Source organism: Atractosteus spatula, chromosome 2, assembly GCF_055471065.1.
Source record: "Atractosteus spatula isolate fAtrSpa1 chromosome 2, fAtrSpa1.hap1, whole genome shotgun sequence".
NCBI classification, from domain to species: Eukaryota; Metazoa; Chordata; class Actinopteri; order Semionotiformes; family Lepisosteidae; genus Atractosteus; species Atractosteus spatula.
In genome coordinates this window covers 20,056,350-20,178,245 of record NC_142707.1, presented here as the reverse complement: position 1 = coordinate 20,178,245, position 121,896 = coordinate 20,056,350, and the positions used below count along the sequence as shown (strand labels likewise).

Here is a 121,896-nt window from a genome sequence, read left to right as displayed (position 1 = left end):
CAAAATAGGCCTCAGGGGAAAGAAAATATGGTAAGACCATCTAGACTAAGAGGACAGAATTGAACCGCAATAGTATTTACCTACTTCAGGTAGGCTGAGAAACCAGATTCTGTCTAGTTAATCTGAAGACTGGAGGAGAACCCTCTTCCAGTCTTGTTTGTGTAAATTCTGGTTACTGATTTTGTGGATTACACAGGCTAGAGAGCCTGTCCTTCATTTGGAATAGGTACAGTAAATAGGTTCCCATTCAAAGAGCATTTTTTGGAGAGAGAATATGTCCTGGGCAAAATTCTTTTGTTTTCGGCCTTTTAAGTTGTTTTGTGTCTGTATTTTAGTGTGCCTGTGATACTCACAAATTTGTAAATATCTGTATAGTAATAGTGTAAAATGTTGTGTATGTGTATGCAACTTATTATAATATTTGTCTGTATTATTAAACTTGATGTCTAGTCATGATTTCAAAGCTGTGCCAGAGTACAAAGAAATCATGTGGTGTTTTGCTTAGTTTTCTCTGACTTTGGGGGGTAAACCTATCATTAATCTTTATAATTTTGCTTGCATAGCAAGCTGGTGTTAGGACCCAATTTTGATCTTGATCTATTAACCACTTTTCATTTTACCCCCCCTCCCCCATTTAAAAAAAAACGTATAAAAAATCAAGTCCCCTTAATAGACATTCTATTCATGAAGGTACTGTTGTCATTGGTGCATACTGCTGTTAAACTAACTCATTGAGAAAAATGAGCATGAACCTTTAGAGGGCGTGATAGCTCAAGGAATACTTATTCACCATATTTATATACTGAGTCCTGTATGAAACCACTTAGATTCACCGACGTGACTTACTGGATTTCACTTTTTAGTTTTAAATCACAATAAATATAGCTCTTTATAAAGCTATGTTTTTGTTCATGCTTTTGAAAATAGTAACTTTCCCATTAAAAACAAAAAGAAATCTTCCTGCTGTATACATAAATTAAAAATAAAGTTCAAGTCCTGCCTTCTCAAAGCTTAAATTCTTGAAAGTTCTATCTAGCTTGAATTATGATATTAGAATCATTTCACTGAAATAACAAACCTGCAGGCTCATTTACAATGAATGGCATTTACTGGAGCAGTCTGAGTGAAGTACGCTGCTCTAGGGTATAATGGAAACAGCGCACTCAGGATTTCTGCCCATGTGCCTCCTGTAGAGTTCAGACCCCTAGCCATTACTCCACACTGTCACCATGGTTGATAAAGAAGACTATCCAAAACACATTGACAGTGTAAGGTGGCGAATTAACATGAGCCCCTTGGTCAGGAGATATAAAAGATGGATAAGTCAAAGAGTAATGCTAATGTAACAAGTATTTTATCTCCTTGAATGGATAACCATGGGCAGCCCGATGGCATGGTGGCTATCATTGCTGCCTTGCGGTGTGGGGATCTTGGCTTCAGTTCCGTGCTATCAACATGGAGTTTATATGGTCTTCCCATGTTTGCATCCAGGTGCTCTGTTTTCCTCCCTCAGATCAAAGATGTACTGGCAGGTTAATAGATGTCTGGGAAGATGGTTTCTCATGTGAGTGTGTTTGTGTCCCGTCCAGTGTGTACCCTGCCTTGCACCAGTTGCTTACAAGCATAGGTTCGACCCGCGTGACCCAGTATTGGATAAGCCAGTTAGGAAATGTATGGATGAATGGATGGAATGAATAACCGTATAACATTGCAGAGTTTTGATTATATTAGAACAGGAGAAAGAATACAGTGACAGTATATAGAGACTGAAGATATAAAGATATAAATATTGAGTACAAACTATCCATCTCAGAAATCATGTAAGACTGGACCTTATTACTAATTGGAAGGGAGGTATATGAGGCAAGTCAAGCTGATACCAGATGTGGTGGTATGAAGAAGTAGGTGTCATTCTTTCCTGCAGGGGCAGACTGTGATACAGCAATTGTCATGACATTTAAACTGCCAGCATAACCTGGGGGTCACAGCATTAACACTCCTGTTAATGGAGACAGAAGAGATCTCAGGTATAGGCTGAAAACATGCGGAAAGTTAGGAGGACTAACCAACACTCCACAACACTGACACATGCTTTCTTAAGAACAAGAAAAGTTTTATTCCATGCTGAAAAGAGAAGAAGAGAAACACCTGAACACCTGAAGAAGGCTCCACAGCCAAAACGTTGTGTTTCTTTTCTTCTCTTTTCGGCATGGAATAAGCCTTTTCATGTTACACATGCTGACGCAGCTCCCTGCTTGAACTACCTGATTTCTTATGACCTACTTGAAATTGTTTCTTCACTGAGCTTTAACTTTATATTCTGCTCCCCTTGCTTTTACCTCTGATACAGCTGTCGCATATGACGTAGTGCATCCCTTGAAGTCCGTGGTTATGGAGGAAGTCAAATTGGACTGCATAATATAAGTAGGTTGTCGGGTTGTACACGTGGTCTAAAACAGGTAAAAGTTCAAATGTCAATTATGACTTGTTGATGATACTTAAGGCAGTGAAGCAGAATATACCAGACATTTCCCTAAAACGTACCTGAATTTAATCTTACAAATATATTTTCAATAAATTCAGCTTCCAAAATATTCAATTTTTGCATCCTGCCGGCGCTAGGACCCAGATCCTCTTTTTTACCACTTATTTTCCCTGGCACAATCTTTACAGTCTTACATTTATATAAAGCCGGGTAACGCAGGCTGAGGAGTCCACTGTTTGAATGTGATGACCACAACGTCACTTCAATGGGAGGCAAACACGTGGTGAAGTGAGTCCCTTATATATCAGCGTCCCTCTGTCCTCGCTACATGGTGATGTTATCTGCTGGCAAGCTTACTTTTCTAGGGGGCCGAGAATTTAACAGGATGGATGGAGGAATATAATAACGGTTTGCAGTTGCAGTCGTGGAAAGGAGTAGAGATTTATTCACTATTTGTTCTTATTAATAATTTGCCTTCGGTCAATTTGGATAACCAGCAAAACAAAAAGTCCGGTAAAAGAGGCAATGCAGGGTCCATGTAAATTTCAAGGGGGGAAATTTAACTGCTAAGCTTGAAAGGCGGACTTGTGCTGTGAGCGACAGAGACCAGAGCTGGAAAGGATTCCAGAAGCGTTTCTGATGCGGTGGAGGTGTGTGCGATCCGCAGGGCTCACGTCGGTTCTGCTAAACAGAGGCTAACTTAGGCTTGGTTTATGTTTTGAAGCGTTTGGATGATTGGGTGGCAAAATTTTGGCTTTTAAGACAATCTTTAAAAATATTTATTTTTGATATATATTTGAGAGCTAGCAGAGTCATCTGTAATCGGAAAACGCACTACATTAGCTTATTCTTATACTTTTATTGCTAGGTATGTGAATGATGAAATACAACTAAATTTAAGTTAGAATTGAGGGGGAATTTAACCAGTGCATGGACTCCCCACATAAACACTACAAAAGTTGAGGTTGATCATAATTTGTTGCAGAATTTTTTAATATTATCTCCAGTACAACATATGCACGCCTCGATCGCTGTTTTAAAGGAAAACGATACTTCATTAAAAAGATGAACTGCTACATTCTGAGTATTTTCTTAACGTTGGATTTAGCCACTTCGGCTCTTAGTTTGTCTACTTGCAGTACTCTCGACATGGATAAATTCATGAAAAAAAGGATTAATGCCATCAAGGGACAGATACTGAGCAAGCTGAAGCTCTCTAGCCCACCTTCACACTTCCCTGAACCTGAAGAAGTTTCCAGGGAAATAATCGCTATATATAATAGCACAAGAGACCTTCTGCAGCAGAAAGCTAACGAGAGGGCTGCGACTTGTGAAAGGGAAAGGAGTGAAGAGGAGTATTATGCGAAAGAAGTTTACAAGATAGACATGCTACCTCTTTACTCATCTGAAAGTAAGTTGTTCTTCTTCTCTAATACAGCTGTTGCTTCGAATGAGATAGTTGCGTGTAGAACACCTTAACATAAAGTCACTGATACATGGCTACTGCATGCTAAATAGTTTAAAATCTGATAGAAATATGCAACTGTCCTTAAAGACGATACATTAAGAAGATATTGTTTCTAATTTTCATTTCCAGAACAAAACACGAAAACATTATGTTCAAGTAAAATGATACTGTATTTTTTCCCCCAAAATGTACCTGTCTTCTTGAGATTTAAATGAAGACCTGCAGCGTTAAATTCGAGGAATAAACGACATGTGGCAGGGAAATTAAAATTATTTTACAATTACTATTTTTCGTTTTGTACAGCAATGGACATTACTGAAGGTGCACTTTTAAAATTATTTTTAGGCCAGTCTTGAAATTTTATAGTATATTTAACAATATCGATTTATATAATAAGTCATTTTAGCGCACGGTACTACAGGGAGAATCTGTATTCAGTCTACAGATATCAGGATAACTTTGTAACTTTACACTTGTTTCTCATTGCAAATGTTATTTTTAGGGCAACAAGTTGCCACAAGCTTGCGTGCTGTTGTCCGAATGCTTGAAGCAGATGCCAGCGTGTAACTTGTTTATTTTTGATGAGTGCGTTTATGTTGGTTAAGTGTGTTGTAAAGCTCAACACTACACGAATTGCTTTGCGAATGGATTGCTGTCTTTGATAAGCAAATTTCTTTACAGCTTGAGGTAAAACAAGAATACTCATATTCCTAAAATGACCGGATTCTATTCGCAGCTGTTTTCTTTACTTGATTTAATATTATATTCTACCTTAGAATGGTAAAAAAACTCTAAATGTTAATCTATCATATATAAAGTAAATTTTAGAAAAACATTTTGTACCATTTTGTAGGAAATGGGTTTTACACAGGCAGTCCACTAGATGGGGTAAATCTAAATACTATTTTTAACAAGCGGACCTTTTCTTTAGTGTGGCAACTCATGCTGTTTGGCATTAGGAAATGAAAGAGATACGCAATGACAATTTTAATATCCGGATGCAGAAGTCAACTTAGAGAACCTTCGTTTCACATCAGCACAGCAAAAGAAAAAAAGATAAAAAAAGAAAAAAGAACAAAGCGAAATGAAAACCTTAATATTTGTAGAGCTTCCAGTCACTTTTTTTATTAAAAGACTATACTTTAAAAGTAGGGTATTACATAAACAACTTTTTGACCTGCAAAGACCAAGGAGATAAACGTCTTATTGAGTCCAAAAGAGATTTGAAATAATAAGCTAAAATTGTTTTTGTCTATCCATTCATCGGGTTTTCTTTCACTATGAGAGTTATAAAGATTTTTACATTATTTTTTTAACTTTCTTTTTTTTTCAAATTAAGCATACGCAACTGCGTAAAAATAAATAAGAAGTTATTTTATATACCCCAAGGTCTATTTTTTATTAAATATTATCCTTGGCTGAGCCTAGTGTATAAATACCGATAATATGAGTAGAACTGGCTGCATGCCAAACTCAGTCAGGAAGGCATTTATGGGGTATAAATAATACTATGTCAACATGCACAGAAAGAACCAGATTATTTTTAAATACATTATTATTATTAATCTTGACTTCTTTTGCCACTACTGCTGGTAAAGCTCACAGCAGAATGTTTTTTTTAAATCTACCTCAAATATAATCACATAAAAACGTGTATATTAGCCCAATGATATTTGATAAATAATAAACAGTCTGAATACGATGCAGTTTCAAAATGGTCATGTTTGGCAGGTACCAGTAATGTACATTTGAGGGTGTCTACAGTACTTGGTAGGGTGCCAAGAAGTCCAAACATCCCCACCCTGAGGCATAACATCACTGGAACCGATACAAAAATGTATGCAAGAAGGAGCCCTGGCAAGAGAGAGCAGTGAGCTGCATAGCATTAATATGTGATCCGTGTGGCAAATTCCCATCAAGAAAAACAACTGGACCACAGTAATGTCAAGTGGGATCCTTCACCTTCAAAAACAAATCTAATAAAAACAAAAATGAACCCACACACGGAAAGAAACTACAGCAAAGCTTGCAAACATATCTGCCAATGGGCATTGCATTCAAAGGATCTCAACTGCTGCATTCACAATTCATACTGTACCTGTAAAAATGTATACGTTTGTTACAATGCAAGATAGCATGAAAAATGTTATTCAAAGTCAATATTTCAAATTGTGTGTTTCATGTAGGTTATGTTACAATACAGCAAACAAAAACGTTATTCTTCAATCATATTTTATTTGATTTATGAGTACTGTATGTATTAGTCCTGGAGTCCTAGGAATCCTACATAATTTTTATTTCCTCTGAAGTATCAGATGGAACGGAAGCCCCTTTTTACAACCCGTTGAATAGCAATTATACTTAATTAAATGTTTGGTTTTCATCAGCTTAAAATGGTATGGAAATTTTAACAGGGAGAATCACATTCAATTGTGCCATTCTATAGAATTGCGGTTAGTGTATTGTAGATTCTGTTCACTAGGATTGGCAGTGGTCTGGGTTTGTGGGTTCTGGAGGGGGTTCGGTCCCTTCTCTGGTTCTGCAGCTGCTGTACTGTGGTTCAGCACCTCTCCAGCTCTGTGCAGACTACAACTCTGTTGTTATTAACTACTCCAAGATGATTATGTGCTTATGTGTAAAATTAAAAGAACTTTAGAAAGAGATTTAAGGTTTTAAGGTTGAATCAACCTATTTATAAGAAAATATCATAATGAACTATTCAGACAAAATAAAAAATCTAAGGTATGGAAGTGAAGCATTCTCCTGTTACACATTATGGGTAACAATCAAATATTAAATACACGAGGAGGGAAAATAGGGTGGGTAGACGAATGCGGACAGCAAAAATAAACGAATGTCCACTTCAGATTAGTATGAAATTATTTATTCCTTACTCAGGCATAGTTTATAGCTCATAAGGGTGAATTGTTCAGCTCTTGTGCAGCCTAATCTTGTTCCCAGATCTTTAACTAGATCCCTTGCTTTGGAGTACAGTCTTTCACTTTCAAGTGCTTTTGCTGCCAAACAGAAGAATCCAAGACTGTTAGTTAGGCAATTAATCTCTTAGTGTTTTCCAATAAAAGCCTAAAGGCTTCCGCTTTGTTGCATACAGCTTTAAGTCATTGTGAAAATCAAAAATCAGATCTTTGCATGTCACAATCCTAAGGACTGCTGTCAGAGAGCTCATAGATACTTAGAGATTTGTGTTTGCCTGCTCTCTTGGATGCAAGGCGATCATTTTTATCCATTGCATATTGACTGGACAAGCCTTTCATCTCAGCTTCTTTTTGATCCTTGATGACAAAATAGCTTTTAAACCGTGGTTCGAGAAAGTTGATACATGGCAATCAAGGTTAATGCTTATCTGTCATGTTCATTGCATTGGATTTAGTTTTTAAGCTGTCTAATTTCTGAGAAATCCAACCTCTGCAGGGAGAAGGAGAGATGTGGTTGCAGTTTTTTTCTTCAGTGGGTTTTAGTGGCTTCCTGGAATGCATTGACCATCTTGCCTACTTCTTTTCAGTGGCATCTTTTCTTCAGCAGTAATGTCTAGTGCTGGTTTCTTCCATTTAACAGATGCAATCTTGAATACTATGTGCTTGTCAGACCACTTTCTCAAGCACTGGCAAGCTTGAGTTCCAACGTTTCTCACAGTTTTTTTTCTGTGGCTCATATTTAGTTTCTGTCAGCTGCGCTTATGTTAGCATAAGCATGCCAGGCTCTTGGTGGCTTCATAAAGAAGGTAACAATAGATCAACATCTTTCAATCATCAAAGACTTTCTTTTACTGGAGTATGCATTTTTGTCATAGGAAAAATAATTTGCTGTAGGCAGAGGTGTAAACTGTGCCAGACGAGCGCTCTGTTTCAACTTCCAGAGACTAGGCACGTACAGCACTGGCTTCACTGCCAGTAACAGCACACACCAGTTGCTTTAAGTTAAAGGAGTCCAGCACATTTTGCACAAAGAGGCAATGTTCTTCTGCTGATGAGTATGCAACTCATCAGCAGGAGTGCAGCCAATAGATTTTACATAATTCCACTTTTGGTCAATCAAATAGCATGTCATTGCAAGAAGCCACTTCTGATTTTTTGTGCAGATCCACAGATCAAATTTAATAGCTGTGTGTGATGCAGATTGTAGTTTTTTGAGCTGCTCAAAATGACTGAGCATGGGTTGTGTTGGTATCCTGGACCCAGCAGGGTCAGGATCTTTGTGAAAAGATGTACAACTAAAATTACATTGTTATTTAAAAACATTTTTATAAGTAATAAATGAAGGTTATTTAGTCAAGGAACTTTATAAGGAAATACATAAAACTACAAATGAGTAAGTACTGTAAATCAAAAGCATATGAATTTGTAAAATGTCCTTCTTTGTTTTGATAAACGATTTTTTTCCAGTTACCTTTACTTTCGTAGTTTTTCATTCCCTGTCTTTAAAAACTTAAAATTCTTTTGGACACTTTTGTAGTCTACACTATCCATTCATATTAAAGATACTGTGGAAATGGAATAAAGTAACACAGTTGTAAATTTACTATTTTAAAAAAAACATTATAATTATAGTGAGCTCTTGACATCTGAAAATGTAATACTATTAGCCATTGGGTCTGGCTGACAGGTTATTGGATAAATGAAGAGCAGAGCAGATTGAAACTGAGCTGAGTGTTGTAAACCACAACTTCTGAACTAAGTACACCACAGACTGGGATCGTGACAACGCTCTCTAGGTGAGAGAGCCTCTCTGTGCCCCCTGTCCCAAGTAACCACTACCCAGCATCTGCATCTCAATGTGGTCTTGTTTTTATATTGCAATGAACACTCCTGGTTTCTGTGTCGACTGTGTGGGGAAAGACAGGCTGGAGATGACTTTGTCAGGGAGCCTGTAGTTTTATTGTCCGTTTACTAACTGTGGAGAGTGTTAATCACAGAGGCAGAGAGTGAAAGAGGAATTTGTTATTCATTTAAACTGATTATTAGAAGTTTGTGATTACTGTTGTTTCTTTTATTTGTTCAGTGTTATTTAAATTAATTTATAGACCATACATTAGTACTTTAATTATTATATAAATGAGGGTTAATTGTATATTTTAACATTACATACTGTATTATATACTGCAGTACATTATGTGACAGTTTAGGGGTGGATTTTGTTACCTGCACATTTGGCTATTCGAGATAGTTGTCTGCAATGAGCCCTGGCAGATGTGGAAACCCTACTATATTTCTTTCGAACTAGGCTCTATTGTTCCTTCAGGCACTCCAATCTCAGAATTCATTAGGCATGATTCATGTGAAATAAAGTTAGAAAACACAGAAATCTGGTGGTTTGGAAAATAAGGAAGCCTGTATTTCACCAGACTATGCACATGTTCTAGACAGAATAATGTATATGTTTTAAAGTAATCAAAAATGCAATTTATGGTACGCTTGCTGAGTAAATGTGATTCTACAGAACAAAATGTATCCATTCCAGTATGGCTTTGACAACATCTTATTTTACCGATGACAGTCCTGAACTCGCTGAATGTATACCAGAACAGCTGAGGTTTGAACTGTATATACTGTAGCTGAAGATTTTTCTTTTTTCCTCTCTCCTGAAGTATATATTTTTAAAATGTTGTCTTGCCCAGCTCCTTTACCGATTAGAAGACTTCTCACCCAGATCCTCAGAATATAGGTGCCGGTGCTGTTGTTAAGCTAACCGACCGCATGTGGGGGAAGAAACTGAGGCCGTTCCACTTAAGAACTGGAAACAGTATTTCTTAAGTAAACAAAAATCAAAGTGCTTTATTGCCATTACCAATGAATTACAGTGTTGCCAAAGCAATAGCAATTATCAAAACATTTATAAACCTTTAAAACAGTAAAATATTATTGCTTGTGAGGCTCACTCTCTGTTTCTCCTGTTACTCAGGCTGTGATAGGAGATACTGTGTACTGTAAGCTCTGTTGAGTTTCTTTTCTTCCCCCAGCAGGACCAATAGATGGTGTAATTCTGGGATTCTAATTCTAATCCGGGGGTATTTTGTACATGCTGTAGACGAAAAGTGCATCTCAGGAAGCCTGTGCTATCTAGGTATCCAGATCTGCCTTTGTCACCCAGGTTCTATTGTAAGGCTGTGCCAGCTGAACCTGTACTTAGTCATGGCATGCTTCTCCTTGTTGCTCAAAAAATCCCAAACCCAATAATCAAAAATAATATTCTTTTTTCTTATGTTTCAAATAATCTTTTGTCCACCCAGTTCAAATGTTTTTCCTTGGGTGTTCAAAACTCTTTATAGAGGTTGTTTAGAGAGGTTACTATACTCTTACTCATGAGAAATCTTGAAGTCTCCCCCCTTTGTATCAGGTTTCTTTGAGACAAAACACCACAGTGTTACAAAGTTGTATAGCGAGTCTAGTAGTGATGCGCGGGTTGACTCACACCCGCAGGTGGGTGCGGGTTTACCCGTGGGTCAGGCGGGCCTGGGTTAAAAAAAAAGATTTTAGATCGGGTCGGGTGGGTGCGGGTTCGTTTCTCACAACCGCAGGGGGCTACGGGTAAAAAAAAAGCTGACCCGCACATCACTAGTGTCTAGGCCACTGCCATTATGCAAGCTAAATTTACATGCTGCCCCACACGAATGAAATCATTACAAGGTGGGAAGTGATAGATTACTAGAGTCAGTGAGAGAGCGATCTCCAAGAATGCAAAGACAAGACATGATAATGTGGAAGTTTATTCTTGATTTTTCTATTTTTCATCAATAGTAAGCTCTGAGGAGTGAAGGAATGCTTCTAGTTATCGTGGTGTGGATTTGCCTTGGGTAGCCATAGAAAACACCATAATGACCATGGAGTGGTCCCTTCAAGTCACCAATTAAATGACACATAGACTTGTTTGCTTGTGCATACTTCATTCTGTATTTGCAAGGATGTGGGAAGCGCACACACTGTGTGTATATAAGGATGTATTTGTTGTGAAAGTTAGAAAGTGTGTGTTTAGCAGAATAGGGTCAAATAGACCTGTAGCCATTAGAGTTAAAAGCTGTTGGTAGCCATAAGAATTGTTGCATATGAAAGACTATTCATGTAACGAACAGTTCTTTCCGGACCCTATGCGGACGACACAATCTGGGGTTGAGTGAGAAACACAGGGGAAAAGAGGTATGCAGGAATCGGGAATTAATACGGGGGGGCGTGTCCAAAGTGCGCAGGTGTCCAGGGGGGTGAGTCCGGGCAAACAATCCAGAGGTAATCCAAACGGGGAATCCAAAAACGGGCAAAGTCCAAAGCCGGGCGGTCCATCCGAGAACAGACAGGTTAAAAACAGGAACCGGGTCGGAACCGGCAGGGGGAACAGGAACAGGAACAGAAACTTAAAAACATAACGGAGCCAGGTGATTACAGGTCCCAGGCTCGCACGATATGGGAATCAATGCAGAGCCCCGAACTGAGTGGGTGTCTGGGTTTTAAGGGGGACGGGAAGGAGGCTGGAACAAGGGGCAGGTGCACAAAATTAGGTCCGAAGTGAAAGAGCCGGAGCGCCCTTAAGGAGGAGGGACTACAATTGTGACAATTCATCCCAACTACCATATTTGACTGATAGTAGCTAATTGATCTGAGGATCAGATCCAACCATTTTGTACAAGGAACTGTGTACACCTGGCAAATAAGGTATTGCATGGATGTGCTACTGTTATACATACAGTAGCATTGAATAAAATTGTACAGGAACTTTGGTGCAGGAGCTGAAGGAAAAATCATCAATCTTAAACATTTAAATTGATGATAATTTTATGTTTGTTACAGTCTTTGTCTAACAAGTGGAAAGCCTGCATTAGATTGTCGTTTGTGACAGTTGTTCTTTTATTTCTTTAGCACAAATACCAGCAGGAAGTCAAATACAACATAGCCAACAGATTTTGTAAAAGTATTCATGTTACTGTATCCAGGTTACTAACAACAAAGTCCCATAAAATGATAATAGGTGACTTACCAGACAATTAGAAATGAAGCCAAATCCTGTCTTTATACAGTAAATTAAGGTTATGTGTGATAGACAAAGTCTCTCAGTATTTATCAGTACATTACATAGACGGCAGTATTTGATTCATCAGAGTCTCCTTATATGAAAAAAATTGTAAACTGAATGAACATTGAATATATTGTGTCCTGGTAAACACTACACATTTAGATGGTGGTGAATGAACCGATTTACTGTATGCATTTATAGTCATGAAGCAAATTATTGAATACCTACGCCTACTCAGTTTAGTTTCTGGACTCACAAACTGCTCTTTTCATTTTACCAATGATGGAAGCTTTCAGATATGCATAACATACAATAAAGTGAAACATAAGGTTTCTTTATGCCTCTGATTTTGTCCAGGAAAATATAAAAAAAAGAAATGTCAGTAACCATTTGTTTATTTAACGATGCTGCATGCTAGTGTGTTGAACACTGTGATACTGGTCATTACCATGCATTCTTTAAAAGCATGGATTTTTTAGAACACTACATGACTTTTATTAGTTTTATTTTCTTTAATTCATTTGGATTCTATACAAAATCATTCATTCCTTGGTGGCCAGAAATGCTACTTGACCTGGCTTCTGCTTCGTTCTTGACAAATATTTCATGTTTATATATTAAATATATATTATCTACAGTATTTATCTATATACAAGTATAATATACTGTGCAGTATATGCATATGAGATATCCATATAAAATATTATAAAATAAATATTTTCCAAAGTCTGCAGATGTTTCTTTTATCTTCCCATAGTTACCTCCCATAGTTAGTTTAGAAAACTAAACCTGTATTTTGTGTCACTGTAGCATAATTACACCAAACAGTAATTTTAAGTTAATTTTATTTTCACACACATAACAATCATGTTAAGATTGGTGTTGTCTGTGTAACGGAAGCTTTCTTTCAGGACTCTATGCAGACGACACGATCCAGGGTAGAGTGAGGAAAACACAGGGTAAAGCATGCGGGAGTCGGGAATGAAAACAGGGGGTGTGTCCATGGTGTGCTGGTGTTCGGGGAAGGTGTGGCCAAGGCGAACAATCCAGAAATAAGTCCAAGGGGGAATCCAAGAGAAGGTGAAAATCCAAAAAATATTCAGAAGAAGAAATTTAAATAAACTTTGTTGTAAGTTTGAACTGTTGTTCAAGGTTTATCAGTATAAATATTTATCAGTCAAGCAGTACTGGGCTGATGAACTACAGGGCTAGTTTTTCTAATGCCAAGGCTAAATCACATTGGAAACCAGTGTCTAAACAAACACATCAGCCTTTTTCTATGAGCAAGTCTTTCCCAAACTTTATGTATACATATCAATTTTTCAGTGCCCAGAAATAGCAATGTATTTAGATCATGGTAAGAACTTAGTGGTTTGTGTCAAGTAATAAATTAGATATTGATGCAAAAGACAAATATTTGACGTCCAATCAACCCAGATTACTTATCAACAGATTATTCTCACTGGCACCGTTTACTGGGCTATGGGGTGTAAAATGGATATTAATTTACTTTAAGCATCTGTGTTTTAGCAGCAGTTTATACTTCTATGTTTTATTGTAAACTGCCAAAATTACTTGGAATTATTTAATTCCAAATGTTAAATCATTAAATGAATATGGAAGTGGATCAAACCTTTTTCTGAATTTCTTTTCATGGATCATTATGAGTGGTGGCATGGTGGTGCAGAGGTTAGGATTGCGGTCTCATACTGCTGGACCCTGGATTCAATTCCTGGGCTGTTTCTCCTTGTGTTCATATGGCTTTCTTCTCTCTGGTTTCTCTCCACAGTCCAAAAACATACTGCTAGGTTAATTTGCTTGTTGGACAATTGGTCCTGGTGTGAGTGTGTGTGTACTGTGATACACTCACACCAGGGCCAGTTAGCCTACTAGTATGATTTTGGAGGCAACAGTGCTAACCACTGTGCCACCATGCCACCCACTGGATGGATCATTATGAGTATTCTTCAACAATAAAGTGTCTAGTATACTGAACGTAGACATAGACCCATTATATATTGAGCAATTCAGCTGTTATAATGAATATATTATCAATATATTATATAATATGTAATAGAAATGTAATATCAAAGCAAGGAACCCTACCCTTTACCACTTTTCTATGAAAAGTCCCTCATCAAAATACATACAACATACAATATACACTCAAATTCCATGTGTTTTTTATAGATTTTTATTTTTCAAAATTTGATAGACTTTTTTCAAAGTTCATGTCACCATTAAAACAGGGAATAAGCAAGACTCACGTGTATCTTACAGGTCACAAATACTGTACAACTGTCACATACCAGACTGGATATCTTATCGGTCAGTTTTGACCAAAAACAACACACCAGTGATGAAAATATCTTTGTTCCATGTAATGCGGAAAATATTACAAGGTGAAACTAGACTGAAAAGCACAGTAAATGCTTTCTTGTGTAGACAGTGTGAATGATAATAATGCTTCAGCATTCAAATTGTTATATTAAAGCTCCAAATATTGCTTTCAGCTATTTAATTCCAAAAGTTGCTGTTTACAAATGTATAGTTGAGAACCTCTTGTTGCTTGCAAACTGAGTTATAAAAAGATTAATAGTAAAGCAATGGTACAAAAGAGATTCAGCACAGTAACACTTTATTTGTAGCTGAAACAATAGATAACACATGTATTTCACACACAAAACAGACATATGATAGAAAAAAATATAACCATTCAGTTTAAAAATAATACCTAGGGTTTTGTTCTGTCAATATTTCAGCAGCAAAAGATTAATAAGAAGATATACAGTGTCTCACAAATATACAAAGAGACACAATTAGGTTACAAAAGAAGCAGGGAATAGCAGATGTTCTCTATGAGTCTGCACAAATGTTCATACGTAGTAAAAACATGCTACATGTTAAGAGACAGTCACCGTCAGCTCTAAGAATCTTCAGCATAATCAAGGATGATGTTTAAATTTTCTAGAGGAAATTTAAGACAAACATGTTCAGGGCTAGATGATTTTTATCCATATGTTTTATCCATATTTTATCTACTTATAAGGATGATTCAGTTGACTCTTAACTAGTAAAACGTTATGTCTACTAATTTCAAAATTGCAGGTAATATTTAGAGGAAATTTAAGACAAACATGTTCAGGGCTAGATGATTTTTATCCATATGTTTTATCCATATTTTATCTACTTATAAGGATGATTCAGTTGACTCTTAACTAGTAAAACGTTATGTCTACTAATTTCAAAATTGCAGGTAATATTTATTCTTAAAAAAGGGAAAATGAGCCTGGCAATTAATCAGCATTATCTTGAAGATCTGAATATTGAAAGGGTAGTAAAGAAGAAATGTATGAGAAAGGCCAAATAATAAATCAAACAAATAAAAATAAATAAAAAAGAAAACAAAATGATGGGAAAGCTAAAATTATAGCACATTATAGTAGTACATTAGTTAGAACCAGATTTTAATATGTTCTGTTTTGTTCTCCACCTGAAAAACTGTATGAATGTGAAAAAGTACAAATGAGGTATTGGCAAATACTCCAGAACAAATATGAGCACAAAAGACTAATTCCTAGTCTGAAGGGAATGTTATACAAAGACAAATTAAGGTAATTTAATCTTTTTAGCTTTCAACGGGCCTGATCTCCTTAGGAACAAAGACAGTTATGTGGGGACTTGTTTCGGGTATTCAGAAATCTGAATGGTTGTGACTTAGGCACATCAAGGGACTTTTTCAAGATTAATAATACAAGGACCCGAGAGCAAAATGGATATTAAGTTTAGGAACACTCAGGACAGAAAACAGAGACAGAGGACCAACTTCCTAGTTACATGGTTCAAGCTGAATCTATGGAATGGCATTAAGAAATGACCAGATGTATTTCTTGGGTCTCTACTGGCAACCTAACAAGTATGGGATGAGTGGCATCCTCTCAATCCTTATGCTCCCAGAAGAGTAAATCCCTTATCAGTTTAAAACCGCAATTACAAATGGTTGAAAACTTATTTATAGAATAAGTACGTGAGAGATTCTTTCAATGGCTGCCCCTTAAAATGTATATACAGTATGCATGTAACATATTTTGCACTCATGCTTATTGTTGGTTTCACTGGATTAAAAGTTTTAAAATTCAACTTAAAGGCTTTGACAATATATGTGCATATAAAAGAAGGTGCCAAATGGCACAGAACACACTTTGGTACGTCATAGAGTCCCTTAGGAAATGTGTCTGAGTAGTCTGAGTTTTGTTAAGTAAAACAGAATCAGTTGACAACTGCAGCATTCGCTTGCTCTATATTTGGTGTTTTCCACCAATCTCCATACTGTGATCAAATAAGAAATAATAGAAACAAAACTGAAATTTCAGATTAAACATAATCTTATAACCTGTAGGGAGAGACTATAAGGAATTATAGTTACCAAGATACAGAGGAATTAGCATAAAACTATACCATGATTATGAGAAGTCTCAGGTTAGCTGTAATTTTAAAATTAAAATTAGTTAGCACGGTCTTTTGAAGTGATGGCACTGATATTTTTAAAATACTTAACCTTCAGTACGTAGAATCTTAGACCAGTTCATATTATATCTAAAATAAGTAAGAGTAAGAGAGGGAGTAATTGAGCAAGAGAGGGAGTGATTGAGTATTGAAAAACCAGAGTATAAGAGGGAGTGATTGAGCAATGTTCACACAAACAATACAGTATCATCAGTATCAAGTGAAAGATTTATTTATAATGTTCCATGTTTAATGGAACATTATTATAATGTTTAAGGACCCAATGTTCTGTGGGTCAGATGTGGCAGAAAGGCTGTGCTTGTGGGTGGGGTCCTAACAAAAAGTCAACGGCAGTGGGAAGAGTCAGTACCATAGACAAGACAAGTACCCTTAGAGACAGAGATCTTTGGAGAACACTGTACAGTAGTTCCAAACTATTACTGTGGAGATAGCATATTATCTTTTATTTTTATTTAACTCAGTTCATTTTCCAATGTAGTTCAGGTGGGTAGCTATCTCAGCATGCGTAGGCTGCAAAGGAACAAGTAATAGGTTTATTCCATGCTGAAAAGAGAAGAAAGGAAACACAAAGTTTCGACAGCCAAAACATTGTGTTTCCTTAATTCTCTTTTCAGCATGGAATAAACCTATTACTTGTTGGTGTGCCTGTGTGTTCTTAAGCCATGTGCAGATTTAAACATTTAAAGAAAAAAATTAAAACTTGGGAGGGATGCCCTGAAGCTTAGGGGACAGGTGCGTTTTCTAAGTCAGTCAGAGAAACTGGGGCACTCAAAGCATCTGATTCACTCTCAGAGAGACACTGTAGCTGAAGGCCTTTGAGAAACTGTTTATATTAGTCCCTGTCATGTGGCACATCGTAGCTATGCAATTACTAAGAAAATGAGTGAAACTCAGAATTAATGTTGTTTCAGAAGCTACTGTATATCACCTCTCAAGGTCTAAATAGAGAAAATACAAAATATTTATTGTTCTGGAGTCTCATACTGTAGCTAGATGATGACTGAGTTGGCAGTTATGAAAATACCAATCCTGCCTATCTCTGTAGCTCTGTCTTCTTTGAGATTTTCTATGCTCCTTCTGAGCAAATTATAGAGTTCTTTCCTTGTTACAATGCATGTTTCAGTATGAAAGCTTTTTAGTATACTGAGATATATTGACTTACAGTAGAATCAAATTCTTTAATTTTATGCAGTGAGATTTGTTAAGATTAGTTGCAAACAGTGTATGGGTACTGGTGATGAAGCCCTTTATTGTGTCAAAAAAATCTGCAGACCACTAAGTTAAAACCTAGAAATTCATCAACTTAGATTTAATTAGATTTGGATGCAAGCTACTGAAGTGGCACTGTGTGACTCTGTTCTGGATAGTGGAAAATATTAGGGTAGGGTACTTTGTGTTGTGATCCAATAAAACACATGTCAGAATGTACACATTATGGAACTGAGAGAAGAGGAATTTTGATGTGAGGATGAAATCGATCCAAGAAAGCAATTTATAGCTGTCAGAATTAAACATAATTCCTTGGTAGATGGGTTAAATGTTCACCATGTTGACTAGCACATGGTCTAATTTACAGACAGATAACTTAACATTGAAGTAAAGCAATCTAAGTCTCAAAGAGTTGTGACAAAACCCTTACACGCTAAAGTGGTTTTAAAAAGTGCAATCCAAAAAGTGGTAATTTTTAAATGAAAAAAAATGTTTGTGTCTTGAGAATTATCAAGATTACAAAGTTATATTTTGGTTATATTTCGGGGGTTTAGCTTTTGGATGCATAACTATAAGAATCAATAGTAAGGTAGCACCAAGTATTTCTGTGGAATTGTCTGGAGAATGGAAGTGTTGCTCAGAAAAAATTGCTCTGACTCAAAATGATCACAAGAGGGAGAACTGCTCCATTTATATGGACCCAACGCTACAACGCATCAAAACCCCTACACTCACACAGCCACATGTTACAAACCCACTCCTCCGTGTACTCACTGTAGGGTTACAAACTCCAGTGAGCGTGGGGGTAGTTTACGACGAAGATGAACTAATGAGCTGGAAACATGAACAGTTCTTGTAAGGCCCGTAAAGGCTGCCCCCTTGAGGTGGGGGTTGCGTAATTAACCTCTTGAGCTTCTGTCATGCAGTAACACCCCAAGGCCACTAGATGCCACATTACAAATGCAATTATTCTGTATGTTAATTGCTTACATTGATATCTCTCATTTAATCTCAAATGCTCTCAAAGTACTTCACATATAGTAGGAGACCCACTTAATCCACTACTAAAGTATTAAGTAAACTTAAAAGCAGGGCTGTTGCATAGCAGATCAAGTGAGAACTTAATGGGAAGGCCAGATTGTGAAAGTGTAAAATGTTTAGTAATGGCAATTTAGTCAGTGTACTGGCTCATATAAACATTAAAGAGTCAAAAAGGAGAAAAAAAATATAATCTCACTTATTAAATATTGTTTTTTCAAAAGCTAAAGTGTGCCTTTTTAATAAGAATTTAATCCATGTTTTTTTACAGAGTTTGTCATTTACTTAGGTCAGTTATTTTAGTTATGAGAAATCAGAGAAGTTGCATTGATGGGAGATGCAGTGGTTAGCATTGTTGCCTTGGTTCAGTTACCTGAGTGCTATCAGCTGTGTTTTCTCCCTGTATTTGCATTGTTTCCTTCCAGGGTCCAAAGACATACATGTAGGTTAATTATTGGTTTCTGGAAGAACTGGCCCTGGTATGAGTGCATGTCTGTGCTGGATAAACACAGCATATGGATTTTCCAACTTTTGTAGAAGAGGCTACAGAGCTGTGTGTGTTATTTTGAGGATTTGGGATTATATACTGTAGTTTCCAACTTATTTAACATGTTGTTTAGGTATGAAGCAGTTGTGTCATGAAAACTAAAGCATACTGCTGGATCTACCACAGTGCTCTCCATTTACATTTTATTATTTGCCAGTATTGCAATATTTTCTTTTTTGTGCTTTTAGTTTGAACAAATGTAATTAAAATAAAGCAGTTTTATAATGTTCTTTCTCAAGGTGAATCACAAGGAAACAGTTTACTTTAACATTGTATAGTGGTGATGAGCATTTCTGCCTCACTGTACTGTGGCCTTTGGTTCAGTTCCTGGGGTGCTTTCTGTGTGGAATTTGTATGTTCTTGTTGTGTTTGCGTGGGTTTTCCCCTGGCGCTCCTGTTTCCTACCAACAGTCTAAAGACATGCTAGTAGGCTAGTTGGCTTTGGACATTTGACCCTGGTGTGAGTGTATCCATGTTTGTCTGTGTGTGCCTGACGTCCTGTCCATAGCGTATCCTGCCATGTGCTTGTGCTAGGCTCCGGCTCCCCTGCAACCCTCTATTTTCGATGAAACAGGTAGAAGATAGATGGATGGATGTAAAATAACATGACCAATTTCTGTGAAATTAAAGGAAATATATTTTTTAATATTATTGCAAATTAATAAGGGATGTTATAGCTTTAAAACTAATGTGATTACCAGTAACAATCTGATTTTATTGTATATTGTGAGCATGTGGCTCAGGTCTTCCATAGCAAAGCAATCCAGGCTTTATTATGTCTACAGAAGTAAAGTACCTGTTGTGGCTTGCAAATGTGTTTCTGATACAAAGCCCAGAAAGTAAATATATGCTGTCCAAAAAACTGTCAATGGCATATTGCATCTTCTACTAGGTAATATCTTTGTTCTTTAATTATATACTTCTTTTTACATCAGCACTGAATGGACATTATGCACTTATACTGTAACTGAATAGACAGTCTATAAAAGTGCATTTTAAGACGTTAATGTAGTCAACAACACATAATTCTAATCAATACTAGTCTCTTACAAATGCATATGCATTCCTAAAGACTTAAATGACAAGTAAATATTCCATTATTTCCCAGAACTAATCTTTGTCAAACACATACTCATTGGAATGAAGTTCAGCTCTTGAGGGATATAATGTGAACTTTGGAAGTATACTCACCACAATTAGTTGCTTGGTCAGGCACAGTTCTGACAGGATTTTTGCTTGTCGAAAGAGGGGAGGAAAGCTGGATCCAGTTTAAGCCCCCCTTTCTCTGCTGGCTTTGTATCAAAATCTGGTTCAAACAGGAAAAGTTCAACTTAACCTCGCACTGAAGACAGCTTTACAGGTGGAACATGCACAAAGCCTCAGTAAATGGCAGCACAACAGCTGGTGAAGACATAGAATAATAGGAATAATCATTAATATTGAGTGATGCCAATAAACTTTTAGCAGTATTATTTCATTGATCAGGTGAAATTGTAATTGCAAGCTTGTCACAAAGTGTCTCTTGTTCGAAATAACCACTTGGGCAGATTTCCTTTTATATATGTCTCTTATCCCGGCATTTACTTTCAGCCGAATTAGTTCCACTTGCGGTTTGGACAGGGGTAGTTGCAAATTAGATTAGTTAGCTGTGAAGTTGTCAGGATTTCAGAGGACATTACAAACCGCTGCGCACAGACTTTTGAGTCATGTCAGCATAAGTGTTGATCAGGTATAGCGGCGCCTTGCCACATAACAGGTTCCCCATTTAGTGGATACTTTAGCCCAGTCAAGTAGATTTATGACAGGTGACCTCCAACCGGGGCTTGAGTGCAGATGTGTCTGCCTCTTGGGGTTACAGTGTAAGAGGCATTGATGTGGGCAGTTCATCACTGGAGGTGTCATAATGCACACAATTTATGGTGCCCTGGTTTGTGTCAGAGAGCCAGAATATCCTACTTATCAGAATCCCATCTCCACTGCATTCCTAAGAGGCTGATTCAAAGGAGTTAAGCAGTGCCAGGGTTCCTTTCTGTTTAAAGCAAGAGAAAAATTAATATTATATCACTTATTTCTAACAATAATAACTTTGCTGCTCTGCTATGCTCAAGATGAAGGTTGGTCTATGAGCAGGTTAGTGTTATGTGTACCTGTGGTGTGTGTAGCAGTTGAGACAAGTGTATTTGCATATTTTAAACATTACCAATTTCAGTCCATCCATTTTCTAATTGCTTCATCCAACCATCAGAGTCATGGGGGACCTGGAGCCTATCATGACAAGCAAAGGGTACAAGGTGGGAAACAACCTGAATGGGACACCAGTCCATTGCAGGACATATACAGACACAAACACTGACTCCAGAACCATGTTCTCAGATGCCAGTTAACCTACCAGTATGTCTTTGGACCCAAGGAGGAAACATACATGAACACAGGGAAACTTACTAAGAATGATGTACTATTAAACTTCAATATTTGTTACTACTACATTTGCAGTTTTGCCTATTTGTGAAAAACTATTAGTAACCCCTTTATCTCATTCACAGACCAAAAGCTCTTATTTGCAGGCTGTGCAGTAGGAGAGTAAATGTAAGACACATAACTTCACATAATCTCACAGATCTGCTTTCTTAGCCTGCATTGGTCTCTGTAATAAAGGCCTACCCTGGTTTACAAAGAGTTAAGGTTTATGTAGAAGTGCATCATGGGTTATGTTTTACTTCTTCAGTTTCCATCAGGAAAGCATTACATATACGTTGTGTGTAGATCTTTATAAGAGTAATGCCTGTATGTGAAAATTGGACTGTGAAATAAATGAACCGTTAAATTATCACAGTCGTCATAAGTCTCACATTAAAGGATAAAACAAATTAGAAGAAGAAGAATTAGACAAATTGCAGGAACAGGACAGTCAGTTGGTTGAGAAAATGTAACTTCCTTTCTTGTCTGTTATTACTATGTTATAATAAACTTCATTACAATACGGCAGTGCTGCTTGTATAATAATAACAAGATGTAAAAAATAAAAATATGCTCTACTAAAAATGAAAAAAAAAAGACCTCTAATACACTGTTGGGTAAGCTGCAGTGTAACATTATAACATTAAATTTTTTGCATATGCAATACTTAGAATTATAGGGGAAAATAAAGCATTGTTTTAAGTTGACGGTATTATGGTTTATTAAAAATACTTGATACCAATAAATGCTATCATCCATCCATTTTCTAACCACTTTATCCATTACAGGGTCATGGGGGAGACAGAGCCTGGCCCGGCAAGGAATGGTTGCAAGACAGGATAAACCCTGAATGGGACACCAGTCCATCACAATAAATACCACCCCTATTTCTGAAATAGTTTACGGTTATAACAAAATATTACTACTATAATGCTTGTTTTGCAAGCCACAGAACCACAGACTTCAAGATACCTAACCCTCATAAATACCAAGGCTATACTGTATGCGTTTCATTCTAATCAAATAATACTGTACAAATTCAGTTCTTTCTCTGTTTCCCTGTTGCAGTAAAGCATTCTTTAAAGATGGGATGTTTTTCTTTGTTGCACTTTTTGGATCTGATTTGATTACAGACATATCTGTTTTTGTAATATGGTGACCAACATTTTAACGTTCTTGATTTATATTCTGCACTTCAGCTGTATATCCTAACATCCTGCTTGCCATTTTATTGCTCTCAATCCATTACGCTCACAGTGCATTAGCTATTTCCTTTTTGTTTTTAAGAAATTTCCTGTCCCAATCTCTTAAGACAATTTATTTCATTTTTAATGTTCTTTCTTTCTAAAAAACAGTCATTTTTTGTCTCATTGCAATGAGTTTTTCTATTTATCTTCTGGCCTTTGGTATATACTGTGTATATATAACAGTACATACTGTATATATATATAGTATATATAACCTTTGCTTTCATTTTTTTGTTCACTTTAAATGAATATCATCCTTTGTTCTCTTTGTCTAAAGTGTTCTTTTAATTGATATATTAAGGTCACTGTTTTCTAAACTTATGATTGAATAATAATTCATTGCATTTATATAGTGCTTTTCTTTACAATACACTTCCTATATAGAAGGCAATGCACTTTTACACCCACATGGGTGATGACCAGCTGCCCCATTACGCAGCAGATCAAGTCAAAAACCAAGAAATTGCTTCAGTAATTGAATTAAGTGGGAACTTTAGAACTTTAGACTTTCATACAAACCCAGATTAGGAGACACCATGGCAGTGGCTTTTACTTGCTTCTGTAATGTGTCTGTTCTGTGTTTCAAATTGGACATCTTTAGTAGTGCCACCATTTATTTTGGAATAATATCTACTTTTTGGAATTCATCTAATTCCTTTCTAATCTGCTAGAAATGCAAGCTTTATGTGTAGCCATTTGCCTTTTAATTTTAACATTAGAAAAAGATATGGAAGTTGCCTTAATTGTAATAAAAAATGAATAAGGACTGGCTTCTGCTCATAACACACAGGACATGTTTAAAACAATCAAACATCTTAATCTCTATCAGGGATAAGCAATGTTTTACCTGAACTTTTTTTTACTGTTTCAAATCCTTCTAAAATAAGATAACGTTCTGTATATTACATTAGAAACACTCAAAGAACAATGTAGCTTAGATTTGAGGCATGCCTACTTAAAAATGGTTTATAAAGACACAAATCAGCTGAGACAAAATCACTTCAGTGATTACTAAGAACTGTTATCCAGTAATGCTATAGCAATTGCAATTAAAAAAAACTTTAGGTACCAAGACATCATGTGAAGAGCTTCTAGCATCTGCCTGGTAGTGTATTACCAAGGGCAATATTTTCAACAAGTAACTGTAGTTATTGGCTTCCTGTTGAAATGGAATTAATTTCAAAGCCCAGGATGTGCACAAGGAATGTGTTGTTAAGGTAATTAATCCAAAATTCAGAGCAAGACACATAGTGCCAAAAAACACAATGGCATTTTTTTGCTTTTCATCATATTCTGTATGAAGGCATTACATTTGCAAATAAAAAAAATGTTTCTTATTTGGATTATTATGTTCTTGTAATGTCCACTTTAAGTTTTAAAGATTTGCCTGAAGGTGAATACTCAGGGTTCCAAAAAGCAGAAGGCTATAATTTTTAGGGGCTAAACAATTTATAGGCTGGTAGCCTGTTGTAATTGTTCAGATTATTAGTTGTGTTATTCTGCTTAAAGATGATAAAATCCATACCATTGGAAACTAATGAAAGTTCAAGAATGTTGCATTTAGGTGAAAATGAGGCTGGTATGTCACATGTGTGTTAGAGTTTGTACTAACTTTATGAGTTTGAGTTTAACTTTTTTTATCTGAAAGCAATTAAAGTGCTGAACTGAACCATCTTTGACTAATTTACCTAATATTCAAGATATAGATTTGTTTACAACAGGTAGACAGGTCATTTAAACATTTAAACAATTTGTTCTCTGAATCCACTTGGAACAGTATTTGGTATATATAAACTGAGACAGATTCCCTCTCAAAGTCTGCTGTTACATTAAAAAAGCACAGAACCTACCAACCAATTAAACCCCTTCCACTTGCTGTTGTTCTTAACGCCAAACCTGCTAGGCATTACTGGAATTTCAATGCAATTACAATAATGTAATTAATTTTAATTTAATTTAATGAAACTTTATTCTCATAACATGTAACACAGGTATTGCCAAATAATTTGTTTAAAGCAGAACAATAATAAAGATACTGCTTTGGTTTGATAGAAATAATGTACAGTATCCCTTCCAATGGATTATTGTGTTACATGTAGTCCCCCCCAGTTACATTATGTATTAGCTGTAAGTCTGAATCTGCAGAGTGTATCCACCCATTGTCCCTCAGGTTGTGACAGGCAGACAAGTACTGACAGCTCCAAAGCTTGCTCATCCTCTCCTAGCAGGTAGTTTATTATTCAAACCATCATAGAGGTTTATGAATAATATTTTCCTACTCAGGATTTTGAGTAAGTCGGTTTCTGCTATTTTTTTTTGTTTTATTTTTAGACAAGGTTAGAAGCAATTAAATCTCTATCTTGATCAGTCCCAGGTTACAGTGACTACACAGTCTGTCACTTCTGGATGTGCTCGGCAATTTCTATGGTTTGTCACTGTCTTTTGTTTTGGATTTTTAACCCTGGCAAACCCTGGCTGAATTGAAATCTTTTCCATGGCTGTGCCCGATAATATTCAAGCTTGTTGTGTATTATACCGTTCCAATATAATTTATTCTTATTTTCTAAGCATAGTTTGAGTTTGTATTCTTGTGTTATTGTTGCTGGAAGGTTTGGAAGTGCTTTAGCATTATATGGTGGTAATGTGGTTCAACTGTGTGAGCTCCAGTAGTAACTGTGTGAGAGGACAAACTGTAGGAGACAGGAGTCCCGCAGACTTCTGAGGAGGTAGAAGAGTAGGTGGACACAGAAACTCAGTGCTTGTTTTTTTATAGAGTGAGGTAAGTGGAGTGCTTTGAAGACACTGGGTGCAATTCCATGAGTCTGCAGGAGATCTTTGCAGAATTTTAGATCTAGGATTTCTGTTGAGCTTTTCCAACTTTATTGGTGGATTTATTTAGCTAAAACACTTCTTTATTACATAAATTGTCCTATTTACCTTAGCCTTCAATGCCTCTGTTCCAGGCTGATGCTCTCTGATGCACTCACACTCAGGTAGAGGCTGTTACAGCTGGTGCTATGCTCCAAAGTGGTAATGGCAAGTGTAAAACCTATAAAACAGTGTATACCTACATGTATTTTCCACTAGGATGGCTGCCTGACCACCATTTTGTTCTGTTGTTGACATGTGTCCCATACCACAGACCGCTGCTGTGCAAAACCTCTAATAATGCCACATTTCAAATATGGCAATATAATGTTTTTATGTAAACCAAGACAGTTGCCTGACCACCGTTTTTTTCTTACAATTACAGCTTTCCCTGTCATGGGAATTTCTGTTTCAGTTGAATCAAAACTTGGCAGGTTTTAATAATACTCAAACCTGCTTCCAACTTGCACTTCACAGCTTACAGTGATACTTTTACACCCACGCTATATCATAATGTGCTTGTACTTGGCCTGTAAAGCAAACAGGCCCTATAAAAAATGCATTTGGCTGATTAACTCAGTATTTACTCAGTAGGCATCTTTATAGTGTGAACTGAATTACTCTATAGTGAAATGGTGATTTCAATACACATTCTGTGCTGTAAGCTGCAACTGTACAAAACATATTACAGCCACTTTTCTTTACTACAGAATTGGATGACAATGAAAAATCTTTGGAAGCCTGGGATATGCTCTGGCTCCCCTGTGACCATGAACTGGATATAACAATTAGAAAATGGATATATGGTTGTTGGAGATGTTGGTTGACATTAACAGTGACAGTGATGGTAATGTGTGTGCCTGATTAGACTGCGAGAAGACTGTATTGTAGAGAAAATATGTACAGTATATTACTGAAGTGCTGTAGTCCTGTATTTATTTTATTATGTTCTGTTATAGTTATAGTTATCCACTTGTTCCCAGTGCTTCTCAAGATAGGCTCGGGGCCACTGTGATCCTGAATTGGATAAGCAGTTATTGAAAGTGATGTGAGATTATAGTTAATACAAAAAATATTATCAAAAAAGGGAAATGAGTAGAGACAGTGGACTACATTACCATATATTATCACTTGTTCACTTGTTGGGGCTTTCTGTCTCATGTAAAATTTAGTCTCTAAGTAACGTGACACTGTGTCAGTGGTGGGAAACTGCTTGGAATTTCAAACCATAGAGTGACAAGATTGTCCAAAAAATCATGATGTAAATCAGATGGTGAGGAAAAGGAGACTGGCCTATGTCCAGAGTGTGAAATTCAAATTCCAAATTGTAATATTACGGCTTGAAATACATCAAAGGAATCCAAGGAATCAAGTTTAACTAAGAAAGAACTGTTCCGATGCTGTTTCTGTGCATATGTGCATATTAAAATAAGCAAGTGCAAGAAGCTTGATGCAGACCTAAATGGAGGTCAGGGACCTCTAACCTTGGGTATTCATAAGAAGCTGATAATTAAAGGGGAACTGCAATGCTATTTTCATATTTCGAGGTTAGAAAGAATTGCAAGAAAGAGTGCATTTCAAACCACAATAAAAGTAGAATGTACACTGTAACTTGTAACACCTCTGATTTATATCACCACAAAATAGACTAAATTTCCAGATATGCGCAACGTCATGTTCTGCGATTCAGAATGAGGCAACAAAACTTCCAGTGATGTGTGCAGCCCTGTGACATTGTAAACAAACAGGCTTGTGAATATCTCTCTTTTAATCCAATAGAAGCTTTATAGCTTTAGATTTTGGGGCGGTTTTGCTGACAGATACAACTTACTTGTTAAGTCTGCATGCAGATTGCGTTGGAACATTTCTGCGGAGAAATATCTGCTGCACAACCTGTACTTATTCATCGTACATCACATTACATTAGTCATTATGGAGACTAGTGAGCAGGAAGGGCCACATCACGTCGCAATTCGTGGAACTCGATGGTGAGTTTGCAACAACATGGAGACTTACAATACTTTCACAAAGTTCACAATGTAGTGCTTAATTAGAAATTTGTAAGTTTTTACTATAACATAAATTATTTTTTTTGTTACTGAGATTTAAAGTCTGGTCTGAGAAATTGGGACTGCAGTTCCCCTTTAAAGCAGCTGTAATCTGGATAGGATTAAAACAATATGCTGAAAAGTAGTTATTTCACAGATGCTAAACGATTCCCTTAAAATTAGAGGAAGAAAGAGCAAGAAAAAAAAACAGTTACTGTAAATGTCCACCACATTTAGTGAGGCATCCAACTGGTTATGACTTTAATGGACTCGAAGTAGAATATTTATGTAGCCATCAACACACCCAAGTTTCCCTCATAATAACCAGCAAATACTGTACTTGCTTGTGGCAGAGGTTATGTTAAACAGGTTGCAGTGTTGAGAATAAGTCTTTACTGCATTGACAGTTGGTGCCAGGAGGTTTTTTTTATGGAATTAAATCCTATCTAGCAGTACATACAGTAAATAGTACTCTCCTTGCAACTGTATAATATGCTGAAGGGCTTGAACAGCAGGATACCAAGATTTTTTGCAAAGAGTGGTTAAGTATGTTAACAGGAGTGGAAAAAATGGTCACCAGCTTGATGTGAATAGGAAAAACACGTTTTACTTTGAGAATAATAATAATATGATAATCAAATGAACAAAGCAATAAAATCACAAGAGCTGACAAATGAGATGAGTTCTTGCTGCTTTTGCCCACCTTCTTTGTTTCTAGCTGAAGAGATCAGTTCTTTTAAGTCAGTCTCCGCGCTATGGACTCTTTCCAGAGCATCAATCTGTTTTTTGTTGTGTGGTAACCAGAATCGAACGTATTTTGTGGTTGCAGTAGAGCATTATATTATTTGAAAATTACCAAATATCTGTAATATTATCTGTATTTTTAAATAAAATCCTTATGTTGGCTTTTTAAAATGGATTTTCAACAGTGTCTGGATTAGGTCACTTATGACTACAGTTTGTCACAAACAGACATTTTAAATTCTGTACCACCCGTGTGATACAGTATGTATCATTTATTTTCTTTTGGCTTGTATGGTGTCATATATCCTGACATAAAACATTGTCTAATTGAAAGATGGGAACATACACTATATTTATCGTTTAAAGTAGCACTTTACATTTTTATTTATAATATGACAATAAGGTATACCATGATTTTAATTATATATTTATGATCTCACTGGTTGCAAGCAGTAGGCTTCGGGGAAGTACAGTATATGCAGTTGAAATAAGAACTAGTTTGCGAAAAGAAAACAGTTCAAATAAGTGGTGAATTTCAACTTGTGTATGAGATAACCGTTGACAGATTAAAAATCAGATTATAATCTCTAAAAATTCTGAAACCATTTATGGTCATGTATATGGCAGCCTCTATCAGAAACCCATGTGTTTTATCAAACAATTACTCTTGATTTTGGTTATTTTGACATCTTTATACAGTACATCGGTAGATTTGAAATGGGCTTCCTGAAGATCAAATGGTGTGGATATTTATTCAAAATATTTAGTTTTTTATTAGAGAATCCAAGTTTCTAGATAAAATTTTGTAAACCACAATTATGAAGGTTTGCTCATAGCAGTATTGAACAAGTCACTCATTCTCTAAAAACTGGATATATACAGCATGTAACACTAAACAGTAGAGAAAGAAGTGTGCTTATCCAGAAATTGATGTAAACAGATGATACTGTAAATGGCCAGGCAAAATACAATTTTTTAATTTTTATTAAAAATAAAAATATTAAAATATTTTTAATATTGTACAATGACAGTTAATAGCAACATCCAAAATAAACACTAAATGGAAAATCAATCTTAGAAATATACACAGAAACAGCTCGTAACACTGTTCAAATACTCATAACAATACTGATTAAAAAAATAATTAAATCAGGATGGTAAACATGGTGTTCAGAAGCCCAATATCATGTATTTAGAGATGCAGTTTTTAACAATGGTGTTACATTTTGTGATATATAAAAGGCACACCCAAAACATATACAGTAAAAGTTAACATGACTGAATTAATCTACCTTTCTGTCAGAATAAAGGTCAAGAGAGCTCTGCAAATCAATATTAAGTGAAATGAAAAAAATGAGACAAATATACACCTTACAATTTAAACGAAGCACTGTTCCACTGGATTAGATCCACTGATATATGTTATCATTCAAGAATATACTGGAAAAAACAGGATTATTCAAAACAGAAAGATAAAAAATCATCTGTACTAACTGATAATAAAGTAACAAGCTTAGACCATAAATTAGTCCATAGATAGATTAGTCCAAGCTTAGTCCATATATTTTGTTTTTTGGAGCTCTGAGATGAGTGTTCCCAGTATAACTTTTTGACTAGTATATTGGCTGACTTGTACAGTAAGTCTTAAGATGTACCACATAGGACAATAACTAGGCAAACCAACCTGCTGGATGGACCTTGTACCAGTCTGATGTATTTTCTGTGCTATACATTGGAGACAAAGTAATCCAATAAAAACAGAAGAGAGCTTCTTTAAGGTCAAAGTGGTGCAACTTATTTACTGGCCATCTGAAGGATGAACTGCCATGTTGCATTGCAAAAAAGAGTAAAGAGTAAACTTCTATGGGACTGGTTGTAACCAACAAGGCGAGCCATTTTGGCAGAGAGTTTTGTAAAAGGTTATTTGAATCTGCTCCTTCACTCTTTTCTAGTATGTTCATAATACACAGGTTGTGGTAAAGGCCTTCCAATTCAGCTTGACAGAAAATTAAGATATCTCCCTTTCTGATTGGCATTCTTAGGAGTAGCCACACACTTCTTGTGCAGAAGAAAGTGTGGTGAAAATCCTCTCTTCCACCCGCTGAACACAATACTTTAATATATGAAAATTGCCAATGACTTTTATAAGACATTTCCTGATTCATTCCACAATTCTTTCAATGAGTGAAACTGTTTTCCAGCCAATCAGGAGATTATGAGCCTAAGAGATCATTACAGGGATGAACCTTATCCAGTGTTGCAGTCTCCGAGGTAAGGTTTCTTTGGTTCTTATGGACAGGGAGTGAGGACCTCTCTCCATATAGCAGCTGATTAATCACGCTTATCAGGGGTCTGTTTATGGTGACCATAAATGTAAAGACTTTCCTAACATTTGTAGTGACTATTAAAATAAAACAGTGGGAGCTCCTTACCTGGCGTCTTGGTCACAAATCTTTGGAAGTTCAGAAAACTAGAATTATGAAAAGAACATATTTATTAGCATGTAGTTTGTAAGCATATCTCTTTGGAATGTTTATTATAGAACATGTGACTGGAAAACCCAGTTACCTTGAACCACAATGACAAAATATGAGTGGAGACAATACTTACTAGGGGTTGTATGTGGACAGTCCACTGCGCACAGTATTATTTCAAGCAAAAACCCCGCTGTTAGGGATTATGGTGATGACCTAATTAGATAATTTGCTAGGATTTATGCAGCTTAATCATAAATACTATGTAATTCATTCTGAAGAGTTTACTTTTACTTTTCAACTTTTCAGTATGTGACATTATAAAGAATGGTGTTTGCTACTTATATCAGTATTCCAATGAAGCAGCTAATATGCTAATATGACGTAAAGAAAATAAGTGACATTTAACCCTAAAATAGAATAAAAAAGTTTCACCATGCATTATCTCATTGAGTGGTAGTTAGTGAATGTAGCTGTGGGATAAGGCACAAAGGGGAAGTATAACAGTCAAACTGGAAAAATATCAAAGCATGCCAGCAATTATTTTTAATCCCTGTTATTAGGGTGAAGGTTGCAGCCAGAGAGACTTCCGCTGCAGTTGTGCACTGTGAAGAATCAGCTTGTACGATTCTTCAAGAATGTTTTCTTTTTCCTAACATCAGGAAGCACAGTTAATTTGTAACACAATTTGTCCTTTGGAGTTTCCTGTTGTTAGACTGTTAAGTAGCCCCATGGAGCCATGGATTCAATTTGAAAAATTATTGCTCCTCAGAAGAACATAGCAGTGAGAAATCAGCTTAGCCACTAATTGGTATAATGGTCATACATTCGAAAAAATAATTTTGTTATTTTAAATATATATATTTTTTAAATTTTCCAGTAAAAAGTATTCATACAATCTTATCAAGAAGTTCTAAAAACAATTAAATTGAAAATTATATTAAAACTTATTTGGCAAAAATACATTCATGATTTATTATCAGTGGAAAGCCATGCATGTATGCAAGTTAATTCTCTAACTATTACCAATGGGTCTACTCCTCTTCTCAAACTGTTTAAATCAATGAGTCAGTCAAAGTGACGTTGTTCCAAATGTCCAGCAAATATGCAATAATTGGTCTCATCTGAAGGAAGGCAGTCTTGCTTTTAAGGACAAAAAAATTAAAGATCACAGAATATAATTGGTTTATTTAATACATCAGGTACAGTAGGCACGATTAAACTCACACAACAGAATCCAACCATGAAAAGCCAAATAATAATAATAATTGCAATTTAGTGCAGCCTGACCACTGTTAGCTTTGAGGTTTAGTAATCTTATCCTTACTTATCCCCTATCATATGTATTTTACTGAGACAGATAGGTTCAATTTCCCAGATTTCCCTTCTTGATTCATCTTCTTAAACCCTAGGTTGACTTTAGTCTGGGATATTTCCAGTGCTTCTTGATTAATTTAGGTAAAATGGCAGCCAGAGTTGTATGCCGTGCTCAAGGTGTGGTCCAACTTTTGCAATATGTGGTGTCATCATAACTTCTCTTGACTTTGTGCCCAATTGCCTCTGCAAAGTGAGATGGAGGAGTGCAGTGGCTAGGGGAGAAGCTGTTTATTTTTCTAATTTATTGAATGGAAAATGCACATGGGGAGGGACGATTAATGAGAAAAGTACTGTCAGCAGAAGTAGCCAGCAGACTGCATAAATAAAAGGTTTACCTTTGTTTCAATGGGAGATCATGTTGTCTTTAGACAAGCCCCTAGGTCCTTTTCCCACTGTGTGCTTTCTTACTGTGTAACTCCTGTGGTTTAATTATGTTCTAGATTTTTCATACCTAACTGCAAGCTCTGCAAACATTCACTTAACATCTATCTACCCAATTAGAAATTTTACTGTATTGTCCGAATTATTATTTTATTGTTAATCATTTTCCCAAGCTTTGTATCATCACCAGGTTTAATTTGTTACTGACAATTTGATTAATACGACCCTTTGCATATGAAGAGCAATGGCAGCAACAGCACAGATGTCTGTGGGAATCTACTTCTGACTGACGCTTCCTATCTGTTACTCTTCAGATTCTGTGCTGGAGCTAGATTTGAATCCATCTACATGGCTCACCATCAATTCCTACATCTTTTAATGAATAACCAACGTATGGGGAAACGCGTTAGAGCCTTTATGAAAACGACATGCAGGGTGTCAGGTGCTGTCTTTTTGTAGATTCTTCAGAAAAAGCTAGAATAGGTCTTCTTTACAGAACTGTATTTCCTTTCACCAATAACAGAATTGCTATAAAAATAAGATTCTAGTTTTTTCTCTAATGATATACTCTAGAATATTAGACAATATGTATCTTAAGATGGCTCGCCTACAATTATCTGTGTTCACTAGCATTTTGTGTATATTAGGATTCTGATGGCAGTCTTTCAGTTTGCTTGATTATTTATATTTTTGAAATGACTGTTAAAAATCTAACTGCTGCTAGTGCTTTGCAAATTACTTCACTGAGCTCTTTCAAACCATTGGGTGATGTGTGAGCCTAGTGATGCATTAGTTTGTCTTCTACTTAGTTTTCTGTGCCATATATGATTTGTAGCAAATAGCATATTTATTTAATCTTCATTAGTAAAGATATACAGTAAGTGAAATAGTTATTTAGGATATCTGTGATTTAATTTAATTGTACACTACACCTGCAAATTCTCATTTAATTATCATGAAATACAAACTGTGCAGGGCCACATGAATGTTAGTCTGACAAACTTTTCCATCAGTTAGTGTGCTGTAGTTATTAGGTTGTTATTTGAGTGCACTGATGTATGCACAGGGTATTGTGTGATCTGAGCAATATTATAGTTTTGATTATCTTTCATAGTGCCATTGCTGACAAAAAAAGTCTAAAAACTGAATTTGTGATTTGGCAGGTGTGTTTTGAGTGGAGCCTTTTTCTTTATGTAGTGAAATGTAGGATTACCTTTCACACTCACCCTCCAAGGGTTTTGAATCTCTAGTGATTTTTAAGTACAGTAGTATTTGCATTTCTATCAGGTAAACCTGAGTATAGCACAGTAAACGCATTTTAAACTCATCAGCTCTAATCCTTTAAATGGAAACAAGTGGAGCACACATGGGCATCGTAACAGAGTATCACCTGCTGTAAATGTACTTTTTTCTAATACAAGAAGTTGCCCAACAGACATCTATAAAAAGATGTATTCCTTGATTTACAGTAGAATTGTCAGTAAAACATAATTTCAGCAATGTTTCATAACTGTAACTGTGATTTTTTAAGTTACAATTCCAGAGTGATTATATCATGTGTTCATTAAAAAAATAAACCTTGTCACTTTGCATTTGTAACAGACCTTACAAAAGTATTAACAAATTTGGCTTGTGTAACTGAATGACTAAAAATCTCTTGGCAGCAAATAATAATAATTTTCCCTTTTCTATAACCCTATCATATATTTAATCATGTTCTAGTTTATCACGATAAACTGTATTGCTCTCCTATTATTATAATTCTGATGACTGCCAGTCCCATCTCTGCAGATACGCAGCATTCTGAATGAAACTCCTTGTATAAAATGAATATAGCCAGTGTTAGTTTCAGCACAACGGTGTCATTCATGGTGTTAAAGTTTTTATTGGTGTGTTTTTTAAATCCAGACCTGTGAGAGGAAGTTGAAGTGTGACTTTTATGTTGATCTAGCTTGTTTTGCTGATAAGAAGAAAGCACTGTTATTGTTGGCCAGTTTTATGTTTCTCAGAAAAGAGAAAAAGGGATAGCTCCAGCTGCCTATTATTTGTCATTCATTCCATGCACAGCTTCCAGGTTTCCTTGTGCAGTCTGAAACTGGAACATCAATTTTGCTCAATTTTCCATGACAGATGGACTGTCTCTGTAGAATTTGTGGCTCCTCTTAAGAAGGAAGGGTAAGAAACATAAGGGGACTTTTCAGCCTGTCTGACTTGTTTGATGCTTAGTAGCTAGTTGAGTGCAGAGTCTCATTGTGCCACTTCTTGAATGACTCCAGAATGTGGTCTTGGTTAGATAGAGTGTTCCAGACCCCTTTGGGGTGCTTTCTATTCTCTCTATCCTTTGTGTCTAAGTCACTGGGTGCCCTTGTGACCCTGTGTCCCTGTTTCTTTCCATGGCGAAAGTGTCCATTTTGAAATGAACTATATACAGTCTTTTAAAGGAGAATTTTGATTATGTGTTATACAATAGACTTAACTTTCTCAAACAAAAGTACCTCTCCCCTATTTTCACCTTGTTCATGCTTTCTTTAATAATAATAATAATTGCTTACACTTATATAGCGCTTTTCTGGACACTCCACTCAAAGCGCTTTACACGTAATGGGGACTCCCCTCCACCACCACCAGTGTGCAGCATCCACCTGCGACATTTGGTATAGAAGTATTTCAATAATCAAATAAGATTATGAACAGGATTATCTCAGGATTCATAACAGTATTTATTTCATTTCTGAAAATAATCTCAAATGTATAATTTTAGTAGCACTTTTAAAGAATAAGAAAGTTAATGAGCAGATATTTAGCTGGTTGTTATGTGATTTCTAAAACAATGGTAGCATTACATAGTATTTATAAAGGATTTAATTGAAGCATTTAATAGACCATATGACAATAAAATCCATTGGCAACTTTGCCGTTACTTTGCTGTGGAAATTGCCAAGGCATCATGGTAAGTGACATGGATTTAAGAACCTATGCCAATTTGCACCTTCAAATACATCAACCTTACCCAACAACGACATAACAAAGTGGATGAACAATTTTACAGAGCATGCAGGTTGGACTATACCATGTGTGGTTACAAATGTGACTGCAGTTTCTCTTTCCATGGTTCATTACTTAAAAATCTTCAAACCAAGCATTTATTTCCACCACAATATCAAGCTGTCGGTTGTTGTAGTGAGGTCTGTAGTGTGCGTCCACGAAGCTGCTTGAAAAGTTGTTTTTTTTCCAGTACTTCTGTTGGAAATGTCTATAGCTTACATTTCTTTATGTTTTCTATACTCAATAATTTACCTTTTCTTTCTTGTTTCTGTGAATATAACCAACACTTCACTTGGTATGGTAATACATTATAATTTCTTGTAGATATCTAGGTAAACATAGAATCACAAATTATATATTCTCACTGCCTTGAATTTTGTAATCCCCAGCTGTTAATCAACGTGATATACAATTACAACTGTGGTCCATGATAGAAACGTAGACTACAGATGAGTACAGTGTACTTTTCAGGCAATTGTTTGTCATTATCCAGTTTTTACATTGCATGCCGGCAGTGCAAACAATAGGGTTAAGCACAGAATTGTGGTCAGACATAACTTTCACCATTATCAGTGCAAGTTTCAAGGGATGCCGTGTCCTGGGAAGCCAACTTACAACCTCTCCTACCCTGTTCATCCTCTTTCTGGAGTCACAGTCACAGTTAACTAATGACAGAGCCCAGATCTGAACCACTGTCGACTATGAGAAGAAGCAGCCTGTGCTGGAAGGAAAAAAACCTTTCCCTGGTAGTATGGAAAGAGGAAAAGTGATCCAAAGGCAATTATGTTAAAAATACACTCGTATAAGATAGCACCCTACCCATCATGGTGCCTTACAACAGTCATATATAAATATATATTTTTCCATATTTAAACAACCAGGATTGATGCAGATCACAACATCAAATAAAACGTAGCAACTATTTTATACTGTACAGTAAGTTTAAATTTATTATTTAATTGTTCTACTTTTCCCCAATGGCATTGATGCCAGTAGGGTGATGACTCTTGGCTGATTAGGCCAGAATTCTGATTATGCAGAAAGTGTTAAATGTTTAGAATAATAGATTCTGTCCCATTTTCTATTTTTAATTCCTGCAAAACCCATACTGTACATTCAGAAATTGTGTGGGCTCTTAAGGCAACAGAAGGACTGAACACTTTCCAAAGCTTTCATGAGAATTGTAATTGTCCAGTCAACTGTTCCTAAGTGTGATTATTTCAAAAAACAGCTTTTTTAAACTGAAACCTTCCCAGCATATTAGTTAGGAATTATTTTGTCAAAGTTTTATTTACTCATAATAAAATATGATTGCTATAAAGTGTGTTGGCATGGCATTCCACAATTCTTGTTGGCAGTAGTCTAAAACATTATCCATTGTATTGGAATATCACCAGATCAGACTTAAAACACATTTAGTTGATGTAAAATTGGTAAAATATACAGATTTATGAGACTATGTTACACATCTTCTTGTTTTATTGTATTCTGGATTTATACTGCTTTTTGATCTTCCGTAATCCAGAAACAGGGACATTATGTAAATTGTTTTGTAATGTCCTACTATTCCTTAACCATTTACTGTAAGTTGTGTTTCTATAAAGTTTTTTTAATTAAATTAATTTATTTAAAGGCAACTTTACCTTATTTTCTGGACATGACCTGAAAATCACAACAACAGTAAACTGCAACACTAATCAGTGTTTTAATAATATGAAAATGATAATACCTTTTTCAGTTCAAAGTTCAGTTCAGTTGCAAAGTCCCATATGATTATGATGAAAAAATGTATACTTTATTTCTGTATAGAAGTGTTATAAATACTGTACATTATGAAGTGAATTTAATTTACGATTTGTGTTTTTCTTATATCGGGAAGTATATACACAAATATATAATTTGTTTTATAGTACATATCATATAAACTTGCCAAATAATTCTCAGAATGCCTTGTCCAACTAAAGATCAAAAATGTCAAACTAAAGATTTTTACAGCAGGTCAGTGTGACCATTTTTTGTTTAGATGCAAACTAAGCTGCTAGAGTGCCTTAATGAACTGGTTTAATCGTGGGCTTATCAATTATCACTCATTGTGTTAATGTGAGAACTGTGAATGTATGCCTTTGACTTACTATTTGTGGGGCTTTTTTGCACAAATTCCATACATATTTCCAAAGTATGACAACAATGGTAACATACTGTAAAATCAGTTATTGTATATTTAGCAAAATGGTTATCTGAATAAAATCTACAAAAAAAAACCAACTTAAAAAAACTGTCATCTTTATCAAGCTTCTGATTTTAATCACAGAAGAGATGAATATTTGGGAATTTTAAAGGATTTGTATGACTTGTTTGGGTATGTTGTCTCTACAGCAGGGGTGGGCTGTGCTGGTTCACCAGTGCCAGGTTCCTATAGGTTTTGGTAGGACCTTTCAATAAGCACCTACTGTAGTTAATACCTGAAAAAAGCAGGGGATTTGAATTTTTATCTACTTAATTGGTTCAATTAAGTCTCTAAGGTCCTCAGATGTGGTGTGTTCCAGAACTAAACATGGATGGCATCTCAGAGCTAAGGTTGCCTATCACTGCTGTACACCCTTCACAATACAGTTTCAAGCAATCAGTTTCCCATTCATATTATATGAACATACTGTAGTTGCAAAATGGAAATTACATGCTGTATATATTTTTATAATCCTTATGCCTTATCATTTCCTTTTTAAAAAAAGCCAGACTGTAGAACCATGCTGAATGATGTTAGGATTGGAATTTATCAGCATTCGAATAGAAATACAGCACCTGTGGCTATCAGATTTCAGGTGTGTTTCAGAATAAACGCTTTAACATTTTCCTTATCACATCTTCAAATCCTTTCCAGATGTCATCTCTTCGACGCTATATAATCCTTACTTCAGACGACTCACATTTGATGTTTCACCAATGGAGAAGAATGCCTCAAATTTGGTGAAGGCGGAACTTAGGATTTTTCGATTACCAAATCCGAAGGCAAGAGTTTCTGAGCAGCGAATAGAACTTTATCAGGTAATTTGTCTTTTTTATACAGTAAAGGTAAAGGTATCACTGCCTGTGGAAAAAAATAAAATATGTTTTACTGTATTTCTCATAAAATATAAAAACTATTGTAACTATAAACAAAGTATATGTACAAACATAGAATATGTAGAATTACACAAAGCTTTGCTGATTTTCCAAACATAGTATTGTTTTTGCAATAATAATTTCTTAGTGAAGTTCCTGTTTTTTAAACAAAGACCTATGAACAGTTACTGTATCTCCCTACTTGGTGATGCTACTTAACATTGCTACAGCAAAGCAGAAGAGTAATGATGCTTTTTTCCACATATGTGAGCAGTTTCACTACTCTACAATTCCAGACTGTATGTACAGAAGCGAAGCACTTCTTGTGAAAAGAGTATGGCTACAGCTTTTATGAAAATGTATTGACTCACATACTGTACACTCCATTATTGATTCACTTTTGCAAAATTAGTAGCTCTCACTGAACAGTACAGTTTAAGTATGAACTTAAAGGAGAACTACCGTAAGAGGAGACTGTTGTCATTCAGGAGAATGTTGTGTCTGAAGGGCTCTAGTAAACCTTTAATTAACTCTAGTGAAATTGATACATTGTTTGTTCCATTTACAGACACACACTAATTTTGTACAAGTTTCTTTTTCTGTCCTATGTGTAATGTAGAGTATGCCTGTGTAAGTGGTTTTTAAACAAGATACAACTAAGGTTATGTTTTTAGGTAAAAGATCATATGGCAATGTGGCTCATCTAGCCTGTTAGGCAGTTAGTAGCTAATAGATTTGAGGATCGCATGGTGACATTTCTTTTAAGAAGTGAGGGTGATGGCTCACCAACATGGCAGGGCAGCTTGTTCCTTACTTCCACAGTCCTTTATGTAAAGAACTGCCTCCTATGGTCTGTTTTAATTGCCCTTCAGGTTAGATTCCTCTAAGCTGTGTCCTTCTTTGTTTTTTACTGTTGATTCTGAAGAAGTCCACTGGATGCATGCATAAAGTCGATCCATTCATCCATTTTCGAATCGCTCCAGTACAGGGTAACAGGGAATCCGGACTCAATACCGTCCAGCAACCGGCACAAGGCAGGGCACATCCGGGACGGAATGCCAGTCCATTGCAGGGCACACAAAGACACAGGCAAATCACACACTCTCACTAGGGTCAGTTTTCCCAGAAGACAATTTATTATATAAAAATGTAATACATACATTACTGTTAGGACTTATAACAATTTTAAACTAAAGGTTTAAAATACTATATTGCATTATAGTTGCAAAATGTTTTAGTATAATTTGTCAAGTGAGAAAATAAAATAATGTTTTAAACAGTTGTTCCTACAGAGCTAATTTTAGGTACAGAAAGCTCATCAGATGTGACACTTAGTGATTTTTCACAAGCCTGGTAGGTGGAGGATTTTCAGTTGGTTCCTTTATGAGTTGCCTATACGAAATTGTGGAATACTGTATCACGTCTATCCAAAAACAACAACACAAAGAAATACCCAGCAATAAGTTATTTATGAAGAGCATCACCATTAGCCATTTAATCACCACCTTCAGAACCTGACATTTTCACTACAGTTAATATTGACACTGCAATGCTTAGATTTTCACATTCAACAGTGCCTTGCTTTTGCAAAGTAGCAAAATAATATAAATTACAAAACACCTCATAACACCTTGGATGTTCCTGAAACACCTCTGGACTTTCTCCTTGAGGAAATTGAGAGTTCCCATCACAATACATTTATTGTGGTTGCATAATAAATTGTAAATGATTTTGCTGAAAAATATTTTAAATATATCATGTTTGTTTATGCTGCATCAGCGTTTCTCAAACTAGAGTTTCCAAACTTACAAGGAGGTTGCAAAGCTATTTTAGAGTGGTGTAGAATGTGAAAAATGCTGACAGAACCTCATTTACAAAATTGTAGCCATAAACATCTAAAGTCATTTGAAAAGAAAAGGTGTAGGTCAGCTTTAGCCACCAGAAGGCCCAAACAATTAATCTAAATTCAATAATAGAGGTTCATCATGCATATTGGACCCTTTTGACTGCATAGTCAAAACTACTATTATTTCTTTTATAGTCAATCAATTCATATTTTGAAATTTGTATTATTTATGAATGATAAGTACAATATACCTTTTATTTTTGGGTAATTTCATGCATACATTTGATTACTCTGTAACAAAAACATACTTTATGTTTAACATCGTAATTTCAGGTTAAATGTTTTTATGTAAAATTTCACTTTACATAAAATTTGTGGCAGTATCTGCATTATGCACCCCATTGAGCTCGCCAAACTCTTTGTGTAATTATTCACAAAACCGTAACAGGCATACCTTATTGGATTTAAATCCAATCCACTCTAAGTCTTTTTCATTTTTTTTCTCCTGGTGAGCTCATTGCTTGCATTAATCGTGTGATTTGTTATGTGTTTTGGGTCATTATCGTACTCCATGGTAAAGTGCTGCCCAGTTAGTATAGAAGCATTTTCTTCTACATATGCAAATAAAATGTTGCTGTAAATTCCACAATTAATTCTCCAATGGTGCAGCCACCATTAGTGACACCCTCAAGAAAGATGAGTGAACTGAATCTAGAGGCAGCCGTGTGCAGGGCATGACATTGCCTCTACTATGCTTCAAAGATGAGATGTTCTTTGGAGCATCTGCAGTTCCTTACTTTCTGTCACTTTGGTAATGGCTGATCATTCTATAAAGTTCTCATCTGCCTATAAGACTTGCAAAACTCTCCTAGCTCATCTTTGTAATGATGGGAGGTTTATTTTAGCCAGCAGCCATATCACCCTGCAACTCACAACTGGCAACCCACTGAAGCTAAGCAGGTGTGAGCCTGGTCAGTACCTGGATGGGAGAGCTCCTGGGAAAAACTACGGTTGCTGCTGCAAGAGGTGTTATGTGGGTCCTACAGTAATGCCCCAGTATAGTGACGGGGACACTGTACTGTAAAAAGGCGCTGTCCTTCGGATGAGACATAAAACCGAGGTCCTGACTCTCTGTGGTCATTAAAAATCCCTGGGTGTTTCTCGAAAAGAGTAGGGGTGTAACACCAGCATTCTGGCCAAATTTCCCATTGGCCCTTACCAATCATGGCATCCTAATAATCCCCATCTATGAACGATAGCTGATGTGTGGTGAGCGTTCTGGTGCGCTGTGGCTGCCGTCGCATCATCCAGGTAGATGCTGCACATTGGTGGTGGTGGAGGGGAGTCCCTATTACTTGTAAAGGGCTTTGAATGGAGTGTCTAGAAAAGCGCTATATACTGTAAGTGTAAGCAATTATTATTATTATTATTATTATAATTATTTTGGGCTGTGCTTCCTTTTTAATTCTGCTGTCTCAGTCATGACTAAACAGTAGATTTTGATAGATAAAAAGTCTCCTAGCTCATCTTTGTAATGATGGAAGGTTTATTTTAGCCAGCAGCCATATCACCCTGCAACTCACAACTGGCAACCCACAACTGGCCTTTACACCTGTGCTTTGGAGGTTGTTGGACACATTACTATAACATTTTTTAACAGCTGAATAATTTTTCTGCCAATTGCAGATGTTTTTTTTTTTGGCCAAGCCGGTCTTGGCTGATTGATAATCTTACTTCATAGTTTTTTTTTCTGAATGAACCAGATTGCTATTTTTCACTTGCCCAATTTCAGTGCTATGTTTCTGATTGTTTTGTATCTTGCACCTTCAAAACTGCCTACTTTTTGTTTAAAGAAAGTTCTTCGGTTTTCATTTTAATTTTCAAGAACTGACCCCAGACAATAAAGTTAAGGCAAGACAAGTTGATAGGATGTTTACAATTCTTTTATGACTGCCTAATTACCGAACAACAGACAAAACCTGGATAATGAGAGTCACCTGCAAGCCAATGTCACAATAAGTTTGCTCTTTCAACATACAGAGATGAAAAAATTCCACTTTAGACTTCATTCTCCTAATATTTTGGAGAGCACTGTATGTAGAAAATATGAAATTAAATTAAATAAGACACTGTGTTGGGTTGCGTGATCATCTCTTGATATTTACAGTAAGATCAACTTAGCTAAGTGATTTTTGAAATCCTAGAGCAGTACATCCACAGTAATCTATTCCTGATCAGTGACCTCAATCAGTACCTGATCAGTAAAACAATTCTTGCTTATACTGTATATACTGTATACTGTATATAATGCATATAAAAAAGCAATAGACATCAGTTATTGTCTGCAGTAACTAGATGTTGAGTATGAGATTATTTTTCATGTGACATCAGTTTTTGAGTAACATTTTCTTGTTACTAGATGATCATACTGGCCAGCTTTGAGTCTGAACATGCTTGATTTATATAGAATGATTCCCATTTCAGACAGAGAAAGTTGTAGATATTACGCACTGTTACTCTATCAAGTTTCCTGCTTGCTCTGCTGCTCAGTTAGGAAGGGTGGACTGATTCAGGAAGTATCTGGATGGGGTGATGCAAATTCTACTTGATGGTTTGATTTATGATTTGAGTTCACCCTAATTAAAGAAGAACATAACCTTCTCCTGATCTGTGAATCTCTACTACTTCATCCCTGATTTGTTTTAAAAGTTCCTTGGGCTTCATGGTCAATCATTCATGACATGTGAGTTGCGGCTTCAAATGTAATATCTGTCTTAGAGAACTAACAGTGACAGATGCATTTATTTTGTAGTCAAGTGAAATCACTTTAATTACACACTGAAATCATAATAATAATTTTGGGACCTTTCATTCTACTCTTTTGCACCTGAAATAAATTAAGAATTATTAACAAGGGGGGTTAAATATTTATGCAACAAATCATTTTCTGAGTTTCTTTGATTTAATTACATTTTTAAATAAATTTGAGCTTTTCAGTTTGTTTGTAATACATTGCAAAAATTACAAATATAAAGTGCTATTTGAAAGTGTTTGGATTGCAAGCTCAAATGGCATTAAAATGTGGTAATCTCACCAGTGGATAAATAATTTTTCAAGACACAGTGCATCAATTACAAGAAAGTGTAACAGAAATGAAAACAGTTTTCAGCATGCTTTATTTTCAGAATAAGTGTGCAGCAACTGAAGACCAGACATGGAACAAAAACAGATGTAATATGCTTTCATAGTTTCATCCAAATGAGCTAACCTTTGGAAGCACAGATTCCATGATTAAGATTTAGCAAGAGTGTACATGAAACTGAAAACGCTTGCTTGGCTGACAGAGTTTACGGCAAATGTAACAGAATTTACAGATGATTAAAGAGTGCGTTTTTGTAGCTCAGATTTCTGCAGTTTTGTTTCAATCTGCACAGTTTTAACAGGACAGAATACAATCAGAAATTTTATATATGAAGGCGTTAATGTAGTGTAACACTGTAATATACTATCTGTGTTATTATAGATGTACGTGTGTATGTGTAGAGATTACATAGAAACTGTTTTCAGTGCCTTTCATGTTCAATGGTAAACTGCCATGATGAAAATTAAGTCAAGGGCAGTAGGAATGTCCTACTGTGAGCTACATCTGTTTAGTTTCAAACCTTATTCAAAATCCTCAATGGTTTTGACAGTATGGACTTACTCAGAAAATAGAAGGCTTGTTGTGGTCTTCAGTAAGCTACCCACTTCTGTTATTGGATTCAATATCCTGGTTGTTTCAAGAAATAGATGGACAAGATCTTGAGATCCACTGATTAAATTTGTTTGCATTGTGATCCGAAGGACCTCTTGGTACAATGTCCACAAGGTCAAGTTGACAGAAATGATTTCTATATCAAAGAATAAAATATAAAATGAAAGTCTTTATTAGATGGGATAAACACTGGCCTTGTGTTGACTAGCCTGAGGTCAGTTGTAAATCGGTGCACAGGAGCCGTGCTGAAAACACAGTATATCAAGACCTGGGTTAAGGACAGCATTTAAATCAGCAAAAAAACTGTTCAGAAATGTCCGATAATAGACCATTATGGGTATATGTGGAAGTATTGAAATCTGTGAACTATTGTTGGGAGATGAACAAAGTAAAGGTGTTTTGTTATCCTCTAAATTGGTTTTCAAGGGTGCAACCCTCCAATCTCCATCCCTCCATACAGTAAATACAAAACCGGCAGCAGGGAGTTATAACGCTACAAACCACAAGCACTCAGCCCATTTTTGTTTGCAGAAAAAGAAACAGCAACATGATATTAACTAATTAATTTATGAACTTCTTGTGTGAATATTATGGCTACAACCACTTAATTTCTGTACAATGTCTTTTCGGCATTTGGTACCAGACTTAATAATGTTAACCTGTACAGGTAGTAAGTGGACTTTGTAGATATTTTTAGGACTCTTTTTGCCCTCCATTTTTGGCTTCCTGTTTAAGTTATACTGCAAATCAATGTATTGCAATAATTTATCCCAATGCTACCATTCTATGACATTTTGTTTCTAAATTTGTTTTATATGACCTGGAAGAGAGACCTGACCGTAGTCTTAAGATTTAGTATCTGTTCACCTTTCGCTTACACATTCTGTTAAATGCTCAGACTGAACAGTCAATATACAAGACATATGACTTTGTTTTATTCTGAATGTTTAATTAAGTTGGGAATCATGTACAGTATATAGTGGTCTGAGGTAAATGTGTTGCCATAATTAACTTTACTGAGGAGACTTAAATTAATAAGAAGTTTAGCGGTGTAGACTGAGAGTGAAGACAAATATCATTATCATTGTTTGCCATTCTAGTGTTAACTAATATTATTTTTTCTTGCCCTTCAGACATGAATATGTCCAGGAAATGAATAAACTAACTTCTGTGCAATGATACAGTTTATTACTTTGAATTTTACTGTTCATAAGTAATATATACTGAAAGGTCACATGTGAGAGGAGACCTATTAATCCATCTTGCGTATTTGGTTGTTACAAGCTTAAAGAATTTTACATTCATCTTCAATAACTAAGGAGTTGTCTATGGAGTTATTTTCTAACTTTCAATGAGATTCAAAAGATTGAATCTGAGGATTTAACCTTTCAATTCTCTTCTGACCTGAAAGGCTTCTAAGCTTTAATTCCACTTGTGTTCCTAGGTTATTGTATTGTTGTTGGTCTTAGTTCCTCTGATTTGATTTGTTGAGTGCCTGTCAAGATTGAGAATACCAGAATAAAGCCCCTTCATTTTTTTTCTTTCTGCTCTAAACTAAAAAAAGATAAAGTTCCCTTAATCTGTTTAAGTATGAGATTCCATTTGGACCAGACATTGTAACACATCATGTTGCAGAAACATCACATTTCTGCAGGGGAGAATTAACACAGGCTATAGAGAAGGGAATCAATCAAGGCCTTCCATGGCAAAAAAGTTGTCATGTACAGGTTTTTTCTTGGCTGAACCATTCTTGCCTGGTTGGCAAGTATACCTGTAATTTCTCTCTTCTTCATTGTCTTGCAAAACTGTTGATATGCCCAATTTCTGTACTATGGTTCTGATTGAGTTATTCTCTTCTTTCAGTATTCCCTGCTTTTCTTTAACATAAGGTTCTTTGGTTTTCATTTTGACTATTGATTATAGACCCTACACACTTATATCAAAGTGAGACAGGGTAATAGAATGTTCATTGGTCTTTTACCCAACAACAGGTGGTGATTGGTGATTACCCAACAACAAACACCTATTTCTTCAACACTCTTGATTTTTTAGTAACTAAAGAGGGAAGAACTGAATTTTCTTTTATAAATAAACAATACTTAGAAAATTTCAGTTCAAACTTCACGTTCTTAATAGTTTTGGAGGGTACTGTCCTGTACAAACCTGAAACATATTGCCTTCCTTTCTGTCAGAAAAGGAAAATCTTGATTTGTAAAAATACCATAAATAGACAGATGGTGGGGTAATTTTAGACCATGTTATCATATCACATATGACAGTATACATGTACTGCACATGTAAACTCTGTGAAAGTGGAAACTGGGGGTAAATAGTGTTGTCTGAATAATCCATGATGAAGGCAGAGATGTTGAGTATTTTAATAGATATGTTAATATAGATTAGATTAATAAAGGTTAATTTCAGGATAAACAAAAATGCAAAACTGTTGTCATGCAAAATTGTAACCTAAGCATCTGGATTTTATATTGGTATTATATATATATATCAGTTTGGTAAGTATAGAAAGTGTGACAGAGGGAAAAGGTTAGCTTAGAGACATGGTTTTGAATATCAGACACAGCTTACCCACTGGACCAGTGTCTAGACACAGGTTATGGAATTCCTGGAACTGAAAGTAAGATAAGCCATCAGCAGCAGCATTTTGTGTACCAGGAATGAAACAGTACTTGTATGCAAGATAAAATTACAAGTTAGAAATAGCCAAGTGATTTGTCACATTAATTAAATAATGGAGGTTTTTTTTGTGGGACTTTTGCTGAACAGTACCATCCTACAGTATACAAGGGTTTATTTTCAAATTTCAATACATAAACAGTTGTAGATTGACAGCTGAGGTATTGTATAACCATGTAAACCATACTGTTGATAATAGATCATCTTCCAGAGGGGTGGCAGTAGCAGTGGCGGTGTAATGTTGCATACAAGTGAGGCAGAAATATTATAATGATTGCTACTGTACAGTATATAAGAATGAGATGCTGTTCCAATGAATGCACATATGAATTAATAATTAATAATGACATCATTATAGTGTTTGATAGGTTACTGTGAAGCATCTTGATATTTTAATTATCTTCCGAAATTCTGTATATCATCTAGGCAATCAGAAATGTTCAGAACATTTGAAACAATGTACACTGCGTACTCAGTTCTGTGTTTAGAGAAATCTGTGCTTAATTTTTGCATTGTGATTTCAGCAGTGTAAATTAAAAAATACCTGTAACCTTTCTCATGTATTGCTTAATACCATGTGTTTGGTATTTAAAATGCACATTCTTGATACTTGCATTAAGTTTTTGTTTGGCAGTTATTTGCCTAGATCTGATTGTACTGTATGTCTAAATCTTGTAAAATGTACTGTATACTGTTATAAAAGTATCTGCAGCTCCATCTAATCTGTATCATTGTTATATGAAGCAATGCAGGCTGGGCCTGTGTGTAATTTTGTAAAGATAAAAAGCATGGTAATCATACTGATTTGTTTTAGACACATATAAGACAATGTTCAGTTTTGTGCTAGCATGAGTTTCTTACATTTTCAAAGCTTACATCATCTTCTCCAAGCTTCTTATTGCTCTTGGCTGTTGTGATGGGATACCGCCCATTTTGCAGCTACTTTCCTGGGGTTGGGATTCAAAATTTGTTGATTGGACTTATATCACCAGTTGCTTAATTTCTTTTGGCCTCTACAGTGAAGGAAACTTCAATATGCACGCTATACACCAGCACTCATAACTAGGTTTTTGTTTTTAAATAAATACTGTACACACTATACAAACTTAAGCTTATCCTTTTCGCTAATCAGAGGCAAAAGGCAAAGGGCTTGTGTATATTTTACCTTGCAGCAGATGTACCAATCCCATTTCTAGTTGCAGCACTGTGGAGTAGTGGTTAGGGTTCTGGACCATAGAGTTGTGAAAGAGTTGTGCATTTGTATCCCAGGTAGGATACTGCTGTTTTACAGTTGGACAAGTTACTTCAAGGAATACAGCTCCAGAGAAATACCCAATAGCATAAATGAGTATTCTCCAGGTTATCATTGTAATTAAGAGGTTTTTCTCCTTTGACTTTTATGGTTGATAAAATCACTAAAGTATTATATAAAACTTTCAGTAGATGAAATAATATGAAAAAGTGAAGTTTTTTCTAAAGATAGCTCATCGAAGTTATTTTTTAACTACACACAGTTTGAAAAAATACATTTATTTATGAGTATTAAATTGTATCAGACATTTGTGCGATTTAAGTGACCTAAAAACTCCCATCTGATTGTAAAGGACAGTTGCTCCTGGTGACATAATGCCAGAGAAATGTGGAGAGAAATCTTTAAATTTATATAAATTGTAATGCCTCCCAGGGTGCGGGAATGCTGTGGGGGTGGAGCTTCTCTGTGCCGACACTGTGTTTCTATCTGACCACAGCTGAGGACGGTCTCTGTTCTGATAAGACAATCAGTATTTGAGTAACGACCACTTATAAAATAACACTAAACAGAAGGCTTGTGACTGTGTGTGTGAGATTTAGAAAAGAGAAGCAACAAACAAAGCAGGTTGCAGTTCAAAACCCCTATGTGGGGATAGATGAGAGCGACAGTTCCAGAGGGAATTGGAAACGTATTAAATGTGTGTGCAATTGTGTGAATACCCCCCCACAAGGGATGCAGTGTGAGCAGCGGATTAATGACTCATATGATTATGTAAGAATCAAAGAGTTAGACTGTTCTAAAGTGGAGAGTGAAAAAGACAGCCTATGTGAGGGAGAAAGCTCTGCCCCCAGAAGGTGCAGTGAGTAATAATGAAAGTTCAGAAGGGAGCTTTGGTCATTAAAGCAAACAGCCTGTTCTGAGAAAGAACAGGGCTGTCTGAGTAGACAGATGTCTGCAAAAGTGGTTTTAAATGTGTGGGAATTTTGGTGTGTGATAAATGTGAGTAAGTATGTGAGCCACAGAGTAGGGGCGGTAGAGGGGCCCTCACTTTGGAAATTCGAGGCATGGAGTGATGAATAAGGCTTATTTTGAGGCTGAGCTCTGAAGATAGTCATGTAGTGGCGACAGAAGTGAGGGTGCCACTGATGTGTGTGAATTGAGATTGAGACAGAAGCCATGTGGAGTGAGTTGTGAGCAAAGGCAGTTGTGTCTGGGCGAGAGAGAGAGGTGCACTGGCAGCTGCAAGTGTACAGCCTGGGATGTGAGGATGAGGCGTTGGGAGCTTATGAGTTTTATTGTGAATGTTCTGAGTCTAGAGGTTGAGGTACTTGAGAGTCAGAGCAAATTGAGTATGTTGTGAGTCACAGCCTCATACAATAGCTCAAGTATAAGCATCCATCACCAGTCATTGATGTTAGGTCTGAGGACTGACTGGCAGAGAGTGAGAAAGCTGACAGTCACTGTGTGAGAGACATCCAGGGAGAAGAAGGCCCTGGGAGTAAGAGTCCACGGGAGAGTGTGTGAACTCAGGTATGTAAAGGAGATTCGAGTGAAAGTGAGGAGCATGAGAGGTTCTGGGAGAGAGCAAGGAGCACAAGAGTCTCCAGATGAGAGAAAGAGGAGGAGGCTACATGAGAGTCCAAGAGAGATCTGGACTAGATGTGAGATGTCAGGGAACAGAGAGTCTCCTAGACAAATTAAGAGACATAGAGGTGCAGGGAAGACTCACAGTGAGTAGCTGCCTCGAATAGTTGCAAGTGGTTGCAGTGACCACCTGCAAGTAAGGCAAAGAAGACCATAGAGCAGGTCTGGCCAAATAACCGAGTCAAGGATGTTCTACTACCCTACTACCCAACACTTCCTACTACCCAGAAGAGACAAACTGGTGAAAGTGAATAGATCTGAGAGTTCATGAGCCAAGAGCTCAGTGAACGTAGAGAGTAGACTAGCTCAGATGGAATTAGCATAAGAAACAAGTGAGTTTACGCCTCGTGTCCTAGTTATCCTGATGAGGGGGCTGACTAATAGCACTACCCTTGGAGAAGGGTATATGTGACAGAGGAAACTACTGTAAAATTATAGCAAAAGGTTTCTCTAACAGACTGTGAGGGGGTCTCAGCCGATAAGAACTCACCTGTTCAGTGCCCAAAATGGTGTCCACATCCCCGGGGCATCACAAAATGCAACTAAAAATAATGATAATGTTGGAATGGCCCACCCATTTATATTTCAATGTACCAATACAGATCTGCCTTTCATATCTTACAGGTCCTTGGTCACAAAGAACTAACATCACCAACCCAACGATACATTGACAGTAAAGTAGTGAAAACAAAAATGGAGGGAGAGTGGTTATCATTTGACGTTACAGAGGCTGTAAGTGAGTGGCTCCTTCACAGAGGTAAGACTTTAAAAATGGAAATTCTACTAATCCTGTTTAAAAATCTCAATGTTTTGTTAAATGCAGACATTATTAAAACAGCCCAGAATTTGAATATTGCTTATCCTATTTGCAAAGTTCTGCTTTCGTAAATTTATTTTTATTCTTAATTTTTATCAGCAACATATAAAAACACTAAAACCATTTAAGACTACCCAATCAGACAATTTAATAGTGTAATCAAACATTCAAGTAATTATTGGTTGAGACAATTGATAATTTATTTGGGGAAATTTTATTTATGGTTTCTGCCAGCACATAGCAAGAAATGACACTATTTCTAATTACAAATAGAATGTACAGTAGTTGAAGCCAATCACTTTTCTTTCTTTAAGAAATGGCTAGATGAGATCCTCATATCACTCAGCTAATCACTGATAAATGAACTAAATAGGCTGGAAGGCCTCCTCTTGTTTTTAACTTTTCTGATGTGCTGGATGGCACAGTGGTGCAGTGGTTAGCATTGCTGGTTTGCAATATGGGGGTCCTGGATTCAGTTCCTGGGGTTTTCTAGCTACATGGTTTGTAGTTTTCCTCTGGGTGCTCCAAGTTCCAAAATCTACATACTGGTATGTTAATTGGCTTTGGTAAAAATTGGCCCCGGTGTGAGTGTGTACGTGTGTTTGTATCTGTGTGTGCCCTGTGATGGACTGTAATCCAGGGTGTGTCCTGCTTTGCGCCCAGTGCTTGTCTCCAGCCCTCCTTTAAAGTACTTCCAAAGTACTTTAGTTTCTAAAAAACTAAAGTACTTTGGAAGTGAAGTAAAATAATTTATAGAATTTTGCACATGTGTCTTCCTAAAAGTGTTAAATATACAATTTTAGTTTAAATTACACTGAAAATCATCAGGTTTTGGGATAGTTGTACAACAAATAATGAAAGTGCAGTTTGTGTGACGTCTGTTGATCCATGATTTCAACAAGTTGTTATATACTGTACGTTTTATAAGATTGCCATGAGACAAAGATCATGCTGACATCTCTGCATGGTGCAATATGACACGGGTCATGACAGCAAGTACCAACTTTCAGCACCTCAGCCCCATTTATGTACCACTTATGTACAGTGAAAGACTATTACAGAGTAGCCTCAACACCTTGCAGAGCGCAGTTTCTGTTTAACTGTAGTTTCTGTTGCACTGTTATATTACAAGTGTAGTATTGCTTATAGCATTGAATGGTTACATAACACAGCTGTTGGAAGTTTCTCTCTTCAGAAAGGACAAGTTTTCTTATTAGTAAAGGACACTTGAGAAACGATTGCTGCTATATTAGAAACTATTTAATAATATTTCAGTAATGACTTACACTTACAGTATGTAGCACTTTTCTGAACACTCCACTCAAAGCGCTTTACAGGTGGTGGGGACTTCCCTCCACCACCACCTAATTGTAGCACCACCTGGCAGCAAAAGTGCGTCAGTACCCTCACCGCACAGCTTTCAGTGGAGAGGAGAACAGAATGATGAAGCCAATTCATAGATGGGCATTATTAGGTGGCCATGACTGGTAAAGGCCAGGGGGGAAATTTGGCTAGCACACTGGGGTAACACCCCTACTATTTTCAAAAAATGTCCTAGGATTTTTAATGACCATAGAGAGTCAGGACCTTGGTTTTACATCTCCTCTGAAAGATGGTACATTTTTTACAGTGTATTGTCCCCATCACTCTAATGGGGCATCAAGACTCACACAGACAACAGGGTGAGCACTTCCTACTGTTACCACTAACACCTCTTCCAGAAACTTGGAAATTATTAAATTGTTAAATTATTATTTAACAGTTAATAATGTAATTATTTAATAGTCATTATCCAGCAATATTGACAATGATTGTACAATCATGACTTGAAAAGGAGACGTTTTACTCAAAGTCATGGACTAAGCCCTCTCTTTTTTGTCATTTAAATGTATTGTAGTGCAATGCAATGCAATGAGCCACACAGTGATGGGACTATGCTGTTATGGCTTTGCAACTAATTATGTTTAGGTACAGTCTTTGTCTTGTAATAATGTCATGAAACCATTGTGTGGAGATGGCCAACACAAAACGTTACAAATGCAATGCATTCTGACACTGGATTTAAATATGGAGTGAAAATGTATAAGACAAAATATAACTATATCATTGTATAAAACATTTAAAATTCTAATGTTTTTTTTTACCAGAAAGAAACAATGGATTCAAAATAAGTTTGCACTGCCCGTGTTGTACATTTGTACCTTCAAACAATTACATCATACCAAATAAGAGTGAGGAGCTAGAAACCAAATTTGCAGGTAATTGCCTAAAATGTCCTTGTTCTCAAAGTAAACTGTTGCTGTTTTTGTTTGGCACTTTTCTTTAATTCTTGTACTGGACTAATGGTTTTATTTTAAATAACTGGTGGTTTTCTTACATTTAGACATCCATAAGACATATTAAGTGTACTTTATTTTAATAATATTTTATATTTTAAATGTGCTGTTAAATTGTCCAGCTTTCATAGATTCACCATGGAAGATTTAATAAAACATATGATTAAATAACAATTAAACAGGGATTTTTGTATGTTGCACAACATTGTTGAAGCATTGCAAAAACTACAATGTGTAAGGTGATGTGCTTTTATGACATTAAAAAACATGTAGGCTTTTACCAACATTTGTACTTCTGTGAATTGACTACTGTAAGAGTTTAGACCTGGTTACATCTGGGTTCACAAGGAATAACAACACCCAAGAATTAGGTGTTTGTGGATGTTTACTGAGTATTTAGGTCAGTGAGATTAGTTTAACCTTCTTGGCTGAGGGTGAAGCCTAGACTAGAAGTTAGGATGCCCAAACAGAATGAGAAGTTAACCAAGGGTTAGGTAGGAAGGTGGAGATGGCGCGAAGGAGGGATACTGTACATGAGATGAAATGTGATTTACTCTTGGTTATTTACTGAATAACACCTAAATAGCGTGCTTACATAATATGAATTGTCTAAGTGAATCGAATTATGTTTTGCACCTAGAATAAGATGTCATGCAACAGATGTTTTGAATCAATATACAAATAGATTACAGAAGTAGAGTAACTGCTATATGAGTTTTTGTTTACAAAACAGCAGTCCCTACCTGTTTTATCATTTACTGAGCACAGCTGGATAAGCGGGATCTTATAATGCCAAAAATCTGTTTTTGTGGCGTTCTACTCGAATAATTAACCAGAAGTGTTATTGTTTTCATACTTAGGTACTATTCGTAACTAAAGTAAGGTGAAATGTGGGTTCTGAAACCAATAGGAGATTATAACACAGGAAGTAATGGAAACTGAATTTCTTTTATACCATTTTTTCACCTTATAAGTAGTTTCCAGGGAATGAATTAAGCTTATATAATGAGGGATTACTTCATTAATAATGATATTAGTCACCCTTTTTAGCACACAGTACTTGTACTGAGCTGGGCTGGGAAAATCTAAAAAACTGACTCAGATGTCGCAGGACAGATTATAAATCCTTCTGAATTGTTTTCTAATCATTTAGGTTTAAGAATTATTTTTCTTTTAGGTATCAACCTGGGGAATAGTAAAAGAAAGTAAAGTTTGGATATTTTTTACAAGACATCTGATGTGTTCTTTTATATTGTGTCGAATGATACAATTGTAACAACTACTGTAATAGCAATTATTAGAACAATATCATGACATATTATTATAAAATAATATAGGACAGGTAATTTAATCTTTTACTGTAACAGTTCTTCGCTTGAAAGAGACCATACACAATCATGGCTTCTAAACTGCACTCAAACCCCATTTGTTTAGAATGCACACAGCTCTGCATATGCGGTAACAGGTAATGGGCAATGTGTAGCTGAGTGTTCTAGGAATGTCACATCCCATGCCTTTTGCTCATGAACATTTTTTCAACAATATTTGATTTCCTTCACATGTGAATCATTCTAGATTTGACAAGATTTACAAACACTTTTCTACTACAATGGTAGATGAAAAAAATGGTTAAATGATGATATTAATGATCTTCAAATTGCATAAAAAGAATCACAGCATGATAGTTTCCATCATGCACCAGAAAATCACCAGATGTTTAATTCTCCCCAATTAGTCTAGTCTTCTCATTTTCTTTTTTAATTTGAAGCAGTAGAGTAGAATAACAAGCATAATTATCCAAACCATGGAAATACAGTTGCTAAGCTAAATGGAAAGAATGTGTTAAAATGCTATTTAGCACTTTAATATCTTCCAAGGTATTGATGACATCTACACCCGTAATTCGAAAGACAGTGAAAGAAGTCCTCACCTTTTGCTGATGCTGCTTCCATCATACAGACTTGAGTCTCAACAAACCAGCCGTAGGAAAAAAAGGGCCTTAGATGCTGCATATTGCTCAAGGTATGGATGTGGATACAATCTGTAAAAGGCTTTTCTGTTGTACCTACAGTATATTGTTTTTTCCCGTAAATCTTTCTGGTGATAAACAGTGCCTTGCAAATGTACTCACCCTCTTCCAATGATGCCCTGTTTTGTTGAATTAGTAATAAAGTGTAGACGGTCCCTGTTACAAGTATCTCAGCTGTACTCCTACTCATACTTGATTCTTTCTGACCAGAACATTATCATTAACTTGTCTTCTCACACGTTAAAATTCCTCATAAAATGAGCTTTCAAAATCATAAAGAATGAAAATTCCTAAATAAAATGCTTGCAAATTTCCCTTGTAATATAACACAATCTATTTTATTGTCAATATTAATGTCACATAACAAAATCAATATTAATCCAAATCAGTGTAGTCCTTTGTGCCTCCCCCCTCTACCTTGTGTGTCTCTGAAAAAAGGAGAAAACAGGGCCTGGGCCTTCCTTCTCTGCTTTTTCTAGAGTTCCTGGTGTCCGAGTCCTCACCTGGGACCAAAGCTGCGATCTCCCACTTTTTCGTCCTTCCTTGTTCCTTAGATTTCATCACTGGAGCTTTTTGAAGCGCCCTTAACACAGGCTCATGACTTGTTCTTAGGGGGGTAGAAGTGTCCCTTTTGGTGCTTTGGGTCTGGGCAGAGCTAACCACCTGGGGTTCATGAACTGGCTGTATACAGAAGGCCGTGTATAATGATGCATTGTGTATTCCCACCCTGTTCCAGAGCCTCTTAGTCCAAGGCTCAGTAAGACCTGTCTCACAATCCTACATGTCACCTCTGAACTATGTGTCATTAACATTAACGAGTGTCTGCGCAAGAATCTCTGATTGATGGGAAGCTTAAGAAGAAGGAAATACAAATGCACCACGCTTTACGAGGAATGCTAGCCATTCTATGCAACCTTAAGACCTGTATAGCCCCAGACACCTTTTGACCCACACCAATGTTTTGTGTACTCTCCTTATGTATTCAATATTAACAAATAATAAAGTTAACGTTGGTGAAATAAAATATTATTGTTGAAAGTAGAAGGAATTGTGATTTTTTCTCAGCTATATTTTTTTAATATATATATATAACAGGAATGTACAGGACAACTGCTGCTTGCGCCCATTATACATTGACTTTAAGAGGGATCTTGGCTGGAAATGGATTCATGAACCAAAGGGATATAATGCAAATTTTTGCGCAGGGGCTTGTCCATATTTATGGAGTGCCGATACTCAAAATAGCAAGGTAAGTGGTTTGCATGTGTGAACTTTTCCTAAATACATAAGCAAACTACAGCATTATTGAGAATATGAAGTCATATAGTTAATTTAATAAATATAGTATATTAATAAGTGTTTTTTATCTCGATACACTGGAGGAAAAAAAATGTTTTCTTTTGAAACATGGATGTAGCCTATAATTCGGTATTCAAATAATATTTTGAAATCATCTGTAAAATAATGTTTTATTCATCTGTTAAATTATAAATAGACTGGGACTTTTAAATGGCTCATCTGAAAAAGGCACCTGTGCAGATTACATGTGAACCCAAACATCACTGGTCCAAGTATGGGTCATGTCATTTGCAATTAGTTACATGCAGTACCAGATTAGCTTAATGCTGCTGATTAGATAGTGTTTTGGCCACTGGACCACACCACAGTGACCCCTGCGTTTGATACACATTGATAATTTAGCCAAGATAATTTTGGTTTACTGCTGAAGCAAATCATCACTCCTGTCACAAAATGGAGTGAAAGTGGAGAGAAGGAGGATTTTGAACATTGCATTCACACTGTAAATAATAAAGGGAGTACATTATTAGACAATAATATTAAACATCATTTAAATACAGAGTGCTTAATTTAGTATTAGGTACAATTAAGGGGTACAGGCCTCAATATTGCAATGTTTCACTTTTGATGTTTATTGTTTCAAATATTATACATATTTTTTTTACAGGTAATTGGTCTGTACAGCACAATAAACCCAGAAGCTTCAGCATCTCCTTGTTGTGTATCTCAAGATTTAGAGCCTCTTACCATCTTGTATTACATTGGCAAAACCCCCAAAATTGAACAGCTTTCAAACATGATTGTCAAATCTTGCAAATGCAGATAAAAAGTTTCGTAGTTGGGAAGTTTGATTATATCAGTGTTAAAAGACACCTTCAAAACAGAACCATAGTATGGATGGACGAATCTTAAAGGCCAATGGAAGAAATGCTTTTCAAAGGCATTAACTGCCTTGCTTCACCTACTCTGTTCGTGAGATAAAGGAGATAATTGTAAACACTGGAAGAATCTTTAAGTGTCAATATGTGAAATAAATATAATAATTCCATTTCCCTGATTTTACTGTCCTAGTCTGGTGCCAGTAATTTCTCTCTGTATTGTTTTCTATCTTTAGAGGTACCCTTTTAAAATAACAAAACCCACTTCCAATTTTGTTAGTACTTAAAAGGAAGTGTACATTTTAAGGCCTTTAAATCTCAGAAGTAGTTGCACTGCTTAAAAGACTATCTTTCATACCGAATAGTGTTGATATTTTCTTCAATAGCACTTCGTTTTGCTAAAAAAAAAACATGTAGTAGCTACAAAATAAAGAATGCTTTTTTGAAAGAGCAGAAAATGGCCCAATGTGGAGTGGAGCTGATTTCATCTTGTAACCAGTACAGCATTGTCACCATTATTTTTTCTGATGGCAATTGGAAGGAAGAAAGGGGACTATTTCGAAGTGATTCATCAGCATTAAATTATGTAAAAAAGTCACTGGTAACATTGTTGATTTAACATGTTAAATGAGTAAAAATAATTTTAAATACTCACTAACTGTGGCAAAATAACATTAAAACATGGGTGCTACTGTAATCACTCAGTTTCTAGAATGCATTGAAATCCAAACAAAGCTTACCATGAACTTACGTCACTTAAGTTTTCCCAAACTGCTTTCTGCAATGATTTTTTGTGTTTTCACCATTTCTTATGTATCAGTTTCTAGTCATGGGGTCAAATTCTTCTCCATAAATCATGCTTTTTTTATTCTTGAGAAGCATTATTTATTATGATATATACTGTATGTTGTCCATGTCTTGGGAACTCATGTCAGAATTGCATTAGGAGAATTGTGTGGAGTCTGTGTTAATGTGATTTCCTGTTTAATTAGATATTTAATATTAGACATATTAAAACAAGATAAAATACAGGGAAATGTTTTATCTTATACAGTATACACTGCTGTTAAAGGACTTTGACATAATAGCAGTATAAAATCTATGTATATTATAGGCATCAACATTTTTCACAAAGCCTTCACTTGTGTGTTCTACTATTATAGAACTGTGTTATTACTGTAATTTAGTTTTGTTAAGGAAAAAAAAAACAAGATCCTCATTAAACAATCCTTTAATAAACAGTATCAAAATCTTAAAGAATTCAATGAAAACTAGATATGAGCAGCTGATATGAGACTTTAGTGAAGCTTCCCCATCACATTTACCAATCAAATTTTGTTTCATTGTGAGGTTCCTTTTCATTAATAGCATTTGTACTTCTTTTCATGTCAATAAAGCTAAAAGGCTTTATTGTGGTTTAGGACTTACTGTATCTTAAAAATATGGCAAAAATGTCAGAAGATTGCAACGTTCTTTCTCTGCATGTAGAAAACATAAAATTAAAGGAGTAGAATAATAAAAAATGTCTAAGTATCTTACACAGCACTGTATACTAAAAATGTCATTAGCATGGGTCAAGAATTTTCCTTTTTGTTCCTTTAGGTACAGTATGTTCTCACATGCTGTGTCCTGAAAAAAAAGTACAATTTGTTAACTTTTAAAATCAAATTTTGGATTTAAAAAGCAAATGGCTACATTTTACAAAGATAAAAGTCATTACATAAAAAAATGAAAAGCCTTAGTTAATACAGTTGCTTTCTAGTTTGAAAATATATTTTATAGCTATAGAGATCACCCAGTTGTGCATCTCTTAATAATGGAACAAGTAAAAGGTTTATTCCATGCTGAAAAAAAGAAGAAAGAAAACACAACGTTTCAATTGTGGAGCCTTCTTCAGGTGAAGGCCTTCTTCAGGCCTTCTTCACACCTGAAGAAGGCTCCACGGCCAAAACATGTTTTCTTTCTTCTTTTTTTCAGCATGGAATAAACCTATTACTTGTTCTTTTGCAGCCTACGCATGCTGATGCAGCTACCCACCTGAATCTCTTAATAATTATAGATAATACAATGATTTTACATGTAGCCTATTAAACATAAAGTAAGTTATGAAGAACTTGATTATGTGAGTGTATTGAATGCACTATTAAAAACAAAATTAATGCCAAGTCTGCTGTGTTAACTTAATCTGTTAAGATAAGATGTCAATTATGTAAATTTGTTGCTTCATGTTTAAAGTGACATCATAAAAGTCTAACTTGGAACGTTTTTGGAAGCATATCCCTTTTGGTACACTATAAGCCATCTTAAAGAGACATATTGTAAATTTAAACCGTGGGGATAGGTACAAAGTGAATTGTGGCTGCAATACTGGCCATATTGGATTAAAAAATACTTTTTTTTACTATTAAAGCTGCACAAATTGGGATTTTAGTGATGATCCAGCTTGTGCTAAGATTTGTTGACCATTTCTTTCTGTACCCTTTATTAATTCAATCTATCAACAATGAATTCTGCAAATTGGGATGTACCTAAATTGGTATCGTGCCTAAATGAAGAATAAAGAGCATCTCTGGCAGGAATCTGAAAGAGTAAGAAGCACAAACATGAAAATGCAATGTTAGGAATTTGCCTTGCATTTAAGCAGCTCCACACTCTCCTGAAATCTCCCCTTACAACATGCAATTTATTGTAGAAGCACAGCCCTTCAGACTGCTGGAGTGCTGTTATTTGCCTTAGACTGATATTTGTTTTGTTTATTAGGTGATATTGCTATGGTAATTAGTAATAGTAGGATAAATACTGACATACAGTGTTTATCACATACTAGCAGTTATCATTGTAATGTTTTGTCCTGTGCCACATTGCCTATTTCGCTGTGCTGGAAGTCATGCCATTTTTTCATTGCCTGTGTCATGGTCCTCTCGGTAGCTTCGGCTCTCTTCACTTATATGGATCTGTATGACTTCTATTGCAATGGGAGCTCAAGTGTAACAGGGCTCAGTGCCCCTGGAAACCTAGACAGTGTAAAATTACAGTATGTCTATACAGGACCCGGGCTTTTGTCTGTGCTTTTTGATTTGTTCATTTTAACCTTAATGCTGTTGTTCTGCAGTTTCACCACAGCCCTGGACTGTCAAAGCAATTACTAAATATTGCAATACTGAAGATGATCTTTATTATCATATGTACACCTAAACTGTGTGTCTTTAAGCATACTGCAGCTATTAGGCCAATATAGGGCACTAAAACGATTGCTTTACTGCAAGGCAAACTGGATTTTGCAGCCTCAGTTTTTACAGTGCACCTATTCAGGCATCAGCCCCTAGGTCTGTATGACAGAGGGCGTGCTTTCTTTAGTTGTCTCTTTTAAAAGAATCCATTCATAGCACAGAAAATTACAGAAACATAGTGCTGTATGTACAGTAAACAAAGTAGGCACGTTAGTTACAAGTGGAAAGTTAGTAATGATTTCGTAAACTATTTTTGTAAGCTAGATGTTTGATTAGCATAGTGCGATGAGTAGTATTGGCCTTGTTTTGGACAGGCAGTTATGTATATAATCTTTTCTGCTTGTCCTCATGACAAAATGTAAATTAAACATGTCAAATTTTAGATTCTCCGCTGAGAATTAAGTGCATATAGATTGCTTACTGAAAATTCAATAACCTGGCTCATCTATTAAATAAAATGTCATTGTTTAATGTTTCATGTGTGTATCATAATGGTTTCCGTGCTGCACTGTCAGTGTACAGTAGTCTATTAAAAACAATTTGGATGTAAAAAATGTCTTATATATCTGGTATTTCACATCTCTGTGGATTGTGTTTTTATTTAGCTGCAAGTCTACTGTGGCATGCATGGAAAATAAGGTCAACACATCTCTGAAAGGAGGTCTGTGTCTTTTAGGCTTGGACAAACATTTGCAGAAGTAATAATGAAAAGATCAATTCAATGTACATTAAAAAACTTTACAGTAAAGAATGTTACTTCTGAAAGAGGCACAAATGTGCACAACCCAGGTTACGCAAAGCATTGCATGACTGCTTGTGTTATTAGATTCAGGTGAACATGGAAAATGCAGAATTGTCTTTGATTGCGCTGGGCGCAGCAAAATGTTTTGTGCTTTCATTTCTCTCCTATTGTTTAATGACTTCCCTTGTGTTTTTTTCCTATTTGGGATAAGTTTGTTTGATTCAAAAATTGCACTGATAGAACATTCATGCTTTTTTCCTTATAATGCTTTAAAAAAATATTTCTAATTTTGTTTTGTTTTTTCATTGCTGTTTTACCCCTTGTTAAAAAAACAAAAGTTAAAAATAGCACTTAGAAAAAAAGGTTTAGGGCTTAACCAATATTCCCTGCTATGAAGATGAAAGGTAAATGGGGGGCATGGAATCAATCCAGTAAAAATAATAAAACAATGCTTGTTTGTTTTCAATATATTGTAACATGTAATGTTGTGGTGCTGTAGTGGTAAATAAATTATTTAAATTGACTACATTTGTGTCACTTGTTTATGAAACAGTGCTTAAAATTGTACTGGAACTGTTTTTTCTTTGTCCAAACTATGGTTTCACACTAGTCCTGATAATTGGTAATCTGAACTTTGTAATACATTTCACTTAATTAGTCATCTCTCTGAAACTTTATCATAAAACAAACCAAGAAAAATGCACGATTTGCAAAATTCTATTTAATAGGAGGATTATTACTTTTGCATTTACACTACATGAATTCACATAATAATAAACATTTAAATGGTTAGTGAATACTGGAAAGCAGAGAATTAACATTTTACTGAAGTCATTATCCCAAAGCAGTGTTAAGCCATTCCTGCAGCAATTAATTATCCTTCCATTACACTGGAGTGAGAGTATTTCATTCATTTTGCCAACTGTCAAACACAAGTCTTTTCTCTTTGTAAAAAAGCTTTGTGTTTAACTGACACATTTTGTTCTTGTAACATGCCAAATGAAATGGAAAAAAATAAACACTCAATAAATCTGGTGGATGCCTTTTTTCCTTGTTAATTTATGATAGGAACATGGATTACATAAAAGTTACCACATTTCGACAACAATGACAAAGGTTTACCAAGTAGAGCCTTGTACATGATTTACAATATGTTTTGCTAAAAATAACAGAAAAACATTTTAGTCAAGTGTTCTGTGGCACACAGGGCCCCATATTCCAAACAATTTAGTACTTAAATCTCCTTTGCTTCCTATAAGAATGTAAGTGGCCAAATTATTTGAATGGAGGGTACTCAGTCTGAAAAACGTTTATATTGTCATCTATTTTTAATCACAGCACTAATATTTCACGGTGTTATTTCACATGTGTAATTGAAACCAGAACTAACGATTGCATATTTATTTGAAATTCATCAACATTTAACATTTAAGTCAAGGCAGTTACATTACTCTTATCCTTGTAAGTAATGTATGTAATGCCTATTACTACTCAAATGTCAACATTGTATGCTGAACACAAAATATCCTGAAAAAATCCAAGCAATTGAACACACTAGAATTTGAGAAGACCGTCAGATAGTGACAGATTTATTGGTGAACTAGGAAAATGATATTGAAGACATTGAAAAAGAATGGACATCTTGGGAATGAAACTATTGTGTCCCTCTGACTTGACAAAATCCATCTTGAAACACAAAGAGACATAATACATGCAGAATGCAAAATAGGAAAAACAAACCTACAACTGCAAGTACTTGTTCCTCAGAAATCATGCGCAATTAATTATTTCAAGCAGCAATGGAAAACAATGTATCTAATAAACGTAGATTATGTGTCATTACTGGTCTTTTAGTTTTGCATATACTGTAGCTCCAATGAATTTCATACTAAAGCTGATCAATTTTACTTCTAATAAAATTTCCATTTAAGAATTTTGTAACATCAAAATTGTCATCATAATTAGTCATCTGAAGACATCACAGTCGCACTAAAAACATGAACATTTTGTTTCTGCCTTTTGCATGCAAATTTGAACTCCACATGTTCTCAGAAAAAAATCAAATATGAGACTCTATGAGAACAATCATAAACAGAAATGTTACATATTTGTGTAATTTTTGTAAATCAAAAAGAAAATGCATGCAAATAGCTCATGTCAGATTAAACATTCCAAATAAATCTACTGGTTAATGGAAGAGCTGTGTTAATATGAACACAAGGAATTGTGTAGTGCAGTAAAATTATTCACCCCCTTCCAATGTTGTCCCATTTTCTTGGATTACAAATGAAATATGTGATTATTTTTAGAGTGAATAGTTTAAATCAAAACCTGACTGTTCCAAAGGAACACTTTAAAGCATGCAATGTTAAATGTCAGCAAAACTCTTAAGAAAAGCAGCAGATTTTGAATCCAATGCCTTCAAAATAATGCCTCTCGACCACGATTTATGGTATCTCTTTGGCATTTACTGGTGGAAAAAAAATACTTTGCAGTTTGTTTAACCTTTGGCTGTAGGAACAACTCTAAAATGTTCAAGACTCTAGCCGAAACTCTGCTGGATCCTTAATAAAAAATTCCAGACTTAAAATAATTCAGACTTCCTTTCTCCCTCATCTTCTTGACAATCTTCTTACAATTGACTTTCCCAATGCCCCCTGCAGAAACTTGCATCTACCTTCATTTCTGTTGATTTTTAAAACAGAGTCCCTCTGAAGATTTCTCCACCTTCTTGTGTCTTTATAAACTTGATTGCATTTCAGTATTATGTTTCTACATACTTGTTAGCCAGCATTTTTATGCCAAAGTCTTACACAAAGAAGGAACTCTTGTCCTTGTTGAGTCACCTAAGCAATTGCTATGCAAATTAATAAAGGCTGAGCATTAATTTGCATTTCAGTTCTTCCAGATCTCACTTCATCAATTTCCTTACATTACCATGTAACCCTCACATCAAATAACAAAGCGGAGGTTAATTTGTGGCACTGATTCCTGGAAAACTGGAATGGGCTGTCTTTCTTTTCTTGAGGAATTTTCATTGCTTTAGTTTTTTTCAGAAATGTCTTTATGGATCCTAGTCTATTTCTATTGTGAGTCTATTTCTTATCAGCAAATTATTTTGCTCATCAAAAGTAAGCAACTCAAGATCTTTGAGTTGCCCTTACAAAACAATTACCCGCCATTTACAGTGGATATTTTTACTACTGGGTTGTATAGTGGCAAAGTGGTTAGCATTGCCGCCTGGTAGTGTAAAGGTTCTGGGTTCAAATCTGGACCCGGTCTGCTACTATATGTGCATAGAGCTTATATGTTCAACCCTGTGATGGTGGGTTTCCTCTGGGTGCTCAAGTTTCCTCCCATGGTTCAAAGATACTGTATACTGGTAGGTTAATTGCCTTCCAGAAAAATTGGACCTAGGTTTAATGTGTATGTGTCTGGCCTGTGATGGACTGGTGTCCTGTCCAGGTTGTACCCTGCTTGTGAAACATTGCTTACCTTGATCCTGAATTGGAAAAAATATTTAGAAAATGGATGGATGGATTTTAGCTACTTGTATACATACTATTAGATTTGGTTACCCCTGCCCTTGAATGGAAAGTACTCTATAATCTCTCTTCCTGTCAGCCTTCTCCAGCTTTCTGAGGTGTTCTGATTTCATTGTTTCCTCTTCATTTTCAGTTCTTGTAACCCCATACTTATCTGATATCAGAATCCTATCAGAATCTTATCCATAGATACAGTACACTGACATTTTACCTTTCACGAGGAATGACAACGCCCCAGAATCGAAGCGTGGTGAACTATTGTGGAGTGAATACTTGGCTTAACCCGCTTGGCTGAGGGCCGACCTCCTGGCCATAGGACGAGGAGGCCAGGACCCCCCCCCAAGGTAACCAAAGGACAGCTGCAGAGGTGGAGTTGGGGTGGAGGTGGGATGCAAAAGTCCCACGTGAGGGAGAGGGAGATATCGCATTTGGTATTTATAGCATTCAGTGTAGGAAGGACGAAGGGAGTGATTGCTTATCGCTGACAGCTGGGGATGATTGAGCGTGGTTGTTGTCATCCCTGCCGAACTTCAGTTAAATAAACTCCATTAGGTAATGCAAAGCAAACCAGATCAATTCAAGCACATTTATATATTATTTCAAAATACTTTAACAGTCCTTATGAACGCCTGCTCAGTTACTGTATCTCCAGCTCCACATAACTGAATGAGCATCTCCCTGTTGATCCTTTTTTAATGAGGAAGGTCTTGTATTGTCTTTTAATTGTTTTCTCATTCTTTCAGAAAAAGGATATCTGACTACATCATTAAACAAATTGGATGCTGGATATTCAAGGCATGGTCACTTAAACAAAACCTCTGTACTGTACTTAAATGAACATTCCTTCTGCTTTTATCCAAAAAGGAGTTCAGCAGTTTGGCAAATAATGAATGGATAATAAAGCCTATATTAAAGGATAATAATTACAAATAAAGACTAAAAATTGGTTGTTTTTGCAATACCACCAATAATTACAATTGTTTATTTTAACTTTTAATTTGGAATTAACCAAATTGCAAATGTTAAAAATGTTGAGACCCTGTCCTATTCTTGGGAGCTGTCATTGATCAATGGATGTAATTGATATACAGTATTCTATGTTTTGAGTTAATTAGTCAAACAGATTTTCACAGTGGAGCAAACTAGTAAAAGGAAGAAGTATAAAAAATGTTTACAATTGTGTAAACCAAGGCATTTTATTTGACACTTCCTATTTTTAAAACCCTAATATCATGCAATTACTCATCTGGATGAATAAAAGAGTATACATCAAAGGATATTAATGGCAAATAAAGACTAAAAACGTTGTTTTTGTAATACCATCCAGCTCCTGGGTTGTACAGTTAAAACACGTGTTTTGTGTGAAGACAAAAGGTTTTGCTTTAAAGCGTTTAACATTTAACAAACAGTCAGGCTCGGGTAATAATGGTCCTATGAAAAACAAGCAATACCAATGGAAAATGAAAACTAAATGGCATGAGTTTTAATGAAAGCTTTTCCTCTAAAGCAAAAGAAGATTCTTCAAAAACACAAATATGATCAGAGAGATACTTAACATAGACATGAATATATTTCAAATGTCTACGACATTGACCCTCTTTTTTGTGCTATTACATTGTTGTTGCTTTTTCTCTTAAAAAAGGTTAAAAATACCTCTACCTAGTGACGAACAGAAATATGAAAAACAGCAAACTGAAATTGTAAACATCTTTGTAATTTCAGTGATGTGTGTGAAACATGATCTAATTGAAGAGACATTGAAAAAAGTGCAGAAAGCTCAAGATCTATATCATTGGTACTGTACCACAGTTTGGAGCACACCCTTTCTTCCTACATATGGCAATGGTTATACTCAGATTCCGTTTTACTCCCTGCTTGGCTCATAAATAGGGCTGAAACCATACTGTATGTGTGGCCTAATCGTTGATTATTTGTTGTGTGATACAGTAGCATTGTTTATTTGTGTTGCGGTCCAGTAGAATTTGGAGACAGTATAATATTTCTCTCCAACTGTGTTATGATATACTGCAGATATTTGCCCTTTTTTTGTGGTTATGACTATCATAAAAGAACGTATTCATCTTTCTGATCTCTGCGTCGGGTAATAGTTGAAAAAAACAAACAATGTTGCCCTGCTGGAGTCACATTGTGGAAAGTATGTCTGAAATGACAATATGAATCAGGATTTATTTACAATGTCATGTCTCTTAGCTTCATTGTTAGCTAAATTAATGGGTTAATTACCACCCACAGAAGCAGGAAGAAAATCCACCAACTTTACACTACAAAAAAGGTTTGCTAGATTTCTGCAGAAAGAAGTAACATCCCAATGTGGAGACAAAGAGGCAAAGCTGTCTACAATAATCCTTATTGTATCCTGGCATTCCTAGACTTTGACAGGCCTATTGTAGTAATAATAACTACAAAACAGCATCTCTGTGCTTTCTTGGAGGGTTCTAGGATTTACTATTTAGCTAAACGTATTTCAAATGGTTGAATGTGTCAAACAAAAGAAAGGTTGGAACTCGTTGATTTGTCGGCTGAAATATACTTTTTTTTTGTAAACTGTTCTCCCCTTATTGTTCCATATTAGGTTTTGATGTTGCTGGTTTGTGGTAAATAACTAGTACATATTTTTCAATGATTAGCTGTGACTCTGCTGCCCTTAGCTATTTTAATGACATTTTACAAAGCACTCCTCCTTTGCCTTTGCCATGTCTGCAGAAAGAATAACGTATTTATATATAACTTTACAGGTATGGATTGATAATTCATTGATTACTGTACTTCAGAACTCTAATACAGCTATAAACATGCTGTGTAATAAATATTAAGTACTGTATTTAGTTCAGCTACCTTGACTGACTTTTTCAAGTAGTGCAAAATAAAGATCAGCATATTCCAATTTAATTCACACAAGTTGGTGATGAGAGCACTATTTGTGTTCTATGCAAGTTTTGTTTGGCAGAATTTACACTTCTCTGTTCCTTCTCATTCTTCATCTGAGTATTTCCAAATGTTTTGATATTATTTGGCCTTTGAATTTCCAAAAATTGCAGACATTCTGCTGCAGTCATTAGGAAAAATATTGTAAACAATTGCCAAACCCTTTCCTCTTTACACATGCTTTCATATGGAGACAGTCTGCATAAATCATGTAAAAAATCAATTTAATTTATGTGATTAAAAACAATTGTGAAAGAGTATCTGTAAGACCATTATGGTGCAGTAATCACAAGAACTTGTTCAAATGTCTCATATAATCAATCATCCAAAAAGATCAGAGACAGAAGAAAGAAAAATGCATTCTTGGATTCTTTTTTAAACAATACACTGTATATTTGTTTTTCTGTTTTTTTTTCTCTGCAGTTTTCACTCACATTTAAGTTCTTTAACTAATGAAAATTCTCAGTTTAATAATTAAAGGTATGATGAAGAATGTGCATAAATCATTTGCAATTCAATAAAAGCATTGTATGTGTACTGTATGTGGATTACATCGTCTTTCAATATCCTTTTTCCAAACTCAAGAGATTTAACAATGAAACACATACTGTATGGTTTCAGTCTTATTAACTATTAACCCATCATTGAGTCCATAGACGTTTGCTGTTGCTCTTCTGAAAACATTTTTTAAGGCTATAATGTCTTTTTATTGTATAGTGAACAAAACTAATCTTAATATTCTAAATTAGGTCTTATTAGTGAATTGTGAAGCCTGAGTATAACTTCCTTGTATTTATATCCCAGATTTTCTGCTATATACCCAAGCATTGTCTTGTTGAGGACATATAAGAATCTACATGTACTGTATATAATCAAACAAGTCCATTTCATATGTACAGTAGGTTCATGCAATGTACTGTATGTTCCTATTAACTGTGCGGATCACTTTATACTTTTTGAAATTTTACATTTCATTTGCTACCTAATTTATTTGCCTTAGTTGTCTTGTATTTTCCTTTGCAGCTATATCTTTTGTTATTTCCCCTATTTTTCTGTCATTAGCAAATTTCACTTTTAATAACAAAATTTAATCTTGATATACAGTAGGTCAGGAAGATCAGTGAAACAAAACTGGACACCACTGTTTAAAAGTTCTACTGTATGCGCATATATTACCTTGGATTCCTATAGCTTTCAATTTGAAAATTAAACATTTGTCTATATAAGGTCAACACATCTTCTCTTCTAAATCTAGTTGGTTGGCTCTTATATTGTTTGGATTGTGATCCCTACATGGGCTACTACTAGTCAAGCAAATTGGGTCACATAGCTTTCTCTTGTTGACAGTCTTCCTTGTGTATTCAGTTGCTTCAGATACCACTGGTATTGGTTGATTGCATATATATTTCTATCATAGATAGAAGGTATATAGAAACTGTAATCAGGAATTACAGTGCCTTGATTTCATGAGAACATCCACAGCTGACTCAGCTTAAGGCAAATTTTGAAAATAAATTTATGAATTTAGGCAGGTAACCTACAGTATGTTATAATACATTGTTGAGGTTCAAACAGAGTCCCATTTACCATACTGGTTTGCTGGTGGGCACATCTAAGCAAGTGGCATGAATCTGGACATGATCTGTGCAAAAAGTTCTACTGTATCTATGGCCCTGAGATGAAGAGCTTTTTTGGGGATTGTCATTGTTATATTATTGTAATCTAATGAACCTGCATTTTTTTTTTCTTTAAACATATTTTGCAAAAGAGCAGAGTTTCCTTTTCTTGTGACATTTTTTTAAATCTAAGGTTTGGTTATTGATTACCTGACTGATTACCTGTAGCATCTTAAAATAATATACTATATTTCAGGAAATGTATTGCACAAAGTTTTAAAAGTTCTTCATTACAATACAGTATATTGCAACCCCCCTTCCCCCTCAGGTCTGAGATTATACCTTTTATACACAGCCATGATGACAGAGTATTTAGCCAACATTTTAGTGAATGTTGTATTTTCCAGTAAAGGAATATTACTCACCTATGAACAAATGTAAATATGAAGATAACCCATTGTTTAAAAGCTCATATATATTACGGACAAGTTTTGCAGTCCGTGTTGGGTTTTGTAGTAGACCCTATGTGATGCGGTAAGAGCTGGAGGAAACAGGAGGCTTGGTATGGGAAAACACACATGGGTTTAATGGTGCACAAAATAACAGTGACAGTCCATGAGACAGTGAGGGGGGGAGACAAAGAATGGCGTCCAAATCCGAGCAGGTTTGAAGGAGGGTCAGGGCACAGTCCAAGAGTCCATTAGCAATAGATCCATCCTGAGACTTGACAAGGTTAAAATCCCCGGGAATGGGGAAAACACGAACAGACAACCAACATGGAGATCCTAGGATAATGGGGCAAAGTCCTCCAGACCCTGGGCTCAGAACACGGGAGTTGTCGGGGATGAGGCCTATGCCCTCAAGAGATGGACGTAGGGTATCCTGGTGCTAGACAGGCCTCGTGACATCTGTACCCTAATATTGAGCCCTGAGCCCTGGAGGAGCTAACAATAAATGGGGGGAGACAACTGTCACGGAAGCTGGGGGCTAGCCGTGGAGAGAGACCGGCAAGACAGTAGGATCCTATGCATAGCTGTGGTAACAGAGCGAACGAGAGGGTGAGGCGAGCCTCTCAACAACCAATCCCAATGCCGAGCGAGGAGGAAGGCGAGACCCGAACATATAAAGCCCCAGACACAAGACACACGAGAAGTACAAGGAAAGCACAAGGAAACTAGGAACAGGACAGAGTAGGAGCGCCCTCCAGCTCTGGAGGGCATGACAGTACCCCCCCAAGGGCGGCTCCTGATGCCCAAAAAATAAATAAGCTGCACAGCACTAGGGGGAGGAAAAACTTCATTTAACTGAAAGGAAACCTCCGGGAATCCACAACTGAGAGCTACCCCCTCCTCTGGGGTAAAAACTTTTACTGGGTGGAGGAAGGGGGGGGGGCAGGTAAAGCCCAGGGGGAGCGAGACCACAAAAAAACAGACAAAACATGTAACAAAGCACACAAAGCAAAAAATAAGCCCTGATGGAACAGGGAAACAAAAAACAAATAAAAATGACTGACAAAAAATAGGGAGACAGTGGGCTTGGGAGCCCGGGATGGGAAGACAACAGGCGTGGGAGCCTGGGTGGACAAAATATGAGAAAAAAAAATGACACAACAAAAAAGATAACCCCTGACGGAACAGGGGGGCAAATAACAATAACAAAACCAGGGAGACAAGGAACCAGAAGCCGGGTAGGCCAGGGAACCAGAAGCCAGGACGGCCGGGAAAACAAAGGCCAGGAAAAAGGACAAGAGAGACTAGGACCAGAAGCTAGGGCTGCCAGAAAAACAAAAGCCAGGGAAAGAAGTAAAGGGAGACAAGGAACAGAAACCAGGGTGGCCAGGAGACCACTCATTGGGTCCAGTGTGGGCTCGGCATTCTGTCATGGAAACCGGGGGCTAGCCGTGGAGAGAGACAGGCAAGACGGTAGGACCCTATGCGAGTTGGAATGAGACATGAGCCCTCAGGTAGCGGACGTGGGGCGACCTGGTGAGGTGAGCCTCTCGACAACCGATCCCAATGCCGAGCGAGGAGGAAGGAGAGACCTGGAAATATAAAGCCCAAGAGACACAAGACACACCGGAAGTATAAGGAAAGCACAGGGAAACTGGAAACAGGACAGAGCAAGAGTGCCCTCCAGCTGTGGAGGGCGTGACAACAACAAGGCACACATGGAAAATATGGACATATTAAACTATATTAAAAATATGTTGGATAAAACACACAAAATAGTAGTTTTGTCGATTAAATGATTGGCAAAATCCTATCTGAAGGTGGATGTAAGAAAAAAAAAACCATTTACAAAAGAACATAAAGGTTGGATCTCTTAAAACTTGCTTTAAGCAGAAATTAAACATAACTTGCAATATTCAGAAGAGTAAATAATTATGATTATTACATATTTCAATCTTGTCAAATTACGTGTTTTTGTTTAAGATCAAGGCCTTAGGAACTACTTGTGCTGCCTTAATAAGGAAACTTTTGTAAATATTTTTTACAGGATGTTGCACCACAGAGCAACATCTAACCAAAGAGAAACATCTTAGCAGTAATGTACTGTAAGTACAGTATCTTAAAGTCATTATTCCAATTAAATCCATCCTAAAATAGTTCCTTTAATTTCTACACAAAACATTATCTAGAATTCAACATCCCAGGAGGTGTCCTGTACATTTGTCTGAGGCCGTATATGCAACAATGTTGAATAATGTAAGCCTTTACAATAGGACATGGTGTGTTTAAATAATTTTAATTAAGATCACGAGGAAAAACCAACCAAACAAGGCAAATTTGTGCTCTTACCTCTAATCCTTTAGTCACAGTAATATGTATGCTTGGAAAGACATGGCATACTTCAAATGCTTAGGGGGAAAATAAATAAGCATATTTTACTTATTAATTGCACTGATGATGATTGAACACTTACCTTATAATATCCTCAATCTTGTCTGAACAAACCACATCCTCAGTCAAAATGTACTTGGGGAAAATTGCTAAACTTTTCCCTCCCATTTGAATTGTACTTATCCCATTTAACAGGAAATGTGGTGTCTTGAGACACAGATTGTTAAACCAGATGGTTATCTTAACACATACAGCACATGCAAAACAACAAAAGAAATGAGTCATTGTCCTGAATAGGACTATATTTCTGTTACCTTTGTTATAAAGGCTGCATCAGTATCTCTGAGCTCCATTAAAACAAAAAATTACCAGTTAAAGCACTCACTATCTTCCATAGTAAGTTGCAGACTTTTAACTTATTTCTAAAACTGTGGATATTTATTTGTGCAGAAAAGAAGATGATCTTCATTGCCTTTTGTCACTTTAGGAAATCTGGAGTTACTGTATAGTACTGTACTTAACTGCATTTCCTAAATTATATTATTTTCAACCTGTATTTATTAACACATATTTACACAAAGTGCTAGATGGTAATTTTGCACAAATATTTACAGTATCTTTGGAGATTTAAATGATTTCTTCAGAAATAAAGGCAATTTTAACCCATATTTGTTAATCTCTAATACAGTGATGGTGGAAAATGTTGTCTCTGATAGGTTTTCCCACAGGCTTTTTTAAGTCTTTATTTGATTCATTGGGCAAGACTTAGTATGTTGTAGTACATTTCAAGATGCTGTACCCCAAAATGGCATGCTTGAAGGCTAATGGATTGTGTTGATGATGTTTATTTATTTATAAATTATTTATTGACAGTGAAGGTTTAGGTGTTATAAAATTATACAATTGAACAAAGTCTGATCAGTGTAGTCCCTAGGTGACCTTCTGATAGATTCCAGTTTCAGGTAAACGGGATGGGACTGTATCTGAACACTTACTGTACCTGTTTCTTAAGGTTGGGGAGATTTCCAGGCTCCTTTTTAAAAGTTTTATCACACCCTCAAACAAGAAAATGGTAATTCCCAAACTCTTCAAGCTCTACGGTAACTACACTTCACTTATCCTTCTCTTATCCTACCAGAACCCTAGCATAGCCCTTCTTCCTCTAATGCAGTAGATAACAAAGGCTCTATCTTTGTAGACAGCAGAGGCCAATGGTCCTAGGAAAACTTTGCTTCCCACTTTGGAGGAAAATAATTGGTCAAGTATGAGAAGATGGATACATTTTCCCCATTGCTTTCAGAGGAATATGGCTCAGACAACATAGGCATCAAAGGTTAACCAAGAATGTGGAATGCATTTGACCCTCAGGATGGTAAAAATGTTTCACAGTGCATAGGCAACAACTATTGATTAGAAATTGGGTTATCTTGTTCTCAAGGAAACATATTGTGTAGTGTATACGAATGCAAACATGTCTAATATATTCCTGTGGTCTAAAATATGCAGCATTGTTCACTGCTGTTTCATTTCACTTTGCTCTTTCTCCTTGTCAAGCCTTTAGTTACAGAACTTAGTTACAAGTTGTGCATATAAAATGATGCTAAAAGTTCTTCACAGTAGCTTGGTTTTTAAATCAAATTAAAAATGATTACAATTAATGTCTGGCCTACAAATGAAAGAATCTGAATAATATGCAAGAAAGTGTCAATGTTGTTTGCTCCACAATTTCCATGCCTGCACCACACACACAGCTTGATTGAGTAAGGGGACTTTTGTTTAAAGCTGTAAAGTATTTATGGTAAGTAAAACGGACTGGGTGGCCATCAGGATCAAGCTTATTTTCTCTGCGTGCATTTTGAAGTTTTCATCTGACTCCACTCAGCATTTAACCAACCAGTATTATTATATTTAAAAACAGAAACAAATATTTGTAGTGTATAATCATTTGTAGCAGAAGCTTTAGTTACGAGAAAGTTTTTTGTCAGAGATTTTCTTTATCAGTGAGTTAAACAGTTCAGAGTTTGGTGATTCATGAACAGATGGCTAGAGACAATACAAAATCATGGGAAAACATTGTTAGAATGATGTCAACACTGAGAAATGCCAAAAAAGTCTAATTACTATGAAAATATTAGAAATCTCCTGTCAAAGAATTTGAGTGTTTATAGAAATGCTGGTGAATTATTACACATGCATGAAAGACATTTAATTTGAAACCTTCATTGTAATTGAAAACTATACAATGTTTTAAATTTACATATGTTTATATTTAAATGTTATATATATTTTTTCCATTTCTAAGCTTTCACTGAATCTTAATCAAACAATAATTACAGCATTTTTATAGATGGGTAGATTGGTTGCTGAGATGCACAGGATTAAATAGGACTAATGTATGCCTTTGAAAAGTAGGCATAACAAAAAAGTTAACATAGTCATGTATACAACTCAAATGTTTTGATGTCGTAAACTGACATCAAAAGATAATTCCTCAGAAAGCTACTTGAAGCAATTGTCTTAAAGACTTAATTCAAACAAAGATCAAGCTTGTGTTTAAACATGATAATTATCATGCACAGTAGGTCTTCTAAAGGACAATAACTTTAAAGCTCCCTCCTCCAACCCATCCACCCAGAATCAGGATTTGGTAGTAGCACCTTTGGCAGTAATTATATCTAAATGTCTTGTGGAAAAATCTCTATACACCCGGATGGTGTAATTTTCACCATTTTTTCTTTGCAAAATTGCTCAAGCTCTGTCACGTTGGTTGGGAATTATTGATTACCAGCAATTTTCAAATCTGTATAATTAATTACACAACTAATTAATTGTAACCATGTGTAATTAAATGACAGTATGGTGTCAAATGTGGGACTAAAGTATTCCACTGGGTCTGTTAGACCATTGCAGCCATAATCCCTATGTAGTTTTGAGGTGTCAGGATGTCCAGCTGTTAATTGAAAGAACCAGAAGGAATGAGAAACACAGCTGTTCTGAATAAGTAATGAAGTAAGTGCTCAGAGGGAGGGAAATTCAACATGAGAGAAAGGAGCTGGTGTGATTGGCTCTACATGGAATTAGCCACTCCTCGGGGCTAATTATGAGTCTTATAAGAACGGTTAGGAAGAAAGCTGTTTCAGATAGCATCTAGATTCTAGGCTGTAAGAAGAGGGTAAATGAGAGCTATACTGACACTAGTAATTGACTGAGCTGTCTTACAGGCCTGTGGACCTGTAAGTTAGGCATATGTGAGGGGAAAAAACACTTTAGGTGTGAACTATGAACCAAAACAGGAGTTGGGCTAACATCTGTTTGATAATTTGCTATACTCGGTATGGATGATGAAGATGGCAGAAGAACAGGGTGTGCCAGTTGAACCAGGGCTGACAGGAGGAATTGGGACCTGGAGGAGTTGGGCATTGCTTAGCAGTATAGTAGTAGACTGTCCTTTCACAGTTGAAAGATAGGGGTCTAGATGATGCAAGTTCTGACAGCTCCTTGTCTCTGAACATTAGCAGGTAGACGAAGTCAGAAATCTATGAACATTCTTCAGACAAAAAAAATGCCTGTTTTTTTTTTTGTCAGGGGTTGCATGATTTGAGTTCAGTGTGGTCTCTGTCCAAATATTCACAGCCAGAAGAGATAGTGATTGGGGAGTAGAACTAAAGTGATTAAATTGAGTAAAAGCAAATGGGTGATGAAGAGTTAACAGAGTTGAATTCTTCAGTTCCTGGTGATCAAGAGGCAGATGGACAAGTGGTAATTATTTCAGTGGAACTAAGAATTAAAGCTATAATGAAGGGTGTTGGCCAATCCAAGATGCAATCTTGCCTGTGTGAGGACCAATCTACAGTATTGGAGGAAGGATTCTGGAGGAGGTCCAAAAGGCAAACACAGACCACTTAATTTCAGGTGACAATTTAACTGATGGTCAGTTAGTATGTAGTGCTGGGATTTTCAATATTGCATACATCATATGTGATCCATTGTTATTCATGTACTGTAAATTGGTGGCTTGTCAATGTAATTTTGAGAACCTGATTTTACTTAGGCTTGTCATGGCAGAGGTGTTGAATACTTATGCAGTATGATTTTAAATTGTTTTGCAGTTTTTGATGGAAAATTAGCTTTTCTCCCAAAAGTTGAATTTTTTTATTTAGAATTTTTGCTTTAAAATGCATATACATTTGTAGTGTCAAAAATAGGACATAAGTGGAATAATTGAGGTGCTGTAAAAAGTAATGTGTTGATATGGAAACTAGTTTCATTTAACAAGGGGATACTTTATATTCTGCATTTTAGTTATTTGTGACTCCCTGAAATGTTCCGCAAGTACATTCTTTTGATTGTTTCAAAACTTCCAATTATTCTTCCAATTTCAACACCATTAGTCAGCTTGGTTTATTTCTATTATTGGTTCTTTATCATTTTTCCAATGTACTGTTTACACATTTTTTTAGTCTTGCTGGGTCAATTGCAATGAACTTGTTAATGTTGTGCAGAGCTGCATTGAGTTGAGTACTAGCAAGTACAGTACTATTTTCAGATCATGCCCAGCTGTACAGTCAATTAGGGGATACTAAAGGGCTGCGATTGTAACTTGGGTTTGTTGCCATTGAGAACATTTTTAGAGTTGGGGTGTAAGTTCAGCAGCCAAGTTTGTTTCAATTTGTATTTGCCTAATGAATCTGCATACTAACCATGAGATGGTACATTACAATTGTACCATTATTTTGGCAGACTGTGAGGGTAGATGGAAAGCTTTCTTCCATAGCTTACTTTTATACTGTAGGTGCCCCTCCGGGCTGTGTGCTTAGCCCCCAGCTGTTTTCCTTGTTTACCCACAACTGTGTGGCCAAACATAGCTCCAACTCCATCTACAAATATACTGTTGACACTACCATCATAGGCTGTATAATCCTTACAGGTGATCCAGCCAACAGGGGTGAGGTCAGGAATCTGGTGGAGTAGTGTCTTGACAAAAATCTCGCCAAAAATCAGCAGAACTGAAGAGATGGTCATTGATTTTTAGAAAGCAGGGTGGGGACCACACCCCTATTCACATAAATGGGGTGGCTGAAGAGATGGCACAATGGTGGCTTTACGTCCTCAGACAACTGAACAAATTTGATCTATCTTCAACTGTCCTTGCCACATTTTCCAGGTGTGCTATTGAGAGTGTGCTCATGTGTAGTATTGCAGAGTGGTTTGGCAGCAGTTCGTTGTCTGACCAGAAGGCATTACAGGGGGTGATCAAGTCAGCCCAGTCCATCATTGGAGTAAAGCTCTCCTATTGTGGACATTTTTACAACTCGCTGTCTCGGGAAGGCTGGAAGTATCCCTAAGAATACCAGTCTTCCTGGTTTCTCACTTTTCTCCCCCCTTCCCTGTGGTAAGTGTTATAGGAGCATAAAGGCAAAAACTTCCAGATTCAGAGACTTTCTCCCCACAAGCTGTAAGTTTACTGAACTATACCCCTACCACTGGCTCACACTGTTTTTTTTTTAAGTCATGTAACTTAATATTGTTGCTGCTGCTGTTTGGTTTTGGTTATTTCTTTAATGTCTTTGTATTGGAGCATGCATGCAAATAAGCATTTCATTAAACTTGTGCATGTGACAAACTGAATTGAACTGAAGTCTTTTGTTGAAGTCTGTCATGATTTATTCTAAAATTACAGACTGTAGGCATGCAAGGTAATGTGTGTGTTGGGATTAACAATAGGTTAATGGATAATAAACAGTGCAGATAAGTGGTGAATGCTCCAACCAGTGTGGTGTAATTAGTTGAGTATCAGAGATTTGTACTAAGATGGCTGTTATTTAACTTATTGATCTAGATTCTTGATATAGATGGTAAACTAGCTTTGCAAAAAAAGAAACTAGAGGTTTAGTAAAGATTGTTACAATTCAAGTCTGGGCAAACTCTGGCTTAGAAGTTCATACAGTAGTATTAGAGAGAGCAGAAACATAAATAGTCAATACTGTTTGTGTTTCCAACAATAGAAAATGTGAAACATTGAAGATGCTACTTCAAAATGTCTTGAGTGGCTACAGGAAGAGTTTTGGTAACTACCTTTTTTCTTTAAGAACAATTTCATTTATATCTTGTAGTTTTGTACTATTATGCCAGATACATTAATTTTGTCTTTTTCTGTTCTAATGCTGTTTTTTAGGTATTATAGGCTCCATTGTAATTTGCCACCCTGGGACAAGTCAGCTTTCTTTATATCAAGATGGATAGCTATTCTTTTTTTGATGCATATTTATTTCAGATGTTAAATTTTAAATGGTTATGGATATTGATGATACCATATTAAAGAATTTCATGGTTGAGCTTAAGGTGCAGTGAAGCCACTGATCTGTCTGCTAAAAGAGAAAGAAACAATCGAGAGTTATCTCACTACATAAAATAAAGCCCTAAAAAATGCAGTGCTTAAAATGAATAAAAGCATTTCAAATATACCAATAACCTTAGTAAAGTTTGCTATTTAATAGATATGGTAATGTTTTTATTTAATCTACAATTTACACATGTTGCATACTTCAAAATGAAAGGGGGGATCAAAGGTTTAGAGCATCAATATTCAGCTCTTTGTCTGAAGAAAGTAACAGTACCCTGCAATGAATGAATCTAGCTTCCTCTGATCAAAAGTCTCTTTTGTAGGCCTAAATAATGTTACAGACTCTATTCTTTGAAATCCCTCAGTGGAACATCAACTCTCACAGGACCTCTTTTTTTCTTGGCTGCAGATGGATCCTAGTTTTAAATGGGCTATAGTCTACAGGCCAAGCAAAGCCCAGGTGCTGACACGAGGGCATGACTCGGCACAGAATGTTGAGTTTTAGCCCCAGGATGTCAACACAGAGATTGTTTAATAAAACTCTGAATGCATTTCAGCACTGTCCTTAAATGACCAACAGAAAAAGGCACGCAAAGGTTTATTCATGGTGAAGGTTGTAAGTGAATTACTGTGCTGTGCCTGACTGAGCTGTACTGAAATATTAAACTTGTTTCCATACAGTGTGCCAAAAAGGACCACACTGGTTTAGGCTATCGAAACACCAAAAGGTAAATAAATTTGATTTTGATTACACCCATTCCCACACAAATAATGCCTGTTTTCTTCCACTATAGCTTAAATTAAGGTGATGTACAAGAAGATGCATGATCCCTGTGCAACTATAAAAGTAATCAATATCTCTGTTATTAATCTTTTTTCTTTTTAAACAGAAAAAATTTAGTTTTTTAAACAGTATTTAAAACTCATTGCATATAGGGCTATCATCCACCCATATACATTTAGTTTGGAATTATACAGTAGAGTTCTTAGTGCCATCTCTTATTACCAATTTTCAACTGATGTTCTACATCTCTGTAAGACTTGAGACATTCCACTGCATGACATCACCTGACCAGCAAAGCAACAGTGATTGGTCAGTTGAGCATATAAGCCAAATAGCACAAAGCAAGAGGTCTGCACCATAAGCGTGTTGCAAGAGAGGCCTTAGGATCTGAAGATGAGCGAAATAATGATCGGAAAACCAAAAGCCAAGTGAAGAGCAAGTGTTCTACAGTAAACAAGCTTTTTGAATAGACTGAGAATCATTTTAGATTTGCTTTTAAATTCATTTTGTTTATTTTTATTTGGAGGAGTTGGAAAGTAGCTTAGCTGCCCATCTCTGGTGATAAATTTATTGTAAGTGGTTTATCTAGAGCTCAATAGCTAGATTTCGTTTTTGTGCTGTTGATTACTGTAAACAATAAAGACCATTTATTTTGAGTCTCATTGACCCAAAGAACCCCATGAGCTGCCCACAGTGCTGTCTTCATCAACTGGCAGTAGTTCCTTCCCATTATTGATGTTGCAATAAGACATGTAAATGAATAGATAGGCATGAATCCCTCGGTCTTTATTCAGGGTTATGCTCATAAAACTTAATTAAGTGCAGCTTGATGTTATATCCAAGGGCATAACACATAAGTGAGATTTGATGCATAAATGTTGCTGGAGAGCTTAAAATATATTGGAAATTAATTCTACATGTTTAGCTTACTTTGGGAGAAATTATTAGCATTTTACATTGAAAGCACAACAACCAAGTGTATAATTCATGGACATTGTGAAGTCAGCAAAATATTAAGATCAGTCTCAGATGTAGAAGATTCTTCCAGCCAGACACAAATCATCCATGTTCATCATAACATCCGGACAACACCACCTCAGATGTGTCCCAAAGTTTAAGCAAATACTTGCTGGTTCAGAGAAGATCCAATCATTAGGGGATACTTACTTATAACAGAGGCTAAGATTTTGGCACAGAGGTCATGGAGGTCACGGATTCTGTGATATTAAGATATTCTATAATACTCAATATAAATATTATATTTGTGAAAAACAAGAAATTTCTCTTTTCTCATTCTCAGTGTGCTGTGTAATTGTTGAAAACCATTTTAAACACCAGTTGTTCAGTGTAAGGAGCACAGAACAAATTATATTTTTAGAAGAGAGGTTTACCAACTTGCATGTACTGTACTGGTGAAAAAACAAATTATTTGAAATGAAAATGCATATGGGTGACATTTCTGCTTTCCCCACTTTGGAATGTTTTTTATTGTCTGAAACCAAAATTATTTTCTGCTGCAGGTTGGAACAAACAGAATACACTGAAGCAAAATAGTTTTGAATGATCTTTCCTATTATTTTGAAGGGAGATACGCTGTTACAACTGTGGCTTCTGTACTGTAAACGTAATTGCTTGTAAATGATTGATGTCTAGAAACATTAAACTGTTATGGATTAAAATGAAAAAGTGAAGAATACACTAACTTTATATCATTGTGCATGTTTTTGCCATGGGATATATATAATAAAGACTGATACAAGTTCTTCTGAGGTTGTGTCTTTGATGTAATTATGTAATGTGATCACAGAGCTCATTACTTTCCATAATGTCAGATTAGTTTGGCTACCTTTTCTTAAAAAAATCTCCACTTTGTCCTAGTTTTACATGAAAAGTCAAGCTGTGTTTTCACTATCTTTTGTATTGAGACAGCAGAGCATTCTTTCACGGTTCATTCATCAAGGAAAGATTTGGTTGGATACTATACATTTTCAATGAATTATTTATTTTACACTATACATTTTTGGTTTATCATTCTGTGATTTTAGATGTGCTGTGTACAGTATATACTGTTTTTGAGACTGTATACAGATACTTTACTTGGAAGTCATACAAAAAGCTATTGCAATGACAGATGATACTCACAAAAATGGATACTGTATATGCACTGTTACCCATATAGTGTGACATGGTTATTCTTATGTTGTTATAAAAGCTTCCTGTACCCCCAAAGGGCAATATATTACAATGAACCTTAATGTCTTTTGAAAATGAACTGCCTTACACATACAATATTACTAATGATTACTGAAAGACATTGTTATTCAATAGAAAACACATGGTACTAAATTAGGAGCTGTGTGTTCATATTACAACTGCTAATAACTGTCTAGATTTGTCATTAAAGAGCAACTGCCAAGTGTAAAGGTCCTGCCAAAAAAGCTGCAGCTCCTCCTGGCATGCAACTGTCATTACAGTATTTGATCGTCTGATATGTGGAAAGAGCACCCGCATGAAATTTAACTGAATACTTCAGTTTATTAAAGAACTCTTATTACAGAATGAAAGCACCAAACATTGCTGTGAAACACTGTAGATAAAAGTTGTCTTTGTTTCAGTATGCTATAGTTGACTTCTGGTTTAATCTGTCTTTGGGTTTAAATTATTCATCCTTCCATCCTTCATTCTCAGAGGCGCAGGGTGTGACATGACCCCAGTTTATTGCAGTGCATAGACACATTCATGAATACACAGACAAGAGCAATTTAGAGATGCATATTGACCTGGATTGCATAGGAAGAAACTGGAATATCTGGAAAACACCGGAGAACATACAGTACTGTATGCATACTCAATATAGACAGTACTAATGGTTCAAAAAGCCATTTACAACACATTTGTTTAAGCCTGAAGCTAGGTCCAGGGAACCCTTTGATTCTAAACTCATATATTAAATTCACAGTGGTTCAATTTTTAACCTAAAAGATGGATCACACTATTGAAATGTTTCATAAAGCAGGAGCAGTGCCAGAGGTGGCAATACGAGCTGTTGTAGACTGTCCTGGGAATTTGCCTCAGTCCTAGCCTGGGTGGTGGTAGTGGGGTGTGCTGTTTTGTCTTTCACATACTGCGTTTAAAGTTCCCCACCCTTCAAACAATTCTTCAGTCAATTACACATCTGAGAACAATCTTCATTCTAACCTTGACTTTTAACTACAAAGGGGTCAAAAGTCCACCAAATTAAACCACAGAACCATCCTACTCTTTACAATTACTCTATCAGTGAGAATACATTTCTTTAAATTCTGTGGTAGTTCACCTCCCTAATTCTACCCTCCAGATAATATTTTATTTTATAGGGCTTTAGTGAAACTGTATAGTTATCATGGTAAAAAAAGTCATTCCTCAATGCAGAGATCAAAAAAAGATGTGCTTCTCTGTATCAAATGACAGTTATTTGTCATATTTTTTGTGGCAAATGTCATTCAGAGAGTAGAACACCTAATCAGACACTAGATGACTCTGGTCAACATTCGGTTTGAACTAAGAAATTATGTATTCAAACAATATACACAATAAGTTTAAAAAAAGAAGCACAGTTCAATGATCTGATGACATGTGATGAACAATGAAGATCAGATGTATTATTCCATTACATAACAAATTACATGCATTGTTATAAATCTTTGTCCAGCGTTTGGAACCTAACGTGAGCAGACAGCCTGGGGTTTTATTGAATGATATACAGCTGCTGAGGTTCTGACAGAATGCTTTTACAGCTTTAGATAGAAAAAAACCTAAAAGGCTAGTAAACAATAATTACATCCACCGTGAATTATATTTTTCTCACATTTTTACAACTTTTATGGCACAGATTTTAAACTCAACTGTTCTAACCCTGTAAATAAGCTGCCTTTTCTCTTTTATAGGTTTTCCTCCATAAACTACTATACTCCCACATATAAACAGGGGAAAAAGTAAAGGGAGGGAGGACGGGTATTTCTTAATCGAAACACCCCTGCAGAGTTTTTAGAATGCAAAGGAAGCAATTACATATTTAAAGTTTTATGATTAATGTTCTATATCATAAAACTGGTGCCAAAAGTCTGACATGGGATTTGCACTGCTTGAGGCATTGGCTCCAGACGCCAAATGAATCTAGAACCCTGAGGAGGTAAAAGGTTGCCAGTTTATAAGATTAATAATAGATAATGATTATAATGTTCTATATAATCTAGCTGTCACCGGATATTTGAAAAATAGCAGGCTTACCACAATTTTTCAAAAGTTGTCTCACTTCAAAATTTCCATATACTTGTTGTGGTTTGCAAATGTTGATTTGTTTCTTCATTGAAGCGATAATTGTGTTTTTGAGTTGTTTTTTTTAATTAGTATTATGTTTTACATACAGTAATTGCCAGTATTTAGGCATATTAGCCTGTTTTCTGTCCATATATCTGTCCTGTTTGTTTGCCCTTTCATTGATCTATTTTTTTAATCTGCATCTTGCTCAGTGACTGAAAAGCTGATCAATGTTTTTTTGTTTGTTTTACGTGAATTTGGAGTTTTTAAATTCTCTCAGACAGGAAAGGATCTTTGGTGGGACTTATGGGAGGGCAGATTTTACAAAGAATCTTCTTAAATGGTAGATTGTCAGAGTCTGAAATTCAAGACTGACTTTAACCAATGTTATAGCTCTTTTTTCAAATAAGAGGGGCAGATACAGAGGGCAAGTGGTAGCTGGCATGTTTTTTTGGAGATTATTACATGTATAATAACTGTCCACAAACTCCATTACATTTAACCATGTTTTTTGTATGAAGATCTTCCAAATGTTTTTATCTTGTTTTTTGTTATATGTGTAGACTGTTATACAGAAATAAGGGTCACAAGATTCTAAAGCAAATGTCTGTATTGTTCTTAGCATTCAACAAATAAAGGCCTTCTGCCATTTTGTTAAAATTCTGTGTTCAACGTACTGCACACTCCTGGGTGGGTCTTCCCATGAGTTGTTAACTCGTGACCATAAAAACAAAAGTCCTGGATTAAGTGCTCACTAGAGAACAATTATTGTACTTTTTCTACAGCTATTCTCTAGAAAAATTCCTTGGGGTAAAATTCCTCAAGGTGAATGGTTACAATTACATGGTTTTCATTACGATTAATTATTTTAATTTTGATTATTTTTCCATTTTTGTGTTGGTTTTGGAATACTAAGTCAAAACTCTATGACATGTATTACATTAATATAAGTAGAAACATATTATTCTTATTTGTGGCTTTTTATTTCAAATAAAATTCAGGAGTATCTGTGGGATGATGTCTAAGAAAAGCACATTATTTTTTTTTTCTGATTTGTGATAAATTAGTACACACTTTAAATTTATCCTTTACAGTTTATGGCATAATTTGTATATCAAAATGTATAACATAATACAATGGATAATATGCAGTTATTTATTACAATAGATTGTGAGACAATACTGACACATAAACACAGCAATTCTGTATTAAATGTTTGATGCAAGAAAATTCAGTAAGATAAAAGTGGTCAGTATTGTGTTAGCTGATTTGACAAAAAGTATAAATTTGAACATCTTCAGGATAAAAACCTACCACCTATGCATTAGGGGATCTGTAAATAAAACTACTATTGCAAAATGTAGGAATATTAGATCAGTTTAGTATCTGAATTATTTTGTATGTAAAGAGGATTCCAAAATGTTTGCTTGATGTGCTAGAATTTCTTTATTAAAAGGGATTATTGTCGTAGTAACATGATTTAATGGTAAATGCTAAACTAAATGAAAATATCCTTAACTGAAATTCTGTTAAGAAAAGTAAAACTGAAAAATCATAAAAATAAACTACCTCATCAGCTTCATGAGAATGAGAAGTTGACATTTAACATTAATCTTTTAATGTACTGTAATTCATTCTTTCTGTAAAGTATATTCCCATGGCCCATGGTTGATATACAGTATCACTTTAGAAGTATGGCCTTGCATAAAAAAAACAGTGAAGAATACTGTAATATACTGTAATAAAAGTGGGAGCTTTTTCTTCAAACACTATTTTGTGAATATTATTAAAATAAGGGGAGCCATGGTAGCTCAGAGGGCAAGGGCGTCTAGCTCCTCACTGGAAGGTCCTGCGTTCAATCCCAGGTTGGGGCAAGCGATGTAGATTGCTCTAATTTCTTCCAAACAGCTCCCAGGTGCCCTCAGCCTGCTTTCCAAATGAGTACCAGGGGTTAATCCTTCTGGGGGTAATAGGCCAGCCAGAGCATGATGCTGACCACATCACCTCCACCTCCAGTGTTGGATGGTTAAAAAAAATGGTGGCCATTGCCCAATAGGCCTTTATGGCCTGAAAAGCGACCTACTTACCTTATTAAAATAAGGAGATAAAAAAGTTAGACTCCAGTACATCACTAGAAATGTATATAAATTGAATTTTAAGTATATTTGCATAATTTGTCTTACCACTTTGTAAAAATGTAAGACTGTACTACTACTGTTTGAGTAAGTGAGTAAGTTAGGTCTGAGGAGGAATACTATAGACAACTCAGTAGTTCTCTAACTGATAAAGTAACTAAATGGTAAAGTGGGTAATAAGTAACTGTAATGGTAAAGTTATGTAAACAATGGCAATAAATTACAAACAATGACATTTTTAAAGACAACCAATTTGGATTTACAAAGATAATATGGAACTACCAAGAACTCTTTGAATGAGCAACAACTGTCTTTGAACAACAGTTGATGCTACAGTACATACACAAAGAAGATATTCAGATTTTCCAGCACATTTTGATGAGGTCTCTAAAATAAAAGATTATTTCTCTATATAAAATAGGAAGGAATCCAAAGGCATCTATGCACATGGAATGAAAACTAACAAAACTGAAAAAGCAGATAATCTTTTTGGGAATAACCTCTAATTGGAAAGATAATAACCCGATTACTTTTCTCCAATTCTTAGATTTGATTGTAAACAGAAGATTAATATTTAATTACACCAGTTATTCAGTGTTCACAACCGCCAGGAACATGCAGATGAATCATACTATCTTAATACCACAAAGAATGGCCATGTGCAAATGTATCAGAAAACGTTGTTACTGTATATTTGTTTCCCAATATTTTAGTGACCTTTAGGTGACTTTGTCTGAACTTGCTCCTAAAGGAAGAACGTATCAAGGGATTACAGTATATTACACTATATTAACCTTAAGTCTAGTTGATTTCTCTTTTTACATCACAACATCAACTTATAGATGTTAGGAAGATGGGAAACTTACTATTTTTCTCCTACGGTACTTAAATATAACTTTGAAACTGTCAATCAATGTATCCTACTGTGGCTACCAGGAACCAATTTGAAAATTGTGACAGTTTTAAATCTGATGCTTTTCCTTCTGTTCAGGTTGTTCCATGGGTTTCTGTACTGAGACAACTTTGTTATTATGTAATTACCATTGTATGTTATTTGATTTGTGGTCATGTTGTTTACCATTGACTTGGGCTTCATTGCCATTCTTGTTGTGTAACAGTGTGGGTTGTTTGAGCTGCCTAATTCACCACACGGAGGTCGATACCTCTAGCTGAGTTAGAGAGCTGACGTGTAGTCACAGAGTAGCGATCTTGTAACCCGCACGAAATGTTGAAAGTAAACATATTTTCTATGTGTGGCCTCGAAATTTCTATCAGAGAGTGGAAAAAAACGAACGTCCACAGTCTGATGACTGGTGCCGTGGATCTGAGATGAACACAGGGAGATTGCGTGAGAATGTTATCTAGGGTTTCTAATGAAAACCTAGGTGGTGCTGATATACATTCTCACGCTGAACTAATTAGAGAGGGGTCGGCAAGAGGACCCTCTAGTGGTGTACAGTGGGAATTCCTTCCCCACTGTCACAATGATTACTAGTGATCCTAAGATATCTTGGCAGGTAAAAACAGATGCTATGAAAATAGTTTCCGCTTCTTTGTGTTTGTCTGATATTAAGAGATGGGTACAACAGAAATGTATTAAACTACTACTATTTAACTAAGTAGTTTTGCAGGGTTTGGTGTACTTAACAGTACTGAAATCAAACTTTAAAGTAAACTAGAAGCCATGGTGTTACTTTTAACACTATATTGTCATTTTAAGAGTAAGTTAGGAATGCCACTAAGGTCAAGAGTGGTGCTCTGCCCGATGCCGAAGCATTGATGGATGCCTTTATTTCATCATGTTTAGACTGCTACAGTACCTTACTTACTGGAATATCGTCTAAAGTTATTGCTTGCCGAGAGAGGCTCTGACTCCCTTGACCCTCAATTGGATGAAGCAGTTAGAAAATGGACAGATGGTAGCATACTATCAGGAGCTGGGATTTTGAATACCTTGAATACTTAGAATATCTTCAACACTTCTGCCTCTTCTATTCTTATCTTGTTTGATTGGAATAGAAGAACATTGTCTTTTTTTCTATCATGTACACCTGAGAAAAATAACAATTTACTACTTCAACCATTTCTTCATCTTAAATGAACCAAATTAAACTTTTGCCTGAAGTGCTTTTTTCTCTAAAGATATTTCACTGTCTAATGATAGAATTTGAGTCATAGCTTTTTATCCCCTTGAATTGCCTTGGGTTGAATCTATTCTATAGTACAAGCAAAATGTCTTTCAAGTGTTACCTTTCATTGTCTCCTTATTCCATGACTATCTTATAACATTCAAGATATCTTAATTTGAGTCACATTACTTCATTGTCTGTCTAAAATTACAAATTGTTCATTCTATTTTGCACTGCTTAGTTTCTATATACGTATATATTTACACCTGTATATAAAGTATATCAAAGCAGGCAGTATGATGATAAGAGGTCTCTTATCACCACTGTTCTCCTCACTCTGTCTTGACTGACTAAAAACTGCTGATAAGTTAAATCACTGTCTCTAGGTGTTCTGAAAAACTGACTAAGGAAGCAGTTGTTAGCCAAGTCTACCATTTCAGCTCCAGCTCCTGACATCCCTGGTGGATTTCCCTAACATACAGTCCTTTGGAAAATTATTCAGACCTTTGCACAGTTTTCATATTTTGCTTATTGCACAAGGGACAGCAATATCCAAGAATTAGATGTTTTGTTAAGGGTCCAAGTATTTTGGAAGGGTAGGTTTGGCTTAACCCACTTGGTTAATGGGCATTAGGACAAGAAGATTCAAACTCCATTAAATAAAGGGGTAGCTGCAAGGTGGAGAAGGCATGCATTGAACAAAGATGAAAGCGTGTGATATATACTGTAGCTAATTTCTGTAATGACTTTAATTAGGAACAGCTGGGTGAGATTAACTTGTCGTTGTTATCCCTCCAGATTTTCAATTAATAACTTCCATTTATTTAAACTTGCAGTTGAGACATTTGGAATTAATAATTAATATTTGTTTTATACATAACGTGCTCCACACATTCAACGAAAAAAAGAAGTAAATAAGTAATATGAAAGAAAACTGGAAAAGTCATGATTGCACAAATATTCAACCCTTTTCTGTGCAATTGTAGTGGTTCTCAGAATTTCAGAATAAAAATATCTGCTCCTGTTTCCCAGTCAGGTAGTGAATTTCAAGCAAAGATCATGAAGACTAAATAGTCAGGGATAAAGTCATTTTAAACACCTTTTCCAGTCAGATCAGGAAAAGGGCACAAATAAATGTACAATATATACACAAAAAAGATCAGCAATTAAGCAGCAACATTTGTAATTCTGTATTCTGTGGAAAACCTCTCACGGTATACCCCTTGATTCATTTATGTCTGATCCATACTGTATATATTCTGAAATCCTTAGCTCCTGTTGTATATCCAATTATTGGATGTAGAAATGAACTGAACCATAGTATGTCATTGTTTGATGTGAAATCTATCTCATGCAATTGAATCATGACTATATAATCCTGGGGCACAGAGACAATTGTAGTGATGAATATCAGTAAGGGTAACCAATATCATATATATAGATTTCCAGAAAGCTATTGTTAAAGTTATGTAGAAAAAATCAAATAATCAAAATCAATAAGATAATTGAAATAAAAAAATCAATCAATGGACTAAGCAAGTTTGTGAGCAAGGGGACAGAAAACAATAACAACACAATATCTATCTATTTTACTTTCCATAGCACTTTCCACAAAAATAAATTCCTAACATGGCTGAAATAAAGCATTAAAAAAACAAGAAAAAAGACATTAAAAGCGAGATACAAAAGATGTAAAATATTGATTTCCTCTTCTGTTTCTTACTTGAACAATTTAACTGGAATAGGTTCTTAGCTATATTTGTTCTGAGCTATCACAGTTGCTACTTTGCCTGAAGATCAAGTAGAAATAAACGCCTGTCATATTAAGTAAACTGAATTTTGCAAATGATGCAAAAGTACACAAAGTATCTAAGACAGTAGCAGAAGCAAAGGAAATCCAAAAGGACAATATCCAGATCAGGGCTGACACTTGGCAAATAAACTTTAGTCTTGACTAGTGTGAAGACAAATGCAAATTGCTGGAAAGTACAATATACAGTATGTATTAAATGAATACTAAAGCTGGGAAAGTAGCTATTCATGTTGATTTGTCAATGTCTTTAGACAAATCATTAAAGGTTGTAGGCAGAGGCCAAGATAATGCTTTAATATAAAAAGAGACAGTTGGATCAAGTGTGAGATTCCAATTATTGGAATATGTAAATTCAATATTACAACATATTTAGTTGTATTTCTTAATTTAACTGAATGTGTACATTTGAAACAAAGGTTTTGTTTCTCTATGTACTGTACATCTTCCAAAGTGCTAGAATGATGGAGAAATAATTAAAGTTTTAGGGGTATTTTGTGCACCAAAATGTTTTTTTTTTTCATGTACAGTATCATGAGTTTCTTTTGCCTTTAAATATAAGAGTTGTAAAGGTAGATTTTGTAATTATGGTTTTAATATTTTACAGTACCCTCTGGTTATATCAGAACTATGCTACTCCTTTTCTCACACACACAGTAAGAACTGTTGGTAAAATAAAAACCCAAAATATTGAGTTAAACATGTTAGTCTGTTATCAGAAAACATTCTGAAAGCTGTCCGAACTGGAGAAAAAACAGGCCTTCCAAATTGATTCTGTTAGGATGTGACATTCATCATAAAACTGGGTTTCAAGTTCAAGCAAATGGGGCTTGTCTTTTTGCTTTTAATAATTGTTTATATTCACTCCATTTCCCAACAGCAAGTATTTATTTTACGAGTGTCTGCTGTTAAAGAGAATTAATGTTTATGTACTTAGGACACCATTACACTGGGAAATCCTCAAACATTTCACAAAATACTTCAATCTACAAACTAGTTCAGTGCTCTTAAAATTGATAAAAATCCCAGAAATGTCTTTGGGCATAACAAATGATTAAATTAAATATTCTGGAATTCTGAAGTTTTTTTTTTAAATTGGGGTGATGTGCTGATAACTTACACATCTTCTTACACCAACAATATACTGTATAAGACTTAATAAATATAAAAAAGGAAATGTCAATGTTGTTATAGCAAAATTAAAACAAAACCTCATATTTTAAAATGGTGTTGCCTAAAAGGATGAATACATTTGAAATAGTACATTTTTAAAATTAAAGTATGTATTTTATTTGTTGTCTACTGCAGTACCATTGCATAACTGTTTTGGTAAAACAATAACAGAACCAATGAACTTTTTTTTAATCTACAATCAGATGCTGACTGGGTGTTTGAACTGAACTGAGGTTGCGAAGCCAAGGAAGTATTTGTGTTAACATGCTTATGTAAATAGGGGACTCGGTAGATTTCTATCAACAGTATTGTTTGTTGTACAATGCATGCAGTCTTCTCTGTTTGCTGGCAGTACCAAAAGTATTTGGAGAGAAAAAAAACTAGAAAATTGAATAGGGATACTTCCCAGAAAGAGAGAAGCTCTTATAATTCTTATACAATTCAAAGGAAGGGAGGATGTTGTGATTAGAAGACTTAGCATTGTTACTATGAAATGTAAAATATTTATTTAGTAAAGAGCATAATGACAATAATCCCCAAGACCCTAGGCTTTCTAAATCATTCAATCTGCTACTTTTCAGAAAGTATTTTCTTCAGGTGTTACATGAAACACAAAGTTTAATATCATCCTCCATTTGTTTAGAATGGCCACTACTGTGTGTGTACTCCTTACTGGGATAGCTCACTAATTCTTAGAATTGCAATACAGTATATGGCCTAAGAAAAATTAACAAAAAAAAACAACAACAGATCTCTTCTTCAATGTTCCATTATGTACAAGTCTTTTACTACTAGGGTCTACAAAAAGTAACAGTGGAAAAGAGCAACAAGGTACAGATGAAAATAAATCATAATGAAAATTGCAAAAAAAGCTAAATTTATTACAAAAACTTACTTTTTTATTATGTTTAATATTTTAATATTAAAATATTAATGAACAAAAAAAGCATTTATAGCAAAATGTCCTAATTTCATCCCTGATCCTTTTAGGTTCTCAATGTCTTAAAAGGCATAGGCTAGGTGTTTTGTCTTCTTTTTCTGTATTTTATGGATTCTATTATTTTTTGTTCAAAATTTCAAACAATACACTTTTTTGAGGAAAATGATGTGTGACCTACAGTACATCCATCATTAATCATAACCATGTGTTGATAAACACAAATAGTTTACTGAAGTGCTTATTAAATAAGCTTGGAAATGCATCCCAAATTTGAGATTATGATATAACAATTTACGTTGCTGTGTTCAACAGTATTCTGTACAGAGTGATGTTTTTAAGAAACAATGTTTATTAGGTTTATGAGCAAACTTTTCATACCAGCACCACATATTTCGTGGGAATGGGTCTTTCCAAAATACCTCACCTTTGGCAAAAGCCTACATTGTACACTTTACTCTTCTTTGTGGTGATCTTTCATGTTATAAAAAATGAAGAAGTATGTGAAACATTCAAAACATTCATACAGAGTAGCCTGCAAGGTATATAGAAAACCAAACAGAGAAGGTCAGCACAATCTATTGAAATATTTATGCCAACAGTTGAAGAAGTGAAAGGCTTATGGGCTGTGATTAATTGAGTTTGCATGATTTTGTCAGTATTGGTGTGTTTGACCTTTTCCTGTGTGATGGTTTCCTCCCCCCTTATCCAAAGTCATCAAATGCAGACAGTGGGGCAGGCAACTATTTGCAAGGCTTGAGGAACACACTGGTTGGCCAGACTTTGGGCAGAAACGAAAATGAAAAAGTGATAGGGTCCTCTGACACCTGCAAATCTGCATACTGACTGTCCTCAAACAACCCATATTGTTCGTACCAAGCTTCATCCTGATAGTCAACTAGACACACCTGCCTCTGATTGAGCTGCATTAGCTAACCGAAATGGATAAAAGACCTGATGTTGAAAAGATGGTGTGCACTCTCTTTCTCCTACGAACCCCTCTACACAAAACAGACACAGCAAAGGGAGCCCCTTTCTGTGAGACTTGAGGAGACATGAATAATTGGTCCAGGAACTGCAGACCAAAAGGGAGGCATTTGTGATAGACCTGGGGTACAGTGCTGGGATTATGTTTTTTCCTTGGGACAGGGAACAAAGAAACAGGCCTGGAGAGCTGATGCTGAGCAGAACAGAGTGGAACTGAGTTCAGCCTGCAGGAGAATTTCCAATATGGCCCGGCCATCGCAGAGACCAGGGATATTGGACTGGGCGGTATTGCTGTCCTTTGTGGTTGTTCTTCTTGCCAGCAGAGACTACTGCAGACTAATGATTTTTATTGATGTGATCACATAACATAGGGTAAAACAGACTTTATAGTTTCTTTTTCTTATGACGTAAATGCCCTGTGGAGCCTTTGAAATCAAGTGTGCCCCAAGGAGCTGTGTTTTTGGTAGTGATGAATGCTGTACTCACTAGAAAATAAAAAAAGATCACTTAAACAACACCAATGTCAGTTGCTGGTGATTCTGGGAGATAAATAGAAATTGTGACAAGAGAGGAAGGGTCCCTTTATAATGGCAAGGTGGTGTAGTTGTGCACGGAGCAAAAGTAGTTCCTAAATTTATGGGTCACACAAACCTGACATTTACACAGGTTTAAATGTTAACAAGGAAGGCTGGTACCTAGAATATCTAGGTGTAATGTTTTCATGTGATTTGTTTGGCTAGCCATCTGTGGTATAGAAAGATATCAATGATTCAGTCCTGTGGTTTGCTTTGCATTCAATAGACTGACAGACACTGATTTAAATCACACAAAATTCCTTTTAAAAGAAGCCAAAGAACTCTAAACCAAAAGAATGCAATATGCTCCTTATTAGGGATAAAGACATCTATTGTTCACTGGTATTACACAAAAAAACAATGCTATGAACAGCTTTTTAACTACCCAAATTGTTTCATTTGTAGAAAAAAAAACACATTTTTTGTTGTTGGTCTTTGTTGGTCTATATTTAAAGGTCTTGTTTCTGTGCAATAAGGACTAAACAAGTGAGACTTTTATTTGTGCATTTGCTCTATATTCAATATGATATTTCCAGAATAATAACTAAAATATTTCCAAGAACAGTCTGATTTGCACAATTCTGATCCTGGGGTTCCTAGGTACTGATTTCATGGAACAAATTAACGCAACATGGTTTTGAAGACAGTGCATGTCTGTCAAAGGGCATGAGTGACATCCCATTCCTGGTGTTTGTCTTTGCCAAGAATAGTTCACTCTCCCATTCGCTAGTTTTACAATAGTGTACTGTAGCTCGCAAGCACTATTTAGCAGAGAGATTTAAGAAGGAAAATATCAGTACACTAACAGTGGAAACAAAAACATACTCACGTCATACATGTGTCTGAGAGAATGAAAGCAGTATAAATAGTAACAACAGTAAACAAATTGATTTACAAATATGTTGCCAATCTTTTGTGGAGAAGATTACTTTATCAAATAGACAGCTGTGTTACAGCATTGCAGCCTGATGTTATCAGATTTCAGAGGCTCACTGAAGTTGGCCAGTATGGGAATATGAGGCCTCCAGAAAAAAACATATTGCAGCTGGACAAGTAGGCAACACTGTTTCTTCTGAACCAGAATTTCCAAACCAATGCCCCCGTATGGCGAATACTTTGTTGTAGGAGGTGCCATCCTTTGGATGATAAATTAAACCAAGGTCCTGACTACTTGGTCATTAAAAATCCCATGGCAGTGTTCATAATGCAAGAGATGTAAACCATTTGGCCTAGATAAGTTCACTACTCAATCTGACCCACCTGAAATCCTCTATTATTTTAGTAGGCGAAGCAATTTTTCACTCTTCTACTGCTCTACAGTGATTGATGAATTTAGTCCTTTCCCATATATAAATGCATATTGATACTCAATGGAAATAGGAGGGATTTGTGTACAGTGCTATGTATCGAAAAAAAATGTAACTCCTGTAGTACAAAGATAACCCTGGCAGGGAAAGGACTAGGGAATTTCAGGGAACTCAGTTACGAAAGAGGCCGCTTGTATGCAAAAGGACCCAGACTGGAAGAAGAACTTGTGCAACAAATAAGGACAAATTTCACTGAACAAAACAAAGAACAATGGTCTTAATGTAGCAGTGAGGGAGGACAAGGAGTAGATGAAGAGATCAGTAAATTCTGGACTACAGAAGATCAAGGCTGCCAGGCTCTGTCCCACCAGGAGTGGGCTGATGAGACAAGCAACAATCCTAGAGTACATTCAGAAGAAGCACTCAGATTCATTCTTGTGTTCATTGTCAAATTGAAAAGATGGTTCTACAGAGGGAAAGAATACTTCTAGAAGCATTACCAAGGTGACCACAAACAAATCAGTTTTGGGCAAAATAGTGAGAGAAAACTATTCTGTCAAATGAGAGCTGGCTGTGGTACGATATCCTGGCCAAGTCATAGAAGTGTTTTGGATGTACAGTAGATCATGAGAAACTAGAAGACACTAAACAATTAATGAAGTGCTGTGGCCCTAACTGCAGAAGACCTTATGCCAGTCAAAGCTATAAGGGAAAAACAAGCTGGGAATCTATGGCTATATGGAATGACTCTTCCTCCAGGAAGGTAGATTAAATGTCCTATTAGCATCTGAGAGTCTCTTCTTCTTCTATATTGTTTTCAAATTCTTCCATCGACAGAACTAATTCAGTCATAAAGTTCTTTCTCATTTTAGTTTAAATTATTGTCCTTCTTCATGTTCAGTCATGTTATTGTTGTTATGCATGAATTACTATGTAGGTAGTCCTCCATAAATCCGGTACTATAGATGAAATCCTTTTGTATTAATGATTCTAGACATTTAGGTCTGTTTGCTTGGTTTATTTTTCTGTATATACAAGGTATACTGCCAATATTCCAGTGTAGTGTGATACTATGAATATGTAACATAGTGGTTCAAAAATCCGTTCTGTGGTTTCCCTGAGGATGTCTTGTTTAATACCATCAGGGATGATTGCATTATACATACACCATTTCAAAGGAAAAAGAATGCATTTTCTGTGGGAGAAAAGGCCATTTTTCTGAGCCAAGCAGAACAAAGACCAGACAAAAAAAATAGGTCACAAACAAACATATCATACCTACAAATAAAAACAGACTCAGATAACAAATACATTTTCATACTGTTGTGTGATCAGATAATGCTGAGATGCAAATGTACCTAAAACATTCAAATGGTTTGGGGGCAAATGTATAATATTACCAGTCTTAAAGTATGGAATTGTCTGCAAACAAAATCAAGAAGTGAAATCATTTACAGGTAGGTGATTTCAGCGGCAAAAAAGGTTGACATATGGTTTTATCCAAGCATATTTTTCACAACTGAATGGAATGTCTAAAATAAACAATACAGATGTCTGTGTTGCCAAATATGCTCAGGTGGGGAGGTGGAAAGGAACACTATCATAACTCTTGAAACACTTCGCACAGAGCTTAGAAAGCACCTTGAGACATTGAGGCATACAGAAATGTGTCTTGGGAAAAAAAGTACAAGTATTGAATTGAGGCTCTGGAGAAGATAGTTTTGTAGGTACTGTAGATCACGTGAACAAGGGAATATAAACAGGTGCTCAAACTATATAGAGACTCCATAATTTCACCTTTGCGTATGTGTATTCTTTGAGTGCTGTCAGAGGTGCATTGGTCTTCAAGATTGACCTAAATGATCAGGTAATGTGTTATAGAACCTGTTATATGTCAAAGGCTGTGTAACTCAACAGTGGATATATCAGAGCAATGTTGATTTAAAGGTCATAACAATGAGCTGGGCAATTGGGAATTCTAAAATGATTATACAAAGAAAACACAGTGGAGCCTTTTTTTAAATTTCAGGCCCCACTGAATAATTTATATTTATTTAAACCCCAGGATCAGTTTACTGTATAACCTGCAAGGTTAATTGCAGTGGTTAATATCTGTTGTCTAAACATATACACCAGAAGTTATATTATTTTGATATTAAGATGCTCTATAGAGTCAGATAGATTAGATATCTCCTGTTTAAGAAGAGTTAGAATGTTGGCCATTGTAGCAGCTTTCCACAATACTGGTTGCAGTGCTAAATGAATAGCCTTCTGCATTGATCCACTAAATGTGTCTGCCATGTGCTGTACCAGATAAGTATTCCAGTCCTCAACAGCCATGAATGATTTCAGGCACTTACCTTCTGGTGTCAATATCATCACTTGCTGTAGGTTGTTTTTTGCCAAAAGGTTGATAGTTTTTTATATATTGCAATGGTGTTGAAAGTATGCATCCTCCTTTTTTAGCTGTTTCTAATCAACTTGCAGTTGTTAGCAACTCATTAGCCTTGGGTGTGCATTCCTTTTTGTAGAATCCAGTTTGAATATACAGTAGGAACAACACACCTGGAAACAGAGTATTTACTCTGGCCACACTCCTTACATACTGTATGCAATGCATCAAATGTAAAACTAGAATTTTCTTCACTTGATTATGAAGTCACTTTGTGTGCTTTTGTCCTGTTTTCTCAATAGGGTATGTAGGACTGCACTAAGAGTAACGATTTGTTTTAGAGCATTGCTCCTTTCTTCCAAGTAGCTGTCTTTATACAGTACTTTTAAAAAACAGTGATCATAAAAAGCTGCTGCTGGCCCACCCCTCAGCATAGAAACTAACACAGCTAAAACTGAATTTTGGATCATTACCATCACTGTCCAAACCCAGCACAAGTCATAACAACAAGCAAGGACTATTTAATATACAAAAGGGATGTGGAGCCCAAATCTAAGAACTTCATATTTTATATCAAAACTATGAACTATGAATAAATCCTTAGTACCCTCTAAATTAACTAATTCATTTTAATCTGGTATTCATTGTTGTTTAAAAGCTCTCTGCTTAGTGCTGTACTCAGAGCCCAGTTTAGTTTGTTGTAGTTTGTTGTTTAATTGTAACTGTAGCTACAGTAACATAGCAACTGATATGAAGCATTGATTTTATTAAGGATAATCGCAGGACCATAAGATAAAAGCAAACTTCTGAGAATAAAAGATAAATATCATTCAGGAGTGCATTGTTTAGAGGTGTGTCCTTTAAAACTTCTCTTTTATCCCTCTAAACTCCCATTTGGCAGATAAAGAAATGTTGGTCCAGATGCACCACCAACAGTGGGTGCATGCCAGTTATGACTCTTTTTAACTGAAACAGCCAAATTAAGCCTACTGTTTTCAGTAACTTTCCTGTAGAAACACAGTGCTTTCATACATAGTTATCCAATATGTATTGCAGAAATTGAGTCTGTAACAAACTGCTTAATGATGCAAATCTAATCTAAATTTAGTTTATTATGTGTCTAATATCAGTTACATTATTGAATTGTATCAACAGCATTTTATTTTTAAGTGAGAATAATAACCCTTTTTATTGTCAAACTAAATTAGCTCAGGGTCCACATGCATTTTTTTCACATGTGCATTATATGCGGATTAGGAAAAATGTATCAGAAAAAAAGCAAAACAAAACAAAGGACACAACCACAGAGAAGGGTATGATTGTGCCTGATGAAAGGGAGAAATAAATTTGGAAGACTCTCATATTAAAATGATTAAAACTACTTATTTGCATATCTGTAGTGACAGATCCTAACAAAAAGCATTATAGACACAGGCTTAAAAAGTAGAATAGAAATTTGATTAGAATATGGACCTAAAGACCCATGTCAAGATAATATTTTTATTGATAACAGTTTTTGTTCTCATTTGTTAGGGAACTTTAATTTGATCTTATTAGATGGTCCATCTCAGCTACACCTAGAACTTGCTAGTGGAAATGTGACTTAACTACAAACCTGCTGACTTCCACATAGCATAAGAAGATATGAAAGGTTACAAATGAGAGGTGCCCTTATAGCTCATGTACTCCACTTGGTAGAGCTTACTGAAGATCGTCTACACGATGTAATTGTCAGGGAACCAGCAGGTAGTTTTTCGAGGATCCCGTACGTAGCTGTGAATTCTGCGAGATGCAGAGGCAAAGAATCCAAAATCGTAATCCAGAAGCAAGGTTGATAGGAGAAGCTAGAGATCAGTTAACCAGAACGAGCCGAGACAAACCGGGAAGACAATCTGAAAGGCGAAATCCAAGAGGCGAGATTGAAAAGGGAAACGTTAAGTCCAAAAACCGGGAAATCCAACGAGACAAAAATGCGCACTAGAGAACTCTAAGGGAGGCTTCTCAATAGTGAGCATGGTTTGGTGAGTGAGCGAACTTTAAATAATTAAGGGAGAGGGATGCGGTTGGATAATTGGTGCAGGAGTGAGAATCTGTGGAATTTGGTGCCTGTGTGAAAGTGATGGGTTCAGTTAGGAATGAGATCGTGAAGTAGTGGGTTTGGGAATGTAATGGCATTTGCGAGGGAGAGTGTGGGGCGTGACAGTAATCACATGCACCCAAAGGGGTGAAGAGGATGTCAGATTTCAACATGCCACTAATAAGAGCAAAATACATCAAGTCTGGCAGATGGGATGTCTGTGCCTCTATAGAAAACATGGGAAAAGCAACTGATTAGATAGTACTTCTTGGTGAGACACACTAGAATGCCAGTAGAAGAATGACGTCTGATCATTTCATTAGAGCGAAGAGGCCATTAGAAGACTGTACTGGCCCAGCAGAGACTGAGTCACAAAATTTGCTAGCCAGGCTTTCACTGAAACATTGAACAGCTTTTCTGAGTCTCTTAGATAGGCCGACTCATAGGACAGCCACCAGAACAGTGTTAAAAACCAGAAGACAAATGTCTGAAGTCTGATGTGGGAACTACTCAACAAATTCTATTGGACTGGAATCACTACAGTATCAAATATACAATATTCAACAAATATCTGACATGCAGACATGCTTTCCGAAACATGATAAACTCCTATATCAAAGTATTTCTTTGATATCCTGTATTGGCCAGTAATGGCAGAAATCCATTGCCATTTGGACTTCCAATGGTGAAGGAAAAGAATGGTACAAAAAAGCTTGCCATTCTTTTCTTTCACTATTGGCAGTCTAAATGGTCATGGCCATGGTTTTCTGAAAGCAAACAGTGCCACGCAGTAAAAACTTGGCAACTGGGGTGCAAACCGTTAACTTAAAACCAAATAATGTCTTTTATCATAGACAATAAGATTTTTGATCCTGCCAACAATGATAAAGAAAAAGAGCATCCTAACATGCATCATAGACTCCAAATTACAGATATAGGTCTAATGATAGAGTTATCCCCTACACAGTACACACTGCACTAAATGTGAACAGAAATTATATGACTATGATTATATGTTTTTGAAAAGAAAGGGAACTTTGTCATTTGTGAAAGTAACAAGAAACAGACTCTGTGACTTTAGTCTCATGTCAAGAAGCAAACTGAAGCATTGCTTTGAAGAGAGGCAGTTGGACTATGGGAAGCAGATATCAACTTTTGGGATAGATCACTTGGAGATTGTTAGGCAGGAGGGACATAACAGCTGGCCAGTGAGAGGTCAAAACAGGGTGAAATCATTTAGGATTAAAAATATTTGAAAAAATTATGAAGTATCTTACAAAATTATTCAGCCCTTTCCAAAGCAAAACATAAATACAAAAAATGAATGCTTAGACTGAACTAATTTATGATGAAATACTGTAAGTTACAGTACCTGCAAACAGCAAACAGCAAAAACTAATAAATGTTGCATAAGCACCCCCCATATCAAACACTACTTCAAACACCTTATGTAGCAAATATACCCGCCAAGTCTTTTTTGATCAGTTTCTATCATAACCTATTCTAACTATTTTAGTCCTTAATCTTTATGGTTGACTCTTTGCTTAAAATTCACAACTTGACAGAAGGACATTGCAGAGGCAGGTGTATTTATTCTGAAATCACTCTTGATTTATTAATGAAAGACTATTATTGCACACAGACATACTTTAGGCTATTTATATAAAGTAAAAAATAAAAATAAAGTTCCATTTCAGTTCCATATTTCAGTTCCCACATTCAGACTACAGTATGCTGAGCTCTTATTAAATTCTGAAAACTTTGCTGTAAATCCCTTTGAAGGTAAAGTACAAAATCAAAGTTTTAAGCTCCAGTTTGACATAAGAAAAGTCAACATGGTTATCAAAACTCAACAGCTGGTATTTACTCAAACTTTCACAATGGTGGATATCTCTTGGATGTTTTGTCTTGTGATATCATTTCAGCCTTCATAAACAAGTTTCTGATAAGAAGGCTTCAAAGTTACACAGGGTGTGGATTACATGGTTCATTCGATACTGGATGTACTGCTCACTGGATAACATTTCTGTGGTGTTGTGACTGTTGAAATCTTGTCCTGAGAGGACAAGAATTTAAAATATACAAATGAAGTTGTTTAAATGTTTAATGCTGGGACTTTGAAAGAAATACCCGTTTAGCCCATGGATAGAAGTAACTTACCAACAGACATTTAAGTATTAAGTAGCAGCTGTAATATCCCTTGACAGGAATAACTCTACAAAACACCATTGGTTAAACATATGCCAGAAAAAAAGAAAAAATATTTCAATCGTTTTAGCTAGTTGTCTTTTCAAAGTGAGTACCTCTGATTTATTTGCTGGATAAAAGATAAAACAGCTATTGAAAACCTCTGAAATATGCCTGTCTTTCTCTGTTTGTTATAAATATTTCATATTCCTTGGTTCCTTGTGGTTTCCCATGGACCTTTACTTAACAATTTAATGATTTTAGTCATGACATGTAGTGATCTGCACCCCAGCAATGGACTGTGCCATGGCTTTCCTTTCCCTTTTACAAGGCTCACTCTTTTCCTTTTTCCGCTCCTGGAAAAAAGAGGGGAAGTTTCCATTCTGTCTGTCCTTGTGTCTGTCCACTGAGTGCTCTGCACCTCTTTCTCTGTCTGTTCAGCTACTACATCTCCTTCTGGTGTCAGCGACTAGCATGACCCTCTGTAAATTATATTGGAACCTGAGTCTACTTGTCTTTCTGTATTGCATACACAAGGAAACGCAGGCGCTCGCCACAATATTAAGGGATATGATGTGTTTTGTCCAATATACAAATGCAATGTTTGCTGTAAAGATTTTACATTTTTTATCAAAAAGATATTTATTATTTTTAAAATTTTATGAAATAATTCATAAATATTAAATCCATAGATTCTTTAAATGAATTGGCAAATGTATCTAAACTAAGGAGGCTATAAAGAAACAATCTTCATCAAGTAATTACACATAGTGATATAGGAAATACAAACATAAAAAAATATTCTAAATATTGTTATTGAAACAGTTTAGATATATTTTAGAAAATGAGGTACAGTATTAAATATTTAGCAACACTGCATCACCCCTTTTCTTAGTCAAGAGCAACAAAATAGCTTTCTGTTTTGACTCTGCTTAAAAAGACCACATGGACAATGAAACAGTCAACAGGCAGGATATCTGGTAAATGTATCCAGTTGGGTCTGAAGTGCCAGGAGTCAGCTTTCATTCCCACTGAAAATTAACAAGGGGAGAGCCTCAAATAAGCCACTGCTATTTATACTACAGTGCAGATAATTTGATAAGATCAGGCAGTTACCTTAACATTGGCTGCCTTATTAGATTTTTTAAAATATGTGACCTTTATGGAGAGTTCATGTTCAACATATTACAGTTTGTGATTCAACTAAGCAAACAAAAATGCAATATGTAATTTACTGTAACATATACTGTACAGTAATACATCTTCTTTCTTTGAAAATTGGTCTTTGAATGTTCACTTTTCACTTTTTGAATTTTTGCAAATAGATGCTACCTGTCAATCAAACTATGATTCTATGAAATGAAATTCTAACATTTTTATGGCTTTTTGACATTGGTTATAATTACAGTCAGTCATGACTCCACCACAACTATATGTTATATTGTCATACAGTATAACTGGCATAGAGCTCTTTATGACCATTCAGAAGAGGAACATCATTAAATCAAATGCATTGAAACACGAGAGGTAAATAATTATTAATTCACGTCTTGGTTTTTACCTTGAAATAATTATTGAAATAACTGAATACTAGAACAGTGTGTATTCAGGATTTGCATCTCATGTATGCTATTTTCCTTGTAGTTTATTTATTAAAGTGCTGAGAAAAAGTATGTCAAACTGCATTATAATTAAAGGAATTACGATTTCAAACCACAATATCCTTGTTTAATCAAAACTGGTCTTGTCTTAATTAATTGAGGAGATAATTAGAATCAGGATAAACAATTCGGCAACAAGCAAATAAGGCCTGAATTTAAGCAGCTTTGTCTTGGACCTGGACAAAGTCAGAAACCTTGTGAGTTTGGTCTTCATCATACAGGTTGGTGGAAACACTCATCAAGAGATTTCATCAGCTACTGTTTTGAAAAACAGTAGTTGATACTCAGTAGTCTTGAGAAGGTTTCATAACCATTTCTAAGCAATCACCACCCATGCACTGTCAGATTAACAATTGTGATTCTACCCAGGACCGGCTGTCCTGACAAAATGATCCCAAGAACAACCCAGAAACTCATACAGGAAGTGACAAAAAACCCTAGAGTAACATCTAATGTTATAAAGCCCTCTCTTGCTGTGGCTCCTGTAAGTGTTTATACCACAATCTGCAGGAAAATACTGAATAAGAAATGGTCTTCATGGGAGGTTAGCCAGTAAGAAACCATTCCTCTCTACAAAGAACATCATAACTACACCAAAGAGCACCACACTGGAAAAAGGAATGCTGGAATACTGAAAGAATATGGAAGCATAATCTCTGGACAGACGAGTCAAAATATCAGTGTTTTGTCACAATGGGGAAAATTTTGTATGATAAAAACCAAACACTGCCTTTCAACAGAAGAACATTATACTGACCATTAAACATGGTAGTGGGAGTATGGTTTGGGGCTGCTTTGTTGCCTCAGGGTGTAGGGCAGCTTGCCATCATGGACAAAACTATTAATTTAGTGCTTTCTCAGCAAATTCTGGAAGAGAATGTCTGACCATCCATTTGTCAGCTGAACCCAAATTGAAAGTGAACCCAGCAGAAAGACAATGATCTTAAACATACAAGCAGATCTACAACATAATGGCTTAAAAATATATTTAACGTTTTGTATAAGTCCAGTCACAGTGTTGACCTGAGTCCATTTGAAAATTTATGGCAGGACCTGAAGCGAGCTGTTTATGTATTGTAACCTACTCAAATGTAATTGACTTGAAGGAATAATGGGACAAAATTAATTAAAGCCAATCTTAGAGACTGATAATTGTCTGGAACTGGAATTGTCTAACTGAAGTCATTACTGCTTAAGTAGATACAGTAGGTGCCAATAGTTACTGAATCAAAGGTTTCACACATGGATATTTAATGTTTGGTTATTTTATATATTAAATAATCCACATTTTATGCTGTATTTTTAATCAGGTTAACAATTATTTACTAAAACTTTTTAAATATCGCATAATTACAGATCCAAAGTATATGAGAATTTGGACCAAGAGGGTAACACATCTATTCTTGGTACTCTACATGTAGCTTATAAACAGTACTGTATATACAGTAGTTTAGTTTATATATTCATTTTGAAAGAGCAATGTATAATAAATATTTCTAGTTCAAGAAAAATTTTCACAGGATGTCTGTTTATTAATAGATAATTTGGCACATTTTAAAGTATCACATTTCGCGCACTAAATACACAGCATATTAAACATGATCTAAAACATACAGTATTAGTAGAATGTTAGTAGAAATTGATGCTCAATTTCTTTTAATTATGCTGCAGTTTTTATTAGCTTTTTATATGTAGAATCAAGGCTAAAGCAATAATATTATTTTTATACTGTATGTAGCCATATTTCAATTTGCAAGAGTAATTCTGTACTAGTGGTTATTATGTTTATCAGTGGTTTCTTGGTATCTTTGTCAATGTAAGAATTATATTCTGTCGTGGGACTGGTGTCTTAAATTAGAATTTAAAAATAAAAATAAAAGGTTAAAAATCTTAAATTAAAATTTCTTCCAGCAAGAGATGCATACTCATTCACAGACTAAACTATACCTCTTGCTCATGCTATGGTTTGATTTCTACATTTTTCATGGTCACAAAATTCCATTTTCAACTTAAAGTTGTGAAAGAACATTTTTAGTAGAACCTCACCATAGCCTCCCTTCTCCTTTGAATGCTGCACAAAGCTGGGATTGGCATTTAGAACTAATAGCAAGATGGTAAGGAGGCTAATGTACACCATCAAAGAATACAAAATATCCAAATATCCTAATCAATCATAGTACACAAAAATGCAGCCACCCCTTTGGGATCATGGAATGGCTAGGCTATGGGAACAACTTTAAACCGGGTTTATTTTAGTATAAAATAATATTTTTATGCTGTATATATGAACACATTTATGTGAAGCATAGTTAATGGGGTTAGAATCCTTTGTGTTTTCTTTTGAACATATTCCATACACCACAACCAAACATGGAGAATTAAAGTGATCTAAAGGGAAACACACTTAACTCTAAAAAATCAATGGTCAGTTTTAGTATTTGAAACGAGAAGCTGCAAACACATGGTAAAGTACAACAGAAGGTTCTTTAATATCAAGTATCAGTATTTAAATAAACAGGTGCAGTAAAGCTTCAAAAATGTTTAGACAAATAAATACGCTGCTAGTCTTCTGTGAATATCAGTTTTAGAAGGCCTTAAAATAGACACTCCCAATCAAAAAGTGATGCCAACTCCAAACATGCTTCAGCACAAGTGTTTATGCTGAGGTCAGATTTTATCACTGCTGTTTTTGGAAATAGGCTGCTTTTGTGGAAGAATTAACATATTAACCTACAGATCTATATTACTGGAATGTCAAACATATAGTTGCATATGTTTTCCCTGGAAAATATATAATATTTTTATATATTACTGTGTACATATATATAATATTGTGTACATAGATTTTTAGATTTTAAAAGCATTTTATGTTTTAGTATGAGCTTCTTCTAACAGTCCTTTTTCAAATACAGGCAGTAGGGGAATCCTATTTAATGTAAACAGATTGAATGGGTACAAAATTAAAAGATTTTAATATAAGCTTAAATCTGAGCACAATAAAACCCATATTATTGGCTGAAAAGTCTAACATTATGTTTAAGTCTAAGGACGACATAATGTTATATTAAACAGATCAATATGTTTTCATAATCAAGTATAATTACATTTTAAATTAATCAAACCATTTAAAAATATTATTTTTTTTATATTTGCATGCATTATATTTACAGGAGTTTGTAAAAAATCCAGTTTACTTTAATCTACCGTATATACTGTACAGTAGTATATTCTATTTAAATGTTTATTTTTTTCAGATATACGCTTCACAAATTTTTCACATACAGTATATGCTTCACAAAGATAACAGAGGATATTTGATATAAGCTTTAATAAACACTGTTCATTTGGTCATTTATGATGTGTTCAAGGACAGTACCAGACTGTCTGACGACATGGCTGGGCGGTAGTGGTGTCTGGACATGTAAGCTAGACATGTTGTTTGTAACTTTCCCCAAGGACAGAGGTGCTATAAAAATACCAGAATATGCCATGTTACTATTCAGGAGTTTCATCCACAGAAATAGCTTTAACCCTTTTACAGTATGGGTTCCATCAAAATTAAGTGGAGCAGAAGTTCAATTAATTCAAAAGAACAAAATCATATTTAGATAAATAAATTGATGCTATTTGATATTTACATAGTGCCAAAGTGCATTACACATAGGAGAGGACCCACTTCATCTACCACTGAAATGCAACACCATCTGTACCTGAGTGTGTGGCACTCATTATGTACAAGCAGCCCCAGTAAACAACTGTTATACTGTTGCTAAGACCAAAGAAAATGCTTCTCTAATTCAATTAAGTAGAAACTATTGATGCAAAAAATAACAATAATAAATTATATATCTACCTCAAACCAACCATTTTATTCATAGTATGTTGCGTAGAAAGATTAAAAAAAACTTTGAACACAAATATATGTTGTTAGATTTGGTTTCACTTAGGTTTAATTTGGAATCCGTGGAATCAAGTTCAAGTTCAAAGTTTAGTTATCAAATGCACATCAAAACAGCGTACATTAGTAAATGCTGGCAATGAAATATTTTTTCAGTAAGCTTATCAGAGGAATAGGATACAAATTACACAAATTAAAAGTTACAATAGAAAATTACATAATAACACGATAAGGACTGAATAAAATAAAACTCAATATGAATAGAACTGCTATGTGTCCAAGGTGTATACAATGTATTATGCCCAAAAACTGCAATATGCAATATGCCAACTACAATGATAATACTACATGTCCATGTGACCCTGTCCATTTATCAGTGACCATTAGGGTGATTTGCTGATAGTGACTGCAGCTTGGCTATTTAGCAGTTGTATTCCCTGGAAGTAGAAGCTATTCCATAATCTGTTGGTCTTTGACTGAATGCTTTGATACTGTTTGCCAGATGGTAGGAGAGAATCTACAGTGCATTTATATCTGCAATTCTGGATGTTTATTCAACTCAATTATACAGTAACTTCATAACAGCACAGAAGACAACATAACACATATCCTCCAGACTGTACACAGATACCTTCTGCTTTTCTCACACCACATAAATAGCTTTTTTCTGCATAAATATTATAATTTCGTATATCAGAACAAAGACAAAAAAACACAGGACAATAAAAGGGAATTCGTTTAATTATTGATCCCTGGAAAAGACTTCCTAGCATGTGGTCCTTCAAGATACATCTGAATGTAATTTAATATTCACTTTTTTCACATTTCCCACTTGCAGTTTTTTCTGTGTTCTTAACTATTAATGATAATTCTATAAATATAATGCTATAAATTGAATACTCATTTATGTACCACAGGCAATGCTGTAAAAGGTAAGCCAAAGAAATACATGCATTGAGATAGTCACACTTAGTTAATAACATATTTCAAGCTCAAACAATTTATTGAAAATAAAGCACAACCTGCACAACATACACAACCTGTGCATTTCCAGTTTTGAGAAGCTGTGACTTTTGTAAGGAGACAACCAGAGGACACAACTTATGTAACGTATAAATTGTCATGACAAAAATGCCAAAATGCTAAGCTTTCAAAGACAGTAAGACAAGAAGGCTACTTGAAGACAATTTGCTAATATGTAGAGAGAATGCAAGTGTGCTGGCTTCTTCCATTTCAGAGTCTGACGTAGGCTTTTACAACCATAAACAACTAAGACAGCTCAGTTTCCAAATGGCTACTGCTAAAAAGCACTTTTGAATACTTTTTCATCCTTTTCATGTTAAATTCACAAAGATGACACACCCTTCAATTGTAAAACATAAATCTGTATTTCACAAGTCTCTTCTATTAAAGAAAAGCTACTGCCTGCTACAGAAGAATGCATGGGGTAACCTGAACCTGATGATTAAGATGACTCCTTTTCTGCTGTCACAGCACCCAGAGTCTGGGAGCACAGAAGCACAAAAGGCTTAGCACTCAGATGAAGTAGCTCACAGAGGAGTTTTACTTAAAGGTTGGATTGAGTTTCTGGATCGTCCTTGGCTCCTTGCTATTGTCCTGTGTTACATCCCTCCTAACAAAAAAGACATAATATTTTAAAAGGAATGCAAGAAACTTTAAACTTCCTCATGTAACGTGATACACAAAAGAAGCATGCGTGCAAAAGATTATCTTATTAGTTAAGACTGTCTAGCCTAAAGTGGGAATGTTTTTGTTTTCTGGAAAGGTTACTTTAGAATCCCAAAAGGGACATTCCATTTTTCACTGAAATATAATTATATAAGTTATTTTGGAATCAAAATACAGAAACACACTACCATGTTATCTACTTGGCTTTGCCACTTTCCTGCATTAGGCAGGTACATGTTCATTGCAATTGTACATTGTACAATGTACATTGTACACGCATAAATGTACATTGTCGTCCATATTAAAAATTGGTAATATAATTTTTATTTTGTATTCATAAAAAAGATGGTCAGCATATAACCAGATAACAGAAGGCAATAGGGAATTGTCTTTATTTTTCATATAGAAAATGGTTGAATTATTGGTGATTTACGGAGATATTGCTGCAAAAAGGACTGCAGCCTAGCTGTACATCTGGTGTATACATTACAGTACACTTCAGTGTAAACATTATCTTTACCACACATACATAGGTGTCCTTACAACTGTCCAACTGTGAGCAAACTATCACAGAGGATATAAAGTACCTTCACATGCATAGTATAGAGCTGTCATTGAAGTAAAAAACAAGAATGCAAATGCAGCCTATAAAAGACAAATTTTATCATGTAAATTTAATTACGAGTCTGTAGATTCTTATATCCTTTTATGTGTATTCATGTTTCTATGTAGTTACTAAAGAGGACAAAAATGCATGTTGGAAGATGTAAAATGTCTGTTTAAAAATAAACACTAAGCAATAAAACCAAAAAAGTGGATCATTATCTTATTGTGTCTTCTTTCTTCTCTCTTATACATGCATTAGTTGTATACTCTGCACTGCTATTTCCCTCTAAGTGAGTGGTGACACCATACATGATGTCATTGGAATGCAGGTTTTTAAGATAAGGTCCAGAATAACACCGGGAGATCACCTAGAAGACTCTTCTTGTAGGTCTTGAGAGCCTCATGTTAAGAGCTCCTGTCAAGAGCAGATTTACAGCAGTTGCTTACCAGACACACCAGAAGAGTATAAGAATATAGCAGGAAAATTATGTGAAAAAAACTATCATACATTGTACAACCTCAGATAACCATTTCTATGTTCATACAAAGGTCTTTACGTTACCACTCAATTGTACCAGCTTCTCAAAGATGCATCTTTACTGTTTCCTTTGCCATATTACAGCAGGCAAACCTTATGTACTTTTAAAAGTGGTCATCCAACATTCTACTGATACTGTACATATCTATACATATTAATTTATTTATGCAAGTACATTGATGTGTGTAAACATTTAGTACAAACACTGATTATAAATAGTTCATTAAGACTGGAAATATACCATAGTGATCCTGGGCCACCCTGAGCAATCAAAATAAATAACAATGTAATAGTTATTTTCAGAATATTCATAGTGTATGAAACAATTCTTTCTTATAAATTTTACTTTTTACTCCTTTTACAGCTTTTTCAGTGAGAATGTCCAACTGACAAAGTATTGTTTACCACCAGTTAATATACTGCTTTGCCACAATATTAAAGAACTGTAAGTTCCAGAGGAAAGCTTCATCCTTTTCAAAGTAGTGGGAATGGCACTGCACATGGTAAGTCCCCCCATTCCCGAGAATTCTAAAGTAGTATCAGGCCAGGTTCTCTCTTTAGTGTTGATTGTTTTGTAAAATAAAGAGTGATTTAAGTGACTTTAAAGGATAGGTAATTGTTGTCATACTTATCAACTCAAGGACTTATACCCTCAAGGATTTACAATGAGTGGTTAGTGGATAAAAAAAGTACAAACACAGTGCTCAACCATAAACCATATTATTATTATATTAATAATAATCTATTGATACAGTATGTTTAATCCCAGTAGTGAAGTCTATACAGCTGGAAAAGGACCAATGCCTATTGGGGTATTTTCTAATATCTTGATAGAGTACTTACTACTATTTAAACATAAGACTATTCTAAAATGTCGGGAAATATTCCAAAGATCCAGATATAGACTTTTAAGTTTGAGTCTTTTTATCTACTCTGAAGTCTAGTTTGTCTAAATTCTGTATTTGTCTTTTATATACAATATGTCTAAATGCTAAATTCTGCAAACTGCTAATTGTTTTTCATTAGTAAATTCTTCTCACATTAATGGAATCCCTGTTTATGTTCTTTGACTTCAGCATGTTATTGAGTTTCCAATGCTTTATTTTACCTTCAATTAATGGTAATTATTCTCCACTTATTTCTTAGTGGATTATGATTCAATATTTAAATAATATATTTTTAATCAAGAGGTAATTGTTTGTTTGTGGTTGCAGATATTGGTGACCTAAGGTATTGCAGTGAAGATGAATGAGAAATACAGTACATAGTACTTTATATTTGTGGAAGGAATGTACCTTGTGGTAGCCAAGAAATGTACAGTACCTGTAGTGATAAGATTTAACATAAATTCAAGATCTTTGGATCACCCCACATATGATTTTTATAAATTAAATAAAATAATTATACAATTATACTATGTTCATTTTTTCATTTCAGTATTTCAGCCCTCCCACTTTTTTGTTTGGTTACTTCTGCTCAACAAAGCGTGTCTATCAGGCCAAACTTCCATCAAGACTGCTTTCCATTACATTATATCTTATTCTTCTAGCAGTACTTAACCTGTACTTGAATAAAGGTCACCTACTTCACATTTTTACAGACACCACATTTTGACTGGAGGCAGAGAATGGGATTGTACTGTAGATGGATGGAGAACAAAGCCTCAAATAGAGAACATACACTGAGGTTCTCAACATCTCTTCTTGATAAATGGGGCATTTTGCTTCCATTTGTGTGCGCTCCTCGGAATCTTGCATACACCTTCCACTGAACCACAGAGTCAATACTATGAAGTAGCCTTCATTAGTTAAGGCTTTGATTTCTACATTCTTGTAAAGTAATATTATCTTTCCATGGTGAAATGTAACAGGCTGGTGGGACAGAGAGAAGAAGAGGAAGGCTACACTGCAGGCTACACATTATTGTTCTGTCGTAGAACAATTTTAAAGTTACTATTAAAGTCAACATCAACTGTTTCCATTTCTTATTCCTTAAATGCATTGACAATAATCAATTAGCACAAATAAACAGAACATAAAATCAAAAACATAAAGTATTCCAAGTATTCCAAGTATTCTGCAAAAAAAATAAAAGGCTAAAACAAGTTTAATACTCATAAATAGCAAAATATCACTTGCTTTGGCAGTGGGCAATTGCTCAACCATGAGTGATTAATTTGCAGAATTTGCTATATTTATTTGAGAAACACCATTTTTAATAATGCTGTACACAATGTCTTTCCAACTTATGGAGAATTCAATGGAGAATATTAAATTCTTGTACAGTGCTTAGAATGTTATGCTACTAATTAAAAAGCCTATCATTATACTCTTTCATCGCTATTGTAAAGCATATTAAAGCAGGGACAGGCAGACCTTTTCCAGGACATTTACAACATCTATTTGTTTTTATTTCAGTGGAACGCAGTTTGACTACATTTCTTAATATATTCCCTTGAACATACTTTTATACATATTTAAGGACTGGGAATGCAGAACCTTTGTACTATACATGCAAACAAGTGCCAAATAACAATTTTTTTTTTTAAATCTCCACTATACATTTCCTAGTTTGAGTAACCAAAACAAATTAGCAAGGGTGATACAGTATATCCATCAATCCTTTGGAAGGGAATGCCGGAGCCTAACCTAGCAAGTGAAGTGTACAAGGTGTGATACACCCTGGATGGGATGCCAGTCTATCACTGGACACACACAGATAAACACGCACACACTCATACCAGGACCAATTTTTCCCTGAGGCCTATTAACCAACCATTATATCTTTGGAATGTGGATCGATGTCTGAGCACCTTGAGGAAGAACTCACATGACCATGGGGAGAACATAGAAACTTTGGGTAAAAAGCACCCTACGAACTGAATCCAGGACCCCAGCAATGCTACTCACTGCTCCATCGTGCTGCCTGCAAGGAAGATACACAGGGAGTATAATCAAAAATAGATCTGAGGGGTAAAATAAAACATCAAAGGACCAGGTGGTCAATTGTTTATAATTTAATGCTAAGAGTATTTAGGAATAAAATACACAACAAGATTGTAACTGCAATAACATGTGTAAGGTACTGTAGTAAGAGGTGGCTTTGGAGGAAAGCCACCTGATGAAAACCTGTAAAAATGAGGCACATCTGGGCTGATTGAATAATTAGCACTCAGAGTGAGTGAAATTCCACATCAGGGAAAGGATCTGTCACACAGCCTAGGCAATAAAATAATATTCTCTAAAATCTAATCATTTGTATATATAACAAGTCTGGATTCCAGTGCTCAAGATTATATGTGGACACAATATAAGTTGATCACTTATTTATCATTTGAACATAGATTTTTTAGTTATACCACATACGTTTAGCACATTGTCGTCACAAAGAATCTACAAATAATGAAACAATATCAACAACAAAGACTATAGAATAAACCTTAATGTATTCCATCTGTGTTTAGTATCTGTCTCACTCTTCATATTTCTTAAATGCTTCCTACTGCTTTACTAGTCACAGGCGAAGAAGACTAGTTATTTTCTAAAGTGTTTCACTGTAGTTTAAAAAAAAACATTTAAATAGCATTTATTGTCTCTAATCCTCTAATGCTGAAGAAATTTAATGTAATCTATGTTTACTTACATAAAAGCTTTTATACTGTTGTCCTTAGACCACACAGCACTGATGATTGTCTGAAAAGAATATGAGTTTGAAAATGAAGTACTCTACAAAAGGGTCTAAAATATTTTTCTTTGACTACATGACCTCTTTTCTAAAGCCTAAAGCATATCTAGTATTTGATTTCACAAGGGCAAGGAATCAAATCTTTGTGTGTAGCTGTCATTGCAAAATTTAGCAGTACTGTATGAGCCAGAATTTTCAGTTCTACCAAAACAGCTACCAGATGGAAATTACTGATTAGCTGGGGAATCTCAGGGTCAGATCCAGGATTTTCTTATCTGTGTTTTTATGTATTCATTTTTGCAACACCTGGCAGGGTTATTGGAATGATGATGTAACATTTTTTTCATATGGCATAACTATTTTTTAAAAACAAAAACAATACTTTATTCATGTATTCATGAATAAGAGACACACAAATGATTGTCTTTCAAAAACTAATTACAAGGGCATCAGAATGTTGATTTTTTTGCATAATTGAGATGGATTAACTGTAACTTAATAAGACTTATTTTTTCTGGAAATTAATATCAGTTTGTGAGAGCCACATTAATATGAATATTGTACATGTGTAGCATTTTAAGGCTGCCATCTTTGTGGGAATTTACATAGTTCTTGATGTCTGAAATTTATATTTAGCTTTATTAATCCGTATTAATAATTAATAATAATTGCTTACACTTACTGTAGATAGAGTTTTTCTGGACAACTTAAAGCACTTTACAGGGGGACTCCCCTCCACCACCACCAATGTGCAGCACAAACCTGGATGATGCAACAGCAGCCATAGTGTGCCAGAATGCTCACCACACACCAGCTATTAGTAAGGAGGAGAGCAGAGAAATGAACCCAATTCATAGATGGGGAATTTTAAGAGGCAATGATTGGTAAGGGCCAATGGGAAATTTGTCTGGGACACCAGGGTTACACCCCTACTCTTTTTGAGAAATGCCCTGGGATTTTTAATGACCACAGAGAGTCAGGACCTCGGTTTTACGTCTCATCTGAAGGACGGCGCCTTTTTACAGTATAGTGTCCCCATCACTGTACTGGGGCATTAGGGCCCACATAGACCACAGGGTGAGCTCCCCCTGCTGGCCCCACTAACCCTTCTTCCAGCAGCAACCTTAGTTTTTCCCCAGGAGGTCTCCCATCCAGTACTGACCAGGTTCACACCTGCTTAGCTTCAGTGGGTTGCAAGTTGTGAGTTGCAGGGTGATATGGCTGCTGGCATAAATCTTCTATTTACAACACATTCTACAGAATGTCCTTTAAATTGCCTTCTGAGGAGAATATCCTTTCCAGTGGATGTAATATTGTAACAATGCTGAACCAACAGAAAGACATTTATTGAATGTCAAATAAGAAATGAAAAGCAAGATGTGTTAATCATCTAAAATAATCCAACAAAAGTGATTTACAAAAGCCTGTTGAGTATCTATCATGCCTGGGCTGGGAGCAGTTTACTGCTTTTAGTTGACATGGGAAACCTCAGCATTCCCATGAGCACTTGCATTCCCCCGAATCTGTGACAATCAGGTCAGACTGCCTTTCTGTTTGTCCGGCTCATTTTCAATCAGGGAGCCAATCCTCCAATCAAGTCTAATTAGCACTGCATTTACTGTAAGTCTCGAAACTGCACTGGATCAGGTAGCGCAGTCTCCCACCTGCTTTAGGAATCCTGCCTTTGTGCCACACAGAATCTCAAATTTGGGTTGTATGATGACAACCAATCCAATTTCTCCTCAGCTGTTCTTAATCTTAATCATTCTCAGCATAATTTTTTTTTGTGATTTGTATCATAAGAAAACTGTTCTCTTTCACATTTTATCTAAAGTTTCACTCTTCTTCCACATCACCACTTTCACAGCAACCCCTTGATTAACTCCTAACTCTACGATGGGTGTCAGAAGAGTCTACCTATTGTACACCTCTTCATTCTTCAGATTATTATGATGGGAGATTGGTTGTGAAAATCACACAATCTGCATTTCCAAAAACAAAAAAAAATTGAGGAACCTAAGTTTCTTTTTTAAAAAGTATGAATTAGGGATTTGTCTAACTTTCTCCTAATGCTGTGATCTTTTCTGAAAGGGAACCTGGAGATTCTGGCGAGATGAAATCAGTCTTTCAGGAAAATACAAAATATGCCCTATGGTGTGGAGATCAAAAACTCTTTTAACTCACTTTATTGTGCTTTTTTGTTTTTGTTTTTTAAAGAAAAAGTAGACCAGGCCAGCTAGGGTTGCACATTATCATTAACAATTTTGTGTACATAACATCTTGTGCTCGGTTTCACTATTTACATTCATAGACATTTCTGTACCATTCTCATATTTCTTTTTTATTTTTTCATTAGTAAAACATTAAAGAAAACAGAAGAATAAATTAGGCCTATACAACTGCTTTAAACTCAGCACAAGTTGGTGTTTGGTTTTCTGGTATGAAACAGGCATATTTCAGACAAGTCAACCTATCTTATCAGAATATCTTCATACCAGAAAATCTAATCCAGATGGAGGCTATTTTTTATAAAGCTTGCATTCATTACATTAGCAGCACTATGCATAACATCAAGATCTGACATGCTTTGACTTTCTAGTACTTGAAGTTTTCTGGCTGCTTCTGTGATTCCACTCTGCTTCTTACTTCACTGAGGTGAACAAACCCAGTCATTCCCCTACTTCACACACATATTCTACCATAAGGAAGGTTTTGTCCCAGCGGTTAGTAACAGTGTTACTCCTTTATATTCTGAAAGAAGGAGCATGACATCCTTTTTGTGATAACTCAAAGCTGCATGAATGGTTATTTTGATATTTTCATGCATATTTGAAAGCTTCTGCCCTCTTAAAAAAGATGCAGCTCTGAAAAGAAAAATGTTTAAAATAGGTATGCAGTTTTTCATTATTTTTTATATACTGACTGAAAAATGTCATATTATGGACTCCTATTGATGTTTTAAACTTAGCAATAATGAAGAAGAATAGATTTTTAGAATTAGATTGTATAGTAGAAAATCGCAATGAACACAGTGGTTTACTATTTACTATATAAGACTGAACTACTTGCCTTTCAAAGCAGGAAATAATGCATATTACAGAGTACAGTATATACAGTACAAAGTTTCAAGACTTTCAGGAGCTGTAAGCTAATATGAGTCAGCCCTAGATGGTGCATATGTCACATTATACTGATGAAAAAAAGCAAACAACATTTTCTGGAATGAGAATACTATAGTTATACTGTAGCTTATGTACTTTGACAAAAAGTTGTCAATTTGTTTTAAGCCCTCTTGACCAGCAATACAGCTGGATGAGTCCATCGCAGCTTCTGTCTGGCCCAAGCCAGTCGGGTGTGATGTCTAGGAGGTGTGAGCAAAGGGCCTCTGACAGGTCGCCTTGCTCTAAGGCCAGCAGCAGGGAGTCTCACTGTCTTGTCACTGATGGGTGGCAGATCTGAAATGATCTCTCAGATGGACCAGTCTGATGTGTCCGTCCTGCTCTGGTGTGGTCACTCAAGGGCGACCGGATTTTGGATGGTCATCTGTCCTGCTGGTCTGCTGAAACCTTCTCTGCAGTCGGGACACAGTGCAGCAGCTTATTTCATAGTGTCTGGCAATGCTGGCACATGACATGCCTGCTTACAGCATGCCAATGGCCCTCTCCCTTGCTTCTGGTGACATTTAAGGCACTATGGAATGCACAGAAAACTGACTAAGAGTGGCCTTTTTTCTTGCAGTGACCTAAGCTTTGAATTAAGGGCTTTTTAAAGGTGACCTGATTAGGCATTTTTCCACCTTAGGTATTGTTCATTGTGTAAAAGTGCACCTAACGAGCTTTCATGTGATTGGCAAGTTGCAATGCCTCACTGCACAAGTTGTATTGCTGGTCAGAGGACTTAAAACAAATTGAAAACTTTTTGTGAAAGTACATAAGCTATAACTATAGTATTCTCATTTCAGAAAATGTTGCATTTCTTTTTTCCATCAGTATATACAGTATCAATGATAAAGTTTCTGGTGTGGTTAGTAAAGTGGTCATGTTCAGAGGTAATACAAAAATACCACTGTAGAAGCAACAAATGACATTTAGAGATATTTAGATATCTTAGATATAATAATTAATGATAGTCTTATCTCTATTAGAAAACAGATACAATTCAAGACTGGGTAAACAGATGGCAGATGATGGTTATTGTGGACAAGTACAGACTATTACATACAGAGACTACATAATAGAAAACAAGAAAGTTGAAGATTTCAGAGGCTACATCTGAAAATAGACTCAGTTGGTTTTGTTGACATATACTGTAGTTTACATAGTGGAGAATTAATAAAAAAGGCAAACAATATGTTAGGATATATAGTTAAAACCATATATTGTTAATCAAGGACTGTTACGTTATTTAGTATTTCGTGAACAATTTTAGTCACTACATAACAAAAAAGATATTGCTGCTCTGGAAACAATCCAGTGAAGTGCAACCTGATACATTCTCAAACTTAGAGGAATTTCCCACACTGACAGGCTAAAAGTACTGAACATTTTTAGTCTTGAAAAGAAAAAAAACATGAGGAAATGTATTAAAGTATTCAAAATTCTCAAAGGGATTCACAAATTACTCAATTTGTCAATAATTTAGGTAACTGCCCATTACCCAGTGTGTTGTGGAAGTATGGAACTAGCTACCCAACCATTTTGTTGAAGCCGATATCCTGGCTTCTTTCACTAAATGGCAGGGTGAGATTCTCAGATTATTTAGCTACTATAATGGAGCAACAGTGTCACTCAACTGTCTGTTTGCACAGTGGATATGCAATTTAGAGTCTAGAAAGTAAAAGACCAAGCTTTCTCACAAGACAGCAAGAGTAAATTTTGCTGTGGTTGTGTTGATTGCTCACTATAAAAAAGGTCCAAAACACAAGTCTAATAATCTAATAAACAAGTTGTGAAATTAGGCTAGTTTAAGGCTAAGGTTAGAAGGAGAAAAAGGTTGTGTTTTTCTGTGGGGTTTAAGGAAAAAGAAAGATGTCTCTTTCTTTGGTTAAAAAGGGAAAGGCAGGGCTCGGTTTCTCTTATGTTTAAAAAGGAAGAAGTGTGGTATATTCGGCAAAGTTAAAATAACAGCACAATAAATTTGGTTGTAAGCAGAATTTACCAGGTCTAAGCCAATATCTGACATTTCCCAGAAAACACAGAAGTCATTGATACAGTATATATTTGGACAAAGTATGTATTTATGTTCTCCACATTTTGTGAAAAATCCTAAATGGTGGCCAAACAGTGCAACCTAGTAACCTCATTTCATGCTGCCTAATCTACCCATAAGTCTCAACTACAGCCCTTTGTGGCTTAGTGTTTTGTCTCTGTGCTCCTGTTGTTGTTCTTTATCTTTTTCATAAGAACATACATTTATTGGATTGAGCAAGAGGGAGTCAGTGGGTCAAGACAGCTATAGCTTGAACTTAGAAGTAGTGAAGCAGCTGCAGCAGTGGATAAGAGCTGCTAATTAGGCTGTGGCAAATGCTTTCAGGGAGGCTGTAAAGGTAATCTGAGCTTTTCATGAAATCGAACTGCCTCCGAGGAATGTCGTACAGTGCACTGTACCTACAAATGGAAGAACTTCTCTGTCAACTGAAAACAAAGGCATTTTATCATGCAACAGACACCAAAGAAAGTTGCATATACAGTATTACCAGAGTCTTAGATTTGTGCTACTAATAGCAACAAAATGTAGACAGTTTAGTACGCAATTAGGCTAACAATTTGAAAAATTAATCCAACAAAATATCCATAGATGGTACTTTTTAATTATATGTATAATGCTGATAGGGTTTGCAATGTAAAAGTGTTGTGTCCAGGTTTTGAATCCAGGTTGTAGCATGAAGTTGAAGGAGTACATCATGACGGGTATTGAGGTACTAAACAGTATACCCATACTAAAAAACTACATAAAATTAAATAAAAATATTGAACATATAAATCCTGATAAAAGAAAACTGTGTACTGTACTAAAGGGGAGAAAAATAAATAAATAAAAAAGCCCACAGCTGCAATAAATTTAAATGATGATTTAACCAAGACAACTGCTGACTTGACCATGATGTAGTTGTATCTTAGGTCAAATCATACAGGGTGTGGAAAGTTGTAGCTTTGAACTGCAAGAGGTCTGGGATCAGGGTTTTCTCAATGTGCTACAGTACATGATTCACTTGGTCTATTTTCATTTCTGATGATAGAGAACATATTATTTTATATTTTAAAGAGGCACTAGGTTCATTTTTACTGTTACTTTGATACAACACTTCCCATCCTGCCTATTTTATTAGAATTGCTGTCAAATGAGAAATTTATAACAATATTTTAGCCTTGAATTTTGTGAAGTACATGCATGGTCTTGTTCAAACATTGGTAAATAATCAATTTACAACTACTGTATATACATTTATATCAGATATTAAAATGTAGGACTGAAATGCAAATTAAATTGCCATAGCGATCAGTGTCACCTTTAAATTGCGCTTGAGTGATTAAAGAGACAAAAGTGCCACTGGCAAGATGTTAAGTGAAAATCTTGTTTTAAAATCTAGTCTGCCTTGTTTAATGATTTTATTGTTTTATAGTGTTTCTAAAAGAGGAACAGAATTAGCCAAAGGTATGTATAAAGGAGTGTCCTTCAACAAAATGGATAAACTAGAAAACGTGAACACTGTTCATGCCTATCTACAGTAATTAACCCTGTAATGCTCACTGACACTGTGCTCTACTTCCTGTATGCAAAAGACGGTACACGTGAAACTGCACAAACGTGTACTGTGCATGTTTTGCTGTCTCTTTAAACATTGAACGGAATACATTTATGATGACTTCACAGTCAGCTTCACATCAAGAACATACATTTGGAAAGCCACATGTCATGTGTGCTTGTCAGGGAAACGGCGAAAACAATACGTGCTTATCCCTCTGCAACTCACAACTGGCAACCCACTGAAGCAAATCAGGTGTGAGCCTGGTCAGTACCTGGATGGGAGACCTCCTGGGAAAAACTAAGGTTGCTGCTGGAAGAGGTGTTAGTGGGGCCAGCAGGGGGTGCTCACCCTGTGGTCCACGTGGGTCCTAATGCCCCATTATAGTGACGGGGAAACTATACTGCAAACAAGCGCCGTCCTTTGAATGAGATGTAAAATCAAGGTCCTGACTCTCTGTGGTCATTAAAAATCCCAGGGTGTTTCTCGAAAGAGTAGGGGTGTAACCCTGGTGTCCTGGACAAATTTCCCATTGGCCCTTACCAATCATTGCCTCTTAAAAGTCCACATCTATGAATTGGCTTCATTACTCTGCTCTCCTCCCCACTGATAGCTGGTGTGTGGTGAGCGCTCTGACGCACTATGGCTGCTGTTGCATCATCCAGGTGGATGCTGCACATTGGTGGTGCTGGAGGGGAGTCCCCATTACCTGTAAAGCGCTTTGAGTGGAGTGTCCAGAAGAGCGCTATATAAGTGTAAGCAATTATTATTATCATTAATTAACCTGGGAATGCTTACTGACATGGTGTTGTACTTCATGTATACAAAAGATAGAACACGTGCTGCTTTAGATGATTTTTTTTCCAAAAAACAGGAGTGTCACAATATTCTGCTGTTGTTAAAGTCAATGCAACTTTGCACGAGACAATATTATTGCATATACAGTACAATGCAATATGCAGTATTAATATAGTAGGCAACATTGTTCACAAATTAACTATTGTGTTTAAACGCAATAATTTTCTCGTACAAACTAATTACTATCTTGCCAATATTTATGGCGCTAATAAGCTTCTGTATGATGTTTCTTTTTACACAGTATAATTTACCTTGGAGTGTGTGTTTCAAGTATGCTGTTTTTATGACTTCAATGTACTTGATTGAAATATGCATTCAATCAAATCAATATGGTAAAAAGCTTCTTTAACTTTAAGTCATCCTAATATCCTAACGTCTTAATGAAAGCAGAATGTGACTACAGGTCTGTGAAATTTTACAAAAAAAGTGTTATAAAGCATTGAACTCTATGGCAAATAATTGTATTATCGGGTTAGAAAAGTGTAGGAGGAGAAGTTATAACAATATAGTTATTTTTGAAATACATGAATGTGTCCACATTCAAAGTTAGTTTTTATCCAGTTACTGTACATACTGAT

The 121,896-nt window shown here is 35.7% G+C and overlaps 1 protein-coding gene across 2 annotated transcripts; it reads left to right on the top strand.

Moving 5' to 3' along the window:
* Positions 1-2,679: 2,679 nt before the first annotated feature.
* Positions 2,680-59,373, top strand: tgfb2 (transforming growth factor, beta 2). Of its 2 annotated transcripts, XM_088905083.1 has the most exons (7): positions 2,680-3,896; positions 38,816-38,979; positions 50,851-50,983; positions 53,191-53,301; positions 55,257-55,401; positions 56,504-56,657; positions 57,375-59,373. In XM_088905083.1, the coding sequence occupies exons 1-7, from the start codon at positions 3,551-3,553 to the stop codon at positions 57,531-57,533; spliced, it is 1,212 nt and encodes a 403-aa protein (XP_088761209.1). In that variant the 5' UTR covers positions 2,680-3,550; the 3' UTR covers positions 57,534-59,373. The 2 variants fall into 2 exon arrangements, with proteins under 2 accessions (XP_088761209.1, XP_088761215.1); XM_088905089.1 differs by lacking the exons at positions 56,504-56,657; positions 57,375-59,373 and adding an exon at positions 55,888-56,416.
* The last annotated feature ends 62,523 nt before the right edge of the window (positions 59,374-121,896 follow it).

Coding starts and splice junctions, on each gene's coding strand:
- tgfb2 (XM_088905083.1), top strand. CDS start 3,551: ATGAACTGCTACATTCTGAGTATTTTCTTAACGTTGGATTTAGCCACT. Junction 50,984..53,190: donor TGAGTGGCTCCTTCACAGAG/GTAAGACTTTAA, acceptor TTTTTTTACCAG/AAAGAAACAATGGATTCAAA. Junction 55,402..56,503: donor GATGCTGCATATTGCTCAAG/GTATGGATGTGG, acceptor TATATATAACAG/GAATGTACAGGACAACTGCT.